The sequence below is a fragment of the Epinephelus lanceolatus genome, chromosome 1 (genome assembly GCF_041903045.1).
Source record: "Epinephelus lanceolatus isolate andai-2023 chromosome 1, ASM4190304v1, whole genome shotgun sequence".
In the NCBI taxonomy this organism is placed as follows: Eukaryota; Metazoa; Chordata; class Actinopteri; order Perciformes; family Serranidae; genus Epinephelus; species Epinephelus lanceolatus.
In genome coordinates, this window is record NC_135734.1 from 9,440,086 (window position 1) to 9,584,264 (window position 144,179).

Here is a 144,179-nt window from a genome sequence, read left to right on the forward strand (position 1 = left end):
AAAAAAGTGTTGATGTTATTTTCAGCGTGAGCCACTTTACAAACAGCACCCCATAGAGACGAGGTTGAAAATAAAACGTTAAATGCAATCAAATCCCTGGGTTGTCCCAGAAAGTAACGTTACAGTAACGTTAGCTAACACTACTACTACGGATACACTACTCGTGTAAAAGATGAGGGCCACATGTGAAAAACAAGAAAGAAAGAAAGATTAAAAAGAACACGTACCTTTCTGTGTTGCCTGTCCTGGCTCCAACTTTACTCCAAACATAACTTTCTTCTTCTTGCTCACTCGTCTGTCTCTCGGGTGGAAGCTCAGTACTGCCCCTAGAGGCCTGGAGCACTTCCATTGTGTGAGTGTATATGTAGCGTTTTCTTTTTGCATTTGTTTCCTTATTTGCAGCACGTTTCAGTATATGCAGCACATTGCAGCGTTTTCCCGTTGCATTTGTTTTCTCATATGCAGCGCGTTTCTCTATTTGCAGTGCGTTTCTCTATTTGCATCGTGTTTGTCCTTGTCGGCCACCGTACAACAGACAGCATGTGTATGCCGCCTGGCGCCAGGAAAAACATGTTACCAAATGTTAAAAACTTATTGAACAGTTATAATAGCTGTAAAAAGTGCGGGGGACAAAGGGCACAGATACGGGGGAAGTGCGGGGGACGCATACCCCGTGTCCACTACGCCCATGCATTTAACAATCTAATGAGCAGGACAACAAATCTACACCATCCCTTTTGGAGGCAAAAGGCAACAGAAACAGAATGAAAGGAAAACAACAGAAAGTGCAAATTATTTAAATAACTATTTCATAGGAAAAGTAAATCAGTAAAATAATAACATGCCATAGATAATGATATTTCTTACCTATTAATAATTTGATAAATTTGACAACATCGGCACCTTTAGAGACGCATAGTTAAGTGACATGATGGAGAAAAAGGCAGAACATTTCAAGACGGTGAGACGCATTCAACCACCAAGTCTGTTGCATGTGTTAAAAATAAGCATGAGCTGCCTGGTGATTGCAGATCACGGTGGATCAAGAAATACATTTTTAATTTTATTATGTTTGTTTTTTTTTTTAAATTCTATTTTATCTTATTTTATTTTAATTGTTATTTATTTTATGGAGGGTTTTAAAGGAGTACTGAGGCATTTTATGATTGTACTTCCATTATGTTAATGAAGTCACAAAAGACACATTTTACAAGACTGGGCAGAGATGACATTAGCTGGCACAGTCATTTTGGATATTGTTTGGATGTTGAAATGTGAGATATTTATGCATCAATAGTTGCAATGATGGTATTTTGTTTATTTGAAATACTGTTTCAAACAATATCCAACACAAACACACATTTAGGCAAACAGAAACACTCTCTCTTTCACACACACACACACACACACACACACACACGCACACACACAGTCATTTGGATGTTGGTTTACGGTATATGTATTTTTTTGTGGAGAGTTCTATAGAAATTGTTGTAATTAGTAGTAGTATATTGGTTTATGTAAACCTTTCTTTAATGAATGTTTTGTTTGTTTTCCTTATATACCACTTACCATATGCACTATAGATAACCTTGGTATTTTAGTACCCTTGTAGCAGTACTATGAGGCAACAAACCAAAATCTGGGGAGTCAGACTTTATGATGGATACATTATCAGGGACCCAGAACCTCCCAAAAAATGGGATGAAACTTTTTTTTTTCTTTTGCCAAAAACAAAAAATCATGCCATAGAGGGTTAAAATTATTTTGAGACAGATTAAACTACCAACAGGGAAAGTGAAATAAATTAAACAGAAATAAATATAGAAAGAAATTGTGGAAAACATTAAATGATCTACTTCATTATGTTGACTGTATATGCAGTGTTTTTCAGTTACTAATGTTTTCATTATTTGTTTGTTTTGACTTTGCATTGTTTTTGTATTTGTCACGTTTGATGTGAATGTTTTTGTTTTGTCTTTCTGCAGCATGTTTTTGTATTTGTAGGATGTTTCTGTTGTATTGCTTTTGGATTTTTGTGTGTGTTTTTGAATTTGCATAGTTTCTGAGGATGCAGCATTTCTCTCCTAATGGAAATGTTCGGGCCATTGTAGCAGCTTGGCCCTTGTCCGCCTTCGTAGAGTTCACTGGGAGTCCTTATGAACAGCATATAAACTCTTAATCATCATGCAGCATATCTTTTGACCACTAGAGGGTGCCACATCCTTATCTATGAAGAAACATGCTCGTCATTTAAAGGAGATGTTAGTTACAACACTTTGGTGCTCCTACTTAAGCTACATCAGGCTGACGATACTTGTGTACTTTTATCATTAAAAGTCTACTGAATGATCTATTAGCAACTCCTCTTTGCAGTGAACCCATGGATGTTCAGACAACTGTCATCGGACTTACTTTGATACTGAAGAAAACCTATAAAAGAGACAATTGATGATGAATAATGCTGTATTTGCATCTTCTTCACATAAAGGGTTAAATCTGAACACACAGACATGATACTTGTTTTAGATTCAGTGTGACTTAAGCTTCCTGAGAATATTGTCATCTCTGAAGTCCATCCAAAATAAATGTCCATAAATCCATTTAAGAAAAATGATAATACTGAAATATATTACACTTACTGTATTGCACTATGTTGTATTTATACTACTCTGTACTACTTTTACACTTCATGCCACATTCATCCATTCACACACACATTCATGCTCAGGCTGCCACACAAGGTGCCACCTGCTCAGTAGTCAAACATTCACAACTGCAGTTTTGGGGTTCAGTGTCTTGCCGAAGGATACTTTGACATGCAGACTGGAGGAGCCGAAGATCAAACCATCAATCTTTCAATTATTGAACGATGTGCTCTACTTCCTTCCTGCCTTAACACATTATTACATGAGTATGAATCAAATTATAACATATATAATACATTAGTCACAGGAGAACTAATAATTTGCTAATAAAGGAGTATTATTAGAATGTTGTATTTGTACTTGAACTTTAGTAAAATATCTGAGTACTTCTTTCAACAATATTTCCACATATTCAGCAAACATGTTGCAAGCAATATAACACAGTAGCACAAACTCACATTTTATACCTCTGGGCCTGTTTATTCTGCACACTTGCAAAGAGAGATTTGGCTGACTGTTCATATGAACAGTCCAGGAGACACTGTTGGGTCTTGCCACCTGCTGGTCTCCTGTTGTGGTTGCACAGAGGCAACAGAGGTCAGTGTTGCACCCTCTTTTCTCTGCTTAACTTCAGAAGGCACCGTGGGCTGACAATGGCTATTTCACACTTTCCCCAGAGTCTCGTCTGCATATAGTTACTGCATTCGAAGGACTGAATATGTGACCTGGGAGTTCATCAAGGCCAGAATATGGTGTGATGCATCAAATAAAACAGCCAGTCATTTTTAGAGCTAACCTCTGTAACCCAGTTTGTGACAAATTCCAGGTAGAGGCATTAAATTAATGTCAGCCCATCATGGCTTCAATGGACTGAGTTAAGTATTTTACAGTGGCCAAGTCTGGAGGTCTTCAGAAGGCTGTGTGTGAACCAGTCTTAAGGCATGCCAAACTTCTGCCATCTCACTATCCAACTTCTGAGTCCCTCCGCTCCAACAATACAGCAAGTGTCCGACAGCTCTCACTGTGAGAGAGACGAAGCAGATAACCACAGAATGCCACGACTCCCTCTGAGCCACCGAGCACCAGATCAGACTCAACGATAAGGCCAAGCTGGATTCCACATCCGAAAAGTTCACTGAATGATGCTAGTGATGCCATCATTTGGCATTGTGTCGTGTGATATGCCACTGTGGAGATAATACCCCACAGAAATACATCTCTGTTGTGTTGAAAAGAATGGTGCAAAGAAATGCCTGATCAGATTCGGTTGGGTCAACCTTTGTTGTGGCTAGTTGTGAATTTCCAAAATGTGGATCGGCCTCTTGGTTTGAAGCCAGTTTCTGATTCAGAGGCGTAGGTGGCTGGATTTGAAGTCTGTGGAAATGATGCAGATATAATTTTAACAGCCGCTGTGGAGGAAAGCTGACCCTGAACATTTATGTCCTCTATTCAGTACTGTAAAACTCCCACCCTGACTCTCCTCGTCTGTTCTGTGGCTCCTTGGTAAGGATCAGATAAGCAGAGGGAACAGAGCTCCGTCTATGGGGAGAAATGAAAAGGGGCCAATAGAGTTCTCTAAAGCCCCGATGTCATCAGATGCCTGGAATGCCCTGTGATGGTTTTCCAAAAGATCTAACTTCTTTCTGTTTTGTCCTGAAATAAACCCATGTCAGGGTTAAAAGGTGTCTCCAGACATGCTCTCATCTCCAAATTTTACATGTCATTGGGGCCAAATTGAGCAGATAAAGTTGTGTTTGTGGAACAACTTTTGTAACATACACATTATATGCAGAGCATATTCAGATCCACAAACAAGGATCCACGTGTTGTCCATGTACAACACGCACTTGTTTGTGAAGTCACATTTACAATACAAGAAAGGTCAAAGAAAAGAAAGAACCTGTCCAAACAAGGGACAAACGTCATCACTCCAATAACTGGCAAGGGGGAGAGAGGAATCATGGAGCTGATTATGTTTATCTTGGTAGTACATTCATTTTTATAACTGCAATGCGTGCTCTTAGTGAACAGGCAAACTTGTCTATCTGTCTAGATCATTTAGTGCACCATTCAGTGTTTCTGTGTAATTGCGTTTTACAGTATGATTCAGAGAGGGGAATATTTCACTGCTCAAATATTTAAAGTGTTGGACAGTGGGAATTTTCACAGGCAAAGACATGGTTCTGGCAGCCATGTTTAATGGCAAAAAGGTAGATTTTGGCCAGTTGACTTTGAACCCTGGTAGGGCCCTACATTAATCCAGCAATGACAATAGGTGTGAGGTAGATTGTAAAAGATCTTAAAAAAAAAAAAAAAAGTGTCACCAGTGTAAAGAGCCAGTTGATGCCCTGGATAGAAATGGGTTTGATAAGGGAGGTTTGCTGGATCACCTGGCCCAAGAGCTTGATTGAGAGCGCAAAGAGTGGATCTAGATACTGGGAACAGAACAACCTTTTACATTTTACCTTTTACCTTTTTCCTTAAGCATAATTGCTGAAGGATCTGAATATAGGACTTTTATCAGTTGGAGAAAACCCTCACCCAGCACCATAGTTACAGCCATTCAACCCAGTCAAATGCCTTCATTGCGGCTAGGGATTAAACAGCTTCTGGCGCCTTGATGTCTGCTGCTGCGCTGATTGTATGTAATAATTGTCTGGCATTGTCAGAGGCTAAGCATGACTTAATAAAGCCAGTCTGAGCACAGTGTACTAATGGTAACATATGGGTTTGAAGGTGGTGTGAGTACCTTAGCATATATTTTTACATCACAATTTAGCAAACAGAGGGGCCTACAATGGCTACACTCACACTGTTGGATCTCTTTTTCAGGTGCAAAGAAATCACCGCTATATTAATATTGTGGGTAAAACAGCCTTCTTCTATGGAAAAATGAATCATATCTAGAAGTAATAGGCCAATAAGGTCCCAAAACACCAAGTACAGTTCAGGGGGTATGCCATCGAGGCCCCATGATTTACCTTTTTGTATACTAGTAACAGCAGCTTTAAGCTCTTTAAGTGACATTGATCTTGCCGGCCTGTCTGCATCTTCCTTAGAAAGATGTGGCAAATTAAGCTGAGCTACAAAGTCATCACATTTTCCTTATCAAAAAATGCATCTGATTTATAGAGATCAGAGTAAAAACTATGAAAGGTGTCAATGATTTTTGCCAGATTAGTAGTAAAAGCTCCTGTCTTAGATTCAGTTGAAGGAATATTTGCAAACTGTTCATTTATCCGAATCTTAATGGCAAGCAGATGACTGGGCTTTGAACAGCGGAATTAGTAACACTGTCTGGCTCTGTGAATCAAGAACTCTGAGCACTGTTTAAGAATACTATTCATTTTCTTTTTGACCATTTCCCACTGTAAAGCTAAGTGAATAATGTGGCATTGCTCCTTACAAATCCCATAGTACGAGTTCCATAGTATTCTAGGATCACCAACAGAACCTACACTCTAAAATTCACCAATTTTTTCTCTAAACTGTATCCTAAATTTTGCGTTTTTCAAAAGCATGGTGTTAAAATGCCATCTAGGTGCATGAGCAGACATGCAGCTAAACACCACAGAGCAGAGCACACCTTTATGGTCTGAAAGCGCAATGGGTAGTAGAGAAACATCAGAGATGTTTGAGGGGATGCAAATGTATAATCAAGTCTAAAAAAGGATTTGTTCCAAGCAGAAAGAAAGAGTAGTCTTTAACTAGGGGATTAAACATTTACCAGAGATCTGCTGACCCAGGCATGCAGAGCCAAGGATGCCAGCTTCTGGTCTCTGGTCTAAGATTTGCCATATATATATATATATATATATATATATATATATATATACAGTACAGGCCAAAAGTTTGGACACACCTTCTCACCTTCTCATTCAATGCGTTTTCTTTATTTTCATGACTATTTACATTGTAGATTCTCACTGAAGGCATCAAAACTATGAATGAACACATGTGGAGTTATGTACTTAACAAAAAAAGGTGAAATAACTGAAAACATGTTTTATATTCTAGTTTCTTCAAAATAGCCACCCTTTGCTCTGATTACTGCTTTGCACACTCTTGGCATTCTCTCCATGAGCTTCAAGAGGTAGTCACCTGAAATGGTTTCCACTTCACAGGTGTGCCTTATCAGGGTTAATTAGTGGAATTTCTTGCTTTATCAATGGGGTTGGGACCATCAGTTGTGTTGTGCAGAAGTCAGGTTAATACACAGCCGACAGCCCTATTGGACAACTGTTAAAATTCATATTATGGCAAGAACCAATCAGCTAACTAAAGAAAAACGAGTGGCCATCATTACTTTAAGAAATGAAGGTCAGTCAGTCCGGAAAATTGCAAAAACTTTAAATGTGTCCCCAAGTGGAGTCGCAAAAACCATCAAGCGCTACAACGAAACTGGCACACATGAGGACCGACCCAGGAAAGGAAGACCAAGAGTCACCTCTGCTTCTGAGGATAAGTTCATCCGAGTCACCAGCCTCAGAAATCGCAAGTTAACAGCAGCTCAGATCAGAGACCAGATGAATGCCACACAGAGTTCTAGCAGCAGACCCATCTCTAGAACAACTGTTAAGAGGAGACTGCGCGAATCAGGCCTTCATGGTCAAATAGCTGCTAGGAAACCACTGCTAAGGAGAGGCAACAAGCAGAAGAGATTTGTTTGGGCCAAGAAACACAAGGAATGGACATTAGACCAGTGGAAATCTGTGCTTTGGTCTGATGAGTCCAAATTTGAGATCTTTGGTTCCAACCGCCGTGTCTTTGTGAGACGCAGAAAAGGTGAACGGATGGATTCCACATGCCTGGTTCCCACTGTGAAGCATGGAGGAGGAGGTGTGATGGTGTGGGGGTGTTTTGCTGGTGACACTGTTGGGGATTTATTCAAAATTGAAGGCACACTGAACCAGCATGGCTACCACAGCATCCTGCAGCGACGTGCCATCCCATCCGGTTTGCGTTTAGTTGGACGATCATTTATTTTTCAACAGGACAATGACCCCAAACACACCTCCAGGCTGTGTAAGGGCTATTTGACCAAGAAGGAGAGTGATGGAGTGCTGCGGCAGATGACCTGGCCTCCACAGTCACCGGACCTGAACCCAATCGAGATGGTTTGGGGTGAGCTGGACCGCAGAGTGAAGGCAAAGGGGCCAACAAGTGCTAAACACCTCTGGGAACTCCTTCAAGACTGTTGGAAAACCATTTCAGGTGACTACCTCTTGAAGCTCATGGAGAGAATGCCAAGAGTGTGCAAAGCAGTAATCAGAGCAAAGGGTGGCTATTTTGAAGAAACTAGAATATAAAACATGTTTTCAGTTATTTCACCTTTTTTTGTTAAGTACATAACTCCACATGTGTTCATTCATAGTTTTGATGCCTTCAGTGAGAATCTACAATGTAAATAGTCATGAAAATAAAGAAAACGCATTGAATGAGAAGGTGTGTCCAAACTTTTGGCCTGTACTGTATATATATATAGTTGGTATTTTGATTCTAAGATTACGCCTGGCTACAACAGCCACACCCTTGATCTTCGTGTAAGATACTTTCACATGATATTATTTATTAGCAGAGCATTTGATATCTTTAGCCAAAAAGTGTGTCTAAGGTCATAACACAATGTTAATTTCCCTCCATAATAATTAACTCAAAAAGCTGGTTCTTTTATGAGGGGTGTTTGGCCCACCCAAATTCCAATTTAAGATTTTGAGCTCAGACATATTTTAAAATTCTGGTTTTGACAGATGTGTTTTAGAAAGAAAAATAATGAATTCACAAGTAAAGAGGTAAAAATGAAACACCAAAGTATGGTTTACATTTTGTACTACCTTGTCATTTTCAAGTGCCTTCATCATTTCAAGTGTTAATTGTTAAATGTTAAATTAAATGTTATTGGTTGGTTTTGTGCAAGAACACCTGCGACCATCACAAATGACAGCTTAAAGCAAAAATTTACAGTCTCCCCCATAAAAATCCACATCATATACATATCCTATAGAAAAAAAACAAAAAGGATACATAGGAAAAAATTACAGAAACCCTCACGAAAGAGCTAGAACTTGCTCCAGCTACTAATCCCTCCCTATTGCTTGATGGAGAGTGGGCTACACTGGGTCAGCCAACCGCCCACTTAGCTCCCCATGGATAACACACATTGCTTAGCTATCCCACCAATTAGTGTTACAAACAAATGGACATGGGCAGAATGGTCAACCCGCCCTGACAGAAGATGACCAATGTGAAAGAAGCGTGCTGATATCTTTAGTTGTGGCTCTAAAACAGTGGTCCTACATTGCACAGTGAGAGAGGTTCAAGGATGGTTGTTGTCACAGTCTTGCCATTAAAGAAAGCCTGCGATAAATTTGTGACATTGGCAGACATTTGGGATGACCATCTCACCATGTGACTGCTGTTATGACCTACATCTACTAACCAACCAACAGAAATGCAGTATGAAAAGATTCACTGGTCAGTGTGAAAAAGCTAAATGCTAGTAGATGCTAATAAATACTGTACACTTAAAGCTCTCATTGCCAAATTGGCATGCCAAGTTTGCCTCTTTTCCCCAGCCACCACTGTGTAAACATTCTCCTCCTCCTCTTCTTCAGACTTTTTCGACACACATAAACGTCACTATAGCGAGGGCACGACTCATGTTTGTTTTCATTTTTCTCTAACCACTTTACAGCAGCATGGATGGATGACACACACTGATTGAGTTTTCTTTTGTACTTGCGTACTGACCTCAATGGACGTGCGTTTTAACCTGCGATCCAGTGGGCGTTAACTTGTACAGTCTGCATGCATCAAACTTGATGTTGCACCCAAGTTTATTAGACCCAGTTGTAGCTTTCACTAAACTTATAGACTCTCACAGTTTGTAAGAGGCTTTATACCCTCTAACATTGGATACCATGCTGACATGAGGTTATCCTTGTACTCTGTGTACCCCCTCCTGTAAGCTTCCCTTTTGGCTTCTTTCCTTCTCTTCCTCCCCTCCCTTCTGCCACTTTGCTCCTGGCCTAGATTGTTGTGGGAGAATGTGAGTCACTCATGGGTTGATTAGGGGTCAACTTTGCTATCAAGTCTTTTATGAGGTGCAGAAACCCTGATGGGACTGACTGAAGCACACTATTCTGACCTGACAACAGCCCATTCGCCTTGGGTGCTGTGAACCAGACCTGCCTTCACATTTTCCAAACTCACATTCCTAGTTATTCATTATGGGATGGAAATAACACTGCTGACACAGGGATCTTGATAGTGGAATACATTGAGATTCATGAAATAATGGTCAAAAGATGAACATAGAATAACAATGGCAAGCTGTAAAAACCTACTTCTGGCAGACAAATATTGTAAAAGACTGAAATCTCAGATATGTTTCAGACACTTACAGGGGCAATGAGTAATTTCAAGTGATGAAAAGAGTACTAGCAGACTTTATTCAATAACATGCAAAAGTCTCCACTGGAGGATCCAGCAGTAATTTTAGCATTTATGTTAGCCATATCCAGCAAGCACCTGAATTTGATTTGGGTCACTTGTGTTGGCTGGATTAAACCATTAATTATTTACAGTAGACGCAACTTCTATGTATTTATTCTATATTTTTTTTTTTTTTTTTTTTTTATCTATGCCAAGGTACAAAAATGCTAACCTTTACCCATAATGACGTCAGAAATTTTTGTCAATTATATATCAAAAGGCTTTAATCTGGTGCACTTTGACTGCCAAATTAAGAGGCTACATCTATAAAGAACTACACACATCATATTGGATTAATCCCATTTTATCATGTTTCTCTTCCCACTTCATACTATAGCGTAATTGCCTTTCACCAAACTTTGTTTGTGGGTATTTATAATTGTTAATTAAATGTTTGAACCACTTATTCGTTAGCAGGAAGTACTTCTCTTCATCTGTCAGTTGTCAGTTATATTAATTTTTATATCAATGAAAAAAACAAATCCGTGTGACTAAATTCTTACATTTTTACATGTATCTCACCATAGCAAGTTGGAAGTTGACATATTCTGTCATATATGAAGAGGGGAGACTCTCTGGAATCTGGCAATATAAGAACCATGATGGTGGGACATTCTGTCACTTCACAGCTGTCCAAAACATGTGCTTTGTGCCAGGCTGACATGATTGCCAGTATTTTTTCATTATTGCAAGAAATTCCATTTACTCATTCACAAGTCAAAAATGTGTTTTATCTGAAAGAAACATGCAATATTTACATCTAAGATCATAGAAAAATAGTCAATCAAGTGCAATGATGTCCTCCAAGATAATATTTGCCACTTTGTTTGCAGTAAAAAAAAAATTCTTGATGTTTTCTTGTCGACATGATCTTGACTTACTTCTCTGTGCTCTGTGCTGCTCTTTGACCTGACCTGAACGTGTCCCCCTCAATGTTTATGGTGACTATGGCCCTGTCATGCATGCATACTTAGGCTACAGTTGTCTGGGTGCGCAAAGGTGAAATACGCTGGTCTTGTCATACAAAGTTTGATGGAGTGTCAACTGGACAATATGGAGATATTTGCATCTTGAAAGCAGACTACAAATGTGGATAGACAGGGACAAACACACACAAGCCTAAGACGTGGTAAGATACAATATTCCTCACTATATGAAGTGACTGATAACAAGATCTGTATAATGGATTGTAAAGAAATTCATCAGGTTTTTATTTTGTAGACAATTGATCTGTATTTATAGCATGATGGGATGACAGCACAATGATGTGTGTGGTATCTCTGGAAAGCTCTGGTCCTGCGCTTTCATGTGATGTGTGTGGCATTTCTGTGCAACTCTGCATTCGCGAGTAATCCATCCAAGAGTAATGTGTGTGTGTGTGTGAAAGCTTTGTTATACATAATTTTAGTGTAACTTTATCTTTTTTTTTTCGTTGTGAAAACATTGGACTACTGACAAGTGGTCTTGTTGGAAAGCTACAGTTCCGCTGTTTCACATGATATGAGTGGCTTCTTGCCATGACGAACGGTCGCGGAGAAAATCCATAGAGAAGAACAGGTGTGAATTTGGACCCACTATGTGTCGTTCGGGCCCATAGGGTTAAAATAGCAAGCTAACGTTACCTAGCTAACATTTGCTAACGTTTCGTTTCATTGATTCATTCATTCACTGCAGCATTACTTCATGCAAGTACAGCCAGCCGCTGCCTCTTGTTAGAAGAATTACAAGAAGCAAGCAAGCAGCCCACACTGAAATGATTTTAGTTTATTCAGTTACCTGGCTCAATCGCTGACTGCTATCCACACCTGCTTCAGACAGTCTGTGTAGCAGCCAGACAGGTGCTCGAGTCTCCCCACTAAACACGGCCCGTGTGTGAGAGCGTCGATCAAACAAGAGTACCAGAATTTTCTTTTTTAAAAAAATTGCTATTATGGAGAAGAGAGAGTCACTCACTCACCTTCAATCGGTCCTCCCACGTACTTTCACCGGGAACTGCCCATTGGTTCGACAGCCCATTGGTTTGACATCCCATTGTTCGCACCATACGTCCGCCGCGAGCCGTTCAGCACCGCGGACAGTCGGACTAATGGGATGTCAAACCAATGACATGGACCCCTTTCACCACACAAATGAAATGGTTTATTTTTATTTTATTCATTAATTTAGGTCGGAAAAAAATGCTGAGGTCATGACCTTGGTGTCCTCAATAGTAGTTATGGCCTTGGCTGGCAATACTGCCAGGGATTTGGAGACTGGAGGAAGAGAAACAGGTTGGTATTAAATATGTGTGTATGCATGTCATAACTGTACATCAGTGAATTCAATAAACTTGTACTAAATTTATTTTAATGTCTTGTTTTTTTGTATTTCACTTTGCAAGACTGTAGAATAAGGTAATAATAATTCATGGTACTTACTGTGCATTTAAGAACTTGGTCACTTTACACTAAATATATACTACATATATCTACAAAATACTAATAAGTATCAGTAAGGCATAAATGTAGATGTACTTTAAAGCCTGTACACTGTTGTGTTGTATGTAATGAGAAGTCTAGCTGAATTGAGCCAAGATAGCCTAATATTGCTGTTGAATAACTTCAGACTATACCAAATACAAAAAAACTGTCTGTCCTAAAGCATTTATTAGTTTCTGACTGTAGAAATGTAGCAAAAACAGTTAAAAAAAAACCTTTAACTGTCTAACAAGTCACACACATTTAGCTGATATGTATTCTTTTGAGAGGTAATGTCATATTTATTTCACTTCCATTCAATGAGCCCCCTCTGAAACTGAGGGAGGCTCAGCCCTTATTTTGAAAACTGTTAACACCTACCGGCACATATTCAGCCAGCAGGAGCAGGCGGGCGTGTTGATGGCGCAGACAGAGTAGGCGGCGACGTAATGTTCATCTCACGGGAAATAGAGGGTACACACAAGCAAATAAAATTACAACGAAGTTCATTTCCACTAACAGTAAATTAAAATAAACTGTAAATAAGTCGGTAGATACTCTGGCAGGTGACAATCGCAGTAAAAGGGCGGGTTAATGCTCTGGTCGCTTGTAATTCACCAAAAAGAGAAGAAGAGAAGAAGAACCTTCGCCATCGTCATTTCCGGTAAGTGCACGGGTCCATGTCATTGGTTCGACAGCCCACTGGTTCGACATCCCATTAGTCCGACTGTCCGCAGTGCTGAACGGCTCGCGGCAGGCGTCTGGTGCGCCGCGACCGGCTTGAGGTGAAGCAGGCTCATGGCTTATGTGTTTGTCACTTTCTTTTTCATTTTAACCCACACCATGATCTTTTCCTGACCCTAACCAAGTGGTTTTTGTGCCTAAACCTAACCAGACCTTAACCACAGGGCATCATGATGATTTCGGAACGGACTTAGGAATAATGAGTTTAATATGGTCGGAACAATGGGATGTCGAACCAATGGGCTGTCGAACCAATGGGCAGTTCCCAAGTGCACAACGACAGACCTAACCTGTGTGTTAATGGCGCAGACAGAGTAGGCGGCGACGTAATGTCCATCTCACGGGAAATAGAGGGTACACACAAGCAAGTAAAATTACAACGAAGTTCATTTCCACTAACAGTAAATTAAAATAAACTGTAAATACGTCGGTAGATACTTTGGCAGGTGACAGTCGCAGTAAAAGGGCGGGCTAATGCTCTGGTCGCTTGTAATATACCAAAAAGAGGAGAAGAGAAGAAGAACCTTCGCCATCATCATTTCTGGTAAGTGCACAACGACAGACCTAACCTGTTGAAATTTGTGCACTTCATATGTGAGTACATTGTGCACTCAGTGTACTGCAAAGAAGTGTACTGACAGCAGTATGCGATTTGGGACACACTACAAGTTTAATTAGGGACTGTCCACACATGATTTTATGCAACCTGATCTCACAGAAATACGTGAAATGACCACGACCTCTTAACACCGCATTCCGTGGTGGTAGCACGTAATGGGTTGAAATTACGTGCTGTCACCACAAAATGAATGCCAATGTAAAGTCAATTAGGATCCTCTCCCGTGGTGGACACACGGATTCCCTGATTCAATTATGTCACGTCAACCTCGTTTTCCTCAATGATATCTTTAACATTCCTGTATACACACAAAACGCGTAAGTGTTCTTGATATTAAAACGGCAAATATATTCCTCTGTTATAATTTCCCACCAATAATAATAATAATAATGATAATAACGTGATAGTTCGGCTGTACTAGATATTTGTTATAGCCTATTCAAATATTCAGTCCCAAAAACGCTGTTTCTAGAGAACTTGCTAAAATATCTGAAATTAACCATCATGCCTACTTTTTCTTAACATATTTCATCTAGGTGCAGTGTCATTACTAGTTCAGCTTTACTAGACATTTGATATATTCAGTAGATGTATCTTTTTACGACCCTATTTTACAACAAGCCGCAAAAAACCTACTGTCCCAAAAACGCAGTTTTTAGAGTACTACCTAAAATAACTACGATTAGCCAACATCCTTGCTTTTTTTTCTTAACATAGTTCATCTAGATGCAGTGTAATAACTAGTTCGGCTTTACTAGATATTAGATATATTCAGTAGATCTATCTTTTTACGACCCTGTTTTACAACAAGCCGCAAACAAACCTACTGTCCCAAAAACGCCGTTTCTAGTGTATTAGCTAAAATATCGAAAATCAGCCGACATCTTTACTTTTTTCTCAACATAGTTCATCTAGATGCAGTGCAATAACTAGTTCGGCTTTAATAGATATTAGATATATTCAGTAGATATATCTTTTTACAACCCTATTTAGAGCCCTACTTTGCAAATCAGAAGAACTACAACTATGTTGCTGATATGTATCAAGCTGCATGGCGCGGTCCCAGGGAATTGTAGTTTTTAAAAAATCTAAGCGTTTTTCCTAGATTTGGAAGTTGTAAACACTGAACTGAGAGTACAGTGTGGACTTTAAGGGGATGGTAAACACACTTGTGTAATCAGATTTTAAACATATAATTTCTAAATGGGTGAAAATTAATTTTATCCATATTTGACCCATGTCTGACAGCACCCCCAGTTGTTGACTACACTCACATGATAGTTGAGGTCAAGAGCTCTCTATAACAGTTGGTCCCATGTCTGTACCCCCTTTTGTTGCTGAGTTACAAGCCCTCAAACATGCACTGAGGTCAAGGTTCAAAGGTCAATGGCTGAAAGCAGGAGCCATGTAGAATCATCATACTGGCATATATTACTCTCTAGGTTGAGACCTTTCCAATGATGTATTTGGTTTAGCTCTACGACAAAGTTTTGATTTTTTCATTTTTTGGACACAAGCCATGCCAGGTGTAGTTTCAGAGAGCACTTTGAAGGCCCCGTGTATAAAATGATTTGTGTTTGTTTCTTTGCTTGTTTCTTTCTTTTTTACTGTAGATAGTTACTAAACTATGAGTCATCCTCAGGTAATACAATACTACTAAAAAGTAAACCAATAATAACAATAATGAAATAAGCAAAAATAATATTAAAATCATAGTGAAATTTTAAAATCTATTTACAGAATGGAATGGCAACCTAATAGATAACTTAGATAATATTTATTATTGTTTAGTCATTTTATTATTGCTTAGATACTACTTAGCCTATTATTGTATTTACTTTTAGCATGTTCTACTTTTGAATAATTTCCGATAAGTTATGATAAAATAAAAAAGATACTACAGACTACAGAATAGGACTGACAACCTCTCCAATGTCTCATGTCAATTAATTAACACTATTTGTCGGCTTTTTATAATGCCTTTTTTTTTCTTACTGCTGTCTCCAGTTGAGAGTGGTGATTTGCTAAATACATTCTACAATAATAATTAGATTAACATTTAGTCTATAATATTGTTGGTTATATTACGCATTTTAATTTAAAAAAAAAAACCGGAAGAATAAAAGAAATAAACACTGGAACAATTACTTAAACAATTACTGGAAACTTTTTTTTTATTGATACTCCTCTCTGACACACACACACACACATTGAACACGCGATTGAATGAATGAACGAATGAATGAACATTGGAAGTGGTTCAGCCACAGTCCCGCCGGCTGGCGCCGTCATATTGAGATTACATTTGTTTTTTATTACTAACAAATGTTTTTTTATTGACCGTATGAATGGTTTCATTTTCAAATAAATATATGGAAACAAAAATATGCACCCACAGCACAATGCTCTTAAAGCTCTACGCTATCAAATGCTGGTAAAATACATTTATTTTATTTTATGGCCTTGACATTAACCTGTCATATTGTTGAGTTATCAAGGACACTTTCGCGTTTTTGTGTGTATACAGGAATGTTAAAGATATCACTGAGAAAAACGAGGTTGACGTGACGTAATTGAATCAGGGAATCCATGTGTCCACCATGGGAGAGGATCCTAATTGACTTTACATTGGCATTGTTTTCGTGGTGGCAGCACGTAATTTCAACCCATTACGTGCTGCCACCACGGAATGCGGTGTTAAGAGGTCATGGTCATTTCACGTATTTCTGTGAGATCAGGTTGATTTTATGCTAACGCAGGGGTGGAAGAGGTACAAATCTTTCAGTGAAAGTAGTAATAACTTTGTGTGGTCGTCTGTTCACAAACTGCAGTGCGACGCGTCCAGTGTGTGCCAGGAGCAGATACTTGATGCAGGGTATGTAGTGCATTCCAACTACATCATATGTGGATTTTATGTGCGTGCAAAATGACAGGATGTATACGAGATTAGCAAGAATCTCTAAGACAAGAGCTTACTGGACAGTTTCAACCGCCCAAAATGCACTGTAGCTCTTCAGACTATCCTGTGCAATAAACTTCATGCCTCGGCCCCCTACTCTTTTTTTCTATTTTCTGGCAGACCTGTGTGTTTAACTCATCTTGGGTCTCCAGATGAGATGAACTCTACAATACAGGCCACTCGCAACAAACATTTTGACGATGATGAGTACAGATGAACATGAGCTAAATGGAATTCAACCATCAAAAAATTATTTACTCCTGTGCGTTTCCTATTGTGATATCTAAGGGATAATACTCCACAAGGTATCCATTATCAGTTTGCAATGGCCGACATGGAGGTGTGAACCGTCCATTAAAAACTGATAATGACATCTCAAAAGACATTTTGCTCATACCATGGTCACTTACCAAAGAAATAAAAAGTAGGAATACTTTTATATTATATTTTTATGCTTTATGCAATCAAAATCCAAAGTGTTTCACAGGCCTTAACTCAGTTTTCCTGGTAACACCTGAGGGTTTGACTAATATGTGGAACAATCTGTACCGCCCCATAAGGTTCTTATGCAACAGACCCATTATTCACTACTCCAGTAAATAGGACTAACCTTAGACACGGCTAAGTAACGGGAAATATTTCAAGTCCCCTCAGCTCATAGAACCCTTTGGCCCAGCAATTGAGAACAGCTATTAGCCAGAATTAATTCTATGCTAGCAAGATTCGGTAGCGTTGCCACCCGTCCAGTATAATATAGGATCATCATGTATTTAAAAATAAAATGTATTGTCCCTTACTGAATCAATACAGTATGCAGTTTGTCCTGTATTTTTGTGCACACCCTGCTGCATAAATTGTGTTTTCACATGCTTGGAATGACACAATAAATATTAAACTAAGAGTTTCACAAGACATAGTGGAGAAAAATTAACACTCAGCATTATTGTTGCCACGGTTATGGAGACTTCAATGCTCAGAACCAGCGATAGTGCGCTCAGTGACCCGCAGACTGACTGACTGCTCGATAAAGTTATGTGAAGGTCCCTTTACGCCCGGGTGTTAAACCACTGAGCTTATAGATTTTGTGAGGGCCTCCTGCAGGGCCTGCTTTGTGTGTGTTTTCCCCTCTCTGTCTGTTGCTGTGTCTTTCAGGTCCTGGTAGGTGGAACTGAGTAAGTGCAACTGTGAGCACCTGGCCAGTCTCCCTGTGGCCTGGCTGTGCAATCAGTTTGCTTTCTTCCCCTCTTTCAGAACCACGTTTTTGTTTAGTTGGCTTCGGCCTGGTTTTAAGTTTGTGGAGAGGGGTGTGGAATCAATTCAACTCAACACTTTATGTAGGCTACACCATGTGATTGGCAGTGAAAAAAACTGATGTCAGTGACAAACTTTCATTTGCACGGCATGCACCAATATACCTGCATGGCTAAATCTGTTTTAACTGAGACACCATGCATTCCTGAACATGAAGGGCCAAAATCTGCAAATGAAAATTCACTTAGCATGTTCGGCATTGTGCTCTTGGCATACTTTTGAATTCAATGGCATCTGGAGGTAGCAGGGTTACATCAAACTCATGTTGCAAAGGCAGAATATACAGGTTTTTTTTTTCCTGCCCCTGTAACTGTGCGAATTAGTGTCCCAGTGTATCCATCAGAATCGGAATCATAATCAGTCTCCTTTTACCCTAACCACCTGTAATGAGACATTGTTTGGATAATTTCAGTTGTTTCTTTGGGTAGGTTTCATGAATAGCAGTGTATGACAATTGATGTTATATTTCAAGTTTTCTCTACCTGTACCCTTGTAGAGTAGCCATCCTCCTGTCAGTCCCTGCATCTTAGGATACTCATTCTGTAGTAGTCTGAAGAACTAAGAGAGCAACAACACAGGGACGAGGTGATGTCTGCATGCTTCTAGAAAAGCCTAACACTATCATAAAGTGGTGTGTTTCAAATATAGACATTTAGGTGCAATTTTTAACTAATATGTTCTCTGTAATACCTCTTCATGGCTCATATCCCAGGACATGGTGAGATGTCTTTTTCCAAGTCCTGCCTGGGTAAGTTCAGTTTCCTCAGATGAGGCTGGGGTTGTCTCTGAATTAATGTTTAACAAGTATGCATAGAAACTAAAAGGCCTCCAGGTTTTTTTAGATGCTGTGTCACAGGTCCTTTGACTCGGTATCTTTCATTTTCCAAGGTAACATTTCCTTGTGAAAAACTCAGGAAAAGATCTGCATGATAAAAAAAACAAAAAAAAAAAAAAAAAACATATATTTGTTCAAAACATGATCATAAATGTACATAAAACTAACTAGTTAAATTACCTTCAAATTAACGTAACTTAAAAACAAAAATAAAATTCCATGACATCTATAACCTGGCCATCTCCTGATCTACAGATGAGGATTCCTGTTCCTGCTTTCTTCCTTGCTATTGCTGTCCCTGAGAGAGGTTCTGTGTGAGCACAGTCTCTGTGCAGCTGCAGCAACTGTCGAATTATCGTTGACATTCTGGCAAAAACATAATTTAACAAATATAATATACATTGACGGCAAAAGCTTGAGCTGGACATTCTAAGTCAGTGGTTGCCAGCCTTCTTTGGCTTGTGACCCCACTTTGAAAAACTTTGGTGACCCCAGACGACCACGACACTTTTTTGCTCAAATGAATATGTTTTTTCAACCAAGGCTTCAAATTAATGTTGAATAAATGGGGTCATCCCTATGTTCCCCGGGTTCTATGTTCCCCATTTAACTCTGCAAAAAAAGGTTCTATGTTCCCCGCTTACACAAAAAAGGTTCTATGTTTCCCTCTTACTAAAAAAAGGTTCTATGTTCCCCGCTTATCCAGAAAAGGCAGGAAACATAGCAGTTGCATTAATATGTTGTTTTAACATCTCTAAACACACACAATGGAACATAATGGGGAGAAATTACAATCAGAAAGTTAACGTTACCCTTTGGGCGATCTATGGTGGGCAATCTGGGCAATTATGTCCTTTACAGAAGGTTTTTTTAATCCAGCTGTTAAATGCAGTGTTTCAGTCAGTGCAGATTTCTTCAAGCAGCCAAAGACCAACTGGTAAGGAAAGAATAATTATCACGGGCGAAATAAAGATAAATAAGCTGTTAAGTGCAGCGTTTTTTCAGGAACTCTGTTCAGTAAATCCACCATGATTATTTATTAGTTTTGTGATAAAAATAAATGCGTCTATGTTGTTGATCATGGATGTTGATATCAACTGTTCAGTTCGGTCCTTCGACCAATCAGATACTCAGATTTCTTCCTCTCTTGTTTTTATGACAGTAGTTTCAGGAGCAGCCAAAGACCACCTGTGGCAAGATAGTTATCTACCAGTGTTCATAAACAAAAGAATATTGATCATGGCCAAAATAAAGATAAATAATTATGTACAGTTAATGCGTTTCCCCGTTTGCTTATGGGTACAGGGAAACATGTATGAAACATGAAACTGAACAGTTGATATCAATATCCGTGATCAACAACATAGACGCATTTATTTTTATCACAAAACTAATAAATAATCATGGTGTATTTACTGAACAGAGTTCCCGAAAAAACGCTGCACTTAACAGCTTATTTATCTTTATTTCGCCCGTGATAATTATTCTTTTCTTACCAGATGGTCTTTGGCTGCTCGAAGAAATCTGCACTGACTGAAACACTGCATTTAACGGCTGGATTAAAAAACCTTCTGTAAAGGATATAATTGCCCAGATTGCCCACCATAGATCGCCCACAGGGTAAGTTCCTGATTGTAATTTCTCTCCATTATGTTCCGTTGTGTGTGTTTAGAGATGTTAAAACAACATATTAATGCAACTTGAACTAGAACCCGGGGAACATAGAACCCAGGGAACATAGATGGGTCCATGTCATTGGTTCGACATCCCATTAATCCGACTGTCCGCGGTGCTGAAGGGCTCGCGGCGGGCGTATGGTGCGCCGCGACCGGCTTGAGGCGGAGCAGGCTCACGGCTTATGTGTTTGTCCCTTTCTTTTTCATTTTAACCCACACCATGATCTTTTCCTAACCCTAACCAAGTGGTTTTTGTGCCTAAACCTAACCAGACCTTAACCACAGGGCATCATGATGATTTCGGAACGGACTTCAGAACAATGAGTTTAATATGGTCGGAACAATGGGATGTCGAACCAATGGGCAGTTCCCACATAGATACGCTCCCGAATAAACAATGAGTAAAATTAAACCAAGAATAATGAAAAAATATGGGCTATATCTGGTTAAATATGTATCATAATGCTTTCTCTTAACCCACCATATTTAATTGGGCAGCTGAGGTTGTTTTTAACAGTATAAGATGAATTTAATTTTAATTGACCAATTATTTAAAGGCGCTGTATGTAAGAATGTGGCCAAAACGGTTACTGCACTCAAATTCAAAATACTGCCACCAGTCGTGTCCGCCCCCCCTCCCCTACAGATTCGAGGTTGCTGGACAGCGGCACGCTGGAGACTGATTTGTTTGCCCACAGGCGGCTGCCATGGCAGGGCCGCGTCGCTGCGTCCTTGATCTGCGGCTTTCCAGCAGACCGTTTGAGGAAGTTAGACACTGCTAACGCTGCTGCCGGGATACAGCTGAGGAGAAGCCGGCTGCTAATGCTATGTACCGGGACACTGCTAATGCTGCTTTCCGTGCTGCTGTAGCTCAGTCGTAACTGTAACTGATGCTGAGAGTCTACTGACTGTGTGACTGATAGACGGCGGTGGGTGGCGCAACAGGCCAAAACACAAGTTCAAAACATAAACATGATTTGCAGACTGTAAAAATGTTTTTTAGATGCAAATATTCTGGCTGTACTATTGTTGTCGGTGAGATCAGTATGTTATATGAACATTATTCCTTAGTCTCTGTGACATAATTTTACGACTATTTGCTTTAGATTTCTTACATATAGCTCCTTTAAGTATCTGGCAACCCCATTTGAGGTCCTGACCCAAGGTTGGGGACCACTGCTGAAAGAAGTACAGTTCACAAACACTAGCTGAGCATCAGGCCACATTCATACTGTAGCATGGATCAACCTTTTCCATGCAGGCTGCTGCAGTTTTTTTCTGAACCCCATGCATTCCTGCAACCAAAACAGCACTACCTTTATTCATTTTATTTATTACCTGTGTTTTTCACGCAGTAGGCTACCTACTACTGTCTGCTAAATATTGTTAAGCTACTACATGCTAACATTAGCCCTATGCTTAACTTCCAGCTTTGCCAATTCACCACTTAAAGACGTCAGAAACATTGTATGTTGTCACAAAACGACCTCTCATTTTGAACATTTCTCACCTGTGTGCTGGCTCCAGCAGGTGGGCCTGCTGAACCGGACGCCATCATTGCGAGTGGACACTGCGTTGCGTTCATAGTGCTACGTAGACATCGGAAATTTCAGAACTTAACCCTATGGGCCCGAACGACGCATAGTGCGTCCAAATTCACACCCGTTCTTCTCTGTGGATTTTCTCCGCGACCGTGCGTCCTAGCAAGAAGCCATGCATATCACATGAAAGCGCAGAGCGAAAGAGCAGAGCTTTCCAGTGATACCACACACATCATTGTACTGTCATCCCATCACGTTATAAATACAGATTAATTGTCTACAAAATAAAAACCTGACGAATTTCTTTACAATCCATTATACAGATCTTGTTATCAGTCACTTCATATAGTGAGGAATATTGTATCTTACCACGTCTTAGGCTTGTGTGTGTTTGTCCCTGTCTATCCACATTTGTAGTCCTGCTTTCAAGATGCAAATATCTCCATATTGTCCAGTTGACACTCCCGCACCCAGACAACTGCAGCCTAATGCATGCTGACAGGGCCGTAGTCACCATACACATTGAGGGGGACACCATACACAATGCCCAAAATGTTCCCCCAGTATATAACTGAAACTGAAAAACAAATATCATCTTTTAGGACATCATTGCACTTGGTTGACTATTTTTCTATGATCTTAGATGTAAATATTGCATGTTTCTTTCAGATAAAACACATTTTTGACTTGTGAATGAGTCAAGGGAATTTCTTGCAATAATGAAAAAATACTGGCAATCATGTCAGCCTGGCACAAACCACATGTTTTGGACAGCTGTGAAGTGACAGAATGTCCCAGCATCATGGTTCTTATATTGCCAGATTCCAGAGAGTCTTCCCTCTTCATATATGGCAGAATATGTCTTTTTCCAACTTGCTATGGTGAGATACATGTAAAAATGTAAGAATTTAGTCACACGGATTTGTTTTTTTCATTGATATAAAAATTAATATAAAATACAGGCACATAGAAGGACATGGAATGATGGCAAATCTGGTTAGCCCAGATTGTCCTGAAAAAAACCCCCAAGATATAGCATGTGTATGTAGCCTTTATAATGACTGTGATATGAGCTTAAAACTAAAGGCAGTAAAAATACCCCAAAAACGCCTAGGGCCCAAAGGGTTAAAGTGTGGCTGTTGAAGTGCACAATCTGGCATAATTTATCACTCCGCTTCTGCAATTGGTCCTCAGTACTGTCTTAAACAGCACATATCACCGAAAACATCGGATAAACGTACCACGAAGAATATTAGAACTTAATCAAGTGACATATTAACAGCCTTAGCCTTACAATAGAAATTAAAACAGACTGAGCCATGCAGGAAATTCGTGCATGCCGTGCAAATGGAAGTTTGTCACTGACATCAGTTTTTTCACTGCCAATCATAGTGTAGCCTACATAAAGTGTTGAGTTGAATTATTTTAGTTCCTATGTTCCCTGAAGGCAACGTGATAGGGGACGGTCCCTAGCCTTGTTGTTAAGCTGTCTGTCATGATTCCACACCCCTCTCAGTTGATGCCATGCCCCCACGCTAGATCAGGGCCAAAAGTCTGAAACTGAAAAGAAAAGTTCTGAAAGTGAAAAAAAAGATTTAAAAAGGTAAAACATAAGATCTGAATCTGAAAATATAAAACATGCAACTGAAAGTAATTTAGTAATTTAATTTATTCAAAGAAATTACCAGAGTGAATCATAATTATATTTAACCTGAAAAAACTTTTTCTACACTTATTTTTATTTTGAATTCATTGATGTATTTTTCAAAATTCACCAAGACCATGGTTTAAGTCAAAATGTCCTCCATGAAAACAGCCTATTGAGTGGCATTTGACTCAGTTTAAATTGCCTGTACTGGAGAGAAATAAATTAAAATTTCAAAATAAACTTTGTTTTGTTAATGGCTTGTTGCAGTGCTTGATCACTGGGCAGTTAAAAGTGGGAGATGGTGTGTTTGGAGTGATTTCTCAAAGCCTCAAGTAAGCCTCTAGTAAACTTGTTGAGGAATTATTATTGATTTACAACCCTATCTATCTCCCACATGTATATTCTGATCATCTAGCACTATTGAATACTTAATCTGAGTAAATGAACCTTTAAGTACTAATCAAGCCTCATCTGAACATATTAACTGATGGGGATTAGGAGCTTGCATAATCAATACCTACTAGGTCCACAAGACACTGATAGAAAGAGAGAGCTAATCTCATTGAAGATGTTTTACCTTCCAACAGTTTCATTACAAACACCAACACAATGTGTGTTTCTTATACAAATGTGCATACATATCTCTTTAACAGGTACAACTTTATTCCAAGGATCCAGAGGGTTCTGGGCAGAACATGGAAAACATCCAGTATCAAGCCAATCACAATGAAGGGGGGGAGCATTCCATTCTTATAAAATATAGAGCTTTAATTTATTAGTCAGCAACAACAATGGAAAGGGAAGATAGAGTAATTTACACAAGTCATTACAATAACATCACCTTTGTGCATTTAGTTTTTTTTTCTTTTTTTCCATAAAGTCTGATGATGCAAAAATAAAAAACAAACAAAAAAACACTCAAAAACTACAGACACATTTTTAAAAATACCAACAAATTGTACAACCTTTCTTTGCATTTTTTAATTTTTTTTAATTTTTTGCTATATAACCCCTGGCCTCGTTTGGAAGAGACAATCAGAGGCTGTGATTGATTCTGGGAATGCAGACAGACATCCCAAATTGAGGAGCGGATACAGATACCTCTGTATGAATTATAGATGCATCTTCCCAGAGGCATTCAAGACAGCCTGAATACAAGCTAGACAATGTGTTTTAAAAGCCTTGAAATGTCAACGTGAGGGGAAAATGAATTGTTCCGGATGTTTAAGATCATATATTCTTATTCATGAAAATTACTTTCACTGATGTACTTGTGTTTTTAATAGAGTGTAAACATTCTAATCAATAGAACTATTACTCATGTTTTCTGACTCAAACTGCCTTTGTTTACATCATTAATATGCCATTGTATGATATTTCTCCTAATTCTGTGCTATCCAAACGCATATGTGAGATTGTTTCACTTGATGCTCTGACACAATCTATATTAATGTCAATGAAAAGATGCATCATGCTTTATACAGGGTGTAATTGAAATCTTTAAAGCATTTGTTTTCCCCATTTTCCTGTTACTGAGAATGTCCCTCAGAGACCATACTGTACACCCCTAGAGATGAAAAACAGAAAAGAAATGACCACACAGTATCTTATCAGAATTACAGTACAAATACAGGTTCATGCACACAATGAAAGCCAGCTTCCCAATATTTTGGTTAGTGTCACAACATTGTTACAATGCTCTGTTGTGTATATGGGCAATTTTTTTTTACCACATATGAATGTCAAAAGAAGAAAGAAGAAATTATGTCTCGAGTGCTGCCTGATCTGGACACCTTTTTCAGCTCGAGATGGATTTGTTTTGTTGTTTTGTTTTGTTTTTTTGGTGTTTTTTTTTCTCTTTTTTTTTAAACAGAAGTCAACTATAACTTGCCCGAGTGTGCTTGTTGCATTTGGCCCCAGCCAATGTCCCCTGAAAGTAAAAGAATAATGCCCTTTGTGCAAACTTTGACCCTTTATTGCACCTCAGTCTCATTTCAAAAGATGAACCATTAATAGATTTATAGGTTCAGTGTGTAGGATTTAGGGGCACATGTTGGCAGAAATAGAATATTATATTCGTAACCATGTTTTCATTTGTGTATACTCAAAACTAAGATTTGTTGGGGTTTTTTGTTACCTTAGAATGAGCCATTTATATCTACGTACAAAGCAGACCCTCTTCCAAGGAGTCTGCCATATTGTTTCTACAGTAGCCCAGAATGGACAAACCAAAAACTGGCTCTAGATAGGGCCATGTACATTTTCACATCAGCCGCAGCGATATAAAAACTTTTTTTTATGTGAAACTGCTTTATTCAGTGTTTTTAGCACTTTAAATGACTTGGTCTGTTCATTTTGGAGTTAATAGTTCACCTTTGGAAAATGGTAGAAGTTTCAGTTGGCTGCCACTGTATCCTACACACTAGACCTTCAATAAAAAGTGATCTGATGCTTGCTTCTTTTATCTATGAATCTTTCTGAAACTTGAGTTCATGGCCAAAAGAAGCTGCAAGTGACTCAGAGTAGAGTACAGTTGAGATTGAAATAATTCTAATTCGTATCTGGGCTGAAAAGTAGCAAAGATGACGCATCATTTCACAATCAATCCTCCAACCAAGGAGGAAACAGAAGGGGGGCAAGCACCAGTTTCCTACCAAAAGGCCCAATTACACCAGTGAGAATATTTGGAGTCGTCTTGGGTTCCCACAGAGAAAGGATCGTTTCCCCATGATAACTGGGACCATGTGTCGATGGTCCCTTTGCAATATTAAGTCTCTGTCCGCATGCAGCCATGAAGGGGTTGCATCACAGGCGTTCCTGGAGTGTCCAAAGAAAAGAGTCCTGGCATCGAGTCAAAACAAGCAAGAAACAACAGAGATCCCATCACCCCTTATCAACAACTCATTTCCCCATCAAAACTTCTCACAGCTCGCTAACAGCTTACATGCCTGATAACACATTCCAAACAGTCGCCGAGGTCATATGATGCTGACAGATGAGTTTTGTAATGACAGTAACAGCAACAATAAAATTAACAACATCAATAATAACAATAATATTTGCCCCAAAGGTACCTATACACAAAGAGCATGTTTTTTTCTATAAGTACAAAGAAATCCACAGAATGATACTATATACAACCTACAATAAATACTGTGTATCATATATCTTACTGTTTGAGAGGATGTATGTGGGGTTTTGTTTGTAAGCCTTTTTTTTCTCAGTTTGCCTTTTTTCGGTTTGTGGATTTTTTTTCACGTTTGCTACTCTCAATGAGTCTCTCCCAGTTTTCACAGGGTGGGGGGAAGGGTGGTTGAGGGTGTTTCAGACACAAAGCTGGGCTCCTCATGTCTCTATGTCTTCCTGCTCCTCGTTCTCATCCCCCTCCCCATGATGCCGGCGGTTGCGGGGTTTCTTCTGCTCCTTGAGCTCCTTCAGGTCTTTGGCCTTGAGGGCACCCAGCAGTGGGTCTCCGAACTGCCAGTAGTCCTGGCAGTACTGATTGATGAGGCTCATCTCTGGCTGGCTCAGGATGGTCAGCAGGTCTTTGTACTGGCCTGCGCTGGGGGTCCACTGGGTGCTGCTGGAGTGGAGAGAGGACGGCGTCAGCCCTCCGCCACCCTCCACCAGCACGTTGTTGACAGCGCGGCTCGACAGCACCACCAACTGCAACTTGACCAGTGTGTGTTTGAAGTTCTTCTCCGTGGCTGTACATTGGTACATACCGGAGTCAGAGGGCTGCAGAGATCGCAGGAGTAGACCTTGTTCTGTCTTCAAAATCCGACCATCAGAACGCATCTGCAGATAAAAACAGCTCATAAAAAACCTGTGATATATAACTGAATGTTTTAACCATGCACCCACAGTAAATTAGTTAATCTCTTGCCCTTATTTCATTTTCTGGCTAGCTGCGTTATTATGTGAAAACATTTGGGGCTCTAGTTTCACAGACCGGGCGCGGCGGGGGCACAGCGCACCTGCACTTCGCCAACTGGGTGTGGCCAGGCGGATTTTGTAAGTTTGGCACACCATGCGCCTGGCGCAGCTACTCCTCTTTCCCACCTCCGTCCCTCCTACCGGCGCAAGTCAGAAAGAGGGAGGAGAGAAGGCATAGAGTGGGTTTTACACACATCACACCAATCAAATGAGCCCCTCTCCTCGCCCTTAAATGCGCCGCGCGAAGGTGTAATGAGAGTTTACTCAATTCGCCATGGCAGAAGAGAGCAGCAGCGTCAGACAGCCAAACTCGTCCCAGGAGGAAACTTATGTTTTGGTCCGGGAGGTCTGCTCGCAGTGTCCGAATATACGGAATTGTGAGCAGACCTCCACGGGCTGATGATGCAAAGGTAGCCTGGGAGGAGGTCACCACAATTGTAAATCAATGTTGCGTTTCTCTCGTGCGCGCACACACGCTCTCTCTTTCTCTCTTGCAGTCTCACTCTGTTTCTTTTCTTTTGACTTTTCTAAGATGACAGATGCTGAATATATACTCCCTATCTGATGCTGTGGCTGTTTGTGGTTGGCTGAGAGGGATGTGAACTCATTAGTTTGCAGGCTGTGTTAATCAAATCAGATTGGGTTTCCATTACGCGTGCCAAAAGTGCCAAACAGTGCCAATCCCCTTTGATCTGACATCACATGTGACGGGACAGTCGGCATAGAGATACATTTATGTGCTGATTGCAGATAGTTGCATTGAATAGTGGTTTTGTGGCTATTTATTGCATTGTTAATGTGCCTGATATTCTGGAAACCTGCCTGTGAGGTTTTGGTGACGTGTGCACACTGTCTGCCGGTCAGCCAAACTTCGGCTTACACCGGCTGCGCTCCCCCTGCGCTGACAGTAGACCTGGTTTCAGATGGCGAGCTTTTAGCGCACCTTCGGCGAAGCCTTTTGGCACGAAACTGTCACTGCACCAAGCTGGATCTATCAGCACCTCCCCCTGCTGCGCCGCCACACCCATCTCAGCGCACCTCGGTCTGCCAAACTACCAAACTTAGCGCGCCTCGGGTTGTGCTGCTGGAAACTAGCTCTGCGCGGGATTCGCCACCCTGCGCTGCGCTGGGAAACTAGAGCCCTTGGTCTCTACTGTTTAGCTAGCCTTGGCCGCTCTGCACTGCACACCAACCAGATTGGATGGGAGCTAGCTAGCGGCACCACTCATTGGGCAATTACAGCTGGCAATACCATCCCACAGGGACAGCTTTGCTGTGGAAACATACTGGGCATACTCCTGTCTCCCCCCAGGTGGCACCGGTGAGTAAGCAGCTTCACTTTAAGCCACAAAACTCCTTAATAAGCATTTTTACCACCACTAACCCCTCTGATGCTGCTAATGCTGTTAAAAGAGCTGACAGCAGTAACATAGTTGACCGTGCTAAATGGGTTTTGTGGGTCAACATTAAGCTGCTTATTCATTGGACTGTAGGGGAGACCAGAGGGTGGGCACAATGTTTCCACAACAATGCTTACCAGCAGTAATCATTGAAGAAGCGGTGCCGCTAGCTAGCTCAACCCGACCAATGGGCAGTTAATCAGCATAGTGCTAGTACCACTACTAACTTGACTCAGAGACTTTCATATATAACTGGTCAAAAATATTCTCAGCAGTTAACTGTTAACAATAAATTGTTGACATCCCTACTGCTAACAATCTGGGTGGAACTCAATAGTGGAAACTGAGCAGTGGCTTTGGGGGGAAATACCAGTCACAAATGAAATGGGTTATAGTGTAGGATTTTCTTGGGGTTGTGTAAATAATGGGAGGAGTATCTGAACATGTCTACGCTAGCAGATCAAAAAGCTATTGAAGTTGTCTTGGGCTCCCTAGGTGCCTGAACCAGAAGCATAGAGCATTTTGACCAGAAGTAAATTGGTTCAGAACCTGAAAAGTTGCGCTTAAACCAAAAATAGCAGGTTTTCCTTGACCTCAGTGGGTGTGTCATGCTTGTTTTTTGGATACAAACAAATATCTGTAATAACAGGACAAAAAGGTAATCAGCTCCCAGGTAATCCATCCCACCCGCCTTCTAGTTTCCTATTGTTTACTTCCGTTGTGCATTGCGCATATGCCCTTCATTAATGACGCATGCTTGATTCCAATGGCTCAGCTCAAAACTGGTGGAAATGCAGGCTGGTTCACTAAATAGCACCATGGTTCCAAGAATCCTGAACAAAACTGGTTCAAGAATCCAAGCTAATTTGGTGAAAAGGGGGTAATACTGTCATGGTGACTAGTGCCTGGTTTTATTATCAAATCATGAGATAAAGATAACAGCTGTGCAACATCAGGTGAAAACAAAGTTAATTTGGATAAACCTGGCTGAATGAATCTAATTTAAATGATCTACACCCCCATATTTTTAGCCAATAGTCTAACTGTTTAGGTGTCATCACCTAAACAGTTTCCACACCCATGAATCTGATCAGGTGATAACAACACATTTATTTATTCATTTTTAGCTCCGAGTCAGAAGTGCGAGGCAGCAGCAAAGTCGGCTCTGCCTGTGGGAATAGAGACCATCCAACAGAACAGTCAATAAAAGAAAGACAGCAACACTACATAGCTCCACAATAAAGCTTTAACTAGTGCCTCAGGGTTATATATCATAGCAGAGGACTTTTTCACAGCTCCCCTTCATGTGTCCTTCCCTTGGGCCTGAGGACAGTCGGAGGTCTGTGTGAGAAATCAGGCATCATTCAATCAGAGCCTGAATCATTTAATCGTGTTAACAGATAATCGGAAAAAGAATTATGCCGGAGTAATTTTTCAAATGTGTCATACTGCATATAAATTTCCATCTCTCCTTGACAACAAAGTAACAAACTGAAATGAAATACAGGGGCCCACCTCCATATGAATATGTCCAAAAGAAATTTTTCATGTTCATCTGTGGAAATGCTCATCTACAACTAACCCATGTCAGTAAAGTTCTAGCCAATTCAATACGTCAGGAAGTTTGTATTGTGCTTTATATTGGATAAATATGAATGTTAGTAAACTACCCACAAGTACCATTATGCTTATATTACCATCATCTTTGAGAAATACACGATGTGGCGGCTCACCTCTTTTCTGCGATCGCTGTTATCTCTCTGCAGATGCCATTTGATAACAGCATGTGGAGAGCGGGCCTGACACTCCAGGAAGGTACTGCTTCCCTCCACCCCGTACTGCACCATCTCCAGAGTGTTCTTATTGGCTGCAGGGCATAGAGAGAGGGGGATTTCCATGGCAACCAAAACACTCATTACCATAAACTCCTTACAACCAAAATCTCAGTTGTGGCAAATCAAAGTCCTTTAGCAATATGTCTGTCACAGATTACCATAAAACTGCCAGAATGCAGTCATACAGCCCATAGCTATGAAACCTTGAACTGTTTGAGCAGCAATAATGAGATATTTCATTGTTTTCATCCTTCTGAGTTCATTAATAACCAAATAGAAGCAGAAAATAAAACTCAGGAAGGTAAAGAACAGGCATCTTACTGTTAGAGTTGAAGCCTCGGCACTGGCGAATGGGGTTCCCGTACTTGACGTCCTGCCTCCGGCTACGTCTAAAGGGGTCAGACCAGTATTGCCGAATAAGGAGAGAAAAAAATCATAAAGCAACTGCAAGCCATTCAAAGCCATTCAACAATACATAAAGCCATTAAAGGGTAACTTAAGTATTTTTCAACTTGGACCCTATTTTCGCATGTTTGTGTGTGAAAGTGACTAATGGAAATGAACATTTTTGAAACTGGTCCAGTGCTAAGCAAAAGGGCTGCAGCCTGCAGTGACGACAGAGGCTGCAATGTAACCACAAGCATTTGTGCCCTGTCAATTTCCTTCCACTGTAAGTGCTTGTTTTGCCGCTGACAGGATCACATTACTATTCTAAATGTTTAACAACATTAGGAAAGGAACCCTGTAGAGAAAGACCTTTCTACTGAAGAGTAAGATCCTTTTTGTTTCACCAGAAACAGCCCCAAATTTGCCATAACTACACCCACCAGACTCACTTTTACAAAACAGCTAATTAGCATGTACAGAGCCAGCATATTTTCACATCTAATTAAAGTTGAATTAAGGGTTTATTTCAACCAAACTTGATTTGGTAATCGCTGGCACAGTAGATAGACTAACCACAACAGCTTTAGTGAGTTTTATTTTGTTTCTGTCAACATTAAAAAAAGTGTTTTTTACAATGATAAAACTACCGTTAATTTAAATGAGGTCTGACGTTGGCAATTTTGGGGCCATTACTCATTAAATAAAAATGACTAACTAAAAGATTTATCTCTGTAGAGTCCTTTCCCTAATGCTGTCAGACACTTAGAATAACAATCTGAGCCTATTAGTGGCAAAAAGAAGCACTTTTAGTGGATGTAAATTGACAATGTATATTGCCCTGAGTGTTTACATTGCAGCCTGTTTCACCTCTGATGGCTGCAGGCTTCTCGCTCAATACCAGATCAATTTCCAAAACAGCAGTTCCTGTTAGTCGCTTAGATGCAAAAACATGGGGAAAAAGGGTCCACATTGAAAAATATCAAAGCTACCCTTTAAAATATCAGAATCAAATGGATCTAACCACAAACCATCACCCCATTACATTCTTACAAGTATGTGAATTTACATCAATTACTGGTTACACTAATAATACCACAAGTATATGATTTATTAGTATCAGTTAGTAGTATTTATTAATTAACCACAGTTTACCCAAAGACTATGAAGAATATCAAAATACATTACAATGCCATTAAAACAGCCAGTCAGCCACTCAGGCAGTCTAAAGCATTATCCAACACACCAACTGAGTCAGTTAGGAGTTAGTGTAGTGCATGCTAACACTGCTTTTGGTGCTCACCTCTTCTGCGAGGCAGAGTACCTGGAGCAGGACTTGCCATCCCAGGCACAGTAAGGGTCTCTGGCCAGACAGCAGTCAGCACAGGCCTCACCGTACACGTCGCACCGGTGGAGAGCCAACTGAGTCAGCCCTATCACAGATGACACATACAGCTGTTGCTGTTGAGAGAGAAGAGGATGGAAAATCGTATTATACACAACGCTAGAGGACATTGATTTTAAAATAAGGGAAAGAGAAAACATCCTGAGGTTTTTAGGATAGCTGCAACAAGCAGAGCCAAATCAAAGGCAATGACGGAGATTATTAAAACTTTCTACAGTCAATTTCAAGTGGAAAGGCTTTATTTCAATTCTACATATGAATTTTAGGGTTAACAAATTCAAGTGTCCAGTACTGAAAAGCTTCAAATAACTTTAATTCAATAAGCTCAATTTGGATCTCAAAATGTAAGTCCACATAAAAAATCTGGTTGGCTTGATCACATTCAGACACAAATATTCAAGACATGAGATTCAGACCTGAACATCTGGGATACCAGCAATGAGCAATCAAGCCTGGGTAACTGAATTTTCTATCCAAAATTGTGAATTGGAGATGAGCAATATGGTTTATTAAAAATATTGCGATATTTTAAGGCTGTATTGCAATACACAATATTTATCTCAATATTTTGAAATCTCTTCTAAACTACTAAAATACTAAATAAACTACTCATAATAATAAAGGCAAAAGTTAAGTTAATAAATTACAATATAGTTAAGTACTGTTATAATCAAGTTAAATGAAAAAAGATTACAATAAACTTAATAAAGTACTGCTACAATGAAGTTAAATAAAGTATTGTTATAATAAAATAAATCAAAGCAGAACCACTGGTGCTTTTATTCTGAAGAACCCAGTTCGTCTTGGGCAGGAAGTGTTAATACTTTTGCTGCAAATCTGAAGCTTCCGGTCAACCGTTAGCGGTTACAGCAGCACCATTAAAGATGAGGATTTATTCAATGTGAGCGGACTAACAGCTCTCCAGGTCATTTATTAATAATGTTTGCAAGTCCTACAGGTGCTCCATGGTCGCAAAATGTGACTAAATGGTAGTGGTCTGGAGTCCTGAAGATAGAAAAACACACCTCAACTGGGAAATAGTGGTCTGGATGGGAGGAGGAGTGTGTGTGATGCTTCATGTTTGTGAAGCGTGTGATGCTTCATGTTTGTGAAGCAAATATACAGTCTTTTTGTGACTGTATATATTTTATATTGTGTCTTTATACATCCCACTGGGAACAAGCCGCAATACAGTGAGCATGATCAATATAATGCCCACCCCTATTGTGAACCCTAAAAGGTTTTCAGTGGCTTATATGATGCAGATCTTCTTGGCCATTATTTGCCTTACAAACCCAGACAGATGTAATGCGATGAGTGTAAAACCTAATCCTGCACTGTGCTAAAACTGCAGCAGACTCTGGATGATCTGGGAGAATACTGAGCTCATGTCTATCCGGTTGCCATCATCTTTTTATGATCAGCTGTTAAAAATTTGTCAGTCTGGCAGGCTGTGTGTAACACAAACTCTCTGTGAAGTGATGTCATAGCATTTAGAAGAGGCCAAGTACTTTATTCACAGTGAAAGACAACTCTAAACTTTTAGTGTCCTTTTTTCTCTCGTCAATGTCTTCCTTAGATTTACAGCTTTCGTATTAGTTATGAAGGGAAGCAACAGTGAAGAACAACTGTATATGTGTGGCTTATAACCTTTCTTTGTAAGACGGTTTCTTTTCTCTTTATGTGAGCAAAGATCAAACAAATCAGTTGCACACACTTGCTTACCCTTTTGGATGAGATCTTCATGGATGTAATTGGAGTAGGGACCTTGATAGAGAAAAGAATACATTGAAGGTACAGTTTGTTATCTCTCTAGCAGATGGAAAAAATGAAAAAAAAAAAAAAAACAAGTAACGAAGAACAATAAACTTATGACAAAGTGACAAGCTGTGGGTGGGAGAACAAATATGAAAGTGCAAAGAAAGTTAGATGAATATAGTAGAAGAAGAGAAAATGAAAGCTCACCTTGAAAACCTCTACCTCCTCAAGGACCAGCTCCTCAGTCTGCAGGTCATCTCTGGGCAGAACGATGACCTTCTGAACTGTTCCCTTGTCTGCGGACCACAACACACACACACACACACACCTGTCATACCTGCAACCTCACATCCCTCCGCCTGTCAACAGTCCCTTGGGATTCCCATTTTATTCTCTCAGCAGCCTCCAACCAGGGATAATCCTCATATCAACAGGCTCCACTGTACTCCTCACCTCTGATTCGTGGCTCTCTTCACTTAAACTCTCCTCAATGACGTGAAGCTCTGTTTCACTTAGTGTACTCACTGCCGCCACCATGACAAACCTCCTCTGTCATCCTTAGCTCCCCTGTAGCCTTACCCTATTCATCTAGATGCCATATAAGACATTCCCCTGGCATGTTTGATTTCTGTTAAGAGTTAGGCATTCCTGTGAGCAGGATACCTGAGATTTATTATGACTTCTGCATTGAGCCCCAGTGCATTGCTGAATGGCGGCCTCTGACAGCAGCTGAAAGGACACACATTCCTCCACAGTGGCCCGCCATCGCACACAAACCCATTAGTCTAACAAAGAAGCCAGTAAAGAGGCGTCATATACGATATGTGAGGGCTGCGTCCTGTGTGGTGGCTGCTGCTGTTATACATGGGGCCTTATTAAAGGTTCAAGCCATGCAGACAGACAGTCTTATACTGGTGGGTGAGATTAAGGTGATGGATGTCCTAACTGTACCCCCCTTCCTTCTCTTCTCCCTACCCACTATTTATTTTCTCTGCCTCCTGCTGTTGATCCACCCCTGCCCTCCAGGTACAAATCTCCTGTTGTTTACTTCATGTGAAAAGAGTGAGGTACAAACCTTTTGATTGGTTAAATTTCCACTCAAGCACAAAAGGCAAGAATGTTTTTCTCTTAATGATAAATGACTGCAGGGAGACAAGCCCTCCACTTACATGGGATTTATTTCCATGGGGGGATTTTTTTTCTCCATTATTCAGCATCTCACTGACACTGTCATTCACCATTCTGACTCTGTTTAAAGGGGTTCATGGGTTCAGACTGACATCATGTACATGTTAAGTCACTTAAAAAGTAATGATGATTTCAGAAGCAGACAAATAGCAGAGATTTGGCTCCTTCCCTCTTTCAATCAAACTAAATCAAACACATTACAAAACACTCACCGGTTCCTAAGAAGAGCACCTCATAGTTGCCGTCTGCAGCTGTCACCTGGTCCACAGTGATGGTGGTGAACTCATAGTCCACATTGGTCCGAACCACCAGGGGGCGCTTGTGTATCGGGTACACAGCATTGTACATGGCAGGGTGATTCCTCATGAAGTTAATCACTTCATCTGGATAGTCCTTAGTGGACTTCATGTTAGGGGTGAATGTACCTCCAGGGCACTGAAAGACAAACACTAACATTAACATTCTGAGCTCAGGTCAAAACCCATGAAATATAATTGACATAATCACATAAAAAGAAGCATATTTTGGAGCCTGTCTTGCAGTAGCATTCTGAGTTTGGTTATGCTGATGCCTGCATCTTGTTCACATGGTTTCTATTTGAGGTCTGAGTCAGAGAGGAGCTGTTATGCCAGCTTGCTGTGGGATTCATGTGTGGGGTCAGTGTGGATTTGAAACTTACCGTGCCGGGTCGAGGGTAGGGGATCTTCCCAGTGTAGGCCACCCACTGGTAATTGGGACCCTCCTTGTGGGCGAAGGGTCCGTTGAAGACCATGCGGATGTCTGCCATGGAGTAGACACAAACTGCTGAGCCTTTGAAGACAGAGCTTTAAGTAGAAAGTAAAGAAAGAGAGGGGTCAGGAAAATGTATCTCGCAAAATAATGAAAATATCAACAACTTGGAAAATCTATCTTAAAACAGGGCTTATTACAGGGGTTAGTGTGCACTTACCCAGAGACGGAGAAGACGCCATATATCACAGGATTTTTTGTGTCTTGTGTTGGCTGTATATAAACGTCTCCTGTAAGAGAATAAAAATAAATCACATCACTGCAAACATAATGGTTGAAGGAAACATCACGCTCCACAGCACAAACTCTTCTTTACTAATATTTACACAGCTTCTTAGTCAATCCAGCCTCTCTCAGCCAGAGGGACATTTAGGTTACTAACCCTTGAAAGGAGTGATGCCCTTACAAAGAAGCTGAAACTTCATTTTTGTTGAAAACACATGGAACTCACTATTGGATTTAGATAATGAGCAAAGTGGGATCTTGTGTTGTGTCTTGATGTTCTGTGAGAGTCCCTTGAAGTCATAATTGAATCAAAGGGGAAAAGGTCAAGGGTTCATGTGAGAATTTTTGTGCTGCTTATTAAATGTGAATGTGGTTTATTTATTGCCTTCAGCTTGGCCACAATAGTTAATGACAAGATCTAACTCTGTTAGGCTATACTTGAGTGTAGAGCTTAGATCGGGCCCAAAAAATCCAGCCCGACCCGGCCTGAGCCCATGCACGTTATGTCCGGGACCAGCCCAGCCCGTCCAATTAACTGTAATTATGGGCCCGAGCCCAATTTAAACCCGACATTTTTCAATAAGTTGGCTGTTATAATTAAGAGTATTAAACCACAAGTCTTGTTATTTGAATGACAGAAACATAGGCTCTTAATGAATGGGCAACACGGAAGCATGATTATGTAATAAAACAGGTGTTTATTTTAGGATCCAGGTGGTGAAGGGCTGTGAGTGCACAATGTTGCAACATTGTAACTAAGTTTGTTGTAACTTTATGTGTCATACAAAGTGTGGTTTAATTTTATTTTTTATAATACTGTAGCATCCGCCAGGACATGTGGAAAGGATGACGCACTTATTCGGCAATTAAACCACCGTTTATTACTGAACAGTACAGGTTACTGTTGGCCGTAACCACGCCAAAACAACCAACAAACAGCAACTTAGCTGTAACTCCATCTGTGCACTCCTGCTCTCTCCTCCAGCTCATACACACACCAGCACGTGCACTCACACAGCCCTCCTCATCCCTGTCACACTCGCACCCCGCACCTCATTCAATCCCAAACATGCCATTAACTCACAGAACACTGACATTATAACAGAACATTTACTGCAGGGTCGCTACAATACATAGCCTATAACATTATCAAATCATAGCTTTAAAAAAAAAAAAAAAAACGTCATATCTGACCGGGCCTGGCCTGGGCCCGTCAGAGGGAGGGGGGCTCCCAGCCCGACCTGGCTTGTGCCCGCGGGCCGGGTCGGGTCGGGCTCGGGCTCGGGCAGAGAATCTAAGCTCTGGTACAGTGGTTCTTTGAGCTAAATGCTAATGTCAGCACGCTAACATGCTCATAATGGCAATGTTGCTATGCTGTTTAAAAAGTACAATGTTTACTGTGTTAAACATTTTAATTTTGCGTGTTAGCATACTAATATTTGTTAATTAGCACTAACCACAGCTGAGGCTCATGGGAATTTCATTCATTTTGCAGGTATTTGGTTAGAAACTAAAGTACATTCATTCATTTTTTTCCCATGACTGTTTATTCTGTTGGTGGCCGAGAGGGGGCTAGAGCCTATCCCAGCTGATTTTGGGCAAGAGGTGGGGTACACCCTGAACAAGTTGCCAGACTATCACAGGGTTGACACATAGAGACCGAAATCCATTCGAGCTCACATTCACACCTACAGCCAATTTAAGAGTCACCAGTTAACCTAACCTCCATGTCTTTGGATTGTGGGATGAAGCTGGGGTACCTGGAGAAAACCCACAATGACACAGAGAGAAAATGCAAACTCTGCACAGAATCAATCAATCAATCAAACTTTATTTATATAGCGCCTTTCATACATCAAAAATGCAACCCCAAAGTGCTTACAGTCTATACAGTCTTCACAGTCTATGGCTGACAGGCATGTAAGAGTTAGTAGCATAAAGAGTGAAAGTCTGCGTAAGGAGAAAGGTTGGAGTGGTGAATATCAAACACCTTCCCCAGCAGACCGGTGTTTGTGTCCTGTGTAAAACCAAGTGAACTTTTAATTAATTTGAGGTATGTTGTTACGTAATGTACAATACAATACATTACTTTATGTCAAGTATGTCACATTCAACAATGTTTCTTTTCCTAAACCTAAACTATTTAACTTTACTTTCCTAAATCTAAGCAAAGTGACATTACTTAGTGTGTGTAACTTTATGTTAAAGGTGCTAATTCACTGATTCGTTAAGTGTTATAAGAACTGTTGTATGAAGATACCTTTCTTTGATAGCCATTAGTCAATCACAAAGTAGCCACGCACAAAAGCATTCCCTGGTTTATTGTCTATTTCACTTTAAATGGAACGAAACTTTTTAAAATGAAAATTCTGCTTATTTAAGAAGACTTGAATTTAGTGGTTGGGACATTAACTAGGAAAAGGTTTACTGGTTTCATGAATCTAATGATAAGTCAGGTTATTTCCTCATGGACTTAAGTACAATCAGACCTCTTTCTGTAATCAATGGAGTTGCCCCCTGCTGGCTATTAGAAAGAATGCAGGGTTACGGTGCTTTAGTATTGGCTTCACTTTCGAGACCCAAAGGTTACATCCTTCTTTTATACATTCTTTGCTAGAAACAGACTAACAGACTATCAGTCTGATAGAAATAACAAAAGGCAAAAAAGTGAGTCTCCTCCATCCAAACAGCCCTCCTGCCATTCTCATATCCTGCCGACGGAAACAGTAGGTGTAAAATCACAGCAGTCGACTTTGTGCAACAGAAAACTGAATGATGGCCTCAGGAAGGACACAGAAGGTGAAAGTTTTATTGACAAGATAATACATCATAACTGAATCTTGAGAGGCTTTATCACCTAACCTCAACAAAGCAATCAAATCCAAGTGCTATTTAACAGCAGAGCTGAGAAATCAAACAGCCTGGCTCTCTACAGTCTAGACTGGAACTACGTGATTGCTGAACCACCTGAGACTGCTCCAAGGAGACAGGACATTTAAAAACAATGAGCAGGGATTCTCCTCTTCCTGCGTCCATAGTTCATGTCGTCTATTTCAAGGGAAAGGAAATATCTCTTCTTTCCCGAAAGAGAATTGCATCATGTACTCATAAGCCAATTCTGGAGGTCTCTAAATCACAAACGTTCACAAACTCTGTCCTACAGAGCTCTGACATTGGACACTTCCTGATACACATAATCCTTTTGCTGATCTGAAAGGTCCATAGCAACAAATAAAGATGAGCTAAACATGTGATAGGTGATAAGTCTCACTGCCGTTCTGTACCTGACCTAAATACAAGTCCCAGGAGGCATGTACACTGCCAACAATAGGACAAGGGCCTTCGGCACAAAACGCGGAATGTGCATCCAACCTAGTTGCGCAGGGGAATGACCGTGGACTAAAGACGTGATTAGTGAGAGAGTCAACAAGCGAGGATGGAAGGATTAAGCTAAAAATATGACTATTAGTGGTTGGAAAGTGTGGAAACAGAAGGTGAACTGATCGATGCAAAAAGAAAAAGTATACTAATTCAGATTTATGCACTGCCAGTCCCGTATAGACCAGCATGAGAAATTAGCTGTCAGGCTGCTATGCAGACAGAATGATACATGGACGGGGTAAGCATTGTGTTTGAATCTGAACTGCTGGGCTCTGGTCCTGTCCACATTAGTGAGTTTGTACAGTCAAGCCTTCCTCTGGGGACTGTCTACAACCGTGAGCTCATTCCTGGAGAAAAGGATAAAGCTGAGAGATAGCAGGCACATTGTCCTTATTTCTCAGTACCGAATCCCCCAAAGTCACACCCATACACACACACTCACACACACCACCGTGCCATCTTCCACAGCTGCCACAGCCGGAGTAGTGGAACGGTCATGGGTTAGCATGGACGCAGCACGACGGGCTGCCATGGGTGTCACACAACAGATGATCCTTGTCATGACATACAGCTGTTGTGCTGCAGAAAAGAGCATTTTGCACGCAAGAACGCGTCACTCTGCGTATACAGACAAGACGCCTCTGAGGCCAAGATAGGGCTATCATGGATGGCATACAGTCGCTCAATACAGATCACGCCTTAAGGAAATCATGGAAAAATAGGCACTATATGATTTGCAATAAAAGCTATCCTGACAGGGCAATGATGATTTAGCTCCAGGGGATATCATGTGTTAATAACAGCTCTGAAAGGATCCATATCCCACAACCTCTTGTTCTATAATTGTATGGCAATAAAATCTCAGCTGCTGTACATCCCATTTCCTAAAAAAATATTTCATTTTCTACCTTGGTTGTTTTGTCTTTTTTAAAGTCTGCTGTCCATTCCTCGAAGTGTCTCCCCTTCTGTCCCTCTTTTGCTCTTGCTCAGCCATTTTATCTCTAGTATAGACTTGTTTTAAAGTGCTCCACGTCTAAGATGCAGGAGCTCCTTCCAATTTCTGTATGTTATTGAGTAAAAAATCATTTTAGCACTGTGTTTTCAATCACTGTGGGTCATTTAGGTCCAAGATGTCAGGTAGAGCCAATAAGTGCTGCATATTCCAACTGTAAAAACTCCCCAGGTCTCAGGCGTGCTTTGCCATAATGTCTTTCTACACAAGACCACTACACCAAGAACACAGCTGGTCTTGATATTTCAACAAACTTCTCAGTGCCTGTAGAGTGGTTTTATTAAAACTCTTAAAGAAAGGGAAAAAGTTTAAGAATCTGCTTACTCAAGCATGGCTAACTGCGTTTTCCTAACTTATCCTGGCTTTAAACATTTTGGGGAAACATGCATATAGGCTTTCTTGGCAAGAGTTTGATGAGAAGGTTGATATAACCCTTAAAATCTGCATCTAGCAATTATGAAGCTACAGCCAGCGGCCAGTTAGCTTAGCTTAGCATAAGTACTAGAAACAGGGTAAAATAGCTAGCCTAGCTACAGTATACCATAATACTTAGTGAGCTTTAGAGGTGCTGCAGGATGATTTTGTTGAATTTGGCCAGCGTTTTCCCCTGGCTTCAGTCTTTATGCTAAGCTAAGCTAAGCTAAGCTAAGCTAACTGTCTGCTGGCAGTACATTTATATTGAACACAAAGTCACAAGAGTCTTATCAATTTTCTAACTTTCAGCTAGACAGCGAATAATTTCTCAAAACATCCAATTAGTCTTTTTTAATACTACCCTCATATCTGTAAAGTAATTACGAACCTAGAGCCAATTAGCTTAGCTTAGCATAAATAGTGGAAACCGGGTAACAACTAGCGCTGGAATACTGGTTTTTGGACAGTTTAAACAAACCAAATGCAATATAACGTATTTATTAGAGAGCTTTAGACATGCTTTGACCTGGCCAGCTCTTTCCTCTGGTTCCAGTCTTAATGCTAAGCTAAGCTAAGCTAAGCTAACTGTCTCCTGGCAGTAGATTCATACTGAACACAAAGTCACAAGAGACTTCAAAATCTTCTAATTTTCAGCAAGACAGCGAGTAGGCTATAAAGTGCTATAAATCTTAACATACTGGAAACAGGGTAAAATAGCTAACTTTGCCCTGTCCAAAGGCAATACATCTGCTTTTCAACACCTTAAAGTTCAACAAGTGTGAGAGCTCATATGCAGGAATATTTCTTGGCACTGGAATCCTGGCAACTCTTGTAATTTTTAAACATAGGCTATACAGTATAACATGGCAATTATTGAGCTTTAGACATGCTGGTAGGTTGATCTTGTTAATTTGGACTGGCCAGGTGTTTCCTCTGGCTCCAGTCTTTCTTTTAAGCTAAGGTAAGCTACGCTAAGATAGGATAATTGTCTCCTGGCTGTAGCTTTATATTGAGTGTACAGTCATTAAAGTGGTACCTTCTTATCTTACTCTCTTCAAGAATGGGAAGACTGCTATGTGTGGTTCTCGAAATGGTCAACTAGTCCTTTAATGACCTAAATCCAATGTGCACTTAATGGGTAATAGTTAAAGATAAATTTGCCCTTGAGAAATCCTAAAATCTTCCACTTCCCGCTGTAAACACAAAGTCTCAGACATGTGACATGTGAAGCTATTAACATGAAACTCAGTCATATCCAATTTACTGTCCCCTCTAGGAGTCCTTGGCAGGGATGGCTGCTCTGCAAACTGACATGTAGTCTTCTCTATGGGCATGTCTACCCTGTCATGCCTGTTCTCGGTCATTCACTAGCCTGTTCCACTACACATTTACAGCCATACTCAAGCAATATCCGTAAAATCATCACCAGCGCCAAACACTGACGACTCTCCAACTCTGTCACAGAACCACTCTACGCTGCACGCCCATGTCAACACTGACCTGACCAGTAAAGACAGAATCCTCATTTGTAAAGGCAAAGTGGGCCCATTCACACTCAGAACAGCTCTCACATCATTCTGGTGAAGTGGCTGCACACACGAAAAGGCCACAGTGTTTTCAAGTGTGTGTCACTCTTTTAGTTGTTCAAAGAGGGATAAAATAAATGTCACCTGTAAAAACAAAGCAGTGCTTTTAGAACTGCAGGCAGGTTGAGATAAAATGAGTGTCAGGGAGATAAAGAGACAAAAAACGATCATCAGATTCAACAGGCATGGCTTTTTTCATTCTTGAGATTAGTTCAAGAGCAACAGTTGTCTCACGCATCAGTCCCCTATCACTATTTGGCTCTATTTTAAACCAGTGAGACAGAAAGAGAAAGAGCTTCCCCTGGAGAGGCTAATAGTCTCACACTCACAGACATTCCTGCTTGGTGATCTGATCTGCCCACCATCGGGCCACCCCCTTTACACACATAAAAAACAGACACTTTTGTTTAAGACATCTTGAAAGACAACTACAGTGGTGGGATTATGAGTGTCATTTTCATTACAGTATGCAGTACGGGCCAGGTGATGGGAGTGGGCTGCTATATGGGCCAAGGACTGAGAGCTGGTGTGTGTGTGTGTGTGTGTGTGTGTGTGTGTGTGTGCGTGCGCGTGTTTGCACAAGCACACTCCTGGCAGGTGCTGCAGTGGAAACAGACCCTGCAGTAGACTATTCTCTACTTAATATTTTATATGTTATCATACATGACAAGAACCTGAAAATGAATATGTCTGAAATAAATCCATGTCATTTTTTGTATTTTTTCTTTGCCATTCAATACCTACTGTCAAAATGATTAAATGCCAAAGAAGAGATTTCTTTCAAACAGGCTGTGACAAAAGTACTTGACTAATAATGAAATAAAATAAAAACTAAGTAGTGTTATACTACAAAAAGTAGTATTTCAGTGTTAAAACAAATTTTGCTATAACATATCACAGATTGACAAAATGTTTTAATATTTAAAAGAGACTTGCTGCTTTTCAGTATTTTGTCTTACAGTAAGTAACCAAAGTGGGCGGCTCAGTGGTGTAGTGGTTAGAATTGTTGCCTCACAGGAAGAGAGCTCCCGGTTCAAACCCTGGGGTGGGGGAGCGCCTCTGTGTGGAGTACCATGTTCTCCCAGGGGGACTCTAAATTGGCCATAGGTGTCTATCTCTATGTGTCAGCCCTGTGATGGTCTGAGGACCTGTCCAGGGACAGGTTGTGTTCAGAAGCTTGTATTGATCATTTTTCACAGTAAATAAACGCCACTATTGTTCGTTACTGTCATTACCTGGCTGCCAGTAACGATGCAGAGACCAGAGAGAAATAAAGAGAAATGTGCTAAACATAGTCTTCTCAAACAAAGGGTGAACACAGATGTTGGAGCACAGATAGTATGAGGAAACTAAAGTGTTTTTCAACAATTAAAGCATGTAAAAATATTCAAGTAGAAACCTTCTATTTAAATCTATTTAAATGTTTTACTTGCAAAAATATGATGCCTTCCTAAATATTGTGGGTGTTGATAAAAGTAGTAGATAAAACTAGCAATTTAACATTTTAAAGACCAAATGATTACTCAGTTAATAGAGAAAATAATCTGCAGATTATCTAATAATAGCAATAGTCAGTAGGTTTAAGGATAGATGTGTTAGATGTAATCTGGCAAAAGAGCAGTGAAGCAAAAGGAAAAGGCATCACAGGGCTGACAGCATATGTGATTGACAACGAAATATCTACAACACCCCCCAACCACACCAATTATTCTACAGATCACCAGGCCAATTGAAAATATTGAAAGAGACCACAGCGTTATCTCCATGTGCAGGTGCGAAGATTTTTGTACTTACGCAGCTCATCAAAGTGCGTCTCCATGCCGTCGGTGCCGGGCACTGAGCAGATGAGCCTGGCCTTCAGGAAGGTGCTCCACTTGTTAACCAGACAGCAGTGGCCTCCATCATCGTTCTGTATTGGAGAGGGTGGAGACAGGAAACAGTTTCCCCATCACTCGCTCAAACTCACATCCTACTCTGTCTTCCTAATAAAAACAAACCCAGGTGGAGCCACCCACACACACTATACAGTACATGTTGGTTTGCAAAGCCAGGAAGCTAAAAGGAAGGGGTGGGGAGTGGTGAGATGGTAAACACTGTCTCCTCCTATTTAGACTCTTCCATCTGTGGTGGAGCGAGGCCAGGATCTATCCCAGTAAGAAAGAGCTGAGACCAGTATGTGCTTTAAATTCCTCCATAATCAGTATCTTTAGCGAAAGCTGATGAGAAAGCATGTATATTTTAATATTTCATTTTAAAGGGTGGATGTAAGCTTCTGATTCCTCATGCACTTCTGATGAATCCCATTTTGGGAGTTGAAGTGTTTTTCTAATTTCCAGTGTGACTACAGTATGTGGCAGAGTGTATTTTTGGTGGTATGCAGGGTGCAGAGAGTGGCAGTAAGAGTATCCAGATGTGTGGCAAGTAAGAATGACAGGACCGGGTCTCTGGAGGCTGCTGAGAGGGGGACGAGTGTTTGTGTGCCGGGTCAGCACCTGACCTCCTCAAATAATTACAAAAGGTGAACAGCTGAGGCGACGAGCACACGTACAGCACATTTTCTCACTTACACCCGTGCTCACACACCCCACTGTAACACTTATATATGCACGCAAAACCATAAGGGAATGTGTACACTCACACTCACACTGCATAAACACCAAAAGTTGCCTCATGAGCTCTCCAGAGACTTTTGTTGTTATTTGTTTTGTTGCTTGGCTCACTGTGGAGGAAGTCTACTTTAAGTGAGACGGACTCTAAAAGAAAGGTTTTTTTCTTTGCTGCCATGTACACTAAAAGCTTCAAGTGTTTTAGGACTACCAGGGAGAAGAGGTCAGAAGATCACAGGGTCAGAAGTCAGAGGGCGACCTCCCAGACAGAGGGAAGCATTGTACACAGGAAGGTTAAAGACACATGTGGATTCCAGCACGTCAGCGTTGGCCAAATACTGGATTGCCTCAGGAGCCTCCAGCCTGTTTTCCATATCGATGCAGGTTTTCTTTTCATTATGTTTACACCCAAAAACAAACATGCTTCTCGCTGTGTACACACCAGGCAGATGCGTCCTATACGCGACTGGGTCACAGGACTCTGGCCCATCTCGGAGGATTTCTCCCGAAAGAAGAAATACAGCTTGTCGTCATTTCTCTCTGCGCTGTCAGGGATGAGGTGTACATGGATGAAAGTGGGGTCTGTGGGGAGAAGAGGCAGTGAGATGTTTAGGCAGAGAATGAATTTGGGAAAGCATCTGGCTGAAATCTTTTCAAAACTATCAGCGTTTCCTGTTTATCACTTGTTGAGGGACTCTAAACACATGTTAACACCAAAATCTTTTCATTTCAGCCATACATTTGGAACCCTGTTTTTTCGTCGTATATTGAAAAACCATGCAGGAAGGCTTCACAAGCTGGATGAAAGCCTGATGTATCATTTATAGGCTAAATAGGACATTTACCGTTTAACCATCTGGAGTTGTACTGATCTGTTCGCATGGCAGTCTTTGTTCCCAAAGTACGGAAAATGGCAGAGTCTGTTCCCATAAAGTCAACATAGACCCCAGCGTACAGTTCACCATCTGAGAAAGAGAGAAAACAGCTCAGTTTAGTGAAATTCCTTGACTCTGACATTCCAGCACCGCCCTTGGCACAACACACCAAGGCTTTTATTTCAAAATTTATATTTAGAAGCCAACATCTGAGGACTCTTTATTCCACAATACAGAAGCCCAGCTCAACAAAGTTATCATCTACACAATTATCTCATTTCGACACAAAGTGATAAGGATGATACTGCCACTCAAGATGCTAGTGGTCAACCCCCAATAGTTTCTAAAAAGTTACGAGAAAGGAACTGATGACGTAACTGTAATTTGTTAGAAAGCTTTCTGCAAAGGATGATGTACTTTCAATAGTCTAATTTACAGAAGAAGAAAAAAAACAGCATTCCATTGATTATTAGCCAAGCCTTGTCACCCTTGGGCTATTTGTTATGCCTGTTAAGCTTTATATTCTAGCATTGTACATGATGTAGTTTACAATAGAGTTTTTCTGTGAGGTGACGTGGAGGTTAGTGTTGCCCTTGCTGCAGCGTCAAAAAGCCTATGGGATTTTTTCATTGGATTTTGGTTTGTTGCAGAAGCAGTTGAAAGCAAATGTTTATGATATTTACACATTTTGTTCAGCAAGAAAATATTCACAAATGAACACCCCTGTTTATGATTTTTGAAGCCTAAATGCAGTCGCTAGGGGTAAAAAGCTAATGTTAGGCTGTAAATGAACTACTCAGTGGACACATGACATTACAGCGTTGTAACCACAACAAGACTGTTAAGAAGCTGTGCTGGCTTGATGACGTCTCATTTAGCCACTTGCTAGCAATCACCTTTTTAAGACATATTGAAGCCTAAAATTCAGGCTGGGGTCTTAAGTAAGTAAGTAACAATGTTGTAGAACAAAAAAATCTCTTGACCTTGTGTTAACCCACAGACCTTATTTCTGGCATCTACCCAAAAACATATTAAAAACAACCACTGAGTTTGAAACAAGGAACTGTAAGTGCAAAAATGCTAACTCATTTCTGTGTCTCCATTCCTGCAGCACTCAAGGGGCAGACTTATCACTAGTCTTCGCAACTCTTCGAATACATCTATGTATCTATATACATCCATGTATATATATATTGGAAGAGTAGCAAATTTATATTTATTCATATTTTATTTTATTTTTTTCCTTAAAAGCTAAAAAGTATAATAAAAAAAATAAATATATATGTAGGCCTATGTAGTCTCAGAGTTACTTCAGAGGAAACCACTGAGAAGTTAAGGGACACATAAAATGAAGCATTACCGAAAACATTGCCCAAACTTTCTAAAACAGCCTTCGCATGCACGCCATAAAGACATTAAGTATGAGCACATCCATGTGTGCAGACTGACAAATGTATACAACAGCCTTGTTAAGCCACAGGAAGGAAAGGTGTTGGTCCTCCAGCTGCTGTAAGGGCCCCACTGGAGAGCAGGTGTGACTGTCAGAGCTCTTGGAGATGGAGTGAGCAGACAGCAGGAGGTAGAGCAGAGGAAACAAAAAACACTGTCCTACCACCACTATATCCAATGTCATGGTCCTCATCAGCGCTATATGGAGATTGATGATATATCATTAAAATGTCCGCGGATGACGGGATGTCTAATGTGGTGGAGAGTGGAGCAGCCAGTGGGCAATGGTAAATCTGTTGTTGTGGTGCAAGGTTCTTAATCCTTACCAACACTAACTACAGTGTCCCTTGTATGATGCTAACTGGTGGAAGTGGGAGATAAATCCATCTTGGATGACAGTACTGGTTCCATACTGGTCAGCTGGCACTGTGCTAATGTGGGAAAGTAGTGCAAGTGATTTACACCTGCTGTCTCACCCCACAGACAGAAGATCGCCTTTCACTGGTGGCAACTGTGTGATCTCGACCTGACTGCATGACCTTGGGTAAAGGGACAGAGGACACTGCCTTCATGAATGCTACAACAGATGATAAGCTAAGATGATAAGCCTTGGTACATGTGAATTTACTGTAACAGCACAGATAGACAGCAAATTTAAAAGTGGGGTACACTTCTTCACTTCAGAAAATTAGATGACCAGTAGATGTCATTTGTTTTCAATTTTTTGGTCCAATGACTTTGTAAGGTGTTGGACCACCATAAGTCTCCAGAGCTGCTTCAATACTCCTTGGCACTTATTCTGTAAATGATTAATTAATTATTTAATTAATGTACAGTATTTATTCATTATATCTATTGTTTGACTAAAACATGCAAATACCAACCAAATTGGCAGAAAAAAAATTGGCGTTGTACATGTCCGCAAACCACAGATTTGTTACATTTGTATGTTCTTATTTAATCAATACATTGAAACATTTTTGAAACATAAAATTTGTTTACGTTTCAAAAATGCTGTGGTGAATTTCATGGTTAGGTTAGGGCACAAAAAACATCTGGTTATAGTTAGGAAAGGTCATGTTTTGGCTTAAAAAAAAAGGTTTTAGGGGCACTATTCCAGCAGGCAATGCAGCAATGTCTCGGTAAAAAACAAACATAGGCTTTTCGTAGCACTATCCCAGCAGAAAATGCAGTATCCTTGTTGGAAAAACAGCAACAAAACAACCTTATTTGACACTTAAAAAGTAACTGGAAACTAATTAAAACACAACTGGCTTTGTTGTTTGTTGGTCTGAAACAGTGGTCTACAGCTTTGCAAAGGTCTCACCTATGTGTCATGCCATCTGCCATCCCCTCCACCTCCCAATGACAAAGTCAGTTCATATACTACGATACTTTAGAAACACTGGTGTGAGACATATGAGATGTGCAAATGTGACGTATTTGTGGTTTGCAGAAATGTACATTTTCTTCTGGTGACTGGACTTCAAATAGGCTACTTCAGGCTCAGTGGGAAGTAAGACTGTGTGAGCCCTGGTTCATATGGGAATAAAGATCATTTTACTTTTCAAATGGTGATAAAAGCACTAAATAGCTTTCCCAACATGTCCTTAGTGTTTTGATTGGAGACCACTAATTCCCCAGTGAGAGGTTCACATATTAATAGGCACATATTATTGAGTCCATCTCTACCCTAACAAGGAAATATTCTCGAGCATACAATGATTAGGCTGATTAAACCCAGCAGCTCACTGTGGGAAAGAGACACAGAATGTAAAGGACACTCGGCCTGACTTCTTGACTTCCTCTTCAATGGCAGACGATAAATATTTTCTGTTAAAAAACATTGCCATAAACATAAATTGTGAGCGGAGGGATGGCCATATAAAGAAACAGGAGACAAAAGATGAAGAATCCATATGGGATGACACTGCCGTTGCTATAAAGACCACTGGGCCTGACTGTGCCCGTGCCTACGCCCTCATGTGACCAAACCCAGATGATACTCACTGATCAAAGCTGACACGCTGTTGAGCTTCGGGTCGTAGGAGCACTTTCCTTTCCCAGATTCCACTTTACCCGGCTCCAAATGGAAGATTTCTTCCTAGAATGGAAAAATCATAGAGAGACAGCAATAAATTCAGTGCTCTTCATCTTGTCACTGTGATTCCCTTGTGTAGGGAAAATGAGGCAGAGAATGTGCTCCCACTGACTCCTGTGGGACCTACACGGCCTGATGGGGGATGAAGTATTAGAATAATGAGCGTGCGTTCATACAGAAAAATACATGCGGGGAAAGCAAGGAATTTCTAATCCACCTCTATGCCACTTTACTATGGAAAACAATGTGTCGTGGGCTGCTTCTCTCGACATAATAAGCTGCATGCCAAATATCTCTCAGCTTCTCGGTGCCTGTGGCTGTGCAGGCCTACTGCTGACACCTGTAATCCAGCACAGTGAAAACAAACCTGGGATGGAGGCTGGATGACTGATGCTCACTGCTCGTGGCATCCCTGCACGCAAGCACTGAGAGGTGATTGGCAGGAATTTGCGTATGAGAGTGGGGGGAAATGAATCGGTGGCATGTGATGACATGTCCTGCAGCCCCGCCTCACAGACCAGAGCATGTCCAATCCCCATTTGTTCACTCCCAACGGGTGCAGAGATGGAGACATCTCTGTCATTGTGCATCAGCGCTAAAGCAGGGCAGAGAATACGGCACTGTGCCAAACTCACTTCACTGGATCACCCTTGTGCAATTCCCTACTCATCTTTGATTAAAATCACCACTCGTGCAAATGAGGAGGTGCTGGCAGCTCACTCCCAGCCATGCCAGATGTTGATGTGTAAAAAAAAAAAAAAAAAGGTCACAAACATTTATGTGTACCAGAGGGAAACTACCCTGAACATGTTTTTACAACCCCGCTGTAAAATATGACCCTTCACAAAAGTTGCAGCAGATAAAAAAATGACTAGAAAAACTTGCAACATTTACAAAGTGTCCCACTTCACCTAAAGCCTTTATGTCCTACAAGAGTCCCTCTCTGTGTTTTAAAGTGCTTGGAGAGCTCAAACAGTGGAGACATGTTCAAGTATGTGGCTTTTTTATTTCCTTTGCTTCACAGCTAGTTGGCTACAGATGGCTGGTGTTTGCTCTGGGCTAACAGAGTGTGGGAGTGGGTCAGATGCTGACTAGTCCCGCCGCCTCTGTGGGAGAGACTGCACCACATTCCTACAGAAGGTGGAGGGCTCGGTGCGGTGAAGGGCTGATGGGTGGGACATCCTGCATCGCCTCAGATAAGCCGGATGAATGATTCGGTTATCTGTTGTTCATAGGCGCTGCTAAATATATGCTGAATAAAATATGAATATGCCATGCACTGAACAGCGGTGAAAGCCTCTTTAATTGAATTTAAGCCTAGCAAAATGCAACAGAATTCTTTAGCAGCCTGAGAAGCCATTTCCACTTGATAACCCAGCTTCCATGCAAAATATGACATTTAGCACAAATGCAAAGCACAAATAGAGAATGACGGAGATGAAAGGGTGCTCAGACAATGAGGCTTACACAAAGAAAATGTGAGTGAAACACGGGTGAAACAAAATGAGGTGACATTAAATGCAGTTCCACATTAGACAAAACTTTAAGATTGTGCACGGATTGTAAAAGATGCATGCCAAATGTTACGGAGATGAACAAGTGATGGCCAGGTTAAAGATGGGGTTGACAAAATGTGCTCAGTCACAAAACAGAGGGAGCGTGCTGCTGGTGACCACGAGCCCAGGTGGTTTGCAGGGCTGCGGTGCAGACAGGAGCCCACATCGCACCTTTAGTCCAAGTGTGTCGTGCACCGCGCTGGGTTCAGCTGCGCGGCTAGCCCTTCCTCTGGCCTGGGCCATCTGCAGATACAGGGATGTCTAAAACAGGAAACAGCAACACAGTCTGGATGTTACGCCACTGATGAGGAAGGATCAAGGACCCTCCTGAGCTCCACTTGCATCTATTGAATCTGTCCTGACTTCAAGACACGGTGAGAAAAGTCCCCAAACCAATACTACTGAAATTAATATAATGTAAGTGTATAAGGAAAATACTGTGTGTGTGTGTGTGTGTGTGTGTGTGTGTGTGCGTGCGTGCGTGTGTGTGTGCACCATTACACAGGGAATGTGTGTTGCTTTATTTGACCAGATGGTTCCCAATCATGTGGTTGAGTCAATAAAGGCTCTCACAGTATGTTACATACATTCCTCTCAAAGCTTTGCCAAAGCAAAACATTTGGCTATTACCATTTACAAAAGCTACAAGACTCCGACTTAAAGCACTGGAGAACTAAAGAATATACACTGCATTGGTGTAATCAAATGGTCTTTCTGGATCTTTAATTCAAAGTGACATGAACGCTTCCCTGAAGGTGCTGTTTAAAACATAAGGCACTAGATGTCACACTCTCTCTCCCCCCTTCCATTACATTCGCATCACCACACAGCTGTTGCTCAAAGCACAAGAGGTTGCTAGTTCCTTGTAGCCTACAACCTGTAGATATTTCATGGTCGAGTGGACAGACTGATTCAGTCATGTCAGATGGTGAATCTTCCTTATTAGATTGATTAATTCATTTTGGAACATGTAGCTATATAATAGCTTTAGATTTAGGTTACTTTGTGCTAGGATGTTTCAAGATTCATGTGACATAGACCTAATCTTAGGATATGGCTACCATTAGCTAGCCTTGGGTAATACTGTGCCATGACAAAAAAAGTTCCACCCTTATTGGTTTTATGTCTCATCATTTTTGCTGTTTTATATCAACAGGCTACAGTCCTTTTCTTTTTACTCCCCTGAGTTCTGGTGCCAGCCCATAGTAACGTTACTGTCATGACTTGCCATGCTCTTGCTCTCTCTCTATTCATCATGAGACCTTGCAGTCCCACTAAAAGACTACTGCTGTGGGAGTGTGAGCTCTGCGCCAGGGACAGTTGGTGAGAGTCTGTTCACCGTGTACATGCACAATAACAGGGCTAACTGTTAGCATCACATAGCTAATGTTATTAAAGGGTTATTAACGGGTTTAACGTCAAAGACAAGCCTTTTCTGTGTCGACATGAGTTCGTTAGGACTGTTCAGTGGCTCAGTTTCAGATGTTAGCTGCTGCCGCTGTGTTAGCTCATGCTAACCAGGCAGATGTTGAACTGACTGTTCACTGGGAGGAGAGCAGCTCCGGAGACAGTCCTCCACTAGTAGACTACTGCTGCCGAAGTGTGAGCTCTGCACCAGGGACAGTTGAAAGTCTGCCTGTCCCGCACACACACAATCACAGAGCTAACTATTAGCATCATACAGCTAACATGACCTAACAGTTAAAAAAATAATGAGAGAGACGAGCCTTTTCAGTGTTGGTGTGGGTTTGTTGGGAAAGTTTGAATGGCTTGGATTTTAGTGGCTGCTGTTGCGTTAGCTCATGCTAACCAGGCAAACATTGAGCCGACCATTCGCAGCACTGCCCACCACCAGGTTTTAAACCATAGCTTTTACTGGTCAAGAAGAAAGTAAGACTCCTTCAGCTGACTCTAAGCGCTTATTGTTAGACTCAGCCATTTTTTCTTTTTTTTTTCCACACAAAGTGGCCACTACTAAGAATCTTGATCGCTTATGACACTGAGATAATAAATGATACCAACACAGCAATACTGGCTCACAGGCTTTGTTAGAAGTGGTAATCAAATGTTACACATCTTACACAGAGGTAAACTAAACACTAATTTTGGACCCATCAGATTTTTTTTAAATGATTAATTCACAATTTTGTTTTTTTTAACATTGCTTTGGGGATTTTTTTCTTTATTGGACAGGACAGTCTCAAGCATGAAAGGGGTAGAGAGAGGGGATGACATGCAGTAAAGGGCCACAGGCTGGAATCAAACCCATGGCTGCTGCAGCAAGGACAGTGCCTTTGTACATAGGACGTCTGCTCTAACCACTAAGCTACTAAGGAAAAGCAATACTTTTGTTTTGCACCTTTCTAAAAGCTCTGTAGATGTTTTATTTTTGAACAATTAAAAATTGTGTCAGGGTATGTGTGTGCATGCGTCTGTGTAAAGTGTAACATTTCATGCTTTTGCAATCATAGGTAACTCCCCAGCCCAGCTGAGAAAGTCGGTCACGGGGGGACGACTCAGACCTGTCTGCTCAATGTGACGGAGAAAAAAACAGCCCTCTCATTAATGGACTAGAACTGGAACATTCCACTGGCACCCCATAATGGGAGCTCCCACTTCCAATTACCCAATGTCTCACATGGTGGAGGCTGGCGGGTGGACTGGATGCATGAAGGGGTGGATGGATAGGTGAGTGAATGGATGGAAGCCCTTCATTAGTAAAGGGTCATGTAGAAACCGTATGCAACAAGGGACTCATGCAAGCCGCACTTGCTGTTTCAACTTCTCTGCACAGTACTGTATGTCTCCAGGGAGAGTCCAATGGGAAATTTACTTTTTATTTATCCCCTTTTAAAAAAGTCCCCTGGTCATCATTAGGGAACAAGTGTGATATTTAAGGAAGAGTGAGGTGTTAAACGCGAGGTAGTGATGCCTGGCTTGATTTAGGAAATTCAAGAGGTCCCATTAAAGGCTGAGACTAAACAGAGTAGCTTTAACAGCTCACTGGGGATGACAGCTGTGTGCTGGTAAAGCTTTGCTAGCTGCTTTGCCAGACGCGGAGACATGGTACCTCGAGCAGGCTTAATGATGGAGGGAAATCATAAAGGGAACCTAGCGTAAGGTGGATGGAGAACCGGGGTAAAAGAAAAAAAGAGAAGAGGCCAAGCTATGCCATTCATGATGCAGGTGGAGAAAGCTGTTTATGCTTGTTGAGTTAATGTACCGAGAGATCACCTTCTTGGCTTGTACATTTTCCAAGTCTTTAATCCTAACCTGAGGTTTGCGTCCACGGTTGACAAAGGTGCAGACTGGATTGTAAGCTCCTGTCCCACAGACGTACAGCTGAGTACGGTTCCATGGCTCGATCAGACGGATGAAGTTTGCACACTCCTCCTGTGGACACAAAGACCAGAGTCAATTAAACTGTAATAAATATTTGAATGAAAAGCCATTCACAGCCATATTTTACTGGTGCACCTCCTGCGGATTTACTGAACGCTCAAATGCAAATGACCAAATATTTACCAGTGATACCGTGCTTCTCTATTTGGACAACATAGCCTATCAAATTATCTGCCAGGGGTGCTGTGGTGTGTGAGGATGGTGAGATTGACTCTGCTCCAATCCATTCCTGTCTCCCTGGCTAGACAGAAGGGAACCAGCGCTTTTACTGGGCCAACTCCGAGCCTCACAGGTGATTTTTACAGGTTCCTCACATTAATACCAATGTGCACAATGGACAGAGCTGTATGCTTTTCAGGCTTTGCATTTGAAAAATGACATTATTTTCTCTTTTTTGCCCATCAAGTTGATGGAAATCACCTCAGCCGTACAACCCTGCTGAGCTTACGAGTGCTGTCAACAGGCATACTTACATTGGCGTCTTTCCCGCTCACAAGGCACTCCATCCGTCTTCGTTCGGACACTGGCCAGTGGATCTGCGACGGGGGAACAGAAGACATTTTATAGGTACAATCCAACCCTGTTATACATCACTGGCATTTATGAGATTTTTGGGCTTAAACTCCAAAAGGGATATCCACCCAGGCTAATATTAGTCCTGTTGGGATTGTCATAACCCAATTACAGTGTTTAAATGACCCAGCACCAGAAAAAGTGCACTTCAACAAAAACTAGAGTGTGAGCTAACCAAAATGGCTGCTGCTGGGGCTAAAGAAGGGAACATTTTGCCCTGGGGAGAGCTGTTGTAGTGCTGAGGTAAAGGTGTTTGCCTCATTGCCGTTTAACAGCCCATTTAAGAAGCCTGAGTTCGCGGGCATGGGAATTAAATAGTCTTACGATATGTGGGTCCTTGTTGATGTCATGGAGGTCCAGAGACAGGATGTGGTCCTTGCTGCCAACGTACATGCGGTCATGGTCCTCATCCATACGGAGGATCCGGTAGTCGGATGTGTTTAGGAGGTAGGCGAAGTGATGAGCAGTACCGGTGGATCTCAGCTCTGTATAGAGACAGAAATATGCTTGTTAATGACAGCTGTGGTGCACATGCACATTTTCACACACACATGCATGCACAACTGACACATTCCTCATGCCACTCCTGCATACCCTTGTGGAGTTATCTGATGGTTTTCCACCAACACTGTTGTAACTTAACCCCACACATTAGAGACAAGTGCTACTGAGTGTCTGTCACACTGTGTTGATGGCTTAATACCGCCTGAGTGGATCAGAGGATCTTGAAAGTCTCTTATCATTCACTGGCTGTCTGTGACTTCCAGTCAGAAAATAGTCACAGTAGTTTGACAGATGGATATGATTTTTGCAACAAAGTCATACCATATATCGAGCAGGGAAAGATGATATTATAAGTTTGGTTTTAGGCCACTTCCATACTATTATGTTTTCTGCAGTTGGTTGCTTAGATACAGAAAATACGACAGAGATGGCGAAAAGAAGGGCCAGAGATGTCTTTGCCTGGACCGCTGAAAAAGTGAAACTGTTACTAAAAGTAGCACATGAGAATAAAGCAGTTCAAGTGACGGAAAACAGATCGGTGGTCATTGCAAAGCACATACGTCAACATATTAAGGCCCAGACATGCTAAACCAACATCAAAGTGGCGAGGAAGGCTGACTGTTGCGTTGCCTTATGTCACCTGATCTTGTCCAAAAAGTTGCACTTGAGCACACCGCAAAGACCACAGCCAACTGCCAACAAGCACATACGTATGTGCACATGTCCTTGAGGAAATAACTCTCCATACCAGCAAGCTGCTGTCGTCTGTATTCTGTCATCCAAAAGGAAACAGGATGGATTCAACACAGCCCAATGTTAAAGGAAAAAGGATATTTACCATGCACTAGTGAACCATATCACAATTGCAACCAATTTCTGCTTAAGAGCTCAATGGTTCAAAAAAAAACAATTTTACCAAGTATTACATTATTGTTTCAATCTCACATGCTTTGTTTGCTTTCCTCATTTCCGTTTCTCTTGTGCACTGAGCTAAACTGACAGTCAGAGGAATTTTAATCACGGATGGGCTCTGCTGGCTCCGACACCAATCAACATGCTGAATCAGTAGTTCAGTAGTCCTTGTCGGCCAAAAAAAAGCTGACTACTGCCAACTGTGTGGGTCTCACCACATAAACTAGGGCAACGGATGTTTAGCAACGGCCCAACATTGACCGACGGTCAACTGTCGGCTTGGTATATCAGGGCCCTTAGAGCAATACTGGGAGCATTAACCATAGCTGGAGGAAGCCATGGTAATGGGAAAGGAATACCTACACAAGACAGATAAAGTCAAAAAAGGTATGTAGACCTCGCTATGATGCTTCAACTTGACATGTGGTGACTGATAAGACCCAATCAGGAAGAAACGTGGGTGTCTTTGTCATCGTTTCCTAAAGTAAACTAAACTAAACTATAATGCGTTTTCAGAGCTCTCTGTTTTAGGGGTTTGAGAACGCCAGAGTAATGTGTACGCAAGGCATAAACACAGCTATAGTTGTGTGTTATAAAAAGCTAAACATATTAGTGTGGATGCAGCCGTAAACTACTCCATCTCTGGTTGGACACAGCTCTCTGGTCAGAGAAGTGTGCGTCTTGTGGTAACATAATGCAGTCAACTAGTCCTCTCATGTCTACAGTAACCCAATCCTCCTATAGCTCTGTGTTGGAGTGTTTGTTTGATATGTTGGTCTTGGTTCAGCAACCACGTACAGGCAGGGCAGAGAGGCCACTGCTAAGACAGCAAAGGCCCCATGCCACACCATAGACAAACACACTCCTCCACAATCTATAGGGGAGCGGCATTAGAGGGTGGCCCTCACATATTGTTGGACAAACACAGAGGTTTCACTTAAACAGCAGGAAAGTCCTGTTTCACTGTTTAGCTTTATTCTACAACCAACAGACCACAGAAAGCTGAAACAGGGAATCGCACTTTGAGGTTAACCTAAGTTCTTTTATGTTGATTTAGCAGCTAAAAATGCAGTGATAGGAAACCAAAGAATAAACTGACAGATACAGTTAGCTTTGTTAGACTGTTTAAAAAAATGATATATCAGAACAGAGGTGTGCCAGCGTATCATAAAATGACAGAAGTGTGAAATGTAGTCAATGCAGGGTGTCAACCATTAAAAGCAACACACTAGACTTGTATAAATGATTTAAGATTTGAAAATGTTTCAGTTAGTTGATGAATAACCGCATACTTTTTGCAAGCTCTGTTTGTGCAGTCATGTTCGGTATGTTTGAAGTTACTGACAGACATTCCTGCGAGGTTGTTAGATGGTTCTGCAGAAGAGGTCTGGACACAGACGCATGCAAAGCCATCAACATGTCCACCACTGGGCCTTAAAATAAACACCATCTAGAGACCTTTTTTAAACAGACTCCCTATGGAATCTGATATTACCGGCCTTTCCTGCCAGATCTAAATTTAACACTGGGTTATGTCAATAAGCAAAGATTAATAGCATTAGATTTGCTATATTTGTACAGTTTGATTTAATAACTTTGCCCACCAAAGGAATGTTTACAGAGTGATTGACAGCTGTCAGAGCCCACGGCGGAGGAGATGCAACATGTGGTCTGACCCTGTGATTATTTGTCTTGGAGACTTAAGTTGAATGATGAGTCCCCATACACTCTAGCTATGTTTATGTGTGTGTGCGGATAGAGTGAAACACACCGGATAAGCACGCATTGTACACACACACACAAACACACACACACACACACACACATTCCAAGGGCCAGGCGAAGCCCTTCCTGAAGCAGGTTGTCAGCAACTCTTCAGTGTGTGTTTGTTGTCAGAGAGTAGCTGGATGGGACCATCTGTCAGCTGACGAGGGAATGTGAACAGTGCATAGCAACAACACACCCTATAGGGAGCCGCACATTCAGAAACACACATATATGTAATCTAATCTCAAAATCAGACAAAATCGCACAGATAGTACGGCCTGAGCGTACTCTACAGCATGTCCGAACTCTACGTCACAGCAAAAACTCAACACTGTAATAAAATATCTTTTATCCTCCATATCTAATTGTAAAGTAGACGACATCACAGAGAGCTATGCCTATTAGATGATGGTGTTGTTGCAGAAATCAAACCCTGCAGTCTTTTCTTGGTCATTCATTATGAAGGGATGACTCAGAGCTGAAGTATCTTTAAGTGTTTAAAGCCCCGCTCCAATGTATCTTTTTAAATCAAACAACCATTTATTAGTCACATGGAAATAATACAAGGTACAGCTCCAGTAAATGCATTTTGGCATTCAAAGTTAACAAAACAAGAAGGCTGTTGCTAAAAGGGTAAGATGACATATGACTACAGTAAAAGCTGCGGGTCATATGTTTTTCTCCGAGCTTGCACAGATGCACTGTAATGTCTCTTTGTGTCTGAGCTAGGGCTTCACAGTAATTGAATATTAATTGTGATCATGACTTTGGCTACCCATAATTAAATGAACATGACTGATTGCAATATTGATGTTTAAAACGCATGCTTCGCTCATAGAAATCTCCTCTGCTATTAAAATGAAGCACTTCCTTTAAAGCCAGCCTCCACTTTTATAGAGCTGTCATACTGCCACTGTATGCATGCACCCTGCAGCAGCAACCTATGAGAGACTATCCTGATTGTTGTGAGCACAGACAGGTAAAGCAATATCTTCCCTCATCATCTGTTGTTTAGACGTATTTTGGACATAGGAGAAAAGAAATCACATGCAAAAGAGTGCATGAGACTTGTGTCTGTGCCGCATAGCAGGACAACTAATTTGTTGAATCACTTGAAAAAACCTGACAATCCACAGTACAATGAATGCATGAAGGCCAAAAAGAATAACGTTACCATAACATTTCCATTAATCCCCATTTTTGTACAGCAAGGACAGATATGTCAGTGACCCTGCAGCACGTTGGTACCATGACCGATGTAAAAAACAACAACAACAACAACAACAACAACAACAAAAACAGCAGCAGATACGTATCCAAAGGAGACACACTTAATTCTGGTGACGAATCTTATTTTAAGTCTTATTTTGATGCAAAAAAAAAAGCAGGACTGTAGCACAACATAGAAGCGAAAGCAGTGCTGTGTTGATTTAAATGTGAAAGTGCGATAAAAATATTTTGTCCTTAAAAACAACGAATAATCATAAGAAATAATTGTCACCGCTATATTAATCAAATAATCATGATTATCATTCTGGCCATAATCCTACAGCCCTAGTCCAAGCATCAAAACCAATAAACATTGTTGTGAGCTAGATCTAGTCAACTTATCTTATATTTTGGCTGCGCTGAAGCCCTAACCCCCAAATTCCACCAGGTGCGTGTTGGTTGCGTCTGCGCTCTGGAACGGCAGCGGAGCCGATACGTTTCAATTCTAGTCAATGTGTGTGTTTCCACCGGCTGCGGCTATGCTGTGTTCCAGCTCCGTCACAGCTGCGGCGCTCCAGAGCCCCCCGCAACAGATACGCAGGACTTCTATTTTTGCCGGACGCCGGAGCACAACGCAGCAATTCAGCACAGAGCAGATCATGCGGGGCAGGAAGTTGTGCACAGAAACAAAATAAAACATCCGGTTAATTTTCAAAATAAAATACACAGTGTTCACGGCAGATCATATTTCCCTGCACTACACCTTGAAAATGTCATAATGGGTGGAGGCAGGCCTGAAGTCAACAGGTCAGAGGTTTTCAGACGTCATTTCACCCTGTTGACACCATGGGCGAGGAGATGTTAATCATGGAGGTGCACCTAGATGTCTTCCTACTACTCCTCTGGTTTTGTGGTTCTGTTTATAGAAACTACATCTTGTTATATCACGCGATTATGCGTGAATTCATGAGCTGCACCGCTCCGCACAGCAAACGCAGCCGGTGGGTGTTGACGGACGGCGGAGCACGCAGCAGATAACCAGCGCAGCCGTTCCACAACTGGCACACATCCAGTGGAATTCCGGCGTAACAGATGCGGACTGTTCCCAGAGTGGAAGTGCTGTGGAACATATCTTCTTCTGCCTACACTTTTAACGCACATATGGCATAGAGTTGACTAAGTCACTGGCAAAACAAGGACGCTGAGACTTCTCCAGTCAAACAGCACCTGCATTTGATGCTTTTTGTACCCAGGTCTGGAAAAAAGCAGATTTGTATAGTTTTGCTTACAGCCAAAATGCACATGCCTTCTGTGATTTAATGCAGCTTAATTGACCCACTACTGCAGCAGTGACAGCCTATACAGTCTGAGGTGTGGTGAAATCCAGTGTTTCTGATGGAGCTGGCAGTAAGGCTGAAATTCATGATTATTTTCATCATCACTTAATCTTCTGATTATTATCATTATTAATTGATTAATTGTTTAGTTCAGAAGATGTCAAAAATAATTTTAAAAATGAAATCACAGCCTTGAAGTTCCCACAGCCCCCCCAAAAAAACATGTTCAAAATGCTTTTTTGGTCCAACCAACAGTCCAAAACCCAAAGACCTCTTCATTTACCATAAATTATCATAAATTCCAAAGAAAAGCAGCAAATTCTCACATTTCAGAAGATGGAACCAGCAAATGTTACTACTAAAACAAAAATAAAAAAAGCTAGTGATTTTTGCTTTGGATCAACTAATTGATTTATCAACTTACTGTTGTACGTAGCTCTAGCTGGGAGTTCAGTGTGCCAAGATGCCACCATAAGTATGGCTTCACTACACGCCTGTGGCTTCTGGTGGCATTTTATGCAACTGAATGCTTCCATTCACATGATGGGTATCAGATGAAGTTAAAAAAAAACAAGGTATCAAATGAAGCACTATATTAGTATCAGTATCACTAACTCAGTATAAATCCATTGGACCTTCTGATACCATAAAAATAAGTCATTCTAGCTATTGGACTTCATTCCCTATTCTGTCAGCCTTCTTCTCAGCTCAATCCAAAAGTCATCCCTTGCCTCAGACAACAGCTCCAAAAATGTAGATCGAGGACGTATAATGGCAGTCGACTGCTCTGAGGGTCAGACTGCCTGTGAAAACAAGACCAGCAGGTCTCTGGACTGAGACTGGTGCCAGGCAAACACCCAGCAACAACTGAGACATGCAGAGAGACAGTGCTGCTATGTGCCAGATCAAGAATTCTGCAGAGGGGTGGCTCTTGTTGTGCCTACACAGAAAGGATAAAAAGCGTGGTCATCTCCAGAAGATAGCAGAAATGTCTTTGCTACAATAATAGCGAATTAGGTTGCTGGCCCAAGGCTACGTTTCAAATGACCAAAAACAGGTAAGTTAAATTAGCAAAACAGATCCCTTATCTATTAAACCAGTCACAGATACATTCGACTTACACACAACTACATACTTGCACTAGAAGATTACAATTTTGAACAGGAAACGCTCAAAGAGGCTGAACTACGGTGCTCTTTGTCAGCCACATTAGGGCATGACAGCATTTTCCGTACACACAGACTTATCCTGGAGATTTAGAGGCCAGGAGCAGTGTACAAGTGTGTCTATTAGAGCCAGATAAACTCTTCAAGTAGCCCATTACTGCGTTTACGGTTTAGGCTCACTCTGGGGGGTCTGCACATACACACACAGGGGTGGCTTTGTTTCAGGAACGCACCGCTTCCCCCTGTGGAATGGCAATGGCTCTATTAGAGGTGAAAGTAAGCCGGTGAGGGAACCTGATCCCAGCACTCAGTGTCCTTCCCTTTACTCATTCACCTCCTTTTTTACACATGCAGAAAAGGTAAGTTTATAAGACCCTCTAAGACTCTCATTATTTTCCTCATTTTCAGGCTCTCATGAACACAAGTAGTCCACATGTAGTAGTATACAGAAAGTGATTACGCAGAAGTGGGCTCTCAGTCCACATGTGAGAGGCGATCAGGTCCGCTCTCTTCAGTCTGCTGAACAGAGACAATCCTTTCCTCTCTCCCAGCATCTCAAGGTGCTGCTGGCTGACACAGCCCACTGCCGGTTCCCACAACTCAACACTCTTCTCTGGCAGCCAGAAAGGTTTGCGCCGGTGTTTGAGAACAGGGAGCTGAGTAAGATGAATCCTAAGCACATTCTGGTAAAATGTCAGCATCAAATCCAACTTATGTAGACAGCTTCAGATCAAACGTGTTGTGAGACCTCCTAAGGCTCCTCTCATGTGCTATTGACAACAATCAGTTGTGGAAAGTTTACTTTCACTGAAGTAATGCACTTGAGTACAGCTAAGTGCACACTGAAGTTTCTTGTACTTTACTTGAGAATTCCTACTTTTTTTCCTGCTTTATGATAACACTCATCTACCTTAAAAAAGTTCCGAAGGAAATATTGTACTTTTTACTTGACTGTTTGACACCAGCATGACCTTCCCTGTAGAAATAAAATACCCAAATAAAATCTGCTGATTCATTTGCAGAGCCATTTATCGATAATACATTTAAAATTCTGAAAAAAATTGCCAAGGGGAATTTAGCCAAAAGCAAATGTGGGGGTTTAGTTCTCCTGCAACAAATGCATTTGTACTATTGATAAGCATAATTCTTTTTTTAAGTGATGGTTATTGAGTTCAATAATGATAGGCTGTATCCTTCCATTATCTTTATCCACTCATCATTTGTAGGATCATGGTTGGCTGGAGTCAATCCCAGCTCATTCACTGTCAAAGTCAAATTTACTCCTTGCAACTAACTCCAATGTTTATGTCTAGAAACATTGATTCTCTGCACCAACTTCAATGCTAATAGCTTGAGGGCCTTTCCATGGCCTTTGGCATGTACATGTACATGTACATATAAATGGTAAATGGACCGCATTTATATGGCGCTACTCTAGTCTAAACGACCACTCAAATTCTATCACACATTCACCCATTCACAGGCACATCCATACACTGGTGGTCGAGACTACCATACAAGGTGCCACCTGCTCATCAGAGCATTTATACGCACTCATACACTGATGGCACAGTTATTGTGAGAAATTTGGGGTTCAGTATCTTGCCCAAGCACATGCAGACTGCAAGGGCCAGGAACAATAAACCTTCCGTCTGCTGGCCAGTATGGCTGGGTATTGTTTTTAAGATACCAGTAACACAAGTACTCTTCAACTGATGTTATTATTATTTATCGCCGTCTCTTGTATTTTTGTACTTATTTGCATGCCTAGTTATTTAAGTTTTTAAGTTTAAATTTGAAATCTTTAATCTGACTCTTTCCTCTTGACTGCTGTAACACTGGAATTTCTCAATTATGGGATCAATAAAGGTGTATCTTATCTTATCTTATCTTACTTTTTTTGATACCCATCATCTGAATGGAAGAATTCAACTGCATGAAATGCTGCCGTACCACAGACTGTATGGGTTGTAGCTGCTACTAGTGGGCCGATCACACCATGCATTAAATCTAAGAATGCTCGTGGTGATTGGGTGCGAGCAAAACCACACGCATAGTAACTTTCTTCCAGAGCTGGGTACCAAAAGGATCGAATGCAGATATCTCTTGATTGGAGAAGTTCAGATAATACTTAGTACTGGGTTATTCTGGTTGATACCTAGATGGTATTGAGTACCAAAGCCCAGCCCTAGTAGGTGACCTCCTGAGCCACAGCTGCCCGAGGAATACTCATAAGACCCTCTATGCACCTAAAGCCTTTAAAAAGGCCATGTGTCCTTTCACACACCGTGCCTAAAGTCTGACACACACCATCACTGCCTGCCTGCCAGTCGGAGGTTCGGAAGTAACTTGTGTTATCTTTATGCCTGTATGAACAACTGCAAAATCTCAACGACAAATATGGTCTTTGCATGGAAAGCAAATGCTTGCTTGTTGAGCAGGGAAGTCAATCTAGTAGCACTGAAGCTGGGCCAACACTAAAAAGAGGAGCCAAATAGCGAAAAGTACACAGATGGTTTATATCATTTATTGGCCAATATATTTTTATTGCATTCATTAGAATTATTTTCTGAGAAAACAGGTTGCAATGAGTTCTTCATTTACTGTAAATTCTGCTTTGGTAGATGTAACACTGTCTTCCTGTGTAAATGTTTAAAGACTTGTGCGAGCGTGTTTCTTGCTAAACCCTCAGCTGCAGCAGTGGAGCCGGTCAGAGGCTGATAGTACAATACAGTGGTTGTAATGGGAAGCACTGGATCTGTCCCACCATCCTCTTGCAGCCCCTTCCTCAGACTATTATAAATAAGACTCGTATTTTTGTCAGCTTGCCTGGTTAAATGAGGTATAGAAACACAGAGGAGAGACATGGCTCACTGTCAGCCTGAGCCAGCCCTCCTCCTCCTGAGAGAATACTTGGCTGCTGACGGCGATCTCCAGGGCTGCAGGCCTGCATGTTACAGCATATCTCTCCATCTTAAATTAATAGCCAACGGCCCCAGTTTACTTTGGAAATATGTTTGGACAGGAAAAGTTCACTGGCATGCGCTGCACTCTCAAGATCACATCGCAAAGAAATAAGAAGGCACACTGGTTAATGCTGTCTTATATGACATGATTTCCCACCACGCTGTCACACAAGGGAAAGAGGAGGCTGGATTTTATGGATCATATTCAGCCGTTAATGCATCCTACCCCGCCGGTAACATCAGAACTTCCTCTCATTAAGGAACGATTACTGCATCCAGCATGACTTAACAGTACACAGCCCACCCCACTCATAACTTTCCTGGCACATTCACAAGAAGCATCGGGTAAGTGATTGGATCATGGAAAACTCTGGACTGTGTGTTGAAACAAAACATAAGAGAGAGAGAGAAAATAAAGAGGGAGTAAATACACAACCTGGCACTCGACAGCGCACACTCACTACATGACACTGATATGGGTGTTCCACCCCACTGCATATTTCTCTGGTTTCAAATTGGGTAAATTAAAAGTGGGGGCCGCTGCCAATGACAGTGCAGAGCGTGTTGCTGCTTGAAGCCCGCACTTCTCCCTGCAGAGTGCTACTGAAGGTAAAGCAGATGGGGGATGGTGATGGGAAGACACAAAAGTTTGCGGTCTGCTGCTTTGACACTAAACAGGAAGGGAGCGCTGAGCAATGTGGAGCGAGGTGTGGAGCAATCACCTGCTCAATTCACGGGTCTGTGGTTTTCCCTTGTGGAACGTGTGGTCGATAATTAGAAACTGCAGCTTCTGTCCACAGCAAGAAGACCACAATGAAGCACTAAAGCTGGAACCCATTTGCTATGGTCTGTTCTCCTGAAATAACACTGAATATGTTTTTGTTCAGTCTTCTCAGATTGTGGAACAAAGTGACAGAAATACCCAGTTATCCCCCGGCGCATCATAAACAAGCTGCGCTACCTGAGGCACTTTCCAACCCGCCAGCAAGAAGTGTGTTCGTTCACACGCACCAGAGTGACAGGAGTGATAATTAGGGTGTTTAAGAGGGGGTGGGAGAGGCGGCGTGCTCTCACACATCAAAGGCAGCACTTGTCAGGAATCCTGGCCAAATATTTTGAATGCTGTCAATGCAGAAGAGGAAAGCTCCAGTTTAGACAGTCTTATTACTCTTCAGAAGGCGCGCTTCAGTTCAACAGCAGTGATGGAGCTCTGAACAAAATTGCTTTAGAGACACATTTTTGAGGAAAATTGCAAGGTAGGCTTGTTGGCAGTTGGGACAGTTTTTAACAAGGAGTAGTAATGAGTTGAGACGCCACAGGTGACACTGCCACAGGTGACACTGCCACAGGTTTAAGAGACTTGCTGGACATGACATGCATTACCTTATGGAAGAGTTTGTCATTAATTTGAGTCTTAGTCAGTGAAATATTCAAGAAATGTCTCCTGCCTTTTTACCTGTATAACGGTGCATTTGTTCTCTCAGGCAAGTCTAGGTTGATTGTTATGTTTGCCAAAAAAGTGAAGATGAGTGCACAGGTGGCTGTTATCTGTTATGCGATCCTGGAGGACTGGGTCATGGGCCTTCATCCCGCTGTAACATTGCCCTCTGATGTTGTTTCAGCAGGTTTCCTTTTCAACTTTATTGAAAATATGCCAATTGTTTTCAGTCAGAGAATATTTTTGGCTTCCCTGTGGGTGAAGGAAATTTGATTTGAGCAATTGTTAGCTGCAATTTAAATGGATAGTTTGCTCCAAAATCAAAAATACACATTTTCCTGTTTACCTGTAGTGCTATTTATCAGTCTGCATTGTTTTGGAGTGAGTTGCAGAGTTTCAGAGATGTCAGCTGTAGAGATGTCTGCCTTGTCTCCAGTATAATGGAACTAGTTGACACTCGATGTGTGTGGTGCTCAAAGCACCAAAAAATAAATTTGTAAAACTCAACAGCAATGTCTCTTTCCAGAAATCATGACCTGGTTACTGAAGATAATCCACAGTTGTGAGCAGTTTCATGTAGTCACAATACTGGATTTTCTAGCTTTGAAACAGTACCTTGAAAAATATCAATATTCACTACCATTTTCTATACCGTGTAAAAATATTGACAACCGAATCGCCACACAGAAGGAAGTGTGCATCTACTGCCAGCTTACTTAGCACCACTGAGCTTGCTAACTACAGCTCGGCCCAGGAGGATGCCATAAATGTCTGAATTTCACTCTATAGCAGCATGAGCCTTTCGTCCATGAGTAGATCCACACTTCCTTCTAAGTGGTGATACCATTGTGTGAGTGTAGTTTGGTAGAAAGTAAGTAGTTCCTGTCTGGTATTTTACTGTTAGGTGTGAATGAATTTATACCTTCATACAAAGAGTCAAAACAAAACTGTCAAAACTGTAAGCAAGCATTTTCTGGTAGACCAGCAGCTATGTGTTTTCTATTCACAAAATATGACAGTGCATTTTAGATCAGTTCTTTAAGTCTGTTTATTAAAAAAAGTTGAGGTTTTACTGAATTTACACAACACGAGAATTGGCTTATATCCAGATGCCTGTATCATAGAGCGGCTGTCGTTCTCTCTCTTATCTTAATCTAGCAAAACTTTCTCACAGTGATTTCCTGTATCTGCAGGATAAGGAAGTGCCTGATATAGGGGCAATCACTGAGCTCACAAACATGAAGATGGAGATTAAAGAGCCCTCTTCTACATATGGACGAGTGTGTGGCCGCTGAACTGGCACCTGTGCTGCTATCTCGTTAGCAGAGTCACTTCTAATCAGCAGCTCTCTGTGCCCACAGTGCCTTCCTTCACTCTCCCTCAACAGCTCCTTTCAACACAACTTGTCCTCATGTCAAACATTTACATGAGTTATTTGGGTTTGTGTAAGCTGCACGCTTCAAAGCCAGTAGAGAAGTGACACAGTTGTTAAAGAATGCATGTGTGATTACTGGAGAGTGGGCATGAGGTTAGCTGTGCTGCTAAATGAAAAGGAACGATAACAGCATGTGAACGCAGCAGCTGCTCGCCTCAGCTTAGTCACTCTGTGGGACGGAGGATAATAAAAGCGGTCAGAGGCTCGGCCACTGTGTCACATCAGATAGGACGCGTCATTCAGCAGATAACAAATATGCAAGGGCATGGGATCCGGAGATATGATCTGACCCACTGGTAATGTCAAAGAGCCTGGAACACAAAGGAATGGTAATGTTTTGTGATGTGCTCTCAGCGACGTGGCCAAGCTTCACTGACTCCTATGTGTGTGTGTGTGTGTGTGTGTGTGCATGTGTGCATGTCTGCATCTTGGTGGAGAGGCAGGCTCTGCAGCTTGCTGCTAGGAGAGAAAACACAGACATAACAGCATGCCTGTACAAACACCTGCCCCACACACACACAAAGCATCAACACAAGCACCTTTGCTCGCTGTCATATTACTTCAGACTCAGTGAAATTAACAAGACATGACACCACGAAGGGTATTACAACGGTCACAGTGATCATCTTTATTACTCCTGATCATATGTCTCAGTTGAAAGCATAATTTTCCACTAAAATGTTACTAATGTCACCTTTTTTTCAAATTTACTCAATAAACTATTTTTGAGGCTCAAAAGCTGAAAGGCTTGAAGTAATGCATAAAGGCATGACCACTTTGAGTGACTGGTGGGTGCCATCCATTTCGAAGTCGCTACCACGGCGAAACTGGCCACGCAACTTCTAAGTAACCCACAGGTGTAATAACTACATGCTGGATGGTGGTAGATGGTGCCTACCGCAACAACAAAAATGTCTAGCTTCCGGGTTTACCTCCATGTGACACGGCCCACTGAATATGCGCAGTAATGTTAGTCCTGCTGGCTCATAGACTTCACAGATTTTTAAGTAGCCTTTCATGGCTAACAGGAAGTTTTACAAATATAAAACCTCCATGGATCAAAAATGTATCATTGAAAGAGTCATAATTTACCTATTTTGCAGTTCAAGGTGTCTTGTCAAAAGTCTTACAGATGTCTTTTTTATAATGGTTGCTAATGGGGAAAATGTATTTTGAGCCGTACCACGGCAGTACCACGATGGGTCGCTGGAAAAAAAATTAGAAGCAAGGCTGAGCAGTGTTCTTTGAGGCCCGGCATAACCCCAGATTCACAGAGTATAGGTGTAGGTGAGGCTGTCATTATTTCAGTGTGTTTTCAGTTCATGGAGGTTAACTGTAACATTTTGGTCACCTAACAGTCTTGTTCAGCATTTGGTTGTACGAAAAAATGCTTTTAAGAGTCACATATTCCGTTTTTTGGTGAGTATATTTTGTTTTAAGGATTTTTTTCCCCTTTTTTGGCTAACAAAAATAATTAGCATTAGCATTAGCACAGTTAATCATAGCTGTAAATACATTGTGCAAACCAAGCTAGCAGCTAGCATTAGGGTTAGCTCCACCCTCCCATCTAAATATGGTCACATCTGGCTCCAAAATCCAAGATGCCAAATGCTAAACACGAGTCTACAAACCAATGTGGTTATGTCCATTATTTTATGCATCCATCATGTGTACATACAAAAAGTATGAAATTAATAAGTAAAAAATTTGAAAGAAGAGCGATTAAAAGATGCATTCAAATCATGCATGCTTTTTCACCTCCACACAGCTGGTCAATTGCTGCATGTGGTAGGCATGTATGTCATAATTTCAATTTTTGGAAAGTTAAAATTATGCGATGCAGCCCCAGATCCCATGTTGTCTAGGGTGTTTCAAAGCCCAGGCACCTTGACAGCACAAAATGAATCCCGAATAATGATCAAACATGATCAGTGATTTGACTCCCTGCTCGGCTTTACCGGCTGTTAAACCACAATAAAGTGAAGCTACTTGACTATTCATGGCATGTTGTTTGTATCCTGTTGCTGTGAGCACTCTCACCAGGGAAAAGGTGTGACCCTCTCTTGTCTCAACACTAAATGTGATCCGTCATAATGGACATGCACTAAAAGCACTGCCATATCACACATCATTAACCACCACTCCTGACCTCACATTATCCAGAAGTTGCACCATGATGCTCTGTGAGACATGACACCTCACTGTTTACCACCATCACCACCTCGTTACCACTGTACCCACCACTCCCCTGCTGACCTGGGGGGCTTACCCACTCTATAATTAGGAGCCACTGTAGTGCCTCTGTCCAACCCCCCCCCCCCCCCCCCCCCCGCTAATGGCACCAATTTGTATTCACTGTCAGCTCTGATGAGCTCTCATGCGAAGAAATGGCCTTATCACAGGGCCTCTGGCTCCCATCACCTAAGCCTCTCTCCTTCTGCCTGCCAAGCCCAGCACGCTGATGGACAGGCAGAGAGGGTGAGGGGGTGGGGGTGGGTTGGAGGTACATGTTTGTCTCCATTTTCATGTAAACTCTTGTAACAGCAGACAGATGTGCTCTAGTACAAAATCAGTTGAACAAGAGGTGATGGCGAATCTATGACCAAAACTTTAATCACACACACCATAGCTGTCTCTTCTTTTTAATCTTATAAAAACCAATAATGTGCACTGTTGGACTTCTCTCCAAACAAATGAACACCTTTCTCCCTTCATCTAGCAAAAATTTATAAAGGTGGAGATCCAGCTGAGGAGGATGTGAAATATGGAGAAAGAGTAAGGAAGGAGATCCTCCCATGAGAGTCTTGATCTAATCGCACACATCTGCACAAACATGGCTCTGTTTTAACTGACATGTGTTTCATTAACAGTCTCCAGCTCAGCAGTGACACATCTTGCACTGTTCCCATCCCATATGTCAATTCCTGCAATCCTTTTGCAACCTCTGTATGCCAAGTGTTGTTGTGAATCAATTCATTGTATCCTCATACAATGGTTTATATGACATCCTGCAAATTAGTAACCCACAAATGATGTTGCGTATCCCATATAAAGTTACATACTTAACTTTAAGTTACGCAGGTTAGATTTAGGAAAAGAAACATGGTTGGTCATCTTTAGGTTTAGGCAAGTTAAGTCATGTAGGTTAGGTTTAGGAAAAGCAATATGGCGACAACATACCTTTAAGTAACTCAACATTCACTTGCTTTCCTAAGGTTCCGAACATCGGTTTCCTGGGGGAAAGTCCTGTACTGCAAAGTCCAGTGTTCTGTGGGGACTGCTACCTTCTTTACTCCAATCTGCGCATTGATTGTAGCCTTACCGATTACGTGACTTATATACGGATAACTGGCTCATGATTGCATGGGATATATACCTATTGTGGTGCATTACTTTTCATGGGTATATGCATGAGAACAGCCTGATCAATTGCTTTTTTCAGGCACATGAGACTCTACCGAAATGTTACTGGTGGCTGCCCCCATCTAAAGCAATCTGAGCTCTTTTGCTAATTCAAATGGTGAAAATGTTCTAACCTGCACATGGATAAAACCTGCTTTTGCAAGCGCTGGTCTTTCACAGCCTGGGCCAGGAGACGTGAGGAGGCCAGAGGTCGCTGGGCAGCAGTGGCAGCGCTTTATGTTCTGGTTTAATCTGGGATTAGCTCAGGGTCAGGGTTATCTCTTCTCAGCCTGAGTGGAATCAGGAAACAGGGATTGCCTGGGGGTAAAGTGGCATTACTAGATGGCCTGTCCAGAATGGCAATGAGCCTGTGTTCAACAGGGGTGAAGGGAAGAAAGAAGGAGAGAGAAAGTGTATGTCGAGCATGACTCACTGGGGTCCAGGTTGCAACCTCTCTGCCATCACTCTAACACTTCCCAGCCCTAAGTTCCAGCTCAGTGGAGATCCACATGTGAATTACTACACCCTATGAACCAATGAATCACTGGTATATGGTATCTGTCCAGCCACAGTTACAGTACGTGCATACCTCCTGGTTTCCTGAGTCCATTTAGCATGGTAAATCCATTTTAATGCTGATTTAGTACAGAAGCCAGAGGAGGTAGCAGGCAAGCATGCATTCAAGTGTTTGTATCAGCAGAACAAAGGAACAGCACTGCAGAATTAGTGGAAGAACTTAGCAGCCACAAAGACGAAACATAAAGCCCTGACTGAGAGAGCTCTGTTACCTTTAGCCTCCCTTATCTTAACCTGGCATGTCTCAGCTTCATGTCAGACTGTAATCCCCACATAGTGGACACACTCAGAAGCAGAGACACACTCTACCATCTCTGTTCCTGCTGTCTGGTTCCAGAGGATGTGTGCAGCTGGGAGAAACAGTCAGACCAGAACAGCCTCGTTGTAATGAAGACGGATCACTCTCTGTAAAATGTTAAAGCTAGTGAAGATGGAGAGGTCTTAAAGTCTACGCTATGCTGTACCAAAAACAGAACTAGAATAGATTCAGGAAACAAACTGAAAAAAGTTTAAGGACAGTGGCCCATAAGAGCTGAATGGATTTACTGTTTCACAGCTGTCAGTAGGGATGCGCTAATAAATAGTTTTTTTTGTTTGGTTTTTGTCACTCTCTTACATCTTTTTTGTACTGCTGTGAAAATGACAAATTTCTGTATTGATTTAAACATCTTGCCAAAAACTAAACTTTACAAGATTAAATTTGAACACATCATGATAATATTGTAATTTACCTTTGCTCAATACTGAGTTCAATTTTTTACTGAATAGAGCTTGAATGCATCATAACGTAACTCAATGTGACCTTGTTAGCTGTTAGTTCCAGCCACTGGCTGCTAACAGCTAACAGCCAATGTCAACTAGCTCTTCTGCCGATTTCAACACAGGTTGGTTTTTGACAACACAGCATAATTAAGGAAAAAATTGGTAATAGTGAGTTTCCTGTGTCCTTTGTCCCCATCCTGAGTAAGCTCTCTGGTCAACACTTTTTCTATTGTGCATGGGATGACAGAAAGACGGGACACCGTTAGTGTCTCAGGCCTTGCTTTTTAGCCTGTGCAAAAGTGATGTGACCCAACAGAAAAACATCAGCCACTGCCATCAATGAATTTCATCTTATTTGCAGATAGGCCAATCGCAGTCAACGAGGTGAATATAGGCCAAAACCAATGTTCAGCCAATAAAATGGTGCATCTCCAGCTCTTAATACCACACATCCATCCTCTAAGTTCAGTTGTATCCAAACTTGCAAAAGCTGTTGTCAAATGTCAGCAACAAAGTATTTTTTCAATAGCTGAATCTAAAGTAGATCTGTCATTTTTGTGAGAATCTGCTCAGGGGGTTTCCATGGAAAATATTCACTTTTCACAATGAATGACACCGTCTCTCATAAATATGATTAAATGTTGATCTTTGTGATATTTCTGCTTTGACAGAGAATATTTTATGTTAATGCCAACTGCTACAAACAACAAATTGTATCAAAAGGAATCAAAAAGCCAGGTTTGAGCTGCTACAGGCTGACTTCCAGCTGAGGTTTTCAATTTTCTTTCATGTTATTAATTTCATGTTGACTGTTTTCCACGCTGTGTTCTGGTGAGGAAAGTCTGCGTCCTCTGCAATTCAAGTAGTTTCCATCCAAAAAAGGTTTTATTTGTAACAATGGAGCAAGAATGAATTTAAAGTGAAAGGCTTTCTTGGCTTTAATCCACCCATCCACAAGTAAGAAAACTGTCTCAATGCGACAAGACATTTCTGTCTCTCAGGTGTGTCTTGACAGGCCAGTGGGAGATTTACAATTGAAGAGACACAGGATATAGCCACCTAATGTATGTGACACCAGTGACCCACTATCATGCCCTGTGGTTATGAATGCCTTATTTGTTGAAGCAGTGTGGGGTCACAGTGTGGGAGGCCAGTTGTTCTAGCCCCTTCCTGAGAATGACAGGAAGGCAGGACAGATTGTGACAGCAGCCATTGTGGCTCTGCTCCAGGTTTCTTCCTCCCACCAGGCTCCTGCTGCTCCTTCAGTCCTGTGTAAGTGCATGTGGTGCTAACTCAGCACTTATCTTCCTGTTCCTTGGGGGGTTGCAGGGTGAAGGAGAAGTTCTGGGTTGGGCCATGAAGCCTTTACCAGTTTATTTGCCATGTTTCTGGCCTATTATCAGTCATGTGGTGATGCTGACAGAAGTGGGAGGCTAATGGGACGTCCCTCTCATTCATTGCTTGTTTGAACATAGGCAGTCGATCAGTTGAGTTCCGATGCGCTCCTGATTCCCAGGCCCTGGGGACAGGAAGTGGGATTAGTAGACAAATCCCATTTTTCCACGCACATGTCAGCAGCGTCATCATATTTTGCCTCATCAATTACTTTATCTATTCAAAGGGCATTCATCTGAAATTAAGGAGATTAGTCTTTTATAAACAGCCTTGTGTTTTCGGCTTCACTGGGTCTGTCAGCCAGAGGAGGCCCAAAATGGTCTGCATCTGTTAAGCCCCTTTCCCACTGGACAAAAAACCCACTACATCCACTAAAATCTGGCTTTTGTCTTTGATTGATTGATTTCTGTTAAATATTGTGTTGATAGGTGTTAACAATTTTAACATTTCTATGCCATTCATTCTCTGTATGTATTTACAGATGTTTTACAAAGGGCTTAACCCGAGCCATACAACAATGATAGGAACCAATTCACATCCACACTGGTGTAGGATCACTACTAACTGGTCAACAGTTCAGGCATCACAATCAGCATCAGGAAGTAAAATATGATATCTGAGCATAATCTAAATCCTGGGACACAAGACTCTGCAGTAGTCAAGGGTATTTATGGGCTCCAGCTCCAACTGGCTCTGACTGGCAGTGATGGAAACATGACACGGGTGGATGCCCACATTTTCGCCTCTGTCATGGCACGATGCAATGACTCGCTGCTACAAATTCTATCCATCTCTGTTCAAGAAGCACAAGAACATTGTTCCAAATTAGCTGGCACTGAGTTTGAAAGCAAAACTATGTAAGTAACAGATATGAAAAAAAAGAAGCTACTACTATAACATTTTCACTGACCTCCAGTCTGCCTTCTGCTGCTTACTAGCCCTGTGATGCACCAGTAAAAAAAAATACTCTTCTACTGGCAATGGAAAGGAGTCTATCTACTTTTTTGGTGGATTTTCCCACATTTAAAAGACCTGCATATTCTGTTTCCACTGATTTTGTTGGGAAAAGGGTACAACACAGCACTACTTAAAGGAGAGCCTGTGACTCTACTCTCCAATGTGGCTGTTTGGAACCGCAATAAACATGTCAGACCTCTAAAACAATATCCAAACTAGCTCTGTAATCCTTTCCTGACCCCTTCTGAACCAGCACACTTCTGAAGCCACTACAGGAGACCAGTTGAGACACTACCCCTCAGTAAAGAGCAAAAGTCACTGATTCCATCATGCTCTCTCTGCTATAAGCCTGCTGTTCGTAAACCATGGTTGTTTTAAAGGGCCTTCTAAGGCTCTGCTCTCTTATCCTCTTTCGGAGTCAGAACGAGATAATAGGTTCCCTTAAGACGTGAGAAATCAATCTGCTGGGAGAAGTTGTCCCCAATTGACCAATTAATGTTTCTGAGTCTTTTTAGCAGTTCTATTATGGCTAATGTAAAGACTTTAACAGGATAATCCAGAGTTTTGGAACATTTACATATTAATACCTGCAGGTTGTCCATAATTCTAACCCTAGATCATCCAAAGTCCATTTCATTTCCTCTATTCAACAAAGTAATTTGCGCAATGAGTGCATTACATCGGCTGGGTTTTGGGCCTTTATCATTGAAATTCTGTCTTCACCTCGATAGTTCCTCTCAGCATTATCTGTGTTAAGACTGTTATTTTGGCAGTCCATGCTCTATGCCCATGTAAGGTGGTGTTAAGGAGATAGTGAGGCGGGGGGTAGTGGTGGTTTGCAGGTCAGTGAGTTTACCAAGCCGATTTAGCCATCCCAGTTTGTCACTGGTAATCTCCCTGCAGCTAACAGGGTGATACAATCAGCCCGATAACTGCAGGAGATGGATAGAGAGAAGCAGACAAAGTGGGTGACAGAGAGAGAGACTTCATCCCTCTGTTTCTCACACACTCACGTAAAGATAATACACATAGCATGCACATGTACACACGTAAGTTAAGCACCTGGCACACAACAAGTGTGACTCGTGATGGTTTAGACATGCAGGCAGCTGGAGACACAATGTAATCATGAGATGCAGCAATACCATAATGGATACAAATTGAAAGTGTCTAGTTCCTCTACACATGCAAAAACCAGCAAGCAGAAATGAGGTAAATCCAGATGGAAGGCACAGAAAGCAAGAAGCATGTGAAAGGATCATATTGGTTCCTCTGAGGTGGAACATTGAGGTGTTTGCTTTGGCAATGTTGGCCAAAATCTTGGCCCTTGGAGAGAAAAGGAGAGACATACAGCCAAGCATCCCCGCTCTCTTCCTTCAAACCCCCTCAATATGGCCCCTTTAACCCTGAACCATAAACTCTTCATTTCTTTCCAAACTTGGGCAATATGCTTTCTAAATCAGCGAAGGCTTTTCCTGTTTTCTCACACTCCCAGCTAACACCCCAATATGTCGAAACTTTAGGTTTCACTACCGTGGTTAATGTGTGGTTAGGTCTAGGCACAACACAAATGTGTTGCAATGACTCACTAAATTGCAACCAGTTTTGCTGTTTGTTGGTCTTGAACTAGCACAAAAACCGCTTGGTTATGGTTAAGAAAAAATAATGTTTTGGTTTAAAATACTCGACTTTGGGGGCACAATCCCAGCAGGACATGCAGTAATGTCTCTGTAAAAAAAAAAAAATAAGCTGCTTCTCGGCACTATCCCTGCTAGAAAAACAGTGACGTGTCACTGTAAAACACCCACATTAAGTGCCTGAAAAGCTGCTGGAAACACAGCAGCGACTTGCTAAATCACAACCAGTTTGGTGTTTGTTGGTAAACGGTGGTCTGCACCTTGGCAGGCGTCTGGCCTATGTGACATGCCATCCACCATCCTCCACTTCCCGGTGACAAAGTCAGCTTATTCTACGTCACTTTAGAACTATTGGTATAGTAAGTATAAAATGTAACAAATGTAATGTATCTGTGGTTTGCAGAAACATACAATGCCAGCATTTCCTGACTAGACTGCAGCCAGACAGAATGAATCTGAAGAGGTGGGACCTTTATCAACAAAACTCTGCTGCCTGCCTGCAGCAAGGCTGGAGCCCCAAAGTGCTAAACTCGATGGGTCTTACTTTTCTCTGCAGGACCTTATTTAGTCACTAGCTTTTATTTAAACACATTATGAGGAAATGTGCTTGTCAAAATGTATTTAGTGTCTTTGCAACCAGGTTAAACAGTAATGTGCAGTAACTTTTTGGGGGTGAAATGTCACTCCACAGGTTGTCTTGGCTGCGCGCTAACTACCAGGCCATACATCTTCTTTTCAGCACTCTGTATGTATTACAGGAATCAAATGGCTAAGAAATAATACACTCCAAAATGTGACTTACTCATTCTGAAATGCTAAAAAAACAGCACAGCAGTTGTGTCCCAGTTGAATTAGCTGTATCTGTAATGGCTGAGTGAAACAGCATTATCCCAGCAGTGTTATGTGTAGCTTGGTGCAGTTATGCTAGTGGCACAAAGATCGATTTTCCCCGTTTCCCCTTTCAGCCGTGCTCTGTCCTGCTCTTGGAGCTGAAGTACTACTGTGATTGAAAGTCGTTCTCTCAGTTCGACCTCCCTCTGGTACAGCAAAATCTGAAGAGACAAAACAAACCCTCTCACTCATCACTTGACTGCCCTGCAGCTCTTCTACACACTGAAATTGGCAAAGTGACCTTGATGAACGAAATACCAACTGTCAATCATTGATTAGCAGGACTTTTTACACATTCACTTAAGGGCTCCCCTTTCAAGTTTGATCAATATCAGCCAAAATGTAGTCAGAGAGTAACACAGTGGAGTGGCTATTAACAGACACTGAGCCTCAGGGAAGATTTTAAATGGGCAGCCTATGCAGGAGGATGGGATGAGGGAGGGGTCTCGGTTAGGAGTTTAAGAGTACACAAAAGTCATGGTTTGGTTGATATGCTGGGTTAGGAGTCAGAGTTTTTATGAGTTTGGTGCAGTGGGAAAAAAATGCAAATGCATAAAGACATGTTTCTTTTCATTTTTTTGTGAACAGACAGTAGTGTAAGTGTCAAGAACAGACAAAATCCTCTTGCTGGGAACTGAAGTAACATTTTGCCCACTGGCAACTTCGGTCAATTATTTTCATTATAAAAAATAAGGAACATTTCCAAAACTTGCACATTACACTGAACAAACACTTTCCCAAAAGGCAACAGGTCACAACAGGCTATAACACTGAAAATCACCTTTGATGATATGAAACTTACATTACCATAATACATGGGATAATACTTATAAAAACTTGTCAATAGGTCTGTTTCAAACAGTTTAATCAGGGCTATATTTAAACAGTCAAAGCACCCAAACAATTATCACCCAGGTGATCAGCACATCTGGGTGACACCGGCAAACTTGGGCTGGACAATATGGAGAAAATAAAATACCGCTATATTTTTGTAGACCAAATATCTCAATTTCAATGTTGCGACAAGACTGTAGTGTTGACTATTGGTGCTTTCACAAAATATTTACACAGTGACATTTTTGATGTCAATATTTGTATAGGATCAATAAATTGCCCAGCCCTATGCAGATATGCACTAGAATTTTGTATGTGCCCTTGTCTTATGATTAAAATCTCTCTCCACATTGCTGTTGAAGCTGACAAGGAACCTGCAGGCAGGACTTCCAGCCCACGCATTTCATTTGTGTTCGTAGTAGTGTGACTGATTTTCACGCCAATGTCTTTGTTGTGCAAACTTCATCATATGTTGTTAACAACATACGGCTAAGTTTCCAGGCAGAACTCGTGCTTGTGAACTTTGGTTCCACATTACATGCATCAGTCAAAATACAATGTAATTTGCATGTGGCTGTGTCCACCAGATCATGTTGGTTCGGTACAAATACGAAAACTGTCACAGCCCTAGTCTCAGTGCACAACCCATCAAACTGCACCGACACATTTCTAAAATAAAGACACATTTGGTCTAAGTGTTTCCTGCATCTATCTTGTTGTCGTCTGCCAATGCAGGGATACAACAGCATGTAAGGATAATGTTGGTTGCTCACTTGGCACTGTCGCTGTTTAGGGCGCATCCTATACTTTACATTTATAATGAACTAAACAAATTTTTAGACTCAAAAGGTCAACATTGACTTAGCTGTGATGAAAAGCTTCTTACCACCACAAACTGTGCCAGAGGTACACCCTGATAAAAGAATCTGTAAACATTATAAAGGATTCTCATTACAAATAAAGGGTCTCATGTCTGTAGTCTTGGCCTAAATTCAATTGCTGTAATCTGGAAGTGCAGCTCAAAAGGAGTTCAAGGGAAGGTATGAGCAAAGGGCAACTGTCCATTGTAAACATCCATTATAGTTTATAGACCAACCTCTTGCCTGACCTGAGCTGGGTCACAGTGTGCAATAAGAGATAATTACCAATATTCTTAATGGGCTCGCCCTCAGTTTTACCTTTTAAAAGTGAGAAAGTATCTTTCTTTCAACTTTTCAACAGAAGCTAAAATATCTTTTCACTCGAAAGAACACTTGAGAAAAGAGCCGAGCCTTACGAGTGCTGCGTTCCAAAGGAGAGCAGAGTCCATAGATTGGAATTAGAGTAAACCATGTCAAGGTAAGAAACCTACTGGCTGCTCTGGCAATCTGAAATGTGTCAGGTGAAAGGTTGATGCCCTGTCTCATCATTCCTGGATAGCATATTTGACATGGAATCAACCGTTAATCCGGAGAAAATCCTGCTTGGTTTTTTTCTCCCAGGATGGCCTCACTGTAGGTTGGTGGGAAGCGGCTGAGGGATTGCTGGGCTGCGTTGCCGCTAAGCCACAACTATAAGCATCCCGCTCTGGCAGCGCTTGCAGCCAGAACTCTGCACTACTCGTAATGACTCATTGATCTGAGATTCTCAATCCCTGCCTGCCTTATCTCAGCTAATGGGACGGCATCATGGTCTGTCACAGGCTGCAATCTCTCCGAGAGACTGAGTGCACTTAGAGGTCAACGCTGCTGCTTTCCAGCAGTGTTACACTACAACCAGGTGGAAAAAAAACCTTTATGTATCTTTCTGAACACTCACCCTCCTTATTTGACACATCCACACTCCCTCTAACAACCATTCTTTTGTTTTGTGGAGTGGTATGATATACTATCCCTCTAGGACTTCCTTTTATCATTTCAATAACAAACTCGCACTTCACACATCCATAATTCTTCTGGGTGTATGATAGCCTTGCTTTGACCCCAAACATTTGAAGCTAACAAAGGAACTCTCCTACACAAACCCATGAAAGGCTCCCAAATCCACAGTCATTTATAACTTCTGAAGCTGGCATGACAGCAGAACGCAGCAAGTGCGAGTTGAGGAGAGGGCAGACGAAAGGAGGAGAGTAAATGGAAAGTTTAAATGGAGCAAACAAGTTCACTGTGCTACAACACATGTCCCTGCCTGTTTCCCCAGTGACCAGAGCTACTGAGATTACAGGTAGGAAGTCTTTTTTGTCAGAGAACAGTAACTACACACACTGTAGGCTAGGCCTGTCATTAAGTTGTCGACTTGACCTCGATCATTTTGCTGACCTCGATATTGCCCATTGTGTTTACATGCATGTTTACATAGGAATGTTACCAACATTTTAGTCAACATGATGCCACTCTACTTCACTGGCACCAACCAGGTCTGGTGGGAGCTGGCTAATGGCGCTGCTCATTTGGCTGCTCATCCCAACCCAACAGCATTGGTGTGGAAACATTGTGCCCACCCTCCAGATCGCCCCAGAGAATAGGCCTAGGCAGCTCAATTTTGAGTTGCAAACCCCATTAGCAGTGTCAGCACAGCTAGTGGGGCTAACATACATTAGTTAACAACGCTAAAGGGGTTTTGCAGCTCAAACTGAAGTTGCTTACTCACTGGGGCAGAGGGTCACCCCCATATTTATGCAGCAACGCCATACCAGTGGCGTGATGGTGTTGCCGGCGATAACATTCATTCTGAATGAGTGTGCTAGCCAGCTCCCACATGACGCGGTTAGTCATTTTGCTGGCCTTGATCTTGCCCATTATGTTTACATGCATGTTTGTTTACATGAGAATATCAGCAACATTTAAGCCAACATGATGACAGAATAAACAGTAGGTTTTCCTGACCATTTTAACACTTGGGTGCACAAATATTGTTTTCTCTCCACCCAACTGACTTGCGCAAATCCAAAGAAAAATAAGTCAACACTTCAGAAATGACACAGTGTAGCTTACCAGTAGCCTGCAGCTGCACTTTTGGAGTAGAAGAGGCACAGCCCTGATAGACGTTAGCTTGCCAACCCCTGGCAAAGTCTCTCATTTGTAGTTTTACCCTCCAACAACTTTTGCCACTCTGTAAATCCACCAGCAAACTATGCAGCTCCTAGACCTCCATCACTTGTTCCTGGTGCTTCGCAAGACGCGCCACTTGGTTTATTTTTTGTCAGCCAAATTTTGTATTAAGTCTCAAACTGAGTAATTTTGGGATACTTCTAGGAAAGTACTGAAATATTATATATCATTTATTACATATATTAACGGGTGTTACTTTCTTTAAAAAAATATGTGTTTAATTTTTTTATGATATGTGTATTCAGTACCATGTTCCTTCACTGCGCTGAGAGGAAGAGTAGCATTGCCCCAGTGTGCATTTCCTTAAAAAACACTTTAAATTCATTGAAATTAAAGTGTTTTTTGAGAATACTCTGCATCCACCCACTGGTCACATTATTAATCCCATATGGCCTCAGGTCAGCATGAGTCCACATAGAATAGAAGATCTTCCCCACAACTCCTCATCTCTGTCCCCCCACCTTCATCCCTCTTCCTCATTAACCCAGAGGAAACCTGTCTCTCTGGACTCAGTCGTGCCTGAGGTGACATCCACACATGGCAGCAGACATAAAGACAGCTTGACAGCTGTGGAAATATACTGAGCTTTGGCAAAAATCAAAACTCGGCCTCCCTGCAAGATTTTAATGACTAGTCCGTCTTCCCCCACTTCGGTTTAAATCTGCAACAGCGAGACACACCTGACAGCCCTGACATTTGACTGACAGGCAGGATATCCTACTATGTGACCCTTCAGCCCTCCTCTTGAGCAGTTCTGGCAGTAGGTAATGAGCTACAGGAGAGGTCGGAAGTATAGATTGCAAAGTGGCTAAAATCCAGCTTTTGTTCAGAGTGAATTCCTAGATGGTAAAGACAAGAAACCATGGGGAGGAGGAATCCCAGACCCAAAAGTTTTTTCAGTCAGAGGAAAGTGTAACAGATAATTGCACTTATCTCTGCTTTATCCCAGTTTGAGGCAATGTTCTGCTTTGATGGACCTTGAGGGCTCCTCTTTGGAACTAAGACCTTAGTGGGTGATCAGACCAAAAACAGCATGATGTCACAAAAAAACAAGGGCCTGTGTTCGTGGAGGTGTGTTGCTACAGGTGTGGATAATGTTAAATATAATCTAGTTTAGTGTGAATGATAGATCCATGAGTTTGAAGGTTTATCAGTCAACAAAACACTGCACAGTGGTTTATAATAAGTTGTCCGCCAAAGTGGTGTTCATATTATCCTCCTTCTTAGCTGTCAGGAGGTTAATGGTAGAATATGCCAGGAATGTGTGCTTGTACGTATTTAACTGGCCAACACAATGTCTATAGCTGGAGGATGGGGCAATGTCAAGATCAAGATTAACTTCATGTCCCACAGACTGGGAAGTTTCTCAAGGGGTTCTCACCCTTGCAGCAGCCATAAAAGACAATATTCTATATACAAACAACATACACACAAAGGTTATAATAAATGTGACAACATACCAAGGTTCTAAAAACATCTAGGCAAACAGGCATCAACAACCAAAATAATAAAAACAAAGACAATGACTTTTTCTTAACAATCTCCTAAATAATAACAAGGAGGAGGCATGGTGGTACAGTGGTTAGCTTTGTTGTCTCACATCAAGAGGGTGCCTGGTTCAAATCCGGGGTGGAGGATTTGAATCCCAGAATGGGGGAGCCCCTCTGTCTCTACATATAATTTGTTTAGCTATGAATAGAGGAAAGCCCACTAGCCACTAGGCTAATTTATGCAATGTAAACATGCTTTAGCTAATAATGAGTAACTAGCAAAAAACAATTGTTTTGTCAATGAACTTTGACAGTTATTACTGAGCTGAATGTTTTGTTAAATGATGTTATTAATCCATGTTTTATGGTTGTTTGGAGAAGTTTGCCGTCAGGGCTTTAAGCCAGATAGTCCTGTTTTTGGAAAAAGATAATGGTTTGGGTTCAAATGAAAAGATTTCTTTCAGAAAGGACTTTCTGGCAAAAAGCCCTGAAGGGTGACTTATCCCATGTGCATGAAATAGCACATGGGATAAGTCACCCTTCAGGGCTTTTTGTTTGTGGATTTACTTTAAAGTAAATTTTACTGCACTTAAGCGGTTACAATTACTTATTATTTATGTGTAGTTTTTATCTTTTATGGCCAAAAGTGAAAAAGGAATGGGTGGCAGCTTCTTCTGTGACAGACTGACAGATTGTGTTAAATGGGCATGTAATACTGTTTCATATCAATCGCAGGCCCCTGAATCGCATCAAATTGACATTGTATCCTGGCAGACTTTGTAATATCAGCAAATATTGTATGGTTGTATTGGTTGTCCCTGGTGATTTACACCCTTAGTGTCAGCCCTGTGATAGCAACCTGTCTAGGGTGTACCCACCTCTTGCCCAGTGTAAGTTGGGATAGGCTCCAGCGACCCCTAACAAGACAAACGGTTACAGAAAATGAATGAATAAAAACAAGGATCATCCAGTTCCTCGTTTTCACACTGTTTCGTTGCCCTGCAGCACTCCGCAATTAACTGTCAATTTGGAATGAAACTCAGCACAGGTCAAATCATTCTTGTCCCATAAGAAAAAACATTAATAGATTCTTTTTTATGCTTTGCCAAACAGAACAAAACTCGACTCCAATGTGTAAGCAGTTAATATGGCATGTTATCCTTGGCCCCATTGATGCATAGTAAGAAAGCCATGGTGATAACTTTCACATCATTTCCCATCATTTTCAATAAGAAGGCTTAAAGTTGGATTGTAAAGGTGACTGAGTTTAAGTGACTTCATCCATTCATTTCACTATTAATTTCCTTAAAATCGTTTACATTTTCCAAAAAGTCCATCTTACTTAGTAAACTACTTACTTAATAGTATATCTACACTCCTTCCATCAACAGCACCTCCTGCTAAGCTTTATCTCACCCCACATTTACATCTTGATAAAGGTGCCTCTTACTGCTTTCTCAGAAGAATATGGTAATCTGATTTGGACAGGAAAAGACACCTAATGCTTGTGTTTGGCTGCTCACCACTTTAGCTCCCCGGCAACCCAACCTTACTGTCTCTCACTCTCTCTCTGCACCAACACTGCAGGCAATCCACAGCTGTGAACAAAACGGAGCCTCTTGCGATCCTCCCGGCCTCGGCCCTGCCCACGTGATGTTTCAGAAAAACATTTTAATTGACGCAGCAATTAAGCAAGACAAGTCAAAACAGAGCTCTTGTGGAACCTCTGTGTGAGGAGAGAGTAATCTGCCTCCCCAGGCAAGTTTATCTTGAGAATGTCGACCATTCATCAGATATGTATTGCTTGTATCTCAGCCAGACAGAGTTCACTGCAAAGAAAATGTTTGGGAATAACGTGTGATTGAGTGCGGTGTATCACCATTGGGAACAGTGGGAGATTAATTGGTGTGGATCACCATTAAAGGGTCATCCCAGTGCCGTTACATATTTTAGCCTGTTTACTACCAATCATGTATGTGTTAGATAACTGCCGACCTCCTTTTTTTTCTTTTCTTTTCCAAAACAGGCAGGTTAAACAGGTTATTAGATTTTTATGGGCTTTGTCTGCTTTCAAGCTGGTTTCATTAATATCTGTATGAAAATATTATTGCACAGGCTTGAAACTTCTTGGAACAGTTACAGTAAAGATAACACTTAGTTCTATTTTTATAAAACGTCCAACTTTTAGTCGGCAACACAGACTTTGAGTTGAGCATTGGACAGCTTCTTGTAATTTGCAATCTAGAAGCTAAGTCATAATTCTCATCTACGTTTACATTCAAGTCATTTGGGCTAAAATCAAAGCTGACATGATCACAGACCAGTTTATTTTACACAGCACTGATGTTGGTGGATGTCAGGCAGGTACAATATGACAAACACATTAAAAAATTAAAAAGAACTACATCGTAGTTTGGACTATGGTCTAGGGCTGACACCTCCTGGTCAGTAGGTCAATACAGAGACAGAGCACAATGTGTCATACTCTGAAAACAACGCCCACCGGGGGGAAAACTATCTGCGCCGTAATATGCAAGTAAGGGCTGAAACAATAACAAAATGCCCGTAGCACCTCATGCCTACGAGATGGGAAAAATGATATTTGACAAACTCAACACTGTCTATCTATTTCAGCATCCTCTTCTCCTTACCTTATTTACCTGGAGTATGATCCCACTGAATGGACTAGCAACATACTTTGACATTTACAGCTATTTGATTGAATCACAAGGTAGGATCATCATTAAGCTAGCAACGATCAAAACCGGGCCTTACATTTTTAGTGCATCCCATCACAAAGCAGCTTTTTGGCATTTTTCGGTTGTTTGCCATCAGATGTGAATGTCAAGCAGGCACCTGGAGAGCAGTGAATTGTTTTCCCCTCCAGTGGGGGCGGGACTTAGATGCGCTCTGTCTCTATGGTCCTGTCCAACTCCATTCTCAAAGCCAGATAGCTAGAACACTCTGGTAGGTTCAGAGAAATACATCACTTTACTGTAATGCAGCCTTTAAAATCAGGAAAAGACAACACTTACGGCATTACAATATGTAAAATTTAATACAATATATATAATCTCATATCAGATGAAGACCAAAATTTTAGAGTTGTCAATTACAGTTGAGGAGATAACTGTGGAGGAAGTATAACCTGTGATCAGAACAATCATTCGTTTGACTCTTATACTAGACTCACTTCAACAATGAATTAATAGTGAAAATAAACTAATCCCCAGTTTAGGACCACCTAGAACTCCATCAAGGTCCCCTGAGGGTCCCCGTATGGCTAGCTGAGAACAACAGCACAAATTGATTGGTTGAAGAGTAGGCGGAATTTCAGTCGACCAAGATTTTCTTTGGCTGACTGCGGCCCTGTCAGCTGTAAAGTGCGTGCAATTTGTAGTTAAGTGAGTAAGACATGCAATACTGGAGTGATCCTTTATAGCCATGCAGTATTATCCATTTCAACGTTTGTATAAACCACATTTGGTTTGGCAGCAACATAATGTGGGTGAGCTGCTCTGCACCACAGGAAAAAAGATCTGGGAAGTCTCATTGTAATATTATGTTACAGACTATGAGTTTAAAGACATTTCTATGTGTGCACATTATTATATATTCATTCTACTCTATATTATAAGATAAATTATACACAGCTTTTATGGCAGCACTTTTTCCAAGTAGTTTTCCTGACGCGAAGGAGAGATAAGTCATAAATATCTGCTCACTCCACAGCCCAGTGAGGTTAACAATGATGTATTGTCAGCAAGGACTCCTTTCTTCAGATGATATTTATCACAATCAACCTCAAGGCCTTTCCCTTTTTCTAACAAGCACGGGAAGTAAGTCTGAACCAAGGCTGTGGTTTTAAGTTCTGCTGAAATGGAGCATTTAACAGTAGCACTTCTCTTCATAACATTTATTTCCTGCCAGTCCTAAATGTCTGATTAAATCATCTGTGTGCAACATTAGAGGGGATAAAGACTTAATGGTATACTGGCATGGCGCTGCATCTTTCATCTGCAGTGAAAACGGCATTTAATCAAATAGGTTTGCTTTGAGATTTTTCACAGCAGACCTTACGTGAGACACACAAACCACTGACAAAAGAACCATAACATCCACAGGCTTATCAACACACATTTAATATCACATGAAAGCATCCATCACAAGAAGTTATAAAAGAGGATTAAAAAGGAGAGGAAACTGTTTGACAGGTAAACTATCAGGTCATGACAGCTCTTTTCAGAGCTTCCCCTCTGGTTAACGCATGAAAGTGAATTTTCTTGACATCTCCAGAGACAAACATCGCCAAGCAGCGGAAGTATGTTGCTAAGAGAGAGAGAACTGGGGACGTGTTGAGCTAAGAAATATGAAGAGGCAGAGGTCGGCTCCAGCTGTGAGAAGAGTCATTGGCGCATCTATCAGCAATTCTGCTGTCTGCGAGTTATTTTAGAACTTGACGCAACTTGGATCTTGGAAGAGGTTTTTCTTCCTGCCGTGTTTTGACAAGGTGAAAATAGCAAGCTCATGTTACGCAACTCAAACAGCACATCATTTAGAAAAATCCCATGGTTTATGCTCCTCTGTTGATTTAATTTCAGAGAGCTTTCTTGTTCTGTTGCTTTAGCTACAGCCAGAAGAACTCCTGAACTCCTGTTTTTCCTTCAACCACGTGAATCATCATAAATGGAATCATCATAAAATTACATCTGAGTTATGGTAGGGTTTTTTTTTGTATTGTTCGCGCACATCTTGAAACAAAACATCTTGCTGGTGAGAGGCCATGGACCATTCCCACCACAGTTCCTTTGTTACTGTCAAAGCCGATGACCACAACATGCATAAACATACACTATCATATGCAACAAGTGTCTGAATTCAAACTGAAAGCACCTGCCGTGTTCCTGCAAGCAAAACAGCCACTACAGTAATTTTTATTTCCAATGCAAAACATTCTTTCGGAAACTAATCGTAACTCAAAAACAGCTCAAAAGCCATGTCGGAAAGTTCACTTGATATATTTCCACACGCTCCAGCGCAGCCAAAGAGTCCTAAGGTGCCTTGGAGATTAACCCACAAACACAAACACATGACTGAGCTTTACTGTGGGCTCGCTGCCTATAACACTCACTGAAGAGTTAACTCCACAGTGCATTCCATCCCCACAGCGTGTCATTAAAAGCGCCGCATCTCACCTAACCATCATTTATCTCTCCACCGCTAATTAGTTCCGATCAATTACCTTTACTCAATGCTGCTTCCACATTTAAGAAAACAGGAAGAGCTGCTTATTCATTACTGCTCTTTTGCCGGCCTTTTAAATATTCCCTCGGGTTGGTTTCACTAGCACGGACCTTTTTTTTTTCTGCAGAGAGAGGCCTCCATTAAAAAGCCATCGCTCACCACGGGGTCCAACATGTGACAGAGGTGGGCGCTGGGACCCCCTGGAACCCCTCTCTGGTCGTGCACTGTGATGGAAAAAGGGGAGGTTAACTGGCTTAATTACAGGCTTTTAAATAGTAAACACTCGTCACAGTCGAGCTGCTTTACTGAGCTCTGTCTGACAGAGTTATGAGCAGAAGAGGGAAAACACTGCAAAATTGGGTGATGATATCAGTCCTTACAAGGGATGTCAGTTTCGGTTAAATTTGCTTCCGATAACCCGACACGTAAAATAACATGAAATGCAAGAGGCCTTTTAGTCCAGCGCTCCATTGACTCAGTGAGCTTTAGCGCCACATATCAAAGCGCTATCCACTTAAAGGTGGTGACATTTCAATGTTTTCTGATCTAAATGTCTTGCCTTTTATTTTACTATCTGTTGGCTCTGCTGACAGACAGCCAGCTAGGCACCTTAACACATAAAAACATAGTGCCCACTGCCCACTGTGCGGTCTCCACTAGTTAACTAGCCTTGTCTGCTCTGCACTGTGCACCATTTGAGTCAGGTGAGAGCTAGCTAGTAGTGCCACTCATTCAGAAATTAAGTAAGCAACTTCATCCTGAGCCACAAAACCTCTTAGGAATAGTTAGCCTTAAGGACCGTACACATGCTGCATTTTTTGTGCCCTCAAATTTAATATAGACATGCGGCAGACACGCTCAAATGCCAGAGCAACACCAGATTGACACCAGAGCGGCAGGCGTGCGTTCCCAAGCACCTATTTTTCAGGGCACGCGCGGATAAACAGAGTTCAACTTTTGGAAGCAGCAGCAGCGTGCACTGCATGTCATGTGACTGGGACCAACCAATCACAGACGACAGACATTTTTCCTTTCTTCCATACTTACCAGTCAGTGATAAATACGTAGAAGAAGCTGATCATTTTAGTACAGGGGTGCCAGAGCTTTGCATCGTTCCCATGGACAACAGGCCTACACACAAACAACACCTGGAAAAAAATCAAGTCTGCACCCAGGATTTTAAGTAAATAGGCTATGATAGGGTGTTTGTTAAGGTTGCTTAGCAACCTCAGATGAAACCTGCCACTGTGCTCTTGCAAGCTGGCACAGGTGGCACAAAAGTAGCACCCAGTGCCTGATCTCATGTTTTCCAGGCAGTTAAAGACACAGCATGTGTAGGGCCCCTTACTGACACTGCTAGTGATGCTAACAAAGCTAACAGTGATAACATAATTAGATATGCTAAAGAGGGTTCGCTACAGACACATTCCATTTGTAGCATACACGACATGCCCCTACAAACCCCGCCTACCACTAGTACAGGACAAACCCACCACTATCATGGTTATCTAAACCTATACAATGCAACACTGTATTATATAAATATGAGGTAGCATTAACCCACTTTATACTTTATTATACTTGAGGACCTGGTTCACTTTGTAAGTAATGACATGTAACCCTTCACATTAACCTTACTCTAACCTTATCTGCCACTCTTTTAACCTAATGCTTCATGGCTAGCTAATGAAGCGTCTGCTTTTGGGGCAAGGGGCAAAGGGAGCCGATCATGGACTGACATGGAGATTATAGTGAGTGAGTCATGTAGCTAGTGGGTGGGTGGCATCGCTGCTCCAGCTGCAGCTATACCTACTCACAAAATTTAGCCGCTTACTCACCAGGGCGAGCTGGAGGGAGACCAGAGGGTCTGGCACAATGTTTCTACAGCAACACTGTTGGGTTGGGACAGCGTTACTGGTGGTATTTGCCAAATGAGCGGTGCCGTTACCTAGCTCTCACCAGACCTGGGTGACGCACAGTGCAGTAAACTGGAGGGTAGCAAAATTAATATATAGACCAACACGCATAACTGGTCAAAAGTATTCTCAGCAGTTAACCAATTGACTGTTGACATCCCTAGTCATTACCCACCTCAGGTGGAGTTGGGAAGTTTGTTCTTGCAGTGAACGCAGCAGGAATACAACCAGAATGGTGGCAAATGTATGGAAGCTGCCTGATTACACAGAAGTGGAGCTAAACTCGTACACAGAAAGTGGACGTTTCCAACAGTGTACTGTTACTGACAGGACCTGCTGTGTTTTCAACTTTCTACCCTGGAAACAAACTTCTTTTACACTTTCTGTAACTCCATTCCTCAGCAAACACCCTTGCTGTCTGTCTTCTATTTCCACCCTGGAAGATAAAACATAAGCATGTCAAAACTGGGAAGGTGGGATAGGACAAGTGGGGGTATAACCTGATCCACACTGCAGCCCATGAGAGAGATTTTGGACTGATTCAGAGCTCGGAGGGAAAGAAGTAGGAGTGAAATCCTAGCCTGCACTCTGCCTGCTTCTCTACCTCTCCCTGTTCCCCTCTTTCTCTGTCTCACCCTCCCTCTGTCAGAGCGGTTCATCTTGGACTGTAGGTCTGTTTGTCTTCTCTCAGAAAGGAAATGCAAAGTAGGCTGCTCCAAAACTCTGGGAAACGCCACAGGACGTCCCCAGGGGGGAATTAAATACCTTCACTAAGATCCACACAGTAAAGTGGCAATAAAGTATTCATTAACCCTCCATTGAAGGGCTAAGCAGGAAAACAAGCAACTGAGTTGATAAGTCAAACAGGGACTTAGCGCACATAGTAACACCACCTCCCTCTCATCTGAAGATTTACAAAACGACGAAAGGACTCGCAGAGATTAAGAGCATGCACATCCCGCTCAGACAAGCAGCAAGATCAGAGAATCAAAGACGGGGGTGAGTGACTGAACAAAGTGAGCAACGTTAGGGCATTACCAAATAGTTTCACCAACATTACCCCTAATACTCATAATCCTTGAGCTTTCATATAGCAACACATCGCCCACTACTGGTTTGGCAACGTGCCAGGCTGGAGTGGAGGATGTAAACAATCCCCTCTGCTCCTCTTGACGTTCATTTTCCCTCCATCCGAGGACCTCATTTTTCACCTCCATTCTACACCGCTGTCCTCCCTTTGCAGCTCCACAGCGGTGCTCCTTGGACCTGGACTGAGAAATCTATAGGCAGCAGGGAGAAAGGCCTGCGGGGCGCTGTGTGCTGCATTCATTGACAAAAAAGGCCTGATGCCAGTTTGACGCCCACCCCCAGGTCTCCCAGAATGTGAATGAACTTCTGTGAATAAGAGGCAAACCTACACAAACACCCCTGCAGCTATAGGACCTTCACAGGGGGAAGAGTGTGTGGGCGACGCCAAACAACAACAACAACAAGGGGAACTGCATGCCAGGGTTCCTCTTTTTCACTCCTTCACCAATCAAGAGGAGGCACCGCCACAGGAGGGGGCCTGAAAGGATGGGTCGTTGACAAAAACAGCCTGTCGGGGGGTCACCGCTGGCCCTGGCCCGGCCTCAATGGATGTAAATGAGAGTCCATCCCCACACATTGCAATTAACACCTACTCCACCAACAGGCAGGAGGCAGCAATAGGGAAATCTTCAAATCAGCATTTCAAAACCGCGCCACTACAAAGGCATCAAAGTGCATGCATTATAATATGCCTGAGTGCTCTTATGGCCTAAACTCTTCAGTGTGTCTTCCAAACAGCCTCATTTCCCTTTACAAAAGTGGAATAGTATATGACCTCATCACTGACCACATGAGGAGGTGGGGAACAGGGACAAACATGCTGAAGGATTGGATTGGAGGGTCTGGTGAAATGCTGACTGCAATTCACACTTAACATGCCTTAGTGAACTCTGAAACAATAATCAGTATAGTTTCTGTGATTTAGAGCTGTGTTTACACCAAACACTTTTGGTATAGTACCTTTAGTGCCTATATTGGGCAGCTGTAGCTCAGAGGTAGAGCGGGTCGTCCACCAATCGAAAGATCAGCGGTTCGATCCCAGGCTCCTCCAGGCTGCATGTCGAAGTATCCTTGAGCAAGATACTGAACCCCAAATTGCTCCCGATGGCTGTTCCATCAGTGTGTGTGTTAAGACTGAGTAGCAGGTGGCACCTTGTGCGGTGGCCTCGGCCACTAGTGTTTGAATGGGTGAATGTGACTGGTAGTGTAAAAAGCGCTTTGAGTGGTCACTAGATGACTAGAAAGGCGCTATACAAATGCAGGTCCATTTACCATTTACTTTAGAGCAAGTACTTAACTAAACTGTAGATCTGGGTTGTTATGCAATGGTAATAGCTGTGTCAGTGCTGTGTCCAGCTCTCAACGTATGTCCTCTTCACTGACGATGCAGAGAAACGTCTGCACCTCGTTGACTGCCACTGAAAGGGGGTTGCGCTCCAATATTTTCAGACTAAAACAGAACACGCTGGAGTGTTTTGAGTCACTGTTGCAATCAATGGGATATTTAAAAATAGCAGGTCTGCGGTTTGTGTATTGAGTCCTCGCTGTGCAAGAGTATAGATTCTTCCTTGACCAATCAACAGACTACGCCTTTAAGTAAAAAATCAATGTGCTAGGTACCTTAACAGAGTGGTGATGGAAAAATGGTGTGGAAAGGATCAGTTCTATTGATACCATCCACTACTTTTAAACATGTCGACACAAAAATACTTTTCTAATGTGTAACGAACAGGACTGAACCAGACTGCTTAGTCGAAACGAGGCCTAAACTGTAACAGAAAACTTCTTCTCCTCTGACGTTCTAACAAAACCATGAGAGTATGGCTTAATATTGAGTACATGTCAGTCTAAAATACTGATTAGAAAAGGTAAAATGCTGCACTGAGTCTGTATTTTATCATGTAGGTTAAAATTTTCTTAATATGTAACGTACACCCAAACTACACCAGGTCTGGCTTCAGTCAATCTCAGTTTCAAATGATGTGATAAGTCTCATGTCTTGATGTTTTAACGTAAACTTCATCTGTTCAGCAAACTGCACAGATGAACTACTGATCAACCAGACACGCACAGAACATGTTGCAGATGCATGGCTTCTTTTCTTGCATACTAATCATTTATAGCTGTCTTTTGAACATGCTGAGCTGTTTTAAAAGTTACTTGATCGACACATCAGCAAATGACTTCACTATCATTGGCATGACCTCATGTTTATGTAACTTTTATGAAACAAAGATTTGGCGCCAGTGAACTGTAAATAACTCATTAGCTATTTATTCAGTGACTAACTTTGGTTCCCTAACACTGCAGCATATACCAGTATATACTGTCATATCCACCTACCTCATGTATAAAAGCAACCTATTAAATTCTATATTTATCCGATTTACACACTCACACAACACAAACACATTGTGAATACTCCATTTTTGCAAGAGCTAATGCACCATTCATGAATATGTGCAATATTTCTGCCACAAGTGGAAAAAAATGAGAAAAAAAAGATTTTCCCGCACAACATTTACCGACACTTGCAAAATGCAATGGCTTTTCTGCCTCATTCAGGTCACACTGCAGTGCACTGTCTCAGTCATGGTGTACTTACTGTAGACCTCAAAGTAGAGAGGTCACATTAGTGGGTCCGAGTCACTGAGGCAGCGAGACACATCTGAAACTTAATCCCCCACTGACAGAGGGTGAGAAATTATGTTGAGGTTGTAGATCAGAGGGGGGGCAGTGGCCTTGACCTCCTCAGTCAGGGTCATGCCCTCCCACTTGACCTTTGGGAAAAACTCCTATATACTTAACGTCTTCAGGGATCTACACATGCATGGATACAGGCTTTAAGCAAAGCTCCACCTCCACTCCTATTGGCCAGGAAGTACACCTTCCGTATATGATAGGCCTATGTAATAATGACACAGCCACAAACATCCAAGTACAGTCCAAGCCACTGTAGATCAACACCAGTCTTTAATGATCTGTTAACATGCTTATCAGAGGGACATACATTATGTGCAATAGTACAATCATAATTTTAAGGCCAAAACACATTCTGAATGGTGCATCAGAATATCTGCCTGCATTATTTTCTATGTACAACCCTCACATCAGTGACTTCTAGGCACCCGTTGGTTCACATGGACAAGCTGCCTCACAGCACTTAATGCCACTGTCTGATTCCCAGCCTTGCTGCCCCTGGAAAAATAAACTTTTTTCCCCACTGGCTACCTGTTGTACATCCCACCACCCATGGCAGCTCTTCTTCTCTGACACTTAAATAAAAGTACAACAGAAGACCCCACACAACGCAGGACAACAAAATGTTGTTGTTTTTTTCCTTAACTGTATTACTAACAGTCAAAAGACAATGTAACCTATCATCATTGTCTATTTTTGATTAGTAACTTGAAAAGTGTTTAATCCATGCAGTGAGGTTATGTGCATGGTTTTCTGTCACTGCGGCACTGCAGCAGTGTGTTTTCAGTTTTATTCCGGGATTGACAAATGACCATAGGATGTCCATGTAAAAAATGTGATGCATGATAACAAAAGAATAAAATCAGATCTAAAAGTAAGAAAGTCTTTCCAGAGCAACTAGTGTGAGCAAAAGATATGATTTAGATATATAAGGGTGATATGAGGTGCTTCTTGAGGAGATGATTTAAAAGCTTACAACCACAGAAAGGGAGTGACTCTGCTGTTCGGATCAGAGCGCTGTAACCATTTGGGAGCCGGAAGGAAGGAACAAGAGCGAACAAGTGATGACTTGGCTTTTTGTAGCAAAGCTTGTACCTTAACGCAGAGCAGGGTGGGGGCAGTGTGTTGTGAAGGGCTGGAGCAACAAGCCTGGAAGTACGGGGGTGCAGATCCCTTCAAAAGCTGGTATGCCAGCTCTGGGCTTTGAATATGATATGAGCAGGCTACAGACAGCCAGGCAGTTTGGCCTGTTCTGAATGAGTCGACAGGGGCTGAAGGGAATACTTTGACAGAGTGGCTGAAGCCCAGACAGAAAATGACTAAAACTTGAATATCACACATTTTCATACACCAAATATTAAGTGCATTTGCTTGTCTGTTGATCTAAGGTAATACACTTTGTCTATGAGCAGTTCAATGACGATGGGGGTCAAGACAAGACTTCATAGTATTCTTCCCTCCACTGGCTCCTTCCCTTCTTTTCTGCTGCGTTTTTTTTTCAACACCGTTAGAGAAGATATCACAGATCACATTCTAGAGCGTAAACCTTTTATGAAACTTGAGCGCAGGTTTGAGCTGGATCCACAAACGTGTCTAATCCACCTGGACCATTATTCTACCTGACACCTTAATCTGCCACAAGAGAAACACTAGTGCTAATAATATACAGTGTTCAGCCCCAGCGGCGATACAGAGACAAAGCCAGTCTGAGTCCTCAACCTGTTTATCCAGTCTCCACTAATGCCCTGTTTTCACAGGTGGGAAAAGACACAAAATCCCACAGGAAGTCTTAATTATGCCACCTAGAAAAAGGACCAACCTTGACGCTTGGCAGGTGTGCCAGATACCAAGTCACAGGCTCAGATGGAGCAATATGTCAAGCCTGAGAATGCTACATCAGTATCTGTTACCAGTTTCCTAAACAAAGGGGTAGTATAATAACAAAAGATGGTGAGTGACAGTTTTCTCTACATGGCTGAAAAGTTTCATTAAGTTTAATCCCACCTGACAGGGCTCCCATGCTGACTGCCATGCTCTCCAGCTATCACAGTGACAGTCAAACTTTGCCCTGGCAGTTTTTGTGATTACAGGAAATATCAAATCGGTCTCACTCTGAAGTCGTCAAATACTGGTGCTTGGGCAGTGACTTCCGGCATCAGACACCAACAAAAAAAGCCATCCTTTCACGTCAGCATGATACGCCCTATCGCTGATATTCTATAACGGCACCCGGCAGCATCAGGGTGAAACATAGCCACACATCATCGGAAGTTAAGGGGTTGAAAGTCCAAATGGAGTAGGCGGGAGGGTTGATGGATGGGTCCAACAACCACGACTTTCCCATATGAATGTAAAGCCAAACTCTGTCCTTTTTTCCTCAACTTGAGCACATGCATGTGTTGGCTAAACTTAATCATATGCGTTTGTTGTTGAAGGAAAAAAACATCAATTGATAGTGTTGTATCAACGTAGTGCGTTTATTTTGAAAGAGACTGTATGCAAACTGTACATTTCCTGTGAAACTGAAGTGTACTTTAAAAACAGGCAGTGCATGTAACAGGCAGAACTTGACACGGTGCCCCAGGACACCAATGACAACACATCCAGGGTACCTTGCATGTCGTATCTCGACGTGGAAAGTCCATGACCAAACGTTGATATGTGACAAGGTCAGAGTGAGAATGTGTGGGAAATAACCAAGTACTGTCTTATAGCCTCATGTGGAATCAATCACAGCTTCAATATGTTTGCCTATATATTCTGTACGGACATACAAAGTTCAAAATACTTTTTTCTGTGTACATACTCTGGTGCATACACCTGCACCAATTTTTTTTTACACTTTGTTTTTTGTGTATTTGTCCTTTGCCTTGTCCACAGCTTTTTATATTGTCATAGGAGCATTTTGAGAGCAGCTTCTCAGCAAATGTGGTATGGAAACTATTTTTTAAATCATATTAGGACTCCTTTGGTGTTTTTTTTTTTATTTGGTTGTTTGAGTCAAACAGCTAACATGCAGGTCAGATCACAGGTGTTGGATGATAAATAAATATAAATAAAAATAATAATAATTTAATGTTTTAACATTTAATGCTCTGACTGCTGACTTTATGTGTTGGCTCTGTCTTCTGTGCCACATATAATATGAGAGCCACTTCAATCAGGTGTGTTACTAACAGGCACATTAACTGTGGATATGTCCTGTTCGGTATTACAAGAATAAACAAAACAATATTCACTTGAATTGTATTTCCTGAGTTACCTTTGTTTTAATGTATTCAATGGCTCAAAATTATCACTTTAATTGTGCTGCCCAACTGAATTATTTAAAAAATGCATGGTTATTACAGGATTTTGGGTTTCAGGTTTGGCCGTGGATCCTTAGTCAATGGGTCTGGTCTTGTTGTGGAACTAATTGATCATATGGATTATTGCATGTCGCGGTACAGTTTTGGGTCTTGAAAATCAGACCCATGCAGGACGAGGTGAGCTAATCGTCCTCCTACTGCCAACACTGTGTGAAACTGTGTAAGAAGATGTTGAATATCTACCTTAAAACTAACTTCACAGTGGCACTGTGCTGCTCTGTCCTGTCAGTGTCTTTTTTACACTGAGACATTATCAATTATAAATCTGTTTTTTACTGAAGGATGACTGTCTATAAAACAGACGTGTAGCCTGAGAGCTTATGAAAACTGTCAGTTGCGTGAATCCTACATTCAATGTGTGAGAGTCGGTAACTGTACCCAATCAGGTGCACCGGAGCATGTACAGTTGGAAACTATGTGAACGGCTCAAATTTAACGTACACTGCTGCATATAGTGTATATATGCAGATGGTATTTCAAGTCATAACATTAAAAACATAATAACTGCATCAGCTCCGCTTTGTTTGTAACTGTTACTGTATTTCTGTAATGTTGGCCATAATGTCAAGTTAGGGAAAAAAGGACAATTGTAGGTCTAGAAATAAAAACACATGGGAGGAGATGTTGCAGCGGTGCGGAGAAGGTGATTCACAGAATCTGGACAATTTGGCTGGCATTTTCCAGTCTGGTGAGGAGAAGGTGGGGGGGCGGGGGTAACAGATGCAACAACATGCCTGTGAAAGTCAAGACGGACAGACAACACTGGGTCCTCAGTCTTTTCGAGAGACGATCTTGGTTTCACCGGAGGCGAGGCACTGACAGAGCCCGTAACCCGACTCAGGAGGTTGTTCCACAGGTGAAACCCTGACCAAAGAGGGAACACCACGCTCTCAACACAACATATCCCTCTTTACTGCAGATGCTAAAAGAGAGCAGGGCTTTCATGCCAGGAATCCCAAACACCCCAGGCCCCTGTATTTACTGCCTTACCCATGCCAGGAGAAGAGGAATGAGTAGGAGAGGGAAGACAGACAGAACTGCAGCAGGAAACCGAGCATTCAAAGATGAGTTAGACTATATTTAGACGCCACTCTGTCACCTTCAGTTTCCCCTGCCCACAACAATCCCCTGGAGATGCAGAAGAGCCTTGTTACCTGCAAACACTTCTGCACCTGCACACATGCAATCCATCCAGCAGCTATTGGCCAGATGTTGGAGAATTAGGAGAAAAGCACGGATGCTAGTTTCTCTTTTATCACACATTAGGACCACCCAAACTGCCTGTGATACACTTTACAACCTTGTGGCCATATGGAATGAGAATCAAGTAGAGCAAGGTGCCAAGTGCCTATATTCTATAACACTCAAACACAATGACTTGATTCATCGGCCATCATAAAGAAAGAGTTGTGTGTATTTAACAACCATGGGAAGGAGAGAATAAAACAGATATTCCATCAGTGCTGGGTGGGAGGTGCAGACAGTGCTAATGGTTGGCTGACACAGCTATGAGATGACACTGTGACCACGATTTCATTTGCAGAGGGAAGCTGGCACCATCAGAGACGGACACGAGATTACTGCTGGATTCAGGGGCAATGTGCTGAAAGGTGCCAACATACTCATCCTTTTTTTGAGGAATATCACACGTCTGTCCCACACATACACCTGACAAGGAGAGGGGTGAGAATAGGAGCAGTGCTGCCGTCTATAATAATGATGCACACGGCTGACAGATTTTACAGTTTAGGTAAATTGCAAAGCTTTATGGAGACGAATTTGTACCACATTCAAATACATTCATGCACTTCACACATAACATTGCTTTTAATCATTGTTGTGTGTATAGCACACTCATATGAACTGCAAAAAAAATCTATGTTGATTATTCTCTGTACCAAAAGGCAAAGTGGAGGTTTGCTTTCAAAAGCAATCCGTGCAGAATTTGTGTCAGAACTGTCTGAAACTCACACTGAAACACCATCCAAACAAATGTATTGAATTCCAATGGTGTCTTGCTTTAAATGTGACCACACACCAAAGTGCACCGCTGTCACTCTCATCTTCATTGCATTCCAATGCAAACAATGTACCGATTGGTCTGGAAATAAAATGCAATCATGGTCCCATCATTCATCCACAAAATAGGGGACATAGTTTATGTCACAGGCTCACACGCAGATAGCTAATCCATACCTGTCAACCTGAGACTATTGGACATATACGTGTTTAACGATTACCTCTGACTAGATAATCATCCATGCCTTGAGCTTGGACAAGGACTGCAGTCAGTAGGCCTGTCACAATGACTACTTATGTTTGACAATTTATTGTACCAGAAATAATTTTGCTAAAGAATACTATTGTCATTTTGAGACCATTTGATGCTGCTGATATAATGATAATATAATATCATAACAGAGCAAGGACCCAGGAAGAATATTCAGACATTGGAATCGGAATATGAAAAGAAAATTTACATAGCCCATTTTTTTTTTATAAAAAAAAGAAAGTCATGAACATATTTTAATATATACAATAGTAGCCAAAAGTTACTCAGTTTGAGACCTTATACAAAATCTGTGTGATGCCTCCTGCGACAAATGGACATGCTTAGTAAAGCACCTGGAGCACCGCCATTACCTCCACAATCCGGTCGGTGTGCTGCAGTCGGCTTGGGAGCCGGACGGTTTGCTGGTGGATTTACGGAGTGGAGGGTGAAACTACAAATGATGCATTTTTTGGCTCGTTGCCAGGGGTTAGCAAGCTAACAACTACCAGGACTGTGCTTCTTCCATTCCAAAAGTGCAGCTGCAGGCTACCAGTAAGCTACACTGTGTTATCTTGGGAGTTGCTGTTTTTCTTAAGACTGGCGCAAGTAAGCGTATATTCTGGCATAATGTCAGCTAAACAGTTCTTAACTTATTTATGTAAACAAACACACATAAACACAACCGTCAATATGGAGGTCAGCAAAATGATCAAGGTCATATGTCGGACCTCCACAATTATCGTGACAGGACCAGCAGCCGGTCAGCAATGACATTTCATTTTATCATGTTGCCATTTTATCATTGACTGTTGCATGATTTTCCTTAAAATGCGATGAAGAATAGACAGCTTGAGTTCTACAACCATGTGCTCAGCAGTTAGCTTTGTCAAGGAGATAAATGCATTTCAAGGCTTCAGTCCTGACATGACTTCAGCATCTTATTCTTTGAAAACAAATCCCCTGAAATTGGATTTTCTGGACTAAGAAACTAATAAACAAGTAAAGGTCGTGTGAAATTGTTCCACAGTGATGCATGGATTAAATGTGACACAAATTCCATAAAGTTTGTGGGGCTGCTGTTGGGTTCTCCCAGATACAAACACACACACACACACCTCTACACACATTAGGAAGAAGGGATAGCAAGTCTTAAGTCATGTGCACCACAGTGAAGGATTAACACTGATTCTGGAACGCTAGGCTCAGACAAGACCTCACGCCATAGCCTCCTTTTGCTTCAACATGCACTGTCTTCTCTGCAACAACTTTATCAAATTTCAAATGTTTCACACAGTTAAGGATGGCTTCTAGCCAACCACCTAACAATAAAGTGACACTCTTGACAGCTGGATCGCAGCAGAGTGCAAGTTGTGCCGAACCAAGCTGCGTTTGCACTTAAACCGCCGTCACCACCCTGCCGACTGTGTTCAATGGTTAACCACGGTGCTACAAATGACTGCTGTGTGCCTGCTGAGGGAGAAGAGAGTTTTACACTAAATATAACCTGGCTTAGCTGCTGCTGAGAGAAGCTGAGGTCTGGGACATGGCCAGAGTAATAGTGGTTTTCAATGCTTTGTCAGTCATTACTACGCTGCCGTGGGGATATATGGACTCAGGCCTCGCAAACAGTAATTAGAGATCACAGCCGAACATCAGCAGCGGTGCCAGACTACTGGGGCAGTGGTTTCGTGGCTTCTGCATGTGGTTCAACAATACTGCAATATTACAGTTAGGGTGAAGGCTTGCCAACATGCTTGAGGTATCCTGCAAATTGGACGGTGGCTAAACAGGAAGCTATCAGTGACGATCACCTTGAGCAAATATACAAGTCACGTTGCATTTACTTTAGCAAACAGGGGGCCTGGATGCAAATGTGCCAAAGACACCACATTGTAGTTTTCATTCAAACACTCAATATTGAGCAAACACTCAAAACTGCATCCTGTCAGAGCCAATCAGGTCAGCACTGATAACAGGGTCATAGAATTCTGACCACTAATGTGTACCTCTGGAGCGCAGAGAAGAAAGTGACCACTGGAATGAAGTATGTGAACAGCAGTAATAACAGTTTAAACATTTACTAGTAGAAGTGACAGGGCAGCAGTAATGGGGCAAGCCCAGAGATGAACTGATAGCAAACAGCTGACTTATCAAAACAACTACCTCACTGTATGGATATACTCTTAAGCTGCTTTTTAGCTCACACTTTCAGATTTAATCCTCATCTGTTGTTATTCCTGGGCACTAAAAGGCAAAAAGTCATAGGTCCTGCATAACAAGGGCTGACACATACCAGAATGCTTGGCATTTAACCCTAAGTGGAGGTTTCTAACCCTCTATGCTGCCACCCACCCACACAAACGCACTCACACACACTCGCACCCGATATAGTCTAAAGACTCTGCTGAGGAGTAAAAATAGGAGCCTGGTGTTAGCCCTTCACAGGAGGGCGTGCAGATGAGAAATATCTGGAATAATGACGAGCCAGAGCTGCTTCCTTTTACTGCCACCTGGCCCGGCAGCGGTTGTGGCAAAGTTGACCCACATTCTGGTGTTGTCCGTGTTGATTTGGCCTTCAGTTGGAGGAGGAGGGGGAGCGTGTGGGCTGTAATCCTTATGATGTTATGGTATTAAAGGTCCTTTGTACTGACAGACCATAATTCCATTGCTATAGTTGTCAAAGCAGCCGTTTCAAATTTCATTAACACCAACTGAGAAAACGTGAGAGATGTTAATTCTCACATGGTCTTTGTGTTGCAAGACATGGCTCCGCCCTCAGCTGTAGATTACGTCTGCGTGGCTTTTCAAAGGAAAAATTTACAATCGCAGGGATACTTGACCCTGTGTCTCTGTTTATTCTGAACCAATGTTTACCTGCTGTCTGTTTATCTAAGCACACTGAAAAAAAGCCTTGTTTAGAGATCTCTAAAATGTCACTAAAGGCTTTTAGTTGCCACTTACATCTTTCATGTAAACAACTGCATATAAAGCAGGGACAGCGCCCTGATCCAGTTCTATGGACTGTAGTAAATGATGTTTTGTGAGTGAGTGAAGTTGTGGCAGCCCAGAGAGGCAGAGGTTAAGTGTGGTATAAGGCCTGAAATAGCGCAGCCATAAGCATGGATTTAGATTGGGATCTTCTTAATGCATGAACTCAAATATGTCATTGGGGGAATGTGGGCCAACAGCAGTAATGTAACACTCTTTGCAAAACATGGCATAGCAAAACGTCCCTCAGGAGAGCTCTGTCCATTCACAAACTGCTGTCTTTTCTGTACTTCACAGTGTGATACAAAAGCAAGAATCTATAAAAAACTGCACGTATAAATCAGTCAACCTCTTAATGGACTTACACTACAAAGGCACTTGCATGACTTAGGAGTGTCACGGAGAGGCGATGCTCTCACTCAATCCTTTCACATGTTAATTCAGTATTTCACCTTAGTGATGGACAGCTTGAAAACATGGGCTGATTTGGCGGCACTAATTTTGAACAGAATTAAATCCAGGATGGCTTTACTTTACTATACTACCACTCCACTCCTGCACGCAAAGAACAATAAAGCACACATATTTCAGCACCTCCAGAGAACTCTCACAACTGAGTAAAATTTCATATATGTCAGATTGTGCTAATTTCCCCGAAAAAAAATCACATTTTCATATTAAATGTTGCCGGTTGGCAAAAAAAAATGCTACTACAATGACTAATCGATTAATCAATTCGTCGTTTAGTCAGCGTCAGAAAAGTCTTTTGATAATGGATTAGTTGTCTTAGTAATTTTTCAAGCAGACTTGCCAAACAAGAATTTTATGCTTTGTTTGTAATACATTACAGTAAATTGAATATATTTAGATTTTGACCTAATGGTTAAAGGAAAAAATGCAGTCTGAATATATCACCTTGAGCTGTTGGACTAGCTAACTAACCAGTTATTTAAAAAAAACATCCTTAGTTCCAGCCATAAATGAAGTACATTTAAGAAAAAAGTTATGACTGCGTCCCCAAACACTGGACTATACATCCAAACATCTTAAGATCACCCCTCACCTTACAACTAGCCCAAAGTATTCTTAAACTTCATGCCAGGAGTCCCTTTGGATGTGCGTTAACCAGTGGTGTAGTGCTGGTTCATGAGGTGAGTGTACTTCAAGGTAGATGAGTAGGTTATTTAGGAGGAAGCTGGTAAATGCTACAATATATTAATATATTCTAATGGCTTTTGGCTGACAGGTGGGTATACCTGCTTATACCCTCCAATATATCAATGGCGTTAACTCCAACTAGCAGATTCTCAGCAGTTCTAGGTCGACCATTTGACATGATTCGTCTCTTGGGGGTTTCTGGCGACAGCAGTCTTGTCTCAGCTAACCTTAAAATCTCAACTGATTATGTACGGCGGATTTGCTTTGCTCCCTCTTCCCATTCCACGCAACACTCAGTTCTCATCTGACATTGATTACATTCATTTGCTGTCTGAACTGACGCAGACTTCTTTCTTTTTGCTCACTCAGATTACCAGCACAGAAAACATGATAAGCCTGAACAAAGTCTGCTTCCAAGGTTTATCCCTCAAAGACTCTACAAACAATCTCATTGAAATGTGTATCAGTAGATGCATTTTTCACCTTATATCTTCCGAATACTTTAAGACTCAATACCACAGAGGGTGTTCTCCGTGTCATAAAAGCTGTGCACACTACATGAAGCCACAGCAAAGCAATTAGGTGCCATGATTTACTCTACCTGCTTTAATGGGGAAGTTAGGGCCTCCCAGACGGAGGTTATGGTTCTGAACCTCGCTCCTTAGCTACCGAGTTAATCAGTTTGAAACATGTGGTTAGCTCCATGCTGAGAGAAACACTCAGCTTTATGGGTGCAATTTAAGTTTTTCTTCACAGTGTGGCACGCTGCCATAATGATCAATAATTATAAACAGGGGGACTGATAATTAACACATTCTTTCCCTCAGTCTCACATTAAGAAAAAACCTGCATATCGTCCACACTTGTCGTCATGCTGCGTTCCATTAAAGTTGCTGCTCAGAGGCAAACAGCTCGACAAAAAACTTAACACATCATGATGCATCAGGGGAAGTGCAGCCAGCTTGCCAAGGTAAGGACTACATGGGCCTCTCAAAAAGCAATTAAGGAAGAGAGAGTCATAATATTGAATAGAGTGGGGGGTGCATTCCTCCGAGAGAGGCAGCAGCAGTAGACTGTGAAATTCGTATTGACTGGAGAGGCAAACACACGCAGGTAAGCAGGAGAGCCGAGCTTTTTCCACTTTGCTTGTCAGCCAAAGAATAGTCCGCTGCTTTCAGATATATTTTCTGGTGAGTTCAGCCATCCAAAGATGCATCTATACAAAAGCAGCCGACGAGTCTGCTCACAGAAAATCCTATAGAGCAAAACACAATTTACACAGCTCTCTGAAGGACAACACAGCGTTTGTGCAAAGAAGTGACTTAAATGATATTTGGAAAATGAAAAAAACTGCTGAGCTATGGATGTGCGTGCACTGATGTGGTAAATCCTACTTGATTAAAGCAGGAAAAACGCCTTCGACAATGAACTGTGCCAGTCCACTTAATTAAGTCAACTTGTACAAGGGGGAGCGCTGGGAAATGGAAAGCAAAGCAAACAGGGGCGCTGCTCGCTCCCTCGGCTTCTTTCTGGATGCTAATCAAAGGCTTGATCTCCGGGCAGGACAGGCCTCAGGGACGTCGCTCTGCTCGGCTGATCCTGGCAATTTGCTCTTGATAATACCCTCTCTCTCACTCTGCACCCCTCACAACCTGGCAACCCCATCTCACCTAATCTGTACGGCCGCTGGAACGCACAAACACACCCCCCTAAAGTCTGCCTCACCAGGGAATAATCACATAATGGCCGTAGAGTTATTACATGCTCCTTATTATCCCATCTCTCTTTGTGCCTCCACTTTAGGGATTCCACAATAAAAATGATTGAAGATAAAGACGCTGAGTTTGATTATCTAAAACAATAATCATGTATATTGTTTCAAAATGAGTACAAACACAATATCTTCAGTACGTGCATCTGCTCAGCCTTTGTTTGCATTTTTAATTGTTTGTACACAGCAAGCTGGTGGAAGCATCTGGTGGTTATTACAACGCCTGGAGGTCTGAGGAGGGGGCAGCAAATTCAAACTGCATGATTTGTTTGCGGTGTGCTCTGCGGTGCAACATGAGAGTCTGGTGATGCTGTAAGTTCTTCCTCTGCTAAAACCCTCAGCACTTATCAAAGCCACAATCGCCCCGATTACACAACTGTCAAGTCATCAGTCATACGATGAGCAAACACATGGACAGACTTAAAGAAACCAACATGGAATTAGAAGAGTCGTTGCAAACCAGGGCATTTAAGAGGCAGGTGGGAATAAGAGTTGAGGATGAGTTCAGGGTCCTACCTTTGAAGGAGATAAAGACGCGGGGTGCGGCCATTGGGTCATTGCTCACCAGGTTCCCGAGAGCGAAGCCGGACAGTGCCAGGAGGGCGTGGACCGTCCACAGACCGTCCAGCTGCATGGTGGACCAACCTCCTGCAGCACACACAGAGTGTTTTCCAAAAAAATCTCTGCAGGGACAAAAAACAAACACGTGAGAAGAGAAGATGCTTTCTCAACTCTACACTGCAAAAGAAGGTCTGCCACAATAAGTCTGCTTTATTAATTTATGTGACATGTCAAGTCAATTGCTCCCAAGGGCCCCATGATCCCTGCGAGTTTTGGCGATGCAGCACTGAGGTGTGGGGATTACACCCAGATCTCTGGGAGCTTCACAGAACTGATTAGTCCTGATGGAGAGGAGCCAGAGCTTTTAGAGATGTGTACACACTTCCATTTGGGAAGAATTATGTTTGTTTTTCAGAGTGTGTGTGTCTGTGTGACAAACTGATGGAAAGATCCTGCTGACTCTAGTGAGAGAAGCTTTTCTTCTGCTCCTCTCCACGCACCCAAAACACATTCCTACGTCATGACACCACACGTGCACGCTGCTCTGTAATTACAGCTTCACCTAATGCCAGGTTATACCACGTCCCCACGCTTACTGAAGAAAGACGCAAAACAAAGTTGTGATTGGTGCAATCTAAAATAAAATACTTAAAGGGGAATTTTGAACCTGGACCCTATTTTCCCATGTCTTTGTGTCAAGACAATTTTTGAAATTGGTCCAGTGCTGAGAGAGACCATTCTAGCCACGGCGGAACAGGCTGCAACATAATGCTTGTTTTTGCCACTGACAGGCTCAGGTTGTTGTAAGAAAATATGTCAGAAAAAACCTTGCAAAGAAATGAAATGTTTTTCCTTACCTAACACTACTCCAGCCTGTTTGTAAGTGTGTAACCAAGTCTTACTTAAGGAGAAGTGTCATTCTGAAATCTCACTGACTGATCTACATTGTCAAAATCACCTAAATATTCAGCCATGACAATTAATTTTTTTTTAGTTACTTAAGAGTAAGACACACTTTCTGTTAAGCTTGGGCGGTATCAATTTTTTCATACCTTCCTGAAATTTCACCCGGGTATACGCTATATGATGGTATTTTGCGCTATTTACCACCTACACCTTAATCAACGAGTTTGTTATCTTCCGCGAGCTTTTGTAGCTTTTCATTCTAATGAATAAACAACATAAACTCATAAAATGTCAAGAAAGATATTGTTCTAACCTACTCCAACTATTTTTCTTATTAAACAGAGAAATACAACTGTACACATTCTGAAACCAAGTTTCTCTCTCGAACCAAGACTAGCTTAATTGCCCTGTTAACTCATCATTAAACACACTTCATTGAAACTCCACAGTAACAAAATAAAACTCACCGATATCGTCTTAGTTAGTCTCGTTAGTCATTTAGTTACGTAGTATACTGTTAAAACAATCACCAACACTGGTTTGTTTGAAATAAATCCTTAAATTACCAAGGTAGATTCACACATGTGCTGTTTTCCCCATACCCTCTCTCTGATGTTACAGGCTTGCTGTTTGCAGTCCTGTGTTGTTATCCCCACCACTCGCTATGTTTTTCAACGCAGCTACCTGTTCCACCAGTAGAGACTGACCTCTGATGTGCACTACAGACACATAACCTCAATACAGCACCTCTGATAAAACTCACATTTCCAGCATTGTTTTTCCTGCAAAAAGTTATCTCTCACAACAGATCAAAACTTGGTCACAATAATAAACAGACAAGATCAGTAAAAGATAAAGATTTCATTTCTCTGTAGGGATTAGAGTTTCAACAGTATGAGATTTTTACAGTCCAATAACCATATCAGAAAATATAGCAGTTTCACAGTAAACGGTATTTCAGAATTATAATTATCATCAGTTACAATGACCCCTAAAGCAATCAAAGTAGGTTTTTTGTTTGATTGAACAAACATTTTATTACTATAATTGAAACTTCAAAACAATTATTTTGATGGAAGCACGTGTAAGCAGTCTCCCTCCTTAACATAACTATAATAAAGGTGAGTTTCCATACAGTTGCACTTTTTTCAGTACCACAGATAAGCAAATTTACACTGTATGATAACCATCAATTTTCATAGCACCTTAAAACTGGTACACTGCTGCAACTCTGGTAGGGATCCTTTCCATAATGTTGTCAGACACTTAAAACAAGCTGAGCCTGTCAGTAGCAAAAACAAGCTCTTTAATGGACATAAATTGACAGTGCACAATTGCCTGCAGGAATTACATTGCAGCCTGTTTAGCTGCTGTGGCTGGAGTGGTCACACAATACTGGACCAATTTCAAAAATTAAACACAAAAACGTGAGAAAATAGGCTCCAGGTTGAAAAATACTTAAGTTTTCCTTTAACTTCCTGCTAAAAGGCTTGCTGAAGGGGTTACAAATGATGACAGTCTCAAACACTAACTGCAACAATTTAACAAGTCTTCCAAACAATGCAGTGGTGATCTACAATTAAGTCTCCGGTTAATGACTGATAGACACCAGGGAGCAACCACAATGTTCCACACATCTGTCACAAATCACCAGAAAGACTCGTAGAACAGGCTGCCTCTTGCCCTTGGCCATTCTCCATCAAATCCACTCTTCGTCCATTTAATCATCTCTACCATGTTGCCACTTGCCTTTTCATGAGGTTGGATGAAACTTTTTTTCATCACGTTCTGTTCCCAAAACAGCAACCTGACCTCACTGGTTGGACACAAAGCGCTTTTCCCCAACTGAACATTTGGAAATGGGCTCCATATCAAACACACCTTCGGAGACGCGAGCAGAGCCAAAGAGTCCTCAAACCGGTTGGCTAAAGTGGATTTATGAGTATAACCCAGCTGTTTAAACCTCGGCTGTTTACTGACAATTTGTTAACCATCCAGCTGTTTATTCTGAGACACAGGCCAAGTCCTTCACACAAGCAGTTTAAATCAAACAAGGCACTGCTCACAAATGACACTATGGAGACTGAGAGTCCACTCATATACCATAAAGATAAATACATCTACTCTCCTGCAGTCATTTTGAGTCGTAAAATGAATACATACGTTTACAAATGGACCGTTTGTGGAAACACATAATCATTTCAAAACCATCAATCATCCAAAGTGCTTCAGACCTACAGAAAATATCCCATGCACTGATTTTCTTTTCACTGTGTCTGCAAGCTATTAATTGCCACATGTTGGACAAATGTACTGCAACCATTACAACTTATAAAGACAGTAAAAGACAAAAGCTATTAACCACAAGTCAGGTCAGTGGCAACACACCCCTCCTCCTGAATCCTGCTGCTGTATTCAGTGGACAATAAACAGTAATAAACAGTATGGATGCTAAAAATGTGGCAATAAAAACAATATCAAACTTTATTTAAAAGAAAAAAACATCACAATTTTCTTCAATAATGAAGAATACAAAATGTATGCCAAAAAAATGTTCAGTGTTGCTGAATGATATAGACTGAAATCTGTGTGTAACAGACTGGCAGCCTTGGCTACACATGGACGACAGAACTGTAAACAGTCTGGTGTGGTATTAGAGCGCACGGTAAACTGAAGAGCAGTTCAATAAATAGTAATAATGATTCATGTCAGAATTAAGGTTGGGATCTATCGGGATTTTAAATCATTATTTCTGATTATTTATGTTTATAGGAGAAAACAGTCATTGGAGCGAATAACACATTTAGAAATAAAAAAGCGCGCATCTGCGGACAGGTAAGCTTTTTAATTTATTTGTTACCCTCAATAGTAAAGCAGGTTAAATAGAAAATAATAAGCAAAAAGCAACAGCACGAAAAGGCTCACCTTATTGTTGCAGTTCTCCGAATATAACTTCAGATCCAACCTTGCAAGTCATTGAACAAATCAATTCCAACAGATCGGTCACTTTCGTCTCCAAGTTGAAATCAATAACAATAGAAAATCCCCGTGCTGCTGCTGCTGCTGCTGCTGCTGCTGCTGGACGGTCCCTGCTCAGGAGGGCAGTCTGTACCTGTGTGCACACTGCGTGGTTATTGGCCCCGGAGTTGTCAGCGCACAATAAGAAAATGACAGTTCTTTTTTTAATAAAGGGAAAGAAATGTTTCTCTAGTTCAATCTTGTGCGAGACCGCGAGGCGAGGAGATACTGTCGGCGCAAGACCACAATCGACATCTCGTGGGAAAAAAGCAGTTGGAAACAAAGTCCCTGTGGTGTAGAGAGGTCCAGGCACGCAGCGTGTGCTCCTGAGGAAAGTTGGGCGCTCCTGACTGTAGGGAGGCAGGGCGCGAGCAGGTGGATGCAGAGGCCCATTTGCCTTAAACACACCCACAGGGCGGGCAGCGCTGAGCCGAGCCGCCCATCAGCCGGCCGGCCGGGGGGAGACGTGATTTACTACCGTACCACTGTCTACTGTCAGAGAAGAAAGAGAGGGGAAGAATGGACGCTGCTCTTCCATATACTTAGGTTTTATTACTATCATTATTTTTTATACACTAAATAATCTTTATTGGTAGAACTTTGACTTTATTGTGACACATGTGCAAAAAGTGGTAAAATTTGTGATAAGGCGCCCTTTACAGGTTTATAAGGTGTAACTTAATTAATGGTTAATAATTCATTTGTTTTATATATCGGTTATAAAACACTGCGAAGGACAGGTTGCCACGCTGTTAATAAAAATCCATTGCTTTGTAATTATCAGAGGTGAGGACTTTTGTCATATGACTTGGACTGAGTCAGACTCCAGTCACAAGTTTGATGACTTCAGACTCCACTTCACAAAAAGGCCTTGCACCTCGACCTAGACTTAAATACCAACGACCTGTGACTTCACAATGACTTGGAATCTTTTGACTTGAAAATACTTGATACCTTGCGAGCCAATTTGGAAAGATAAAGTTGAAGATATTTTTTATTTATTTTTATTTATGTGATGAGTTATACAAGAAGTCAGGATGCAGTCATTCACATTTTATTCTGTTGTGATGCTGGCTCATAGCGCTATATGAAAGTGCAATATCAGCACTACTTTTTTCTGATTAAGTTCAGTCGTTATTAACAAACTTGTTTGTAACAACAACAACAACAAAAATGTTTGAAAAGCAATCAGGATTTTTGTAAATTCAAGATATTATTATTCTGATGTTAAAATGGCATTAAATTTGGTAGGGAATACATTATGACTTGTTTAGGACACAAAACTCAAATTTAAGGATTTGGGACTTGACTTGAGACTTTTCAGTCTGGAATTGGGACTCGAGTCAGGACTTGCCTGTCTTGACTTGAGACTTGACTTGACTTGAGACTTGCCTGTCTTAACTTGGAACTTGACCCAGTGTGCCTGTCTTAACTTAGGACTAGACACAGGATTTGACTTGCTTCACTAGGGACTTGACTCTGGACTTTCCTGTCTTGACTTGGGACTTGCTTGTCTTGACTTGAGACTTGACTTGGGACTTGCCTGTCGTGACTTGAGACTTGATTCGGAACTTGCCTTGCTTGAGTCCTGTCTTTCCTGTCTTGATTTGGGACTTGTCTCAGGATTTGCCTGCCTTGACTTGGGACCTGACTCAAGACGAAGGTCTTGACTTGGGACTTGGCTGTATTGACTTGAGACCTGATTCAAGACTTGCCTTGCTTGACTTGGGACTTGCCTGTCTTGACTTGGGACATGACTGAAGACTTTCCTGTCTCGTCTTAGGACTTGACTTGAGACTTGCCTGTCTTAACGTGGGATTTTACTGTGGACTTTCCCGCCTTGACTTGGGACTTGACTGAGGATGTGCCCATCTTAACTTGGGACTTGAGGGCAGACTTACTTGTGACCTGCAAAACAACGACCTGGTTCTTTCTAATTGGTAATAATGTTGTTATAAATGTTAGTAATCATAATGGTCTTGGGTTTGTCACATGATAAGCTTCCAACCCTAAAGTTATAAATCTTATTGTTAATTAATAAAGGCTTTAATCATCAAGTCTGCAGTTAATGACAGGCTGCAGCTCATATCTTGAAATAATTGTTCAAACCTTTATGAACCAGTAAAAGTGAGTTTTCACAATCTGGCAGCCAAAAAGTTGTTTAATGATCTATAAAGCATTAGTAAATAATTTAATAACCATTATGAGAGAGGTAATTAAAACATACAAATAAAAAATTACAATTTGCCTAATTACTATCTATATGAGCACATTTTAAAATCCTTTGATCAGATGCAGGTGTGTATGGGATTTACTGAGCTGATGCAGTAGTTGTGAATATAACAATGAATACTGCATTAAATTATTTTTGGGCCACAAAACATTGAGCTAAAAACACCTTCATCTGGAGTTTTTCTGGCCACATATCATTTTAAGTGTTCCAAAACACTTGGCAGAAATCATTTTTGCCTTACTGCAACCGTAGTTTGGGCTTATCTAATTTGTGCTAAAACAGAGTAACTGAGGTATACTTTACATAAGTCCCCTCCTAAAAGTAAATTTAAAAATGGACTATGATAACTGGTTTTAGACACTGATTGAGCACACACGTGAGCGCAGTGTACAGAGAGGCAGTTAGAGCTGCAGGCTACAATGAGGCTAAAAACAGAGTTCAAATGTTTTTCCAAACAACTTTTTATGTAGGAGCTTCAGGACACTTGGATCACTACGGACGAGCAGTATGGAGATATTTTGTGGTTTCAGTTATGTGTTTTTTGGACGTTTTAATCTGGGGCACCCAGCCTGCATTAGGTGGAGTTTTGTTGCTACCCACTCTCCCCTTGGATCTCCACAAGGGATGTGAGGACTCTAAAACTTCACCTGAGCCTCCATCAGCATATGGGTGAGTAGATGATGGCTGAATTTTCATTTTTGGGTGCACTATCCCTCTAATGGCTGAATAGTGTTAAACTACAAAAACAATGAGAACTGATATGCAAACTTGTAAGAGCATAAATACATTATCACAACCCATATGTCACATAACAATACCGGTAAACTGTTGAGTGGAAGAAAAAGAGAAGCTTTATTATGAATCCAGCATTTTGGATCTGTTGATGGCTAAAGAAATACAGCTCATATGGCTGAGACCTGAGGACAGAAATATTTAGTAGGAGTATCACAAAGGCGAATACATAGTAATATGCTATTAGTAAGCAGCATGAAGTAACATAGTTTTTATGCCACTGCTGTTGTTATTATTATGTATATGAATTATCAGGACATGAGCAACCTGTGCTTTGATTGAAAGTAATGAGAGAAATCAGCTCCTGTCTGAATGTATAGGTAGGTCTCCTCTTCCTTCTACAGCTGCTATAGTAGGCAGTGTCTTTCACAAAAGGGGGTGTTTGCTTGCTTTGAAATCAGTCGCCTGTATTTCCATCTTCTATCGCTGTGACAACCAGCGAGCTACCATCTGCCACCCACACACACGAGGTGTGGAAGGAAACTGTTCAACAGGATTTGGCTTAAAGGATGCCTACATGTGTTCGTTTCTCTCAATCAACAAGTGAGTGGCTTTAAAATAAATCCCTTTTTACATACTCACGAGTTCACTTCTACTTACCTGAGTTATACTTTAAAAAGTCTGTATTATTATAAAGATAAAATAACTTATATTAACTTTACCATTCCCTGGGTAAAAGTTTCATTATACAAGTTTATTACAGCGTTACATTCATTTTATTCCATTGAATATCTGACCTCCCTTGCCCATTTTAGATACTTATAGGACAGACAATGTAATGATTGCCAGGTCCAGCTTATCAGAAATTAAAAGTCTTATCTTGGTTATGTACCCATTGATTTGAAAAAATAGGGCGAGCAATGTAATTCATTTGATGGTACACTCAAAAGTCGATTAAAATGCTTAATTTGCTCCTCTATTCAAACACTGATTGGACGCTTCAAAGCCACTGAGTTACCGCCTGTGAAGGTTTTCTAAAGCTCATTGAGAAAATTAAACATTTTCCCATTTTTAATCATATTCCATTCAGTGTCCTTTCACACCTGCATTATCTGGCCCTCATTCAATCTGCAGCTTGAAATTGCATGTACTCGATTCACCATGAAGCCTGTCTGGGAGTTGGAGAGAAAGTTTGTAAGGTGTTCAGGTTTCGGCTCAATGGGGTCAAAAGGAGCTGTCCTGCTCAACTTTTCTTCCATATGAAGCCATGGCGTTGGCTCTGTACTGTAGCTTTCACTCTGCAGTCTGGTCCAACATAAAGGTTCTTTTTTAAAGTGATTTGGCAGAGGTCAAATAGAAAAGGATCTGTTTGATGAGTCCAAGTAGACTTCTTCCTCCTGATGACAACTTATCTATTCAGTAAGGACACGGCAGATTCTGTGAGAAGCAGGGACTTCAGCTTCTTCAAAGCAACATCGTTACGCATTCCTCATCCGGTCGGGTTTTCTGAAAGAAACAAAAAAGCGTCAGCTGTCAGCCCTGATTTCCTATAGCGGATCTTTTCTGCTTGATGGGAATCCAAGGTGAGTTATGTACATTACCCAGAAGGACTTCTTGCTCCTGAGTAGGCTTTAACTGTAATATTTGTGATAAAATCTTGGCAGTGCATGATTCCAAGCTGCTGTTGACATCTATCTAAGTGGTGTATGAAGTTGTTTTAATGTTATGTAGAAGAGCCTGCATTCCAGCTGAGGTGTGACAGTGCTTTCTGTGGGGCGCTGCCTGCAGGGCATCAACGGATGCCAGGTGTTATATCAGCATTTGTGATTCTTACACAGTTCAAAAGATCATCCTTATCTCAATCTCAGTTTCAGTGTGTGTGGAGAGACGTGACACTCTGTTTCATGCTCTGTAGACACCATCTTGTGTGTTTGTGTTGTGTTGAACCATGTAAAGTTTCACCTTCTATCCTTGGCAGGCAGGGCGAAAATGTGGTGACAAGATTTTTCTATTGCTGTTACTCTGTTGCTCAACAACCAGTGTTGGGAAAGTTAGTTAAAAATCAATCAATTACTCAATACATTACTCATAGGAAAAGTAAGTAGTTGCATTACTTGTTATTTTGTTTTTAACCTTAACTCCATCAACAATTCCAAAGCCTTCACACGTCACATCTGCTGTATGTAAAACAAAAATAAAAAAGCAGTGGTGGAAGAAGTATTCAGGTCTTTTACTTTTTTAAAAGTAGCAATACAATTATGTAACAATACTCTATTCCAAGTAAACTTCAGTAAAAGTATTAGCAGGTAAGTGTGGTCTACCTAAGGTTTAAGATGTTAAAGCACTCATTATGCAGAAATTAACTGAATAAATGGATTGAATAAATCATATGTTTTGGATGAAAAATCTGAGCAAAGTAACTAGAAACTAGAAAAAAGGCAATCACAATTTGCTGCATTACTAATGCCTCATCACCACTGCATGGTACGGCATGGCTCAACTTGCTTGGAGCATGGATGTATAAAGAGAACTAGACACATTGTTGGACACCGGGCCTCATTCAGTCCTATGAAAGCTGCTCTTGTAGCACATGAAGTCAAAACATTTTGAGTTCCGTAGTATGAAAATACCTGGATCTACGGACTTCTGCCTACTGACAAGCTAACTTCCAGTTTTGCACTTACCTTGAATGGGGATGGAATTATCAAAAAAATGTATCCAGTGATTTACAGATGTCTCTTTCTCAATCTAAGTGTGAGGGAAAAAGTATTTTTGGGCCCAATGGTGTGACAGACCCGAAAGTTTTAATTCTGTGTTTTGGCCACTATGTAAAATTGGTGGGGGCTGTTCCTGTGGACTTGGCTTGTAACCGTAACAAAAGTTGTGAATAGTACCTGGTACTTTTTGTGGTACCACCTTAGTTGAGGTCCATTGCAAGCTGAGTTGATACTAGGTGGTGGAGTTAAAACACTGCAGACCATTGATTGGCCAGAACTGTCACTAGAATTGTCACTTGTGCAACACTGTACATCCTACATAAGCCTGCCATTTTTAAATGGCTGAGCTGCAAAGTCTTAGGGTTGCTGTGAAACTGCACTTACTTAGGGCAACAAAGAAGTTTATCTTGGGTGCGTCGGTACAATGGACAACCAAGAAAGGACGGCAGAGGAGATACCTGCACACCAATGCAACTGGGCTGGAGAGCCACAAAAAAGGTTCACAGGCTGAAATCAATGCAAAAAAAAAAGTAGATTTATTTAGAACATCCATGCACAAAAAGAAGAGTGCTCAAAGTGCAAAAAATAATAACAGTGAATGAAAACAGCAGCAAATGTTTCAGTCTTTGACTATCATCAGTGATGCACTAAGCTAAGTTTCGTTAAGTAAGTTAAGCTACCATTAACAGCAAGACTTGGAAAAATTGCACGCCACAAAACCAGACCATGATCAATGGACGAAGTGCTAAGGTTGTAACGTTTTGTTGCAGATGCGTTGAAGATGAAGTTACAGCACTTTTATGCAGTGTCGCTATGATGATCAGCTAAGAATCTGACATGTGTTGACAGGGTATTGTCACTATGAAACAAATTCAAGGAAAGTCTTAAAAACAGTTGAGTGGAGTCGAGTCGAAAGAAGGAAATAAGGTGTAAGTAATGCTTTTCTGATCACAACCTGAGGTGCTGCTTAAAGCACAGACTCTGGCCCTCTTTCAAAAGACGTGAATTTATATCACAATGTGTTCTTTGTTTCACATTGGCTGGAACAACCTCATTGCCAGGCATCTGATCATAATTCTGATTCCTGAAAGTATTATGTCTGTGGCTAATACACTCACTCTCATGCACAAACACACATACGTACAAAGCCTTCAAACAAAGCTAAAAACTGCCTTGTTGCGCCATCAACAAGACTTAGGGATATTTCAAATTCAGCAGGCAGGTGCTCACCTTGTGCTGCCACCAGATAGGAGAAAAGCTTTGCTCCCAGCACTTTCTGTGATGATGTCCTCAAAGTTATTAGCATTTAAATGAGAAAAGAAAAGCATCATATCTAGAAATCGCAGGGAAACTCTCAACAATATAAAACTTGTTTGACAGCTCGAGTGTTTGGAACAAACTTTTCTCATCTCCTGAGGAGAATGTGAGTGAGTTAGTGACTCAGTCAAAGAAGCAAATGAACAAATTAGGTAGGAGAGGAGGGACGAGGGGGATTGCAGGCTCTCTGATCACACTGAATGAAAGTATGCAACTCTGAGATTACAATTCAGTGCTTGGACCACCTTTCTTTTCCCTTACCTGCGGTTGGTGCCTTTGAGCAACAGTTTCTCCTGTGTTGTTTTTGGCAACACGTGGTGCTCCATACACTTCCCAGACTCAGGCTCAACGATACTTTACTGCCAGTCTCGCCCCCCTGCCCCAGGGAACCACAAGCCACTGCGGCCAGAATGAAGGAAATGGCTTTGATTTCCTTCCACTTTTCACACATCAAATGGGGAAGGGAACAAGGACCGTTTGCTGGTCTTGACCGAGCTGGATAAACAAACTCATGCCACAGTCTGTGTGTGTGTGTGTGTGTGTGTGTGTGTGTGTGTGTGTGTGTGTGTATGTGTGTTTGTGCGCAAATGTATTTCTGTGTCGTTTAAATTGTGTATGTGTTGGACACAATATAATGTGTGTGTTGAGGAACAGGTGAGTTAATTTCTACCCACCGCTGCTCTGCATCAGTGTTGACATTATGTGAAAGGTAAATACTGTGTAATTGAATAAAATCACAAACCGAGACATCGGCCTGGGGAGAAATAGCCAGCCCACTTTGAGATTCTCAATACACCTCTGTTCTCCGAGGCCGTCTGTCTGGGGTCTTTTTTTGGCTGTCACTGTAAAGTTGAGTGGCAAAATTTGAACAAATAATCCATCTACCCAAGTTTGAATGGTGATTTCATTCAGCAGAGGACTGGGTCTGATTATATATAAAAAAAGAAACACAACCAAGTCCTCTAGGTGGGTCATATATGATTCATACTTAGTATGCGTCATACTTCCTTTTCGCACCAACTTTCTGGGAGGTACTGAACTGGGACAGAGTTTATGTTGTGCTGCTAGGAGTCCTGGGAGAGGTAAAAACTGGATTACATCACTGAGCCACTGAAGTGTTTAGATCTGCATGTAGGAGAAATCATTTTTCACACGTACAATGATTATGTATCAGAATCTGTAAAACTAGTTATCTGGGAGGTCCTGCTACCATCCCTGGACAATATAACCATAAAATTCACAGAAAAATGGGAAGGGCTGTGACAAGAGCTATTTTCCCAAACCGATTAGCTGCTAAAAAATACCTGATGCTGCATGACTCTATACTTTGTCAGACTGTAGGAGTATTTCACCAATAGCACTGTTTCTGCCCACAGAGTTTCTCTGTTCTGTCTGATGTCAACAATTTCAACTTTGAATGCGGCTGAAGATCAAGTCATTCAGTTATTTGTTTACTCTTTAAATAAATCAATTGTTCAGCTGTCCAATTACTAAATGTTGTTTGTTAAAATAAATAGTTTGGCACTTTGGGATATACTGTACATTTATTCACTTTACTAATGAGAGTTAGATGAGAAGGTTGATGCCACTCTCATATCTGTACAATAAGTATGTAGCTGTAGCAAACAAGCGATTAGCTTCGCTGAGCATAAGAACTTGAAACAGGGAGTTCGTTAGCCTGGCTCTGTCTGAAGCCCCTGCCAGAAACTCTGACACACTAATTAATGCTGCTTTCCATTTACCTGGGAGGTCAAAGTCAGAGCTAATGAATGACGTCCCACCCTAGTAGACCATATTCCAGTACAAGTCAGAAAACCAAGATGTTGTTAGCAATAGCCTACCAGTTCTAGCCAGGTTAGCCATTATTATTAACACCAATTGATAACAATGCATTACACTGTATTTTGCACATACAAACTTTGTTCAAAGATAGAGGTTGGACAATACCGTGCGTATGACTGTTTTAACGTGACACAAATAAAACAGAGGTGCCAATAAACAGTATGTTCCTACAGCTTTTACTGCTGTCGATGTATGGAGCAGCCATCTTGGAATTTGAGGCCGGGTTTGGTGAGGTTCCTCCAACTTTTCGAGTTGGAAATCTGACTTCAGGGGCATTCCAGTTCAAATTTCCAACTGGAAACTGAACTTAAGAGTTGTTGGTAGGCTGATTTGTTCCCTCTGGACACAACCAGGCTAGCTGTCTCCCTCTGTTTCAAGTCTTTATGCTAAGATAACTGTCTGTTGGTTCCAGCTTCATATTCCAAATATAGACATAAATAACAAAAATGAATAGGCTAATTGAAATGAACAGTTTTGTAGGCTACTATTTATATATGGATCTTTCATATGTATTTCTAATAATCTTGTTTAGGTTGTTTTATTGGCAGATTCAGAGCATGATTGTTTTACTGTGTTTCTGAGATGAAGCTCCTTCATCTTGTGTTCATATTAAATATCTGGCCACATTGATACCCACTTTGTGCCCGCAGCTGCTGTAGTAGCTGCTACTATAATTCTCAAACATTAACCAGAAACCCATTACACAACCACCACACTAATAACCACCACCAGTCATTCTGCCTCTGTCAGCAGCCATGTATTGTGCGTCCTCTTCAGGTTGACAGTCTGACTCACAGAAAAGTGAGTCCACATCGTAAACTCCCCTCTACAAAGTTCAGCTTCTCTGTGCTCTACCTATAGGTTGACAAGCAGAGTGGCTTTCCAGCTAGTTTGGAAAGAAAGTGGAGTGTGAAAGCAGCCTCACAGAGGTGGAGACCAGGGAAATGAAGAACAATCTCTGCACGCTCTCCAACTGGCTTGTTATCTATTGTGCTGTTGACTTGGCACTGCTCAGCTCCATGGATGCTTCCTGAGGATGTCATGGAATTTCTAGTGGGTAAGAGTGCAATACTTCCTCTAGGCTCTCTTTCACTTCCCGCCTTTCGATAGGACTCTGAGGTCACGACCCCTTCAAGTGAACCCAAATTCTGGTTGTGCTAATCTGACTGAGCTCCTGTTGAGTCTGCATTACAGTTAAATACAGTGTAAGCTGCTTGGCTAGTTTTTATGTCATGATTTGATTGTACACATTATTAGCAAAAACAGGTGAACTCAAATGAATGTCAGCATGGTTAGCACAGTACAACCTTTGAAATCTTTTAACACTTTAATGTTAAAGGAGCTTTTTACGACATTCAGAGTCTGGGCCAGGACTTTCTGTACGTGGCTCACACTTCTGACAGCTAACAGCACTAACATTGCTAACAACAGCAACAACGCTGACAGAGCTGACAATGTTAACCCGAGGCAGGAACTGGAGGGTGGGTGTTCCACAACAGTGACTCAGTGCTCAGTGATAACTGCCACATAAGCACAGTGCAGCGCAGTGGCAATTAGCTAGCCAGTGGAACATGAAAGGAGGGACTAACATGCATTAACAGGCATGCATGGCCAGCCTAGCTACCAAAACGGAGAACAGAGAAACTCAGATTACAACACACATAAAAAGGGAGCGTGACTTAATTCACTACTCAGTACTCCATTTCTGCAGTATGTCTTTGCATAGCAAATAATGGTTTGCTGTTAAAACACCTGATTAGGCATGCATAATTGCAGTGTCTGACTGGAGAGGGAAGACCTAAACCTGAATGTTGCTCATATTTCAGCTCTGAATTTTGATGTTTTCCCTGTTAATTCCAGCTCCAATTTTTTGTTCTTTGACATTACTCAGCATTCAGTAAACCACTGACATTAATTAAATGTGTAATTAAATAAATATAACATTGAAATATCTTTACATCATCTAAGTTTCTGCGCTTCAGGTTAACGTCTATTAGCACTTTCCTCAAGAAAGTGAAGGTAAAATGGTGGCATGAACCCAGCCAGCAAAACCACAACTGTGGTGCCACTTTTGTTTTCTCTCTTTCCATGCCAACCGTGTACAGCCTGGTTGAAGTGTTGGGAGTTGCCATTGCCTGAGCTGAAAGGTTATCTTAAACTCTCTATGGGAACTAATCCTGCAAACTCTCCATACTGGCCTGTACAACTATTGTTTCTGCAGAGACAGGATACTCCCTTCCTCTCCCACACCCTCACCCAACCCAACATGAAGTCACAATCCCCCCCAGAATCTCAAACTAATTGAATTGACTTGATTTGAGCCCAGTAGACGAGCCCAAGTCATGTAACTGTAACTCAAAAAAATCACTTTTATTATTATTATAAACATTTTTGAGTTTACTTTTGGACATCTTTCTACTGCAACCAACATTATGCAAAATGAATGAATAAATAAATCTGATAGAAAATCATCAAAAGGGCAGAGTTACTTCCTTCTTTACTTCTATACATCAAGCACAATAAACCAGAATTCCTCACACAAAGGGCTGATCAGACAAATCTCTTCTCATTGCTGTGCACTCACACTTTTTTTTATTCCTTTTTATTCACATTAAAAATGGAAGATAAACATTCTGAGTCAGTGCTCCTGTTGTGTTATAAAAGTAAATTCCCCCATGTGGCCTTTGATTACAAAACAGCAGCAACAAAAACTCATACAAAAGAAACAGTAACAACATGTCAGGAAATACACACAGTACACCTGTAGTTTGTGCCAGTGCTGTTTTTGTAAGGGTAATCTGATTTCATCAGTGCAAATGTTTAAAAAGAAAAGAGAATATTTGTGGAAATCCAATTTTTGTTGCTGCATCAATCTTATTATATCTTACTATATAATGACAAAAACTCTGTCTGTGGGTGTGTCTGTGTGTCTGTTCCACGTTTTTCTCCTCACTGACTTGGTCAATCCATGTGAAATTTGGCACAGTGGTAGAGGGTCATGGGAGGATGCGAATGAAGTAATATTACATCAATTGGCCAAAGGGGGGCGCTATAGCAACCGATTGAAATCGCAAACTTTGAATGGGGATATCTCATGCCCTGTATGTCCTAGAGACATGAAACTTTGCACAGAGATGCCTCTCCTCGTGAGGAACCCATAACTTCCAGTTATATAGATTTTCCACCATTTTGAATTTTTTGAAAAACACTTAAAATCGATCTCTTTCTAAGAAGTTTGATCGATCTGCATGAAACTCGGTGAACATAATCTAGGGACCAATATCTAAAGTTCCCTCTTGGCAAAAGTTGGAAAACTTACTAAAACTGAGCTTCTATAAGGCAATGAATATTGCGGAGGGCGTGGCTCATCACATAAAGGTGTATAACATCTCAAGGGTTTCACCGATTGCCACACAACTTTGTAGGCATATGACCACACATAATCTGAGGGGACCCCTCCATTATTGACCCGATCAAACAAAATGGGGGTGCTAGAGAGCTAATTTCTTATCTAGGCCTAACCACCATATCGATTTTTACTAAACTTGGTAGATATGTAGAACAGGACACCTCAAGGTGACTGGAGAAATTTAACTGTAATTGGCAACTGGGTGGCGCTATAACAACATTATGCTAATAATTACAAAAGTTACTATGTAATTTGTATTTAACAACTGAAATTTATAAGTAATCTGAGCCAACCCTTAACGTAGACAGCAAGTTGGATATTTATAAGCATCTCTGAACAATACAGTGTGATTCTCAGAGGTGGGACCAAGTCATTGTTTTGCAAATCACAGGTAAGGCTCAAGTCTTCGCACCCAAGTCCCAAGTCAAGTACCAAGTCCTAAACATTTAATTTCAAGTCCTAAACAAGTCATAATGCGCTCTTCACCAAATATCAATCAAGCAGTCATTTCTTTGTCACATTATATCATACCAGGTACAACTGGTGAAATATAATGCCATCAGCTCCTTCAGTTTGTACATTGCAATTTCATCTTTTATTTTTTCTATTTTTATTTTTTTCCTCTTCTTACATTGTAGGCTGCTGCTTTATAATTGTCCATGATTTCAGATGGATCAGTTGACACGCTGTTAGTTTTGGGTACAGTTGCCACTGTTTTGTTTTTACAAGTTAAAGCCACCATAGACTCAGTCAGTTCATTAATGTCACCAGTGACGTTGATGGTGGTGTCCTGGAACGTGCTCTACACTCTGATTGGCTCCATCTCTCATGTCATTGGAGGGATGCGTCATAGACTGTTTACATTTCTTGACCTCAACAAGATGGCTACATGGTCACTCCTCCCGAACATGGGCAGCACAGCCCTGCAGCTGCCCCTGACTGGCATGAAGCAGTGGTCCAGGGTGTTTATTCCCTTTGTGGCGTAGGGTGAGCAGGAGTGGGATAGTACCTCACATTCCCACTGTCCCACCAGTTCTTATTCACCATAGAGCACACACCTCCTTCCGTTTTCTCACCAGAGTCCTCTGCTTTGTCGGATTGGCATATAGAAGAAGATTCTGCTGGATGAATTATAGGACTTTGCCAAGTTTTGATGAATCAAGTAATCGTACTCAGTGAACCCATAAAGGAAAGATGCTGAAGTACCCTCCTTGTTTCCCCTTCCCTGCTGACGTTGGCCTCTTTCCTCTTTACCAGCTCACAGGATACCAGTACCATGGTTACAGTTCTAATATTCAAGGGTGTGCCTTACACACATCAGTGGGTGACTTGCATGTACACCGCCCAGTAGTGATAGAAACTCACTTCTTGTTACAGGAGGATAAGCTGTTACAACATGGCATCCTGAAACCAATTGTTCTGTCCTCTGCCAAATCCAAGTATGCTGACTCATGTTATCTCTCTGTTGCTGTGCTACTGTGACTGAGATAAAGTAGGTGTGAGCCTGAGGAAATAAAAACACATACTGGCACTTCAGTATCAACCATAAATCTCTCAGCAAGACTCTAATGAAGACTGGCAGGAGGAAGGATTTGTATAGCTATCTTTGAAATGATCTCAAAACCATCTCTGACCGTAGTGTCTGCATGGTGTCCGTACAATTGGATGTCCTTCAGTCTGAGTATATTAATCCCACATTGTCAAAAGTGTACAGGACAGCATGCCTGCATGGGAGTTCTGAGGGTGATGGGAGACTTAGTAACATTGTGTTTTAAGTACAGTGAAAACTGCTGGAGGGGCTGTGGGCGCTGCATGTCTGGGCCGCTCTGCTTCTCAGTTTGTAGACTACACAGCGCCAGCAGCACTAAAGGCCAAAGCCTGGATTGAATTAGTTTCTTTGGGAACTGACTAACACTGTCAACATCACTAAACAATACATATACTTTAACAGTTTCAAGTTTGGATTTATCCTTAATCACTGCAATGCTACTTTTGTGGACTTAACACAAACATGATCAATCCTTTTTAATGCATTAATGCTTAATTGTGTTTGGGTGTGAACTAAACCTGCTAGGGTTGAATGATGTCATGGGAGTGACTGATGGGCTGAACATTTTGTGCTTCTGGATGTCTTCAACAACCTTTCCTTGCTATTCTAAACAAAACAAAAGATAAGTGACAGGTGCCAAGAAATTGTCAAGTGTTCAGACCAAAAATAGCACCATGTTAAAAAAAAAACCTAACAGGCTGTGTTGGTGTGGGTATGTTGCTTCAGGTAGAGGCAAGACTCTGAAATATTATAATCATATAATCTCACACGTACCCCTGCATAAGTCAGTGACCCATTGGGTTCAACCCAGTAAAAAAGTTCTGGACACTACACTCTGCTGACTGGGAGCAGTTTTCATTAGAACCATGTTCTGCCAGAGGTGGGACCAAGTCATTGTTTCGCAAGTCACAAGTAAGTCTTTGCACTCAAGTCCCATCACAGCTGGCACCGGCTGTCAATATGACGTCAGGAAGATGTTGGACTCTTACATCAGTAAAACTAAATTTTGGTTGGAATGAAAATCGCATTGGTGATATTTGAAATGTCTAAAGACTTTAGAATTTCACGTTGTGTGGATGTTTACATCATGACATTTTGCAGAAATTGGGTTTTGTTCTTCATACCTTATTACTGAATATCATTATTCTACATCAAGATGATATTCACATGAGACATTTGTAAAACATTGGATTTTGGATATTTCACAACACAACTTAAAACCAACTAAATATCAGCGTCATCTGTCGTCAGTTCTATACATGAAAATTATCTTAGCATTAGACATTGTCCTGACATTGAATTATGGTCACCTGACATCACAACCTAAATTCCAGCAAATATCAGCACTGACAGTAGACCTGGTTTCAGCTGGCGAGCTTTTAGCGCACCTTCGACGAAGCCTTTTGGCACAAAACTGTCACTGCGCCAAGCTGGATCTGTCGACACCTCCCCCTGCTGCGCCGCCACACCCATCTCAGCGCACTTCGGTCTGCCAAACTACCAAACTGAGTGCGCCTCGGGTTGCGCTGCTCGAAACTAGTTCTGCGCGGGGTTCGCCATCCTGCACCACCCTGCGCTGTGCCGGGAAACTAGAGCCCTTTGTCTTAAACTTTGAGTTACAATTGCCAAACAAGGTATAATGCAGTCTTCACCGATGCTAGCCAGGAATTAGCTTATTAACCACATTACTATTGGCCTTGACTTACAGTTCCTTGTGCTTTAAATGTTTAACAAAGTTGGAAGTTGTTGCATCTCCGCCTGTAATTTTCGACCTGCACATTTTGCATAATGCAATTTGTTTTTTTCTTGGCCACAGATTAGTTTTTGTACACTAAGGAAATTTGTATTTGGTATCACTTTTTTTTTTCAACTAGTGTCCAGTAACATAACCGTAGTTCTTCATGGTTCTTTCCTGCAACTTGATTTGATGCTGTTGGATTTATTAAAAACAAATTGGATCTGAAGAATTAAGTTTCAACTTGCAGGGAATGAATACTGTTAATGTTGGGTGAATCAGGAGAAAAAGGGAATTAACTTGATCTCTGGCACACTTTTTTTTTCCTTTTTTTTAATATGTGTTTATAAATTTTTGTCAATAAACAAACATACACAAGACAGGACCAAACAAAACTAAAAACAAGCTGGGAGTAACAACGTAAAAACCAAAATCGTAAACAGAAAGATCAGTTCCAAGTAAATGTGACATGTAGGCCTACATTATATAGTGTAGGGTGAAATATAATGGGAGCTAAATAAAGAAAAATAATACAGTTCTTTATACAAAGGCCTTTGTCATTATAGCAGAAATATTTACATTGATATAATAAAGAAATGGTTTCAACATTCTTTCAAAGGCATCAGTTTTGTAGTGCAGGAGACAGGTCAGAAAGTCCAGAGGTATATATTCCATTATTGTCCTGTGCCATCCCACGACTGAGGGGGCTTTATCTGAAGTCCAGTGCTGAAGAATATTTTTCCTGGCACAAAATGTCATGACATTATACAGTTTTTTCTGATGTATATCAGTTACACTGCCACTGGGAAGACCCAGAAGAAGGGAGACCGGGTCGAGTTCATGTTCTTTCTTCAGAACCTTTCGTATTTCAAATAAGACATCATTCCAATATTTTTGCATTTTTACACAAGACCAGAAACAGTGAACAAGATCACCAGTTCCTGCTTTACATTTAAGACAAAATGGAGAGACATCCTTTCTGTATTTGGAGAGATGGTTTGGAGCAACATGTGCTCTATGCAGTATCTTAAGTTGCATCGCTCTTGTCCGGTTACAAACTGTTATTTTCCTTTCATTATCCCAGATGTCCTCCCACATCTCCTCAGTTATCACAACCCCCAGTTCCCTCTCCCAGATCACTCTTTAAACTTCACTTTTTAAATAACATAAATTTTAATTTTTGGCTTTGGGGACAATGCATCAAGTATTTTCAAGTCAAAAGGCTCAAGTCCAAGTCAAGTCACAAGTCATTGCTCTTAAAGTGATAGTTCAGGTTTTTGGACATGAAGTTGTGTGAAACGCTGACCATCTGTAGCTCTGATGTGACGGTGTCACTACTGTCAACGAGCCTCCTGCTCTGAGAAATGGTCCGTAGCTTACTGGAGAAAAAGTAGTTCAGTTCATATGTGATTATGACCAGTCTCTGCTTTGTTCTGGTGGTAGCCAAAGTTGCCTACGGGTTACATCTGTAACAGGAGACCGATGGAATTGGGAGCTGGCGATGTTTTTATTCCCACAGCTGGGGAAATCACAAGTTCGCACCATTTTGGTATTCCTCTGTTTACCTACAGCAGCTGACGAGGGTGTGTCGTGAACCTGAGCCGGTGTTTGCGCTGTAGTAGTAGGTATATATAGGGCTAGTACATCTTTTTCCTTACTAATAATAGCCTACTGGTTCTCTGTTGGAAACAGCCGATGAAGTTTTCCTTAGCCGTTGCTATCCTGCGCACCTGCACAGCGTGGTGATGAACTGTCTTATTGATTTCTGTTGGCGTGCTGTCTTGCGGGCCTGCACGGCGGAGTGATACTGGCCAGAAAATAGTCCCAATTGATAGCAAGGTCCGATGTAATGCAGGGATGTTTTAAAATTATTGAAATAGTCTAACAAAACACATGCATACTTTTTTGTAGCTTAAAACCTTTTGGTTATGTGTCCCCCGTACATCTTCAGAACTACTTTTTCTCTGGTAAGCTACGGACCATTTCTCAGAGCAGGAGGCTCATTGACAGCAGTGACACCATCACATCAGAGCTACAGATGGTCAGCGTTTCACACAACTTCATGTCCAAAAACCTGAACTATCACATTAAAGTCCAAGTCAAGTTGCAAGTCTTTTTTAAAATGTTGTCAAGTCGAGTCTGAAGTCATCAAACTTGGGACTGGAGTCAGACACGAGTTCAAGTCATGTGACCTGAGTCCAAACCTCTGCTTTCTACCCCCCAAAAAACAGTCCTCAGCTGTTGACAGTATGCTCTGTAGACACTGATTCTGTTTTTAAATCTTTTTAATGTCATTTTTCAAGGTCTGCCCCACAGACAAAATACACTTCACCTCTATTGTATTGCTGTGGAAACAGAAATATTAATACCTCTTCAAATAAAACCAACTACATGGACAGACACCACTACAGTTGAAAAAAATGTTTTTTCTTTTTGTTCCTAATTTGGTTAAATTGCTGTTTTCCATTACAACAATAATATGAGTCACTGAAGGTTAGTTCAGATGTGAGTGGACAACTAAGCAGACATCTGGAAAAGACATCAAGATCAGATGTCCTCCCATGCTCATATGCTACAGATGTTTTACCCAGGGCTCCAGGTGACAAAGTCATTATGCACTTCTAATTATTGATGGTGATGAGTGCCACAGTTGATCATCCTCTGCTAGGATGATATATGAGGAGGATACGTGTAGGCCTGTGTTAAAAAGGCCCCCCGTACTCTCCTAAACACCATCTGTCATGTCCTTTAATAGTTTTCAATTTAGCAATAACACAGCAATCCTGGTAGTAACATGCTGTTTGAAATGACACTGGCTTTCATTTCTTTCAAAACAAGAGCAGGAGACTTCATCAAACAGCACTCTGCATGAACCTTTTGAACCACAAACTGTTTTGGTTTCTAGGCTTGGCTAGATTTCTGTCCTTCCCTGAAACCCTTTGTGCTCTCCTTATACGACCTATTGGCAGTGTCACCTCGAGAGGGTGTTCCAGCACGGATCTGCTCCCTGGCATCAAACATTAGCCCGATGCACAAAAGACACAAAGACTTTAAGTATGACTCACATTCGGAAAACACCCTTTCACCCGCAGTTTGAAAATATTTTACTTCAAAGCAGCCTCTTTGGTTATGCATAAGGAAAACATATTTGTGCAACTGCCTCAGGAGTTTATGTCTAATTATGGTATATAGTGTGAGGGGAGTTCAGGGACAATGTAAGCGTGTCACCCAGTCGGGCCAGTGCCAGGTCATTAAAACAGGCCACAGATGGAACACACTCAAAAACACTCCTTATTTCCAAGGGTGGATCTGTTGCTGTTAGTTCTCTGCAGGCGATCCTGATGACAAGCAAAGCTCTCTTCATAGGCGCTCCGTTGAAAGTAAAACAAAAAAGGAAAAAATGAATCCGCTGTGCGCAGAAACCATCCTGATCCTGTGTTTAAATTGTTACGTGATTGATGAGCAGCTCACAACAGCACAGACTGGAGCCAGTGGTTAAGCATGTTGGCCTGGCTGTCATTGAAGGGGGGATCACTGTTTGCATGTCTTGGGGTGCGTGTTTAAAAGATCTGTCCCAGCTTGGACTGCATCATCACTTTAAGATATTTGACTCAGAAATAGAGGACAGTGCTATTGTTATTGCTCCAGTGTAACAGTTTGCCATCTGGCTTAAATGTCAATACCAATAGCTCGTCTTTATTGGAAGTACTCAAGTAGGAAATGACCCACTACAAGAACGCGTTTGCAAATAACTCCAGGGCACACAGACAATTTCCCTCATGAATAAGAAAGGATGAAAGGATCTTTTGTTGGGCTCTGAGGTAACAATTCTGGCCATGGAGGGACTCCTTACCTTGGCATCAGGAGTTTTCTTGTGAGAAATACCTGCAGGGATGCATGCAAATTTATGGTGTCAGTAGTGACCCTTAAATAGGACTGTCGCTACTTAGCAGGTGAGAAAAGGTAATGAGGGAATATATAACAGAGGGAGGGCTGAAGAGAAAAACACCACCTGTAACTAAAACCTACAGCTCTCCCAGAGAGAGAGTGAGGGAATGCAGCGTGGAACAGGTGATCAGATAATCCCCCTATCCCAGCATGCAGCCCAGCAGTGCACTCAAGTATTAGCAAGCACCTCTCTGATGGAGGTCTGGATAGTGACACACAGCTCAGCGATGAGAGAAGAATGATAGACGAAAAGATTAATGTCTCTCAACAAAATAGGTGGAAGAAATGGATGTATTTTGGCAAGACTACATCACTTTGTGTTTTTATTTTTATTTAGAAATAACTGCACGGTTGGTATCAGTGCATGATTAGTGTGTCAGTCAGCATGTTCAAACTAAATCTTACTGGTTTTAACATGAAAAAAACCCAATTAAATTACTGTATTTGGTATAGCCAGCTGAAACATATAATAGTCCATATATTTCAATAAACTGGGTATGATCATTTATTAGCTTATGAATGCATAGACTAATACAAAACTAAGTGTCTACAACCATACAAGCATCTCTGAGATTCTGGACTGAGGCATTGCTGTGCTTTGTAATGCTAGTGTTAGCAAAAAAAAAAAAAGAATGGACAGTCATGGTGAAGAGAGAGCAGGGATAGGGTAAGGGGCTCGGACATCCAGAGGGAGCTCGGAGTAGAGCCGCTGCTCCTTCATGTCGAAAGGGGTCAGTTGAGGTGGTTCGGGCATCTGATCAGGATGCCTCTTGGGCGCCTCCCGTTAGAGGTGTTCCAGGCATGTCCTACTGGTAGGAGACCCCAGGGCAGACCCAGACTAGCTGGAGGGATTACATAGCTTGTCTGGCCTGGGAACGCCTTGGGGTCCCCCATGAGGAGCTGGAAAGCATTGTGGTCTGGAATGCTTTGCTCGGCCCCTTTATTAGATAGGAAAGGTGTAGTGTGAAAGGGGGAGAGATGAGATGACATGCAGCAAAGGACCAGGGTTGGAATCGACCTTTGTACATGAGGGTGCGCACTCTAGCAGGTGAGCTAAATGGCACCCCCAGATGTACTTTTCACTCTTCATCATCTTGACACAAAGATCTGTTGTTGCTCCTATTGGAGACAGTTTGGACCAAAGTTAAAGGGAAATTTCAGTTTATTTCAACCTGTCTCCCATGGTATTAAATTTGTTTCAAGTGACTAGTGACATAAAAATAATAGTTAGCATGTTAGCCGTTAGCCTAGATACAGCCGGGGCGCATAGTAGCGTCAGACCTGTTAAAACGTAAGTGAACGGGCATACTTCAAGTGCAAAGTTAGTCCACTAAACAAGCTTTTTTTTCCACAAAGACTGCCTCATATTGTTAGGATAAATGTCAGAGAACATATAGAAAACGACATGTAAACGTGTTGTCTTACCTTACCGGTGTGGTGCCATGTTTGTTTACCATTTAACTCTGCTTTCCAAAGCAGCGATCTCATACCGTGCCCGAAATCTCGCGAGAACAAGCAGCAACAGCTGGAAAGCAGAACTGGACAGTAGCCTGAAAAGTTCATTCATTTATTTTTAGAGTTTGATGGCCGCCTTTATTTATTTGTGCCAGAATACACTGACGAAGAGCTTCGTGAAATTGAAGAACGGAGGAGGAGAGAGAGAGAGATAGAGAGGCGCAACAGGTAGAGGATGAGAGAGGAGGAATGGCTGCTGCAAGGCTGCGTAGCTCTGGAGATTGGTGGTGTACCTGTGGATGCTGTGCCCCAATGCACACAGAAGAGGAATGCCTCTGTTGCAAGGAATGGGACCGGTTGCAGCCTTATTTTCAAGGTCTGGATGTGACCGAGGACGAGACACCTCCATCTGGAGTAGTATCCAGCTGGGCTTTATCTAGAGCTCGCGAGATATATTTCGGCCGCGCTTTGGAAAGCAGAGCTAAATGGTAAACAAACATGGCACCACACCAGTAAGGTAAGACAACACGTTTACATGTCGTTTTCTATATGTTCTCTGACATTTATCCTAACAATATGAGGCGGTCTTTGTGGAAAAAAAGCTTGTTTAGTGGACTAACTTTGCACTTGAAGTATGCCCGTTCACTTACGTTTTAACAGGTCTGACGCTACTATGCGCTCCGGCTGTATCTAGGCTAACGGCTAACATGCTAACTATTATTTTTATGTCACTAGTCACTTGAAGCAAATTTAGGACGATAGGAGACAGGTTGAAATGAACCGAAATTTCCCTTTAAGGCCTTGGCAGACTGAGTCCGTTTTATTTATTTTTTGGCCATCATCAGAAAAAATCGTTATCCACACCAAACCCTAATTCACTGTTTTGTTCGTTACAAAAATTCACAGTAGGAGACAAAATGTAAAGACACAGTTGCTCCCTTGCTTACCTCTCTCTCTATCTCCACACTTTTACCCTTATCATCCACCTGAATATCACTATCTGACCTGTTAAAAGTAGGCCATCTGAGTTATGAAACTATACTGTGTGACCCACTGTTGCAGATGTGTCGTGCTGACACATTTTCTTCACTGCTCTGTGATCAAACAACTCTTTAAATTTTAAAAAATGCAGAAAATCAAACCTGTAAACATGAATGACACAACGTGAGCTTGTATTTATTTTATACTTTATTCAACTAAATACTCTATGATGTTTTACAGTTTTGCAAATTCCATTGCACTCTATCCAATAACTGATGACACTGTATGCACAAAACTAAAAATGTTCACCTCATGGTGGATCTAGAGTAAGATTCTTGGGATCATCAAAAAATATTTTTATCCTCCAACCCATCTACTAAGTTATTTCAGTCTGGACCAAAGTTGTGCCTGACATTATCCTTTAGAACCAGTGGTGTAGTGAAGGGTATATTCAGCTTTACAAGGTCTACCCACCTCTTTTTCTGGCTTTTTACAGTATAACCAACTATCAGTCAAAAAGCCACTGGATTATGTAAGAGAGCATACCCACTTCCTCAGTAACCTACCCAGTACACCTACCACTGCACCACTGTATAGGACCCTGCTACTAGTGTGGCTAAAATCATATCAACATAAATTTTTAAAATATTGGCAGCAAATTATGTTAGATATAGGAATATTGTGGATTTGGTAAATTATAAGATTACCTGGTAATCAAACTGAAATACCACAGTATTTTAAACATGTCACAGTTATGTGTTGAATGAATGATCACTTATTTGAGGGACCCCTGTCAAACAACAAACAAACCCATCCATAATCTTTCAGGCTGAGCAAACAAACACTTTCAAACATCATCAGAGGTTGTAGTGAGCATGCTGCTCAGTGAACTCTGACCTGGCCTGATGTGACAGTTCTGCTCTTCTCTTCGCCTTTGTTTCTTTCTCCCTCTTTCTAATGCACATTCATGCAAACACACACACTCACAACCCCACACAGACCCCCTCACATTGCACACACACAAACATGCATACACACACTCATTCGACCACTACCTGTACCTCACTCCAAGGCTTTCCTGCTGTGGATATTTACATCACAAGCAGCTGCAGGACACTGGTGGTTCATTGACGGGGAAATGTGCCTGTCACAAGTAAACAGTGTATTATTAACAGCAACACAGATCAGGTAAAGTGTCTTTCCAGGAACAGCACAGTTTATTTGCACAGTTGTTCCTGTCTGGTCTCCCACCTCCAGCTGTTTGGCTTGTTTGCTGGCTTTAGCGTCTGCATATATGTGCCATGCCTCTTGTATGTTTTATTGCTGCGGCCAAGGTGAATTTCATTTGATGGGACAATACAGTGAAGGTATGCAAAGTCAAGTTAAAGTTGGCAAAGGAATAGCATGTTCTTTGTACTGGCCATCAATTATGACATTTGGCTTGAAGACCTAACTACATAACATGCCTGGCCATGAAACACAGGCTGAATCCAAATGTCTGTATTTTCCACACACACTTTCAGACTTACAGACCTTGCGGGTATCTGCCCATGAAGACTCTGTGCTGAGGGATGTTTAAATCCACATTTCATCTGCAAGTCTGCAAGAAGCCTCACTTCCTGCAGACTTTCAGAGTGACTTCATGACACTTTGTTATCACTCAAATTGACACAACCAAATACCAAAGTCGTAGTCAGCTAGATATCAAATATCAATTTGAAGACACTGATTTTTTTTTTAAATTTTAGCCACATTAGCAGTGTGTTTGGTTCAGGCTAAAATATCTCAAAAAACATTGGATTGATTGTTATGAAATTTTGAACAGACACTAGTCAATAGGATAAAACCTATTGATTTTATCCTATCCTAACCCTAACCTATTGATTTTGGTGATTCCTAGATTTAACCTCTAGAGCCATCATCAGGTCAATAATCATACTGTCCAATAATTTGGTTACTTGACATTCTCATCAGCCTCAGCTGTACTTTGTTTTTAGAGCTAATTAGCAAATGTTAGCATGCTAACACTCTAAAGTGTGAGTATATGAGCGTACTTGTATTGGCATTACTACGCTTAAGTTTGGCCTCACAGAGCTGCTAGCATAGTTGTAGGCTCTTAGTGTCGTTGGTGTATATGTATGTATAGTGAATTGCTAATGTGATTTTGTTCAAAACCAAAGAGTGCATCAGGGAGGACATTTTTCTGTAGGCTGACAAGAAAGTTAGCATCGCACTGGCTCCCTCGTCAAAAAGCCAATGGGATTTTTCCATCAGATTTTGGATTAGTGCCGAAAATAAGTTCTGTGGCAAAGAAACAAGTATGATACAAGTTTTGTTCAGCAAGATAATCTTCACAAATTAATACCACTTTCATGATTACTCAAGTCTAAATGCAATCGCCAGAAGTAAAAAGCTAATCTTAGGCTATAAACAAACTACACCATGGTCGCATGGCCTAACGTCACAACCATAACAAGACTGTAAGCCCCTGTTCTTTTTTAAGACATATCAAAGCTTCAAAGTTCATGAGTGGTTTATTTACTGACATGTTTTATGTCATAGAAGGAAAGGTGTAAATTTCTCAAGCTTGTGTTAACAACAGATCTTATTTCAGGCATCTAACCAAAAAACCCATTCAAAACCCCCATTGATTTCAAGACAAGGGGACCATGAGTGCAAATATGCTCACTCATTCCTGGGGCAGTCTATTGAGAACAATATTCTGAGATGAACTAGAAGTCAAGGCCTCAGCATTGGTCATATGCATGTCAACTACTGAGCTTCAAAGTCCTGGGAACCAGACAAATCTGTGATCTCATGTTTTATTTGCTCTGGCAGATGCATCTGGTCCCTCTCTGCTTTGGACAGATTTACAGCATCTTGAGAAGTGACAGGCCAATCACAACAGTTTTTCTAATATGGGTCGTGTTTCAGACAGTGACAATGCGTTGTTTGAAAACAATAAAGATAGTTCCAGTTGTTATAGAACTTTCTGTTGTAGCTGCTACTGCGTAGCCAGACATCGCCAGCCCAAATCGCAAATGCATCTGCCAGACACTGGGGTGAAAAGGCATCTGTATATCAGCGGACACATTTTTTGGGCATCACCACCTATGCAAAATAATGGTTTCACTATAGGGGTTTGATCCATTCAGCCCTGATAACATTTTGAAAGTCTAGAAGAGCTGAGTGATTAAATAATTTTATCCCCATGTTAGTGGAAAGTTAAACTGGAAGTAGCCAGGTCAGCTGGCAGAAGTTTGCTGCTTGGCTGGCAAATTCTTGTGCACTTGCTCTATTTCCCCAGTGGGGAAGATCTGGGTAATTTTACACCCGGGAGGTCGAGCATTTTTGGCTTCATGGGCCACCAAGCAACTTTTATAGGAAAAATGGGACCTGGCCTCCAACACTGTATGCAGTTCTCTTCATACATCCAAGGAACTGAGAGGTTCCAGACTAATTTACATTTGAGATTTGGCCTGATGATGTCAGGCTACATTTTATTCCACTTGCAGTCAGGTGCCTCTATAGACTTGGCATGATCATTATGAGCATATAAGACATGCCACAGTCTGTATGACCAATGTCAGCAAAAGCCATGTTCGCAAATTTGGAAAGTGGACAATCGGACTATGCCAAGCTGATGATGACCAAGCCAGCCCTTTAAAAAAAAAAAAAAAACAACAACTTCAGCTATTGCAGGTTAGGTGAGTTGGAGCTGACGAAATGTCACTGTTTGATTCAGACTGACATGGAGATGGAAGAGGGGAAAAATGAATAAACCAGATTGAAATTCTCCAGCCTTGCACTGTTGCTCCCAGGAGAGCAACCAAGCAAAAGGAATATCTGATAAAAACAGAGAGGAGAAACAGGCAAAGAAACTTTGGGCTGTGAATTATTGAGGCATTTTGAGGTTGTAGTGTGTGCATAGGGTAGTGCAGTTTCATGTGGGAGACCTCATGAATGAGAGCGTATATGCAGGACTGTAGTAACACATGGACTGTGATACTGAAGGGATGCCACAGGGTTAACAATGTGTCGGATCAAGTTAAACTCAAATCCCTCGTAATCCAGTTATACCTCCAATTTTTCATCGTATTCAAAGCCATACTCGTGGCTCATGCATGACAAGATGAAGTTAATAACAGTCAGTTTGATCCTGACCTCTATCCTGTGATAGTTCACCCCGCATGAAGAGTCAAAGCTTTCATTTCTGATGCTTTGAGTTGCATTTCTGAGGTAGTGTGGCCTTCACACAGTGCCATGTGGAGAGTAATAGAAATTGGTGATGAGTATGTGGTATCCATGGTGACCACCCCATAGTTAAAGGGAGGGATTCTCTGCCAGCATTGTGTGTCTAGACCATGTGAGTGTCTCCAGTTGGGTGAAGCAAGTCTGGCGCGTCTCGCTTTCATGTGCTAGATCAGAGCCATGCTAATGCTGCTTTCAGCAGTATTAGCAGCACTCAGCTCAGCCTCGCTTTAATTGTCAAGTGCCCATAGCAACCGGTGATTGTGAAGAACACGGTTGGCTCTTTATTTGTTTGTAAAAGCAATGCCAAAATCAGCAGGTCACTAATCTAATCTAACTTGACAATCTAATAAAACTGTTGCCTTTCTATTGTGATTTTAAGAAGCCAAATTTAAAAAGTACATCTGAATAATTTAAACCATTTTAGTCTCAGAGCTAAGCTGCTGACCTGAACTGAAACTAAAAATCAACCTTGAAAGAAAACTTTTTTTTTTTTTTTTTTGGAACACTAATGTTTGTGTGTGAAAAGGGTCAGTGTGTTGTTATTGTTGTTGTAGTTGTTGTTGTTGTTTTAAATAATGTATTCATTTTTGAGCAGCTACTTCACTCACCACTACATGTAAGCCTGCAGCAATTGAAAAATTCTACAGCTAACTTGGGTTAGCTGCTGCAAGCACTGGTACCATAGGACTGTTCTAAATTAAATAGGAATTATTAATGACAGATTGAAACATATGTGTTAATCCAGTGTACACAGTTAAAAACACATCTTTAAATGAGAAATCTAACTTTTACTAGCGAGAAGAAACAGCTCCCATAAATAGCTGGTGCCTCTCACTAAACAGAAGAGGCTATCAGAGAGGGTTTATGGGTTTATGGGTATTTATAAATGTTCTCTTGCACATGCCTGATTTGATACACAGCAACAGACCTGCCCTGTAAATCACACTGTAGACCTGGGCTACGATACGTGTCAGTGATGTGAAATCAGTTCAACAGAGATGCAGAGTCTGTCCTGACATGAACACGTAACAGTCCTCCTAATAATAATAATGATAATTTACAGTCTGTGTATTGAAGAGCTGATTTTTCCCCCTCATAAACAACTACTATTCACCACCCTGTCATCTCTGCAACCTGCCAAACATTCAGCCTGACCATGAGCAGACATGTCCAAGGGTAGACTAGACGTGCATGATCAGGATGTCTAAATGTGTATGTGTTAAAGGGGAGGTACTAATAGAAGTGTGGCAACAACGCAAGGTACTTCAAGATATAATAACTTTTCCCACATAAAAATGTCTAAAAACAAGACCAGGCTGACGTCAGATGTTTTGTTGAATTGTGTATTTACATTTTTCCAAATGTGTCCAACAATGTTTGAACCCAGAAAAAAAACATTTTAATCAAAGTAGTCTCTGTCAGTGGCATTACGTGCTAGAACCTGTCCTAAATTTACTTAATCCACTTAAAGCCACATTTTTATAAAACACTTTTTAAATCCCCCTTTTTTTAGATTTTAAAGTTTGAGCAAATCTTACAGCACATCATAACTACAAAGTTTTCTGTTTTCCTTTTTTGAAAATAAATAAATAAAGTGATCAAATAGAAATAAAACATTTGTTGTTTGACTATTCATAGAGGCAGAGATGGTATTCGTGGTATAATAAATAAAAATAAGGACAAAAAAGTATATTTTAACCCTTGACAAAACCACTATTGGTAAAAAATATTAGGCCGGAAGAAATATAGAAAAAATAATTGATTAAAATAAATTTTAATAAAAAAATTTTTTAAAACAAAATGAAAATACATTTACACACATATAGAAAATACAAAGAAATAAATGGGTAAATGATTAGAAATAAAAACAAACCAGTAATAATAGATACCACTTTTCGAATCAAATTATTTCTTGTACATCAATACATTTCAATTGCTGGCCATTTGCATAATGCAAGGAAAGATAATAAGTAAAGAGAAATTGGGGAGGGGGTGTAGCTTCATTCATGTCCTCCCAAAAAAAGAACTTGCGCTGTCTCTCCTACATGTATTCCACTTCCTAGTGCTGAGGAAAAAAGTTTGAAAGAAGAAATTAAGAAGGTATTATCTTTGAACATGGTCACCCACTCATTACCTGAGAATTAAGATGACCCCAAAGATCTGTGTTTCCAACCCAATTGCCAGCAAAAATGTTGGCACTGTGCGTTACATTTCTTCATTATCACAGCAGATTAGTTCAAACTTTATCTTTCCTTACATTTCAACAACTCTGTGATTAATGTGTGGTTAGCCACAAAAAACATTAAAATACCCGCTGTTTTGTGTCACAATACCAGCTTTAAACACACAGATGAGTCGGTTAAAATCAACTACTTTTTGCAGCACTATACCCACTGGGAAAACAGCAATGGGTCCCTAAAAATCACCCTGGTTCAGTGGCTAAAGTTGCTATAACACAACCAATTTTGTTGTTTGTTTGTGTCAAACATTGGTCTACAGCTTGGCAGGCATGTTGCCCAAGTTTCACACCATTTGCCCTCTGAAAGTCAGCTACTTAAGAAATGTTTATATGATATGTAAATGTACAAATGTAGAGAATTTGTGGTTTGTAGAAACACACAATGCCAACATTTTCTTCTGGCAACTGGGCTGGTGTTTTTTAACTGCATTATGATGCATAGCAAGGTTACTCTGTGCATGTAAACGCAGCCAATGAGGCAATAGTTCCATATATAAGATAGGTTTCTGCATACTCGTGGGGACCTGGAAGGGTCCTCTGAGGCTCTGATAAGCATTTACCACCTGTTCCCCAGAGCCACAGATCCTGGCATTTGATAGCAGCTCAATCAACATGGCATTGCTGGTATTTGGCAGCGTTATCCAGTGACAGATAATCACCTCATTGTCCTGCATCCATGTCCTGCCAGCGCTCAATACCAGCGCTGGACTGCAATCAGCAGCCACCAGTGACCCTTAATAAAATACTGTATTCCAGCATCCCTCTGCTAATCCAGTCAGGTATCTCATTAGCTATCTGGCTGTGTGGTATTTGGAGCAGGTGGGCAGCCTTGTTGCGAATGGTGACTGACATCCCCTTTCATCTCAGGCCCAGACCTGCTCTTTCTTTTATGGGTCTCAGCCTCACGTAATGAGAGCTGCAGAAAAAAAGATGAGGACTACATAATACGTCGGCTGTATTGGTGACACATGTCATCTGGGTGCCCAAGACTGAGCTCTCCAGCAAAAGAATTAAGGCACTCATTGACAAGTTGTTTTTATATTTATATATACTACATACATGCTTCAGAAAACATTCAATGGTGATGAACCTGAACTGACTGTATTGTATTGATTCAACAATGATTTATGAACGTGCTAAAATGCTGCTTGTCATAGGGCTATTCATGGTATCTGGGGCAGTCCAGGGTTATGACCTATCACACACATTCACACACAGACTGTCATGCTTTCCCACACACTGACCTCATGGTTGGCACACATGTTACAGTGTTTCATCTTAGCGTCTTAAATCCAAGAGACAGCTGTGGAGCAGCAGCAGCTCTGTCACACAGCAGGACAGTAACATGGACCATTGACAAGGAGCTCCACACGAAACAGACATAAAATACAGCTTTAATCTTTTCTTTATATCTTTACAGAAGCAATCTCTAATAACTGTTTTTTTAATTCACATAAACATGTTTTCATATGTAGATTAAGTGTGTAGAAAACTCTCGTGGATACTGAGATACTTTGATTACAATATCTCCATGTTTTCATTTTGATTTGCTTTCTAAATCAAGGGCCATAAGACATGCTGACCCTGTAATTGTCTGGCAACCTATACCCCACCTCTCGCCCAGTGTCATTTGGAATAGGCTCAAGTCCCCCTGTGACCCTTAACATGATAAGTGGTTACGGAAAATGAATGAATGAACTCTTCTCTGTAGATGTTGCAGTTTTTATAGCCCGGTCTCCTCCTCCTCCCTTAACGCTGCATTATGTGGTGGTGGTACACAATGTGGTATGGTACATGCTGCCACCACAGGAACATTGCCAGTGGAAGGTCAATTAGGATCCTTTGGAATTCCCTGGACAATGGCACGCAATAGGTAGTTTAAGGAGCAAGAAGTTCTACGTAAGGAGGAGGTTGGGGTGGGCGCTGTTCATGTCCCATTTGAAACCCAAAGTCAGTGGTGACTTATTTTAACTTTACCTGCTTCTATACTTCATGCACTATAAGTACATCACGTTATGTGACGTAGTGATGTAACTATGTCACGTAACAACATACTTACTTATTTTAACCGAAACCACAATCTTTTCCTAAACATAACCAAGATTTTTTTCCCTGACTCTTACCAATCTGCATTTCAAAAAGTTTACCATATGTTTGAAACTGTTACTATTTATAATTAACATTACACTGGCATTGTTTCCATGGTGCCGGTACATAATTTTAACACATTATGTGCAACCACCACGAAATGCTGTGTAATGTTGTCTTGGTCATTTCACATATTTCCGTGAGCTCAGCTGAGGCTTTAAACTTCTAGTAATTGCAACCCGTTCTCATTCCTAGGCCATCAAATACTGACACTTTTTCACACCCCTCAGTGCCTGATAGTAACATTAAAGGCCCGAACATACTCGGGCGGAACGTACACGGAACGGACTCCGCTGAGGTCTGCGCGGACTCAAAGTGGACGTCTGCAAGCCCTGTGCGTGCAAAGCTCAGACTCTGCGCACCAGTGACTGCTTGGCATGTATTTTTCACAGCGCGGGGATTTTTCATGGACATTTTTACAGGAAACTACAATGCGGAAGTGCGCTTGACTATGAAAGCCTGAATGACTGCGGACATTCCTTGTGGAGTCCGCTCAGCTTATGGTACGCCCAATTATGTTTGGGCCTTAAGAGCACCCTTTAGAGTATCTTCCTTAACACACAGTGTAAACACATTGTGATTCATTAATTATCAAGTAATTAATTTAGGCAATAAAACTTCTTGATTAGGTTGAGAAAAAAGATCATGTTTTGGGTTAAGTTTGTCATGACATGTAATGTGACGTAAAAATGTCACGAGTGACATCAATGCATGACATACGTAAATTACATAATGTTGTGTGGAGACAATGGTGACTTTTTGTCTCCCACGGGACGTAGATATGGTATGTAAAGGTATGTAATGTTACACCGAAACAACATTGACCCTTTTTTTTTTTACAAGAGACACAATCTGTGGTCTCCTGGGTGAAAGTCTGGTTTTGTCTGGTTTTGTCTGAGCCCCCATTGAGAGATTCCAGACAATATGGGGAGCAGCAAGCTGAGCCAGTTAACAACAGAATAAAACATCTGTCTCATATTTTTGTATTTTTTGTTTCGCATTTCTTAAGTGCAACAGAGAAAAAAAACATTTTCTAAAACTGGCAAGTATTCGGGCTCTGTCCAAGTCAATCAAGAGACAAAGTTCTCCAGAAACACTCTGGACAGATTGCAATGGTGTGGAACTACTCTAATTTTAATCAGCTACATAAGGTAAGCAGATCACATGTTTACAGACTGTGGTTTACATGTGTGAGAGCTGCTCTCTCTGTAGGTTACAATGTTACACTGTTTTAACACCCTTATTATAGTCCTAGTTACTTGAATCTAAACAGCCCTTTATGTGGAAATCAAAAATATTTCTGTCTACAGGATGTCAAAGTAAGACTATCATGAAAAATTCAGGTTTTCACCAACACAGAAAGGTGTTTACAGTATTAACAGTAACCTCTGGAGCGCGGTCAGGCTGTAGCGGGCCACAACAGGCACTTCTCCCCGACCTCTCTGACCTCTCTCTTCAAGCCGCTCTGTAATTACTTTGACCTGCAAAGACTGACTGGCTCTCCCCTTCACACTTCAAAAGAGAGCATCCCTCGCACATTCACTCTGAAGATGAATACAGCTGTTACGATATCATCTGAGGTGAACACCTCCGAGAGGTCAAATTCCTACTTTTCACTGGACTCTGTGTGCTTTTTTGGCTCCTCAGCCAACACAAAATGTTTGTCATTTTTCATCCCTTTTAAAAGGTTAAAGAGACAGTGTGCAGAGGTCAGCCAGAACATGTAGTGAATGCTTCACTGCACATTGTAAATGCAACACACAAACGTTTTGGGGATCTGAACATTAGTACCACAAAAAGAGATGAAACAATTGCATATTGTGTTTAGGGTTATTAAATTACAGAGAGCTTTAACGTTTCAAAACAGAGTAGCCACATTACAATGCATGCCATGGATTTGCAAAGTAAAATTATAACTCCTCTACTACCAGTCAAAGAAGCAGCATGGCATTACTTTACTAAATGCTGTATGAAAGTCTAAGCCTCCATTATCTATCAGGTCGATGTCATTGGTCCGACAGCCCATTGGTCCGACATCCCATTAGTCCGATGGTCCGCGGTGTTGAACGGCTCCGCGTATTTCTGCCTTGATGGTGCGCCGCGACCGGCTCTGGGTCAGCTGGGAAAGGCTTGAGGCGAAGCAGGCTCACGGCTTATGTGTTTGTCACTTTCTTTTTCATTTTAACCCACACCATGATCTTTTCCTGACCCTAACCAAGTGGTTTTTGTGCCTAAACCTAACCAGACCTTAACCACAGGGCATCATGATGATTTCTTAATGGACTTTGGAACAATGGGTTTAATATGGTCGGAACAATGGGATGCTGGACCAATGGACTGTCGGACCAATGGGTAGTCCCCTATCTATCAACGGTACCACACTATAAAAAGTGTGTAGCAGCAGGCACTAGCTTGGCCTGCCTCCTGCTATTTCCACTTTCAATTTATGCACAGCTACATAGCTTTGTACCAAAGTAACAATGAGTACAATTCTTAAAATGTGTTTTACATATATTACCTCATTGGCAGTGCAAGGTTTTATACTTTGCACATTTGTCCTATTGCACAACAGAACAGAGCAGGGCTCTACAAGTAAATAAGTGCTTGTTTTGAAAATAATAGATAATTTATCTATAATCTGAATAAAGAATTCACCACTTAACAAGCTCTACACAACAGCCCTGCAGAAGATTTTAACTTCAAACATTTGTCTCTTTTTCATCACAATGAATGTCAGCATCTGGGTTTGGTTCAACTCTGTCCTTACACATCATGTCAGTAAATGTGCAAATTTGCAGGAAACCCCCATCAGTCTTCATTTAGCATTGGCAGTACAAAAACAAAATTGGGAAGTGCAGCGAAATGCCGCCTGCCTACTTTTGTGTATACAGAATGTGCCTTTTTCAGGGCAATGGGGGGCGTGAGCAAGTTACAAAACGTGTAGCTCAGCGTGTGACGTAAACAGTGACATACTCCAAGGGAAGCCGCGGCTGGCCCGTCCTTCACCGTCCCCGTCATTTGACGATCAATGGCCTCTTCCTTTGCAAGGACAAGGA

The 144,179-nt window shown here is 41.4% G+C and overlaps 1 protein-coding gene across 4 annotated transcripts; it reads right to left on the minus strand.

Annotated features, from left to right (window-relative positions):
• Positions 1-24,572: 24,572 nt before the first annotated feature.
• Positions 24,573-110,944, minus strand: LOC117257039 (semaphorin-3F-like). 4 transcript variants are annotated; one of them, XM_033626884.2, is made up of 19 exons: positions 110,472-110,944; positions 106,596-106,762; positions 56,131-56,291; positions 55,707-55,769; positions 55,105-55,224; positions 52,003-52,092; positions 50,185-50,278; positions 46,696-46,815; positions 46,293-46,432; positions 45,039-45,153; positions 36,787-36,856; positions 36,517-36,661; positions 36,050-36,272; positions 34,857-34,945; positions 34,617-34,658; positions 32,790-32,947; positions 31,424-31,491; positions 31,001-31,134; positions 24,573-27,729 (listed from the first exon to the last, which is right to left on the minus strand). In XM_033626884.2, exons 2-19 carry the CDS (start codon positions 106,711-106,713, stop codon positions 27,277-27,279), a joined length of 2,403 nt encoding a protein of 800 aa, XP_033482775.2. In that variant the 5' UTR covers positions 106,714-106,762; positions 110,472-110,944; the 3' UTR covers positions 24,573-27,276. The 4 variants fall into 4 exon arrangements, with proteins under 4 accessions (XP_033482775.2, XP_078028768.1, XP_033482777.2 ...); XM_078172642.1 differs by having other exon boundaries at positions 31,424-31,504; positions 32,788-32,947; positions 110,472-110,943; XM_033626886.2 differs by lacking the exon at positions 52,003-52,092.
• Positions 110,945-144,179: the final 33,235 nt, after the last annotated feature.

Excerpts from the sequence above, each read along its gene's own strand:
- LOC117257039 (XM_078172642.1), bottom strand. The coding sequence starts at position 106,713 with ATGCAGCTGGACGGTCTGTGGACGGTCCACGCCCTCCTGGCACTGTCC. Across the intron at positions 34,659-34,856 it reads AGGAGGTAGAGGTTTTCAAG|GTCCCTACTCCAATTACATC; the intron begins GTGAGCTTTCAT and ends TTCTCTATCAAG. Across the intron at positions 32,948-34,616 it reads TGAAGATCTCATCCAAAAGG|CAACAGCTGTATGTGTCATC; the intron begins GTAAGCAAGTGT and ends CTCTCTCAACAG.